The sequence below is a fragment of the Vitis vinifera genome, chromosome 6 (genome assembly GCF_030704535.1).
Source record: "Vitis vinifera cultivar Pinot Noir 40024 chromosome 6, ASM3070453v1".
NCBI classification, from domain to species: Eukaryota; Viridiplantae; Streptophyta; class Magnoliopsida; order Vitales; family Vitaceae; genus Vitis; species Vitis vinifera.
Genome location: NC_081810.1, coordinates 6,518,446 through 6,658,920, shown reverse-complemented (window position 1 = coordinate 6,658,920; position 140,475 = coordinate 6,518,446). Strand labels below are relative to the sequence as shown.

The following is a 140,475-nucleotide window of genomic DNA, read 5'->3' as shown; positions in this document are numbered from 1 at the left end:
TGTGTCAAAGTGTGACCCAAGCCTCTTCCCTTGATATGGCATGAATGTCATGTAATATGCTTAGTCCCGTGAATATAATATCTCTCTATTTTCCAATTTTATTATATCATCTCATTAAGCAAACAACCAGTCAATGCCCCATCGACGGGCCGTGTCCTTCACACTTATCAAGGAGCGCCTTTATTCCATTTTTAAAAAAATGTCACATCATATGAAATTCAAATCTATAGTAGATTTTATTGCACATCTTATGATATAAGATTTTATCTGATATCTTAGGATATAAGATTCAATAACATGTTATATTACAATGATAAGAAAACATGACTCACTTCTTGTATGTGAAAATATTAAATAATATTGAATTATGAAATTATTCATGTGATTGATTATTAACTTGGAAGTTAATTGATGATTTATTTTTCCGTCTTTAAGGAAAATTATGAAGCCAAGAGTCAAATGAAGACTTAGATGGAAATATAAGGTTTATTTGACAGTTATTTTTTAAAACGGTTTGTTATTATTTAAAATAAAAAAATAGAAAAATATATTTGATAACTAAAAAAATGTTTTATATTTTTTGTTATTATGAGCAAAAAATATGGTGTTTAAAAAAAACATTTTTTAAATAGTTTTTTTTATAGTTATTTTAAAAAACATATACAAACACGTATGAATTAAAAATAATGCGCTATATATAAAAGTTATTTTTAAAATATATTTAAAGATATAAAAAACGAATTAAAAATATTTTAAATTTTCAAACAAACTTTTATTTTACAAAAAATTATACAACAATTTTTAAAAAATTATTTTCAAAAACAGTTTTTAAATAAGAACATAAAAACTTCAATGGTACGAAGACTTCTTAGGGTTATATATTCTTTTATGCATATTAAGCACCTATATTAATCCAAAATATTTTCATAATTGAAATAAATTATTATAAATTTTAAGGAAACACCTAATCCTAAAGTGGTCCTAATCAATTTAATTTTTTTCTTTTCAAAAAGGTGCGTAGGTGTTTAGCCTTTGTTTTCCTTTATTTTGAGGTCAAAATTAGCATCATTTTGGTAGTAGTCGTTGGTTGAGCTGTAAACTCGACCAATCAAGCCTGTCCATCGGGCGGATCACTCTCCAAATGGCTAGCTCACCTATTAACCACCAAGGTTAACAATTTGAGAATTAGGCATGATAACTGATTTAAGTTTTTAGTGCAAAAATAATTGTATAGAGATGACAATGATGCGGTTTTAGGTCGGGTCATCCCCACCTCCATTTTGTCCAATTTATTCAAAATAATTTCCGTTCCCATTAAACCGTGCTCTATCTATTTTTAAAAAAATAAAAAAATTAAAACTTTTTATGAAAAAAATGAAATTTAAAAAGTTTCAATTACATTAAAAATAAATATATTATATAGATACTTACAAAATTACAAATTTTTAACTTATTTTAGTGAAAAGTAATTTTTAAAAAATTAAATTAATTTTTTTAAAATTTAATTATATATATATAATCAAGATGATATGGGGTGACAAGGAGTACGTGGAACCAGAAAACACTTGTGGCACTGCCATTCATAAAATCATTATCAATCTAAAAGGCTTTCAACACCTTGTTGAAGTGCATTTAGACCATTAGTTGCAACTATCCGATATGCCACCCTCAATCCTATTTTTCATTTGTATTATCTTGAGCTTTTAAAACATGTGCTAGGATTTACCTTATATGCTAATCAATTAGTTGGTTCAAACTTATCTATCAACATGCCACGGCAGATGGGAAGGCAGCTGTAACTTGTCGGTTCGCATTGAACAGCCTCAGAGAAAGCATAAAAAGAGGAAATAACGAGTCAGGTTGGTACAATTTTCCAGAGCAGATGGGTAATTTACTCATCTCTTTAGTGGTTGGACAGCACATTTATGGACAGCACATTTATTTCATTAAAAAAAAATACAAAATTATAGATTAAAATTCTTAGAATAAAAATTATAGAATTATTGAATTATAATATAAATAAATCTGCCTAAAATAATAATAAAAAAATCATACAAAATAAGGATATAAAACATGAGATTAAGATATAAAAATTGTACATATTTACCCTATGAGTGGTCTCATTTTTTTATAATGTTAATTCAACTATGTAACGTGACTAATTTTAGAACATATTGTGTTTTATTTTTTAAAATGATTTCAATAAATAAAATTTTTAATAGAAGATTTTAAAAATAATTATTTTAGATTATTTAAAATAAAAAATTATTTTTCAAAATAGTTTTCAAAGACATCCATAAACTCAAAGTGTATATATGTTGACAGAAATATTGATGTAGGTTTCTCTATAATATAACTAGCTGTAATTAATTTTTCAAATTTGATGTGTTAGTAATATTAGAAAATGTACTAAATTCCTAATTAACATAGCTTCATTTTTGAAATGATATTGTAGAAAATATTTTATATATTTATATTTATGGATGATATATTTATGGAATACAAAAAGTTATTGGAAATATTTCTATAAATATTTTATGATATGAGGGAAAAAAATTATAAGATGGAGATCGGCTTATAATCATTATACAAGATAGATAAAGATACGAAGAAGAATAACAGATACCTGGTTGAGCAAATGACTCGTGATTTGTAATGTAAATATAAGGAGTTAAGAAATATAAGATGTTTTTTGAACTTATATATAGTTTTTGTCTTATGTAATTGTAGACATAAAAAAATTAATGGATTAAATTACCACTAATTTGGTCTTCAAAATGAATAAATTTAAAAATAAAAAAAATAAAATCCTCTTATGGATAAGTTTCCCTAATCTCCAACTATAAAAAGGATAATAATAATAATCATAATAAGAAAGTTATTATTATTATTATTATTATCTTGTTGGTAAAACCTTCTGGAGAAGAAAATTTACTAAAATCAAGGAACTAAATCCCTTGAATTAAGCAACTAACATTCGAGAATTTGAAATTCAAATTCCCTATCTTCACTCAGGGTGTCTTCTATCAAGAATAGGGAAAAAGAAATTCAAAAATCAGAAAAAATTCAAAAAGGAAAAATCCTAAGGAGAAAATCTAAAGGTAATTTCGTTCGGGAAAAATGGTTTCATAACAAACAAAAGAGCATTATCAAATCTCCCTACAAGTTCGGTAAACGACAAAAGAACTGCTACACATGTTCTTTGTCATTGAATAAGGTCATTCGGGAATAAGTCACTTGTGGCCCTCGATTGATTTTCGAAATTAAGAAACATCATCGTCATTTTCCAAAGTATGATCAAGGCAAAATAATCAAAGGGAAAATATTATTTTGGAAAGAATATTATTATTTTTTAGATTGTACCAACAATATTTTTAATTTCAATAAATATTTTGTTCGCATTATTTTCCTATTTTGTTTTACTAATTTTGTAGGACCAAAATATACGAAATTTGTACGCATAGTCTTGAAGAGTTTTCAGTCACCAAGGCTTATGCGGATTGGTGGATCAGAGTGCGTAATCCTGGTAAGGAAATTCTTACTATTGCTCCAAAATCATTTTGCCCTCTCTATTTTTGTGGCATAGAGTGATGGATTCCTATGTATCTGGATCAATGCAATTCATGTTTCCTCAAGAAGTTGTAACATTTCATGAATATTGAAGAGCGAGGGTAAGCACTGTAGGCTTGCTACTACCTCATCATCTTCTTTGGTTTTGCTTGGCTCTGCACTAAAAACATTTTCTTCAACCTTACCTGACTCTTCTTCTTCCAAAATCTTATGACAAGAGACCATATGAGTTGATGTCACAATCCCTCTATTAAAGAACTCCGGAGGGAAGTATTCTCCTAAGGTGATAGGGGTGATGAACTTTTGTACCAGTAGGTCATCAACCTGTTCAATCGCTTGTTTTATTTTAGGTTTATTTTATTCATTGTTTTCTTCGCATGTCGATGAATATTTTGCTTACGTTGTTCATTTCTAGGAACATTTGTGTCTGGATGAGATTCTTGCTTCTTATAAGGTTTTCTTCGTGTCGCTATTGTCCAACCTCCTTCGTTATACGACATTGATTCATTATCAAAATAGAAGTGAAGAAGGGTGTCTTAACATGACACTTGTGTTTGTTTTGATTTCTGTGACTTGCATTGGATAGTACTGACCCATGCCTCCAATGTCTTAGGTGGAATATGTAACGAAATAGGATCGAGAGACCCAAATGTGACTATAACATAATTTGACTCTACTACTTCATCCAAATCCACATGGATTATTCCTTGTTTTGCAAGTTTCATTATAAGATTTTTTAACAAAATACGGGTGAGTCAAGTCAAGGACTCAACCACCTTTCGAATGTTGCATCTTCTTTCGATGATGCACCACATGCATATAGGACAATGCAAGTTGAGAGACAAATGGCGGAATCTGCCTCAGTGGTATCATTATTTGTCCAACAATTTCCAAAAAAATATTTCTTTACGACTTTTTTTTCAAATTCCACTTTGTTTTCATACTTGTTGTACACTTTGAATCATCTTCTAATTCGTTTTCCTTATTGCTTTAAACTTTCAGTCCTCTTCCAATTTGTCGTCCCTATATACATGATTTCGAAGATCAATCAAGGGCCACAAGTGACTTATTCTCAAATGACCTTATTGAATGGTGAGTTATAGTTCTCCTTGAAACATTTGAAGAACGCTATTCTACACAAAAAAAAAAAGATAGAAAGAGAGATGAATAAAATATGGGTCTAAGTTTTTAGGGCCTTTTGCGAACGTTGGTGTCCTATCACTAACACCTTGCATACTTCCAATGGAGAGGTTTCCATCTCCCTTTGGGACTTGTATTGTATTGCTGGACTACCCATCATTGGATTTTTTTGTGATGAGATGGTATAGAGCGCGAAAGAGTTAATTAATTAATTAATTAATTAATTTTTAAAATTACCTTAATACTTGAGGGGAATCTTTAATAAAATTAAATATCCATAAAAAATATGAATATTTGAAATTTGACCCTCGTGTAATCAAGTCGTAGCCCTGACGCGAAGCGGTGTCGTATTTTCGACATTTATGTGCTAAAGTCTTCACCCATGCAAATTGGCTTGACTTGAATGCATAGTGGTGTTCAAGTTTTAATATTTAATTAAAACCATAATAATACTTGGTATCTATGCAAACAAGCTATAGCCCTAATGTTACGCAGTGTTGTATTTTCAACACTTATGTGCTAAAGTCTTCACTCATGCAAATTGGCTTGACTTGAATGCATAATGGTATTCAAGTTCTAATATTTAATTAAAACTTGCAATAATATTTGGTATCTATGTAAACAAGTTATAGCCCTGATGCTACGCGGTGTTGTATTTTGACACTTATGTGCTAAAGTCTTCACTCATGTAAATTGGTTTGACTTGAATGCATAGTGATATTCAAGTTTTAACATTTAATTAAAATCAGAATAATAATTGGTATCTATGCAAACAAGTTATGACCCTGATGCTACACGGTGTTGTACTTTCAACACTTAATAGTTAATACGACTTGAGTGCTAAGGTCTTCACCCATGCGAATTGGTCTGACTTAAATGCATAGTAACATCTAAAAACTTAGACTCATATTTTATTCATCTATCTTTTTACCTTTTTTTTTTTGTGTAGGATGGCGTTCTTCAAATGTTTCAAGGAGAAGACCGTAATCATTCTTGAGGATGATAGTGAAGATTTTGAAGGACTACCTTGTCAGTGCATAAGTCACTTACTGACCTTCAATTTTTGTCATTGCCAATGACAAATAACCCATTACACATTTCTTCCTAGTCCCGAGTCGCATCTTGCAAGCTTACAAATATTAGCAATTCAAAACTTAATAAGGTGAAATCTGTTTCTGATGTTCTACTGTTGAATTATTCTCACCCAACTACTACTGAAGTTCATGATGAATTTGGATTGTTGGGTTCTCGTGTTCGTGACAGAGAAGCCAAATGAGGAAGCTCATACAAAGTACTTGGGAATTTTTTCTTTACTGAAGGATATTGGGAATGGGTTGAGAAGGTATTGGGTCGGCATAGACCATTTCTTAAAGGATGTAAGCTTTATGAAGCTATTTTCGCATCCTTATTCAACTATAATCATCATGCCTCTATGATTAGGGTCTTTTGTGAACGTTGGTGTCCTACCACTAACACCTTGCATACTTCCATTGGAGAGGTTTCCATCTCTCTTTGGGACTTGTATTGTATTGTTGGACTACCCATCAGTGGATTTTTTTATGATGAGATGGTACCGAGCGTGGAAGAGTTATCTAATGATGCAACAAAGTCCTCACTCCCACCATGTTGTCGAAACTTATTCCTTGTATATCATTGAATTTTTTTTAAGACGAAAGAAAAGTCTTCAGTCAAGTTAGCCTCTTGGGTATCATTTTGGTACAAAGGCTCTATGAAGTATGCAAAACCTCCAAAGAAAAGTACAAGGAATAAGGTGCAGAGGCCTAAGGAGACTCATAACCCCTCCGGGGAAATTGATCCTATTAAATCTCGTACTCAGTCGGAGATGGAAGTTTTTGACAACCTTGGCATAGCTGAGACAGATGTTAAAGAGACTTACTTAGCTACTTTCTTAGCATGTTGGTTATGTAAGTTTGTTTTTCCTTGGGGATGTCAATTTAATTTGTCCTGAAGTCTTCAAAGTAGCTAGTAGAATGGCTCAATGCAAGACATTTAGCCTTGCTATTCCGGTGTTGGCAAGCATTTACAACGGCTTAAATAAAATCGCTTGTTCTTCGAAACCTGAGACTAATGCATCTATTTTTCCTATTCATTACTTGTACGAATGGTTAGGTGAATATTTCGACACCCATTTCATTTTTCCTTCTTGGAACCATCCCCCACGGATGACTTATTACGTTGGCGAGTTTTCTGCTAAGTGTTTTGATGATTTGCAAGCTCAGGCTTTGATAATGTCTTGCAAAAGCGTAAAATTGGACCACTTAGCATTGCACCACAAGGAGCGTGTGCAGACTGATAATGAATCTATTAGTGTTACCAAAACTTCTTATCTCATAAGTTTTCACTCTAGTTATTTATCTTTGCAATAAGGTAACCATCAGGTGATCCAACCATATTATCCTCATCGGTTTTCTAGGCAGTTTGGGTATCCTCAAGACCTTCCAAGGGGTTTGCCAGAGATTTTTCGCATTGGAACTTTAGAGACGGTGTATCAACATTGGGAGTCATGCGCCAAACTTGGTACCTACTCTAAAGTTACTATACCAGACTATCATAGTCTTGAAGAGTTTTTAGTCACCAAGGCTTATGTGATTGGTGGATCAGAGTGCGTAATCCTAGTAAGGAAGTTCTTACTACTACTTCAAAATTGTTTTGCCCCATTTATTTTTATGGCATAGAGTGATGGATTTCTATGTATCTGAATTAATGCAATTCGTGTTTGCTCAAGAAGTTGTAACATTTCATGGATATTGAAGAGCGAGGGTAAGCACTGTAGGTTTGCTACTACTTCATCATCTTCCTTGGTTTTGCTTGGCTCTGCACCAAAAACGTTTTCTTCAACCTTACCTAACTCATCTTCTTCCAAAATCTCATGACAAGAGACCATATGAGTTGATGTCACCATTCCTTTATTGACGAACTTCGGAGGGAAGTATTCTCCTAAGGTGATAGGGGTGATGAGCTTTTGTACCAATAGGTTATCAACCTGTACAATCGCTTGTTTTTTTTTTAGGTTTATTTTCTTGTTTTTTTCTTCGCATGTCGATGAATATTTTACTTATGTTGTTATTTTCTATGAAGATTTGTGTATGGATGAGATTCTTGCTTCTCACAAGGTCTTCTTCGTGTTACCGATGTCCAACCTCCTTCGTTATACGACATTGATTCATTATCAAAATTGAAGTGAAGAAGGTTGTCTTGACATGACACTTGTGTTTGCTTTGGTTTCAGTGACTTGCATTGGATAGTACCAACGCATGCTCCCAATGTCTTAGGTGGAACATGTAACGAAACAGGATCGAGAGACCCAAATATGACTGTAGCATGATTTGACTCTACTACTTCATCAAAATTCAAATGGATTCTTCCTTGTTTTGCAAGTTTCATTATGAGATCTTTTAAGATGAAACATTTCTCTACCGGGTGACTAACGATTCGATGGTAATGACAATAGTTCGGATCATTAACACGACCCATTTATTCTGGACGCTTACACTCAGGTAGCTCAATAACCTTTTTCTGTAGCAAGTCTTCCAACATGCTAGGCACATCGGAGTCATGAAAATGATACTTTTTCTCCTCTAATTTCTTCAAGGTGAACCAACACCTCTCATTTTCCTAGGTTGGTCTAGCCTCTTTTACTTCTTTCTTTTTATCTCGTGCTGAGATTTTGATAGGAGTCGCATTTACTGTCATTGACTCCTGGATGGGTTTTATTGAATTCTTATCACTTGCTTTCCCATTGTGTCTTTCTCTTTGTTGGTCAATGATAAGGTCCTTTTTAGCACCATGGTTGGTTATGTTGAGCTCCATGTCATGTGCTCGAGTAGCTAATTCTTCAAAGGTACGAGGTCGTATCCCTTGAAGAATGTATAGGAGACCCTAATGCATTCCTTGAATGCACATCTCCACGGCTGATACCTCAGATAATCTATCTTTGCACTCAAGGCTTAAGGAACGCCAACTGTTGATATAGTCTACAACTAGCTCATCTTTCCATTGATTACTAGTAGTAATTCCATCATACTTACAGTTTGTTGGGTGCTATAGAAACAGTTGAGGAATTCACGTTCCATTTGGTCCCAACTATTGATACACTCAGGTTCAAGGTCTATGTACCAATTGAAAGCATTCACTCGGAGAGAACGAACGAATTGTTTAACTAATAAGTCACCATCTGTACCTACATTGTTACAAGTTTCAACGAAATGGGCAACATGTTGTTGTGGATTTCCTTTCCCGTCAAATGATTGAAATTTTAAAGGTTGATAACCCACAGGCATATGTAGGTTATCAATCCTCTTAGTGTAAGGTTTAAAGTACATGAGCGTACTCTGTGAGGGTCCACCATACTACGCTCTAATGGTGTTAGTTATCATGTCTTGAAGTTGTTGGACAGATAATGACACCACTGAGGCAGATTTCGCCGATTGTCTCTCGACTTGCATTGTCCTATACGTATGTGGTACATCATTGAGATGAGATGCAATATTCGAAAGGTGGTTGAGTCTTTGACTTGACTCACCCGTATTTTGTACTTGTGTCTCAACCTTGTTTACGATGGAGGCTATCTGCATATCCTTCTCCTCAATTGTTTTAGTGAGTTTGGCGATGGCACGAGCCATCTCTATTAATTGTTCCTTTACGGATGTAGTGTCGTTTTCCATTACCGGCATAGTCATCGAGAAATGAGAAGTAAAAGAGTTGAAACGATTGGAGTAGTTTTCCTCCTTTGACATTCTAGTTGGCGATCTGGTGCTAGAGTTGGCATCGGTAATCGAGCAAGGAGATTTATCCCCAAAGTCTCTTAGTGTTGAAGAGAGTTTTCTCTTCCTACGAGGACTATGGCTCTTTGCCCCCAGAGAGGCCCAGGTGATGAGTGGTTGGTGCTCATCATGTGTTCTTACTGGTTTTAGCAAATAGGCAAACTCACTTGTTTGTTTTGTTGAGAGTGAAGATGTTGATTTTGCTTTGCTACGAGTCATGGGGCTCGTAGCGGCATCGTGTGTTGATTGTGCAATGACGATCTTGTCATTGCCCTTGTTGACATGCACAACTTGAGTTCTTTTAGGTGTCATCGACGTAGTAGAGATCAATCTTCTAACAAAAGATATGAGAGGCAGAGACGTCCCATCGGATGTGCCAAAAATTTGTACCCACAATTTCGTAAAATGTTGGTCCTACGAAATTAGCCAAACAAAATAGGAAAATAATGCGAACAAAATATTTATTGAAATTAAAAATATTGTGGGTACAATCTCAAAAATAATATTCTTTCCAAAAGAATATTTCTCCTCTGATTCTTTTGCCTTGATCACACTTTGGAAGATGACAATGACGTTTTCTTGATTTCGAAGATCAATTGAGGGCCACAAGTGGCTTATTCCCAAATGACCTTATTGAATGACGAAGAACGCATATAACAATTTTTTTTTGCGTTTACTGAACTTGCAGAAAGATTTGATGAATTTTTTTTTTTTTGGTGAAGCAAATTTTCCCATACGAAGTTACCTTTGGATTTTCTCCTTATGATTTTCTTTTCTGGATTTTTCTGATTTCTAAATTTCTTATCCCCTATTCTTGATAGAAGACACCTTTATTTATAGGTGAAGATAGAGAATTTGAATTTCATATTCTTGAATTTTAGTTGCTTAATTCAAGGGATTTAGTTCCTTAATTTTAGCAAATTTTATTTTTCGGAAGGTTTTACCAACAAGATAATAATAATAATAATAATAATAATAATAATAATAATTTTCTTATTATTATTATTATTATCATTTTTATAGTTGGAGATTAGGGAAACTTATCCATAAAAGGATTTTATTTTATTTTATTTTTGTTTTTAAATTTATTCATTTTGAAGACCAAATTAGTGGTAATTTAATCCACTAATTTTTTTTATGTCTACAATAATATTCTTTATGGTATAATGGATTGGTTTTCTCTCGTTTGTAAATATAGATGTGATTGGCCAAACCATGTTATAAAATAAAAACGAGTTTATAAAATCTATACGGAATTGATAGAGATATGAAGAAAAATAGGAGATACCCGATGGAGAAAATGACACATGATTTAGGGTGTAGATACAAAAAAAAACATAGGATGTTTGATAATTCAATAGTTGTATTTGATTTGTGTTATTGTAATATTCTTTATGTATAGTAAAATGATTCTCTATCGTTTGTAAATGTAAGTATGGTTGGTTGAACCATGTTAAAACATTTTGCATTTTTGTATGAATTGTTTTTATTTTTGTACTTTTTAACTAATATTATTTGTATTAAAGTTTCTGTTGACATAATAATTACTACTATAGACGTAATTCATTTTCTAAATTTATTTTTTAGAAATATTTAAATAGAAAAATTTGAGGTAAGTGAGTTTAACAATACTCTAAAAAATAAATTTTATAAACAAATTACATCTATAGTAGTAGTTGTTGTACGAAACCGTGGTTGAATGAATTTATACAAAATCTTAGAGGGTATGAATGAAATTTTGTCTTTTTATTTTTATGATACAAGATGTTAAATAAATCCTAAAGATAAATTGAATAGTCGAAATTATATATGTAAAGATATTTTGGGATACAAGATTTTAAAACATGTTTTTTTTTATTAAATTATATATGTCTAATATTTAGTATATTTTTATTGCTTATCTTATGATATTATTAATGCCGTGCTTTTATTGTGATCACAGTCAAACATATAGAAATCTTAAATAAATAAATAAAACTTCAAATACCATCCCTTTAAATTCTTTTTTTTTTTTATATATTCCATTTTTAACTTAATGTGTGATTGATTGTTGCTTTAAAAAAATCTTACAGAATCACACTTGAAATATAATTGTTAGTCCTATACCTTATTTTATAATCACCAAAATTGAGATTTACTAAAAGTTGATTTGACATTAATGAACAAAGAACTCAAAGATAACAAAATCATTAATGTTTTTATCCTTAAACTTATCTATAGATCCAAAGAAATATGGTTTTTTATATATACTAATGCTTATGGCTGCAATTTGGATAGGTTGGTTGGATTGATGATTAATCCAAACTTAACACAAATTAAAAAACAATCAACCTAAACTCAACCCAACCCAATGTACTCAATTCAAACCCATTTCTCTAAGTTCGGATTGAGTTCAGGTTGGTTGGGTTGCACAATTCAAAATCCGTCTATAAGTTTTTTTTTTTTTTAAATCTATATATTTATATAAAATTTTAATAGCAAATATGACAAAATTTCAAGATAGAAACAAAAAAATAAGCATAAATTTATATACATTTAAAAAAAGTATATGATATAATATCATTTGATTTTTTTTCTTTAAATTTTTAAAAAGAAAATGAATACTATTATATAAGATAATATACATTATAAATATTATAGAAATATTAAAACTCGAAGGCTTAGGTTGCTTGAGCTTTGGCCCAAGCCCAACCCACATTGAGTTGGGGTCAATATTTTTAGAATCGGACTAGTCATTGAACCAAAAAAGTTACATGTTCATGATTCACTGGTTGGATCGACGATCAAACTGTAGTAGAACTAGTGACGTAAAAAATATATATTTTATATATTATTAAAAGTTAATTTTTTTTTAAAAACAAATAAAATATTGAAATAATTCAAATTTCAATTGCAATAAATAAATTAACAGAAATTTCAATAAATTGAAATTTTAATATGCAATACATAAATGAGGATAACAAATTTTAATAAACAAAAAGTACAAATCAACAAAAAATTAAATTATTAAATATTAAACATAAAAGATAAAAATATTAAATATTAAAGCTCAAAAACAAAAACTTAAATGTTAAACTAATAAATGGATTTGAGTTGCCTACAACCAAAAAAAAAAAAAGGATTTGAGCCATGAAAATTACAAAAATTATTAATAATATTTAATAAACCCACAGCTCACAACCACACAAAAAATTGAGCTTCTTTGATTGCACTAAGGTGGTAAAGCGACGGAACTGTAATGAGAGTGGCTGGGCCGTGTGGCCTTCTCCTGTTCATCAACTCGAACCTCATTCTTTTACAGTTGATGTTACGGATTAACCTCATTTCAAGCTAGTAGCTTTGCCCATCATATTTTGTAAATTGTCATCATGTTCAACTGACTTCAAAGGATTCTAGTCACTCGACACAACATCTTTCTGATGGGAAAAACCTAGATCTCTCTGTTTCCCAAGTCTGGATCAAGTTAAGAACATGCATAACTATCTTAAACTTTTTCTAAACCTTATGCACAACGGAAAAATAACATTTTTATACTTCAAAAGGATTTAGAAAAGGCTAACAAAAACCATACCTTATATTTGGATGTTCCTGAATCAAATCCACATGGTGAAGATGAAGATTGAAATCGCAAAAGTCTCGTAAACCCGAAATCTTCTGTTGATGACTCGAACCTTGATCTTGACTGTAACACCCCAAAATTTACTCTAAGGGCAAAATAGTAATTTATAAAGTAATTAATTAATTAATTAAACTCATTAAGGGTGAAAGAGTCATTTTACAATTGATAATCTAAGGTATAAATTAGATCTTCCTTTTGCCTTCTTTATTCAGAAAACCCTATTAACCAAAATTAGAGTATTTGAGATCCTAGGGCTTAAGGGTTAGAGGTTCGGAGTTTGAAGTTCAAATTTTCCAGGTAAGATTCTAAAACTAAATTAATATATTATATTCGTCAGTTAGTTTTGAACACGCTAGATATTTTTTGAAAATATTTTAATTTAGATTAGGGTTAGTTTACTCTTTTTTTAATTCGTTTTAATATCAAAATATAGGAAATTTGAGATTTTGGGTTGATTTATTGTTGGAAATTAGGAAATCTTAAGTTTTTAGATGAAAGAAAAAAATGGGATTCTTTGGAAGATTTTGATTTAGGCTATAGTTAATTTATTTAAAACTTTTAGGTCAAAATATTGAAATTATGAATATAGGTTGTTCTATTGATAAAAATAGGGAAATTCAAAATTTCTTAAATGAATAGATCTAAGCAATGAAATTTCATAAAATTAAACGAGTAAATAAAAATATGATTATATGTGGCTTAAGGGATTGGAAAATATTAAAAACAATTATAAGATTTTAATGTATTGGGTGATTTCTAAAAGTGTATAATAATAATAAATAGGTTTTGAGATAGTATGCGCAATGGCCTTTAAAAAAAAAAAAAGAATGCATGCGTGTGGAAAATGAGGAGAAAATGATAATATTAATATTAATAAAGAGGTATGTGTGAGTAGGTGGATGTTTTATTTATTTAAATATTTTATATTGGTAGTTGTGTGAAGGTTGTTATGGTAGTTGTGTTTGGAAAAATATGAAAATGATAGAATAAATTAAGTATAAATTAAAAAAGAGGTGAATTACAAATTAGTTAAATTTAAAGTATTATACTTAGATCAATGATAAATGTTAAGTTAATAAGTAGCATAACATTTAATTAGTATAATAAATTGTAGTTTAATTAAATTATGTTGTGTCCTAATAAATAAATTGAAAATAAAATTTAAGTTTTCTATGAATTATAAATTTATTAATTTTTCTAAAATATGAATAGATTAAATTATCTTTCATAATTAAAAACATTAATTTGAATACCTAAAATTTTAGGATTGTCAAACCTATAATTTTGGATAAATAGTAATGATTATTTCTCTTATATTTTGTTAGGTGAAGAGTAGATTTTTTAGGATTATTTTTCTTCAAAGTTTTTGAGAAGTTCTTTTGAGGTAAGGGAAATTAATACAAATTTTGCAAAAGAAAATAATTATATATATATATATATATATATATACATATATATGTTGTTTGAAATGTGTAATTGTTAATTTTGTTTTTAAGCATTGATCAAATATATTTTGGTATGAAAAAATGTGTTATAACATTTATTTTGTTTATATCAAAATACTTGGGGATTTTATGTTTTTGTAAGTTTGAATAAATAAAATAAATGATTTGATTATGGTTTGTTTGACCCTTGCCAACGAGATATAATAATTGACTTTTTGACATTTGTCAACGGGATATAATATTTGACATTTATATTTTCGTGGTGGGAAATGTAATTGATTTGAACCCCAATTCCTAGGGGTTTGGTTAGAGGTTACTAGTACTAGTAGTGTTTGGTTTCGTCCACCTTAAAAGGAACATTTGAGGCTAGTCACCTATTTGTAAAGTCTCATTTAAATGGACACTATTTGTTATTTGATAATCAGAGTGAAAACAATTGAAATGTATTTGATTTGGAATGGATATGAAATGATTTTTATATATATGAAAATGTTTGTTGAACTGTTTAAATGGATTAGCCTGTTTTAATTCAAAAGTTTTATAAATAGAGTATATGTTATATCTCCTATTTGTAAGTATAGTTGAAAATATTTGATCCATGAAATTGTATTAATATTCTTTATTGACCTTTGAGCTCATTTCCCTTTGTTGATAATTTTCCAGGTATTTTCAGTTCGGGTGAGGAGTGAAGGTTAGGAAGGAAAATTGACTTGTTAGGATATGTGTCAAAACTCTCTTTATTTTTTTAGCATTGTTTAGATGTTAAAATTTGTTTTCCATTAGTATTATTTGAGTTTGGAGTTATTTAGACAATAACACTTGGTTTGATGTGTTAGTTTCAAAAAATTATTATTTGGAGATTTTAGAATTTTTGTTCTACTACTCTGAACAAGATTTGGTAATTGGTAAATTTCTAGTTACAATATGAATGTTTGTGTTATTTTCACTTTGAGCCTTTGGGCTTGAGGTATGAAATGACCGTCATGCCCTTTGAGTGGGTTTTGGGGCGTGACATTTACACACTTCCGGTGGAGAGGAAAATATGGTGGAGGAAATGACTCTCTATCTTTTTGGATGGTGAAAGACAAACTATGGAAACCATAACACTTATGGGGTATTTATAGGGTTCCTAAGTGGGTTTAAATGACTTAAGCCCACATGGGCTTGTGTCAATCTAACCCAAAACGGATCCTAATTGATTAATTAACCCAATGGGACCTATTAATTAAACAATTACCCCAATCCAAAGATCTTGTTCACTTACACATGTGCAACCTTGCGTAATTACCAAAATGCTCTTATGCACAAAAGTGAACCTAAATCCAATCCAACCCTCATAATCCATGCTAACGAGGTATATAAGCTTATAGCGGAGAGCACTAGGAACCATAGGAATATTGGCTCCCTTAAAATCCAATTCTAAAGTTGATTCAACATCCCATTACAAATAATCAATTAAACTCCAGTATCCTATGTAAATAACAACGAAACACTAAGTGCTTAGGTCTGTAACCTGTTGTCCATTGTGTTTAGTCTTCCCATGAACTGATGTTTGTAGTCTAACAAGGTGAAAGTTATCAGTCTTTCAAGATTATTTCTACCATTCTTGAGTTGCAGATCATCCTATTGTGTGTTTAATTGACATATCTTAGCTCTCAAAGAGCCTATGTTAAGTACCACTTAAGGAATTGCTATGATTATAGTTTTCACGAACACACCTTCTTAAGATCACCAAACTCAATCACAGAAGATATCAGTGTATTTATTGAGAATACTTATTGCTACCAGTTTCCATCAGTAATGACCCAATTCATAAGGAATATATGATCAACTTACGATCTTACCCGTAAGTCAAAGTCATTACTAACTTTAGCACAAACTTAATACTTTCTCAAGGTTGAGAGACAACACAATGAAGCGGCTTGGTGACATCATGATTACTTGATAGCTTTAAGTCATTACTTACTGTAGGTCTAGTCCAATGTGTAACCATACACACTAGTGCACTCACCATGGGCAACACATCCCAATGGATAAGACCAACCATTCATCCAATTAGAAGTTGGTGTACTACAACTTGTAATGAGTTGCGTAAACCCATGAAACAGTTGTGAATAAGCCATCTATTTATAAAGAACTCATGACTTAGTTATTCTGTACAACTCTTAATGTACCTAAGTCATATACAATGCAAAAGATGCAGACAAGAATGCTTATAAAGTATAACACATGGAATAAGGATATATAAAAGTGAAACTGGAACATCATTAAATAAATAATGAATTTCAAATTTATTACATAATGTCATACTTTTAAGGGCTCTATCTTGACATTTTATTCTCAACAGTAATTGTTTTCTTTTTCCTAGGCTTCGACTACTTCAAAAAATCTGCAGTTTAGCCTAGTTGCTTCACTTTTAGTTGCTTCCTCATACTCTAGATCTCTCTCTTAGGTTTGTCGATCTTCTCAAGCTTCTTGAGTTGGAAACTTGGAGCAGGAACGAGGTGGTCCAGTGTCGGTACTACAAGCAAAGTGGTTGGGCCGCTGGGAAACTAAAGCAAGAAAAGAGGCAATCACGGAAGGGAACCAACGTTTTGAACCATTCGGTTTGGAGAAAACCAGTCGGTTCATTTGGTTCACCCAGTTCAATGTGGGTTCAACCCTTGATTGACTCAACTCATTAGACCGAACCGAAATCGTGACTGGCTGGTCCGGTCCGGTTTCTAAAACCATGGTTTCGGTTGAAAAAACCTAACTCAAATCCAACTTGAGTATTGAAAATGATTATCCAAGACTGCCTAAATATCAATTGGGTTTGGGTTAGATCAAATCAACTTGCTCAAGTAGCATCCCTACTAATGTTTAATTGAATTACTTGCGCTTTATTATTAAACTTGTTTGTGAAACCAAAGTTCAATTAGTCTCAATTTTGATGAAAATAAAATAAGATTTGAAATTAATGATTTATATTAAAAATGTGAAGATAAAGAGGTTTCCAATAAGATAAGTGAAAATAAACCAAGACAAAGAGAAATCAGGAATAATAAGAAAACCTAAAAAAATAGTACAATTAAGACTTATTCTCTATGATCTCTTTGTAAGATTGTTGATGCACTAGGTTCATGACACATTACAATTTTCACTTATACACCAATCTCTTTTAAGTTGATCTAAGTGCTAAATTATTTTTGTTTTGTTTTTAAATTAGATGATTTCATGTTTTTGAATAAACCAAACTCATAATTCTCTTAAAAACTTGTTTGAAAGGTTTATAAAGTTGCAATGAAGCTTTTTCGAGAGTTGCTAACTTCGATATTGCATTGTTTTTGCATTTTCAGTGCCATTGATCAATAAATTGAGGAATTAGTCAATATGCATTTTGCGCACTTAAAATTTTTAGTGTATTATTTTAAACAGTTGAAGTAGAAACCTCGGGTGGTCGATGTACATATCAACCATCAATGCTCCAAAAGATGCACAACCATAACTAATGACTATTTTGAGGCTATCAATTAAGGATAAAGTCGTATCTTGTGGCTTTTGGGACTCGTAAGTCGTACCCAATTATAGGGCCAACCCCATGTCTTTTGGGACTACGACCCAATGGTAGGACCAACCTCATGTCTTTAGGGACTAAAACCCAAGGGCAGGACTAACTCCATACACCCACATTAAAGTGTTTTTTTCGAGGGTTTTAGGGACTTTCACCCAAGGACCCGTAGTTCCCTATAAACAATATATTGAAATATAGTATCTATAACTTCTCATAAATACTTTCCACATATCAATATATTCTTCGGATATTATCTACCATTGTACCGTATCATTATTGCAATGTAACTATACCATGAACCACTTATTTTGTATGAAACTCATAAATCTTCATACCGGTATATGTCCAAATATCATTGCAACATTTTAAAACAATGAACTAAAAACACCAAGACACATCGAAACACTTCATAAAATTACAGTAAAGATATGAATTCTCAATAAATGTTTCTAGAAAAAAAAAACAAAGATACACAGTGAATTGGTATAAAATTCTCAACCTTACACCAACTTCTCTTTTGCAATTCTTCTATGTAGACACTTTTAACTATTACAAGGAATTGAAATGAAACAATGTAATTTAGGTTTTTAAGCCATAAAAATTACATAATTAGAGCCTATGTCATTTTCCTTTTATTGCTAATTTTAACAATTTAATGTTGATAACTTTAATTTTCATACTCTTTAATCTACATGCCCGCAAATTTTGAAGTCAAATTTAAGGTGAATTAAATAATCTTTGTAATGCATATTGATATTCCCCAATTAATTAACATACATTAATTATTATGATTTTCCTTAAACTTAATAATTTAGCAAGCTCCAAGTGTACAAATAAACCCGATTAATTACATGATACATCAATCTATTTTTCAATTAAAACAAACTAGACAAACAAACATGTCAATTCTTTTGTCAAAAAATACTTAAGTTAAAATAATTAAAACCTTAATTAGCTTTGATTTTTGATTAAAACATGATTGTAACTAATTTAATTTTGTTTTTAAACAAATTTTACCATCAACTTGTCTCAAAAGACTATGTGGAATCCAAATCTATCAAAATTACTAACCTCGTCTTCTTGCTCACCTTGATTCCTCTAATTTTTCTCTCTAACCCGCCAAATTATTATAGAGATAAGGCTGGAAATGAGAGTTGATAACCCTTATAAAGTGTCTTGAGCAGGCATGTAAGAAATGACAAGCTCTAAGGTTGCTAGCCATAAGTTTTCCACATGGCAATTTAGTTCCTCTTTTGTAGGTTTTCATGTTTTTGCAACTGCCCATCAGTTCTTTAAATCCTCTTAATAATAATTAACCCCTATGAAGTTAATACATGCATTTAAACTATTAATTAATCACACTTAACCTCAACTAAAGTTTAATCCATAATTAAATACAATTAGCATTAAATTAGTTTTAACCTCTAATTACCACTAGTTAATATTAAGTACTAATACAATCATTATTATTTATTTATTTAATTACTACTAGGTATTACATATTAATATCTCGAGGAAAAAAAAATCTATTTATAATTTTATTATTTTTACCTTTCCAAATTTAAACATAATTATTCATACTTTATTATTGATACATTGAAATGAGAAATTTATATCATAGTAATGCCTATAACAAATTTCTTCTTCTATATTTCCAAAATTATAATAATAAAATGACTTATACTTCAGTGTTAAACTCGTTAAAATTTTCAAATAAGACATCTTGTTATTGACACATCGATGTTTTACCTATAAGTTCATTGACATGTTAAGAAAAATGTTGAACATGCATTTTTATTTGCATATGATTCCAAAATTAGAATAATGAAACAATCAATATTTTATTATTAGACTTATTGATAAGATGTATGATAATATTGCTCGCATAGTTTTATTCTTTATAGTTTCACATTCAAAATAACGGATTAACTATATTTCACTATTAAGTTATTACTAGCTCGAAAACAAAATCTCCGATGATCATAACTCCACTAAACACAATTGAACATTTAACCTATACATATATCTTATGCGGATTAATGGTTACAACTCATTAATATTTTGGAAGGAAAAATTATATTAACCATATCTTATATTTTACTATCAAGTTCATGGGTACAACGAGAAAAAACAAAAAGTGTATATACGTTTTTATTCTCTTACCATTCTAAATTTAGAATAACGGAATTATGCAAAATTAACTCGATGATATATGTCAAACAAAGAATCTGTCAGAGTAATGTCCACATATTTTTATTCTTTTATGTTTCTAGATCCAACATAACGAAATTAATTGTACTTTACCATTAAGTCGTTGATAACTTGAAACAAAACATTTATTGCTCATAACTCCGTATATTATCGTTAAATTTGTTTGTATTTTTAACCAAAAGAAAAAAAATAAAAAATCATAATAACTATAATTAGAGGTATAACCTAATAACATTTAACCAATATATAATTTATCGATTACTGATTGATCCAAAGAAATTTTTCACTAATCATACCTTAATTTTTTTATTTTTATACTTTATGATATATTGAGAATAAACACATGCATTTTTATTCTTATATCATTCCAAAATTAGAATAACAATCGCTGCTTTACTATCTATTGATAATAATAATGAATAAAAAATGAATTAACTTTATTGTTAGACCATTGATAACTTGAAAAGTAAAATTTTTATCGTTTGTAACGTCATCCATCACCGTTATTGGATTTGTCAAAAGCTTTGTAAATAAAAAGATAAAAAAATAATTTAATTAATTATGGTTAAAATATAGTTTATCATATAACAAATACTCCTTACCCACAATTTCTTATAGTATCATTATTGTTAAGCTTATTGGTATCTTTAAAAAATTTTCCATTTCCTAGAACTAAATATCATGCAACAAAAAATCTATAAAGTTTAAAAATAATTCATTGACTTGATAAATTAAATACATTAGTGGGTTTATTATTTTTAATATTTTCCAAAATCTTATCCAATAAAAAATGAGACAAAAAATTAAGATTATTTTCCTAAAATGTCTTAAAGGCTAGTTTGTAACGGATGGTGTGAGTAGGGCGCTAGGGTAAACCCCACTAACGCCGTTAATCCCTAGGAGAGACTAAAGCCACTGCATTGTCCTCGTAGCTATATATAAAGCACCGCCTTTCTTCTCATTTCTTCTCAATAGCTGTCTCACTTTCTCTTGCTTTCCCTCTCTCTCGCTTCTTTCTAGAAGAATCCTCCCTAGGTTTTCACTTATCTTCATAACTGGTCTCTCTTCGTATAATTTCTTCCTCTTTCTCGATATTTCGTAACCCTAACTCTCTTCATCTTAGCAGGTCCCGTTTGGCTTAGGGTTTGAAGTTCGGAGTCGAGTCGAACCCGATCACTCCTCTCATTTGTTATCAGGTTTGAGATCTGTGTTTCGAGCTGGTTATGGGATTGGTTTTGTTGCGATCCGTTTGTGGATGAGAAAATGGAGGATATTTTTTTTTATAAAATATGTGGTTATTTAAAATTGGATTTTATGGGCTGTTCGGGGAAACCGCCAGTCTACGTAGCCTAAAAAACTTCGCTGTTTGGTTGCTGAGAATATCGTGGAAAAGATTTTTTTTTTTTAGGTTTTTAAATCAGATTTTTTATGGCTGTGTGCAAAAACTGCCACTCCCGAGTGTATAAACGATGTTAGAGTGGTGAATTTTCTTTTCTTTTCTTTTATTCTATCCGTTTTCTCTCCCTTCAAACGTTGGCTAGGATTTACTGTATGTTTCGCTGTCTCTTTTCTTTTTTAATGTTTATTTTTTTCGCTCTCTCAGCCGTCAAACGGTGGTTAGGGCTTCTGTATAGTTCTTTGTTGCTTATCTCGGTCATTTCCTTAGTATATCTGAATGTCATTGGTTGTGGTTGTACATTTTGTAATCTTACTGATGATTTATTTATCTTTTTGTGGATCCATTTGAATTACGGTTTTCCTCTCTTTAGTTAATCGTTGTATTTCGTGCCTCTCTCTTGTTTATCAAGGACTCTTGATATTGCCAGTTGAGTATCGTTTATAGATGGTCACTGAGCAAGCTTTTTTGAGTGCATTTACTTATTTTCTTGATTGCTCATTTTCATAATTTTCATTGATTTCTGTTGTTTATTTAGATTTTAATTTTTGTTTACAACTGTGAACTGAATCATGTGAAGTATGACCTTGATGGGAGAAGCATTGACATTTAGTTGTAGTTTTAGTTGATTTTTTTTTCTTTTTTGGATAGATAAAAAGGAAGATATATTAAAAAGGAGTTGGAGTTGTAGTTGTAGATGACATTACTTAAATTAGTATTCATTTTTTTTTTGTTTTCTCTTGAATTTCTATTCCGTGCTTTACTTGGAATTAAACATCTGTCTTTGCATGGGTTTTAGTTTTATGACCCTGGTTGGTGACATATGCTTATGAATTTATGTACTGTAGTTTTTTTTTGGTTTATATCAGGGTAGATAGTTTTTTCAACTTATATCAAGGTAGGCAATATCCTTAAATATTTTTTATAATTATGCCTGTTTGGATTGGCTTCATTATGGTTCTTTACATATTTCTTCCTTTATTATCATATGAGCAGTTGTGTTGGTCAAGGAAATCACTTGGGAAACCTGAACTTTGATTATGGTTTATCAACTTGTCAATGCAAGATGGATTGTAAAACACCATCTCCTTCTCCCTCAATCATCAGGGCAATGAGTTCTGCTGGTATATCATGATAATACAATTATGCTTGGCTATTATAAATCTAGGTCAAGCTGGTATAGATTTAGGTGGCAAATAGTTTAAACAAGAAAATTGTTAGCATAGATATGGCTCAACCTGTTTAAATTTGTTTGCAATTATGCGTCTGCTTTTAGGCAATGAATTAAGGCTGTCAAAACCTTGTAAGGAAGAATTTTTTTTTTTCCTTTTTGTGAGCCAAAACTGACAAATACTTGTATTTTTAGATCCATTCCATTGATGTACGAAGGGAGTTGGCGCCAAATTTTGGGTCAATATGGGGTTTGATAACGAGTGCATACTAAACATTCAATCTCTCGCTGGAGAATACTTCTGTCCAGTATGTCGATTGCTTGTCTATCCAAATGAAGCATTACAGTCACAGTGCACTCATTTATACTGCAAACCTTGTTTGGCGTACGTTGTGAGCACCACCCGGGCCTGTCCTTACGATGGCTATTTGGTGACAGAGGCGGATTCTAAGGTTATTCCCAGCCCTATCATGCCCTCTTCTAGATCATTATTAAGTTTTTCTGTGTATGCATGTGCCTATGTAACTGTGTATTGAGTATTTGTAATCTACCATGTCATGTTCTCTTCTAGATGATTTTTAAGTTTGTGTGTGTATATCCGATTGTGTGTGTGTTTTTAGTATTATACATGATTATCAATAAACCTGTTCTATAACCTTTTCCTTGCAGCCACTAATAGAATCAAATAAAGCGCTAGCGGAAACCATAGGCAAAATAGCGGTTCATTGTCTCTATCACAGGAGTGGATGCCAATGGCAGGGTCCTCTATCTGAATGCATTTCTCATTGTTCTGGGTGTGCCTTTGGCAATTCGCCAGTTGTGTGCAACAGGTGTGGAGTTCAAATTGTGCATCGTCAAGTGCAAGAACATGCTCAAAACTGCCCTGTGAGTCCAGGGCTACTTTTTTTTGTTTAAATGGTATGTTAACAAGGTTTCTTGGCTGGTTGATTCTTAGCCTTATTGTTCAATAACAGGGTGTGCAGGATGCTGCAGCACAAGGGGCAGCTGCTGCTGCTGATCAGAGCCAGACTGCTGCACAGGCTGGAGCTCTAGCTTCTCAGACACAACCTGCTCAAATTACACCTGCTTCTGCGCCTGTGCAGGATCTAAATCAGCAGGTCAATTCTACTGCTCAGGCTGCTGCACCGACTCCTGAACAGTGGTATCAACAACAACAACAACAATATCAGCAATACTACCAGCAGTATCCTGGATATGACCCTTATCAGCAGCATTATCAGCAGTATTACCCTTATCAGCAACAGGCTGTTCAGTATCAGCATCCTCATATGCAGCCTCATCCTGCACAATTATCTGGGCAGCCCCAACCCCAACCCCAACCCCAGGCCCAACTACAGCCACTTGTTCAGCCACAACCCCAAACCCAACCCCAGCTTCAGCCACAGCCACAGCCCCAAACCCAACCCCAACTTCAGCCCCAGCCCCAACAACAGCCCCAGATGCAGCCGCAGCAACAGCCCCAGCCACAACTCCAATCCCAGCCCCCGGCGCAGGCTCAGCTCCAACCGCAACCTCAACCTCTACTTCAGGCACAGACACAGGCACAAACACAGACACAACCACAACCCCATTCACTTGTTCAGGCGCCAGTGGCTGTTCAACATCAAAACCAAGTAGCTAACCAACAGGCACAAAATCACCCTGTAGCGCAGCAACATTCTCAAATTCAATCACAGACTCATCCACCACACCATGGACACCAACATCCTCAGACTCTGCAGTATCCCCAAGCTCAATCACATCCACAGCCCCATTCTGTCCAGCCTCGTCCACAACAACATCTGCAATTGCCACAATATCAGCAGCCTCATCCTCCAATGCAACATCCGCAGTCCCAAATTCAGCGCCAGCCCAACTCTCAGCTTCTTCCCCAGCATCATCACCTGCCCCAGCCCCAGACCCAGCCTCTTTCACAAACCCAGCAGCCCACACTTCAACCCCACCCCCAGCCTCATCCCCATCCCCATGCCCTTTCCCAACATCACCCTTCTCAACCCAACCAGACTCCAAATCCTAATCCTCAGTCTCAGACACAGCCTCCATCAGCCCATGCAGTAACGGGCCATCACTCCTTTCCACAACCCCGGCCCCAGCAGCAAATGCCTTTGGGGGGCATGCAGCAGCAGCCTATGCATATGCATCCTCAGGCTCAATTCCCCCAGCAATCTCCTCAGATGCGCCCTTCCCAGGCTCATGCTCAAAGTCAGCAGCAGTCGGCTTTGTTGCCTTTACCAGGTCAAGCCCAAAATGTCCTCCCTCCACAGCAGCTACCGGTCCATCCTCATCAGCAAGCAGGTCATCCAGTCCACCAGCGTGCTGCCATGCAGCCAATTCAGCAGTCATTGCCTCACCAGTTTGTCCAGCAGCCACCATTAGGCACTGGTCAGAATCAATTACATCAGCAAGGGTCTTTCATGCAACCACCAACACCAACAATGCAGTCTCAGTTGCGCCCCCAGGCCCCACCTCAATCATGGCAGCAACATTCTCATGCCTATCCACAGCCCCAACAGAAGGTTGCAATGTTGCATGGCATGCAACCTCAGCTGCCTCAGAATGTTGGAAGGCCTGGGATGCCAAATCAAGGGGTACAACCACAGCCATTTCCACAATCTCAAGCTGGACTTTCTGGTGCCGTTCAGCTTAGGCCGATGCATCTTGGGCCTAACCAGCCATCTGCAAATCAGACACTGGGCCAACACTTGGAACAGTCTGCTCATCCACAACCTGGGTTGAATGTAAAACAAACTACGTTTGAGAAGCCAGATGATGATTTGTCCAAGAAAGGTGTAGGTGGGCAAGAAGGTGAATCATTCTCTGAGAAAACCGCTAGAGAGGATGCGAATGGTGTGGCTGCAACATCTGGTATAGAATCTAATACAGTTGAAATAAAATCTGAGACAGATATGAAATCCATGGATGAGAAACAGAAAACTACTGGTGAAGATGAGGATACAATCAGTAGGATTAATAATTCTGCCAAGGAGATTCCGGAGTCTATGCGAGCATTAGGTTCAGATCCTATGCAACAAGCATCGGAAGATGGAGAGCCTGTTATCAAGCAGATGGTGAAGGAAGAGGTTATCAAGAGTACAGTAGAGCGTTCACCTGGTGGCAAATCAATTGGTATTGTAGTTGAGGACCAGAAAGATGAACTCAGTGTCCCTCCTAAACAAGTGGAGCAAGTGGAGCATTCTTTGCTGCAAGACAAGGAAATTCAGAATGGCCTCCTGATGAAAAACCCCCCTATACAACAAGTGGAGATTCTTGATGAAATGGGTGGAAAGTTGCAGAAGGATTCAGGGGATGCCAGTGGGGTCATGCAGCTTTTCACTGCCACCAATAGGGGCACAGAAGCTGTTCCTCCAGCTCCAATTCCTGATAGCTCTGCTCAAAATGCTACACCTAGAGGTTCTGTTTCAGTGAGTGAGAGAAAAATGTTAAATCAACCTGGTAATCAGGAAAGGAATTTGCTTCAAGCCCCAACTATGCCTCAAGGTCCCAGTAATGATGAATACAGAGGCTTTCCTCCACCTAGTCAGGTGCAAGGCAGGGGCTTTGTGCCCCTTCCTCATCCAGTGCCAATTTTGGATGGGGGAAGGCATCAGCCACCACCAATGCAATATGGTCCCACTGTCCAGCAAAGGCCTGCAGCGCCTTCTAGCGGACAAGCAATGCCGCCTCCTGGTCTTGTACATAATGCACCAGTGCCAGGTCAACCTTCCACCCAATTGCAGCCTCAGGCCCTGGGACTCTTACCACATCCAGCACAACAGTCACGTGGTTCTTTTCATCATGAAATCCCTCCAGGTGGTATCCTAGGTCCAGGTTCTGCAGCATCCTTTGGTAGGGGACTGAGTCATTTTGCTCCTCCTCAAAGAAGCTTTGAACCGCCATCTGTTGTTTCTCAAGGGCATTATAATCAAGGTCATGGTCTCCCTTCCCATGCTGGGCCCTCAAGAATCTCTCAAGGTGAACTTATTGGAAGACCTCCACTGGGCCCACTGCCAGCTGGTTCATTCGATTCACATGGTGGAATGATGGTAAGAGCACCTCCGCATGGTCCTGATGGTCAGCAGCGGCCTGTTAATCCAGTGGAATCTGAAATATTTTCAAATCCAAGGCCCAACTACTTTGATGGCAGACAATCTGATTCACATATTCCTGGGTCTTCAGAACGGGGTCCATTTGGGCAGCCCTCTGGTGTCCAATCGAATATGATGAGAATGAATGGTGGGCTGGGCATTGAATCTTCCTTACCAGTTGGATTGCAGGATGAAAGGTTCAAATCTCTACCTGAACCTGGTCGACGAAGTTCCGATCATGGAAAGTTTGCAGAAGATCTCAAGCAATTCTCTAGGTCTTCTCATTTGGATTCTGATCTTGTTCCAAAATTTGGGAATTACTTTTCATCTTCAAGGCCACTTGACAGGGGTTCTCAAGGATTTGTTATGGATGCTGCCCAGGGGCTTCTTGACAAGGCACCTCTTGGATTCAATTATGATTCTGGCTTTAAATCCAGTGCTGGCACTGGCACTTCAAGGTTCTTTCCTCCTCCTCATCCAGGTGGTGATGGAGAGAGATCCCGAGCAGTTGGTTTTCATGAAGATAATGTTGGAAGATCAGATATGGCTCGTACTCATCCAAATTTTCTTGGATCTGTTCCTGAATATGGTCGGCATCATATGGATGGTTTAAATCCACGAAGCCCAACCAGAGAGTTCTCTGGCATTCCCCATCGTGGATTTGGTGGCCTTTCTGGTGTTCCTGGCAGACAGTCAGACCTAGATGATATAGATGGCCGTGAATCACGTCGATTTGGCGAAGGATCCAAAACCTTCAACCTACCCTCTGATGAAAGTAGGTTTCCAGTTTTGCCCAGCCACTTGCGTAGAGGTGAGCTTGAAGGTCCTGGGGAATTGGTGATGGCTGATCCTATAGCATCTAGACCAGCTCCCCACCATTTGAGGGGTGGTGATTTAATTGGTCAAGATATTCTTCCTAGCCATTTGCAGAGGGGTGAACATTTTGGTTCTCGGAATATCCCTGGTCAGTTGCGGTTTGGAGAGCCAGTTTTTGATGCCTTTCTTGGTCATCCACGGATGGGGGAACTGTCTGGGCCTGGAAACTTCCCTTCGCGCCTATCAGCTGGTGAATCATTTGGAGGAAGCAACAAGTCAGGCCATCCACGAATTGGTGAGCCTGGATTTAGGAGTACCTATTCTCTCCATGGATATCCAAATGATCATGGATTCAGGCCTCCTGTAAGAATAATACTCTTTTGTCTGTCTTTCCATTACTTTTCCGTTTCTGACCTTGTTCTCATTTTAAACCATTCCAAATTAGCAATTTCTATTTAAATGTGCAGTGAATATTGTGCCTAGTATGCAAAGTGAATGAATATAGAATCATATTTTTGGAGCTGTGTGTGTACTTATTTATTGAGCATTTGCTTTGGATTTACATATTTTTTCAGGGTGACATGGAGTCTTTTGATAACTCAAGAAAGAGGAAGCCACTAAGTATGGCATGGTGCCGCATTTGTAACATTGACTGTGAAACAGTGGATGGTTTGGATATGCATTCACAGACAAGGGAGCACCAACAGATGGCTATGGATATTGTCTTAAGCATCAAGCAGCAGAATGCAAAAAAACAGAAATTGTAAGTTATTTTAGTCCATATTGTTAATTGCTGCGCTTCTTATTTCATACTTTCTGGATTTGATATATACACACACACACACACATGCATATATATATTTTTTTTCATGTCATGAAGTTCTGTTTCTTTGTTCTTTGTTTGATTCATCTTGGCAGGACTTCCAAGGATCACTCAACCCCTGAAGATTCAAGCAAATCAAAGAAGGGTGTCTTGAGGGGCGGAGGAATAAGCATTAAGCCATAGTAGTGCTGGAAACTGGACTGAAATGGGTTCACTGCTGACCTGTGATTGGATTTGGTTCTATGGTACTTATGGTTTTAGCAATATAGGTGATTCACATTCCATGCCTTCTTTCTTTTCTCGGGATGGTTTATGGTAGTTCTGTCATTTCTGGTTCCTGCAAGGAGTTTTTTTTGGATCTGGAGTTTCATGGCAGTTAAGTTTGTTTTATGGTTTTGATATCTTATTTTGAACTGGGATAGTTCTATGTCAGGAATTGTTTTCTAGTAGGAAGTGGTAGTATGCTGTCACTTTAATCTGCAAATTTTGGACCTTTTATGTGAAATTGTGGCCTTGCTGTCATTGAGATGACACTTTGAAATATATATTTTTCATCCTTTTTTTTTTTTTTTTACCCTAAGCATACCCAAATTAAACTCAGCATGGTATAGGGTGACTAGGATGTATTGAGACTTATATCTTGTCCAGTTTTTGATTCCTTACTCCTTTCTAATGCATTATCTGGATGCTGATTGACTGAAACTTGTATTGAGAGAGGACAGAGAACATGTTTCTCGTGTAAGAACTGAAGCTTTACACAGAAGGCAAAAAGGCCTTGAAAGAGGAAACAGATAAGGGAAGAATTAAAAAAAAGGAATAGAGACTGAATCTTTTTACCTGTAGTCTTCTTATTTCATTCTTTTACATTGGTGAGGTATTTGGGCATTTGGGTGATGGGTTTTTGTTGTAGATGAGTATCTTTACTTGCTGAATCCTCTGTCTTCTTAAACCCCAACCTTCCAACCAAAAGATAAAATAAGAAAGATTTTGTATTCATTGAGATCAGCTATCTTGTTTTCCTGAGCAAGCTTACAATGTTTCTTTCAGAAAATACTTGTCATTCTTGGTTCAACCCTCTTTGGCATACTGCTATATTTCCAATAATAACCACCCTAATTGGCCTACCCTCTTCTTTTCTGCTTTAGCATAGGGCAAATAAAATGAGGAGCACCTCTTGAAGACTCTGTCAAGAGAAAAGGAAACAGTTGGTTTCAGTGCATGAGGATTAGTTAGAGACACAAATCATGATTTAAGTTCCTTTCAGAACTTACTGAAGCCAGTGTCAAATTTGGAAGTACCTTCTTGAAATGCTTTGTGTATGATAATAAAAAATGGAACTACCTAAAATTCTGATTAAGAAAAAAGCTGGAACCACATGAGACTGACAGTTATAGTGAAACCTTTTGTTATATACTGAAATTGAACAGTAGCAGGAGTAGAAATGGCAGCAAATTTGGATACATGTAACATAATGGTTGAAATATGCATGCAATCAAGAGGAGAATTTCATGATGTTTTGAGTTCTCTTCTTTTGCCATGAATCCGCAGTTCCATTATTGAACATTTCTCTATCCCATGGAGTCATTGTGCTTGTGCAGAACCAAGGTTTTTGTGTGTTATAGTGATCTTTCATTTATAAAGTAAATGGTTTAACAGATTAACATCAGTTTTTCTCATGAACTTGTTTAATTTTTACAGTGAATGAATGGAAAAAATTTCTACCAATTGACCTGAGTTATTATATAATTGTCATCCTGGCATTGTTATTATTATTTATTACCATAATGTCATCTTTGTGCTCTTATCTAATATTTTTTTTAATGGTGATTTACATTTTGATTAAGAATTTTAATGAAAAATTTCTGCAATAATTCATCCATCTATTCATACTTGTTTCTTAGCTTTGAACAAATGCCTTTACTTTTCTGTTGGATGCATATTGATGTCACTGCTTATTTTGATGATTACATGATAAAGATTGTAGTAGGTAAGGAGGATATATGTGATACTACTCTAGAATTGACTAAATGCAGCTCAGTCCTATTACAGATATGCTGATGATGAAATGTGGGATTCCACATTGAAATTGGTCAAACCTGTAGAGCTTTATTTGTGTTTTATCTTGTTGTAGACTGAGAAGCAAGATTCTCTTAACCCTTGTTTCTTTTGGGTGCAGGGGTTGGGAGGGGATTGTTTCTTTTGGGTGCAGGGGGTGGAGGGGAGGGGAGGGGAGGGAGGGTGTTTGGTTTCTTTGTGGTTGCTGTGGACTGTATAGGCAGGGAAATGTCAATAATGAATTTGCTGGATTAGCTACCAAGCGTAGACTGTTTTTGTAAATGCTTTTTGTGTTGCAAATATCAGATTTAGGTCTAAAGAACACATGTACTTTGCCTGTGGAGTTCGGCTGTATAGGCAGGGTGATATCGGTTATGGATTGTCTGAGGCAGGGTGATATTGACTATGGATTGTCTGAATTAGCTAGTAAGTTTGAGTCATTCATGTGTAAGTGCTATGCTAGAAGTTTAAGAATTTGTCCCGGAAGACGGATACTTTGCCTGTGTGTCGAATATAACTAGTCAGGACGCAGCATGCTACTCCTTGCTCTAATCTAAATATGTAAGCTCATGTTTCAAGCATTTGTTCCCTTCTATTCTTTGCAATCTTTTCTGGGGCCAAGGCTGCTTGTTTTTTGGTTTAGGTATTCTTTTGATTAGTTATTCTCTTGTTGGTTATTGGAAAGAAGGGGGAGGAAAGGTTGGGTGGACTGGGTAAGTGTAAGGAATGTGTGGCCTCTCAAAAGTGGGTTAATGTAATAGCAAAATTGTTACGAAGACAATGGGGATTTTATAGGTATTGGAAAGTGTTTTTGGTTACCTTATCAGTTATAGGGAATGATGGGTTAAGGGCAGGTTAGGATTGGGGTTGTGTGGGGTGTGATTAGTCAAAAAGAGGAGGAATATGCGGCCTTAGAGTGTGTGTAAATGAGATACTAGAAAATGGTCTAAAGATATAAGACCCATTGAGAGGTACATAGCCAGCGATATGGTAGCCTTAAAGAGTACAAGGAACCATTGACAATTGTAAAATCATACGCAAACATGTTTACGAAAAATCCTTGTTCAACTTTTTTCTCTGAAGTTACAGAAACATTCTACAGTGTAATTATTATTATGATTATTATTATTTTCATGTTGCTGTTATGGGATCCATGGGAAACTTAGATAGGTTCCCTTCACAAAAGTTTACGTTGTTAAATCATTTTCCCAAGCATCAGGATTGGTTTATTCCCAGCTAAGTTGGATTGTGATCCCACAATTTTGAAACTTCATTAACTTGCTATTTGAGGGATAGTCTAAGAGTTCTAGATAAATCATTTGGCCAAAAAATCTAACTGGACCTGGTCCAATTGATGGTTTTTGAGACCTGGAACTGTAAGATTTATATTATTATTATCATTTTTTAAAAAAGGGTTGTTGAATACTTCAAGAGAAGATTAGGGCTTAAAATTTTTTATGGTGTCATATGCTAGCTTTAATGGAATGTGATGCATAATTGTTCCATATCAAACTAAATAAAGGAACCTAAGATGGGTTTCCCATCATGAATGTTTACATTTTCCTCTGTATCGATTCTGAACAAAATTGGATTGTGATCCTATAATTTTTAAATTTGATATGCTATGCCAAAAATTTTGTGGAATAGGTTAAGTGTTTTTGAGGAATCAATTAGCCAAAACATCCAATTGAACCTGGTTCAATTGATAGGTTTGAGATTTAGAAGTTCCTGTAAGATTCTTCTTGTTTTAAAAAATGTTGTTGAACAAATTAAGTGTTTTAAGAAAACAAGTATGGAATTTCAGGGTTCAGCAAGCTTTTTTGGAATGTGATATGCAATGTTCCAAATAGCTAAACAGGTTTTTAATTCTAGAAAATTTATTGATGATGCTTATGCTTCAAACATGGCCTATGCTTTTAGGCAAAGGAATGAACTTTAGTTACCAGTGAATAAGCTGTGCCAGATTGCATACTTTAAAGTCTGATATAACTGGAATATGACAAGGGTTTGGGTATGGGATATTTGCCAAATAGTGCCTATTCAGTTCTATGCCTAACAGGTGTATCCAACAAAAATAGAGAATAAGAGAAGAAAAGAACTATTTATTCTACATTACCTTGGACTCATGTTGAACATTTAGGTATATAGACTTCAATTCTGCCTAGAGTAAGACGGTTTAACTGTTCCTGTGTTTAAGATATAGGGATTAAACTGATGTGACACTTAAACGCAAATCAACACCAAACACATCTATCCAGGTCCATTTGGCATAGGGAATAAACACATCAATTTGTTCATTGTTGTTAACATTTAGGTATATAGACTTCAATTTTGCCTAGAGTAAGACGGTTTAACTGTTCCTGTGTTTAAGATCTGGGGGTTAAACTGATGTGACACTTGAACGCAAATCAACACCTAACACATGTCCAGGTCCATTTGACATGGGGAATAAACACATCAATTTGTTCATTGTTGTTTTGGAGTGCCAAATTTTACAACGCTTACAGGCTTTTTAATATGTATCTGTTTATAGGTCGCACGATAGATAAGAGTTAGGTGTCCTTTTGTACTTTAACCAATCCCTTGCTGTCTCTTCCGTATGTGATTGTTGTGAATTCACTCAAGAGAAAAGGCGGCCTTCTGATTGTTCATCATTTTTGTACAAATGTATGGCTTTCTGGTAGTAGATCAATCACAAGATAGTTGAAAATTTGACCCATTTTTGGGAAACCGTTGACATCCTTTCCAGTTTAAATCTGGGTTTATCCCTTAAAACAATTAGAAGTTTAGAAGTAATTATTAAATATTGTTGGCGAGATATTGAGATGCACCTGGATAGTAGTTGGCAAAATTCGATAAAGAAAATGGAGAATGTTCATTTGATTTGGAGTAAATAGGAAACATTTGATGTAAAATTTTATGATTTTGATGATAGTTTGTCAGGATGTTACCCGAGGGTAAATGAAATAATACTTAAACTAAAATTTTAAGATAAATGAGAACCTTTTTAATCACGGTCTTATTTCTAAATCCATGGATCTTAATTTTCATGTCTTGATGACAGTATTTGTATTTATGTATGTATATAATTTTTTGGGAAATTGTCATATTTGTAAAATTAATTAAAACAGTCTTGTATTTAATTATATTTGTTTCAAAATTTATTTTATCTAATCTTATGGATATACGAAAGAAAAAAAAAAAACCTGCATAAAACATGAAATTAAGGTTTAAAATTAATATTCTTTAGTTTGCAACTTATAATAATTTTCTGCTTTATTTATGTTAACTATTGGAAATTTATATAAGCTCAAGCTACTACAAATAGTTATTGAATTATTTTATTTGGCCTACTCTTCCTCTTCTTGTATTTTTACGACATTATTTTTTTCTTTGGACACTGAATACTTTAAACCAAAATGAGAAGGTAATCCTAAAAATTGTAAAAATTTGTGAAGATTAAGTTTAAATAAAAATAAAAATAAATAGGAATGGCTAGATCTAACAGTTACGCACGTAATTTTAAAACACACCAAAGAACTGCGTTTTTTATTTTCCCAAACCATTTTCCTAGAAGTCAGTGTGCTATGCAAATTGCTTTGCATTTTTATAACACAAACGAAAATTGATATAGGAAAACCAATGATTTAGGGAAAATGGGATTGCGGCAAACTTTTAGGTTGCGGGTTACTGAATGTCCTTTCACCACGAACCAAAAAGAACACATGTGCATGCATACACTTACAAGTCAAAAACATGAAAAAAAAAGGGAGAAAAGAGATGCCGAAGACTGTAAACTCGAATTTCAATAAATTCTTGTTCAATGTAATATTAAATTGAATGGAAAGGTTTCTCTTCAGTAGTTTGATTAGTACATTTAATTTTTGCGTACTATTTCCTTAATAATTTGAGGCCTTACACATAATCCTATCAGAGTTTACTTAATTTTCAAGGTCAATCTATGAAGTTGATTTTTCTTTTCTGGTGAATTTCTTTTCTATAATAGATCTTTTCAATTCAACCCCCGTCTTTTTCGGAGAAGCAGACGACATAAGCGCTGAAAGTTCAGCAGAGAGGTTTACTCAGGTCATATATTTTTTTTGGATGTGGTAAGATTATGTTCAATGCACAGATTTTCTTTGCATCAAAATTTGGTTTTTAGTTGTGATTTCCTTGAACTAATGACTTGTTGGGGTCAGTTATACTCTTTTGCCTTGTCAACCAACTGAATCTTTTAGAGTTCAATATCTCAATATGAAATCTAGATTTTGTAGGGTAACATATTGATATTAGGAAAGTCTTGAGGTTTCATGTTCGGTATTGGATATTGTTGAACACCATATGTTGATTTTTAGGTTTCTAATTATTTTGTATGACAATTTAATATTTTTGTCTGGTTAATTTCATTAACTGTGACAAATTGAGTCCTGATTATTATGCTGTTGTGCTACAAATGGGCGAAGGACTATTCTTTATTTGTTCTTGTAATATAGCCCTAGGATTGAACAAATACTCATCCCTATTCCCTGAGAAGTTAACAAACACACATTCCTGTTGTCTAAGCTTATTTAATTTAGAAAGTTTGGTAAATTCAGGACAGTTGATGGGTACTTAATGTCTAAAATTTAATCTAAATGGTTAAAAATCATATTTCTTGGAATCTTTCAGTTATATCACTTGGATATCCCTTGTCTTTTTTATGTACTTGTAAGTATGTGATGAAGACTGGCTTACAGTGGAAATTCATTGAGGAGTTTTAGAGGTGTGAGGATACATGTTTAATCAAGCAGAGTTTTGAGCCTTTGCAAATTTGGAATTCGATATTTGAAACTAGCTTATCATGTGCAAGCAACTAATTTGAGGGTGTTGTGATGTGCAATATTTCATAGTAAATGGCATACCATGTACTGCATCCATTATAGGTAATATTGGATAGGATTGATCAAAATTGTGGGGGTAGGCTATTGTATTATCATATAAGTGACGTGAGCAGAATTTTTCAGTGCTTGCCAACAATTAAGATATGAGTTCAATTTTGTCCAGCCCAATTACTAACTTTATATAAGTAGAAATTCATATTCTTACAACCTAGGTTTTATGTGAATATCCTTTGAAAACTACTCATTCTTAATTGTCTTGGAACTACAGGAATATGTACGTTTAAATAGCTTTATTCCTCAGGTGATTCTGTGCCGTGTTGTTTTGATTTTTTCATGTTTATTATACCTTGGGTGATTTTCTGCCATTTCATTCTGATTTTTAGATGTTTATTTACTCTAAAAACAAAAGAGAGCATAGTTTTTCAAGTAGTCTATTGTTAGAAAGTAGTGGAGAAAATGGTTCTGGGTCTGTTTTTGTGTTGGGCAAATTACAGGCATTATGAAGAATAAAGATGTGAAACCCAGCAGAAGCTAGCTTATTTTGCTCCAATTAATGAATCTGAGGTTCTAAGCAAGCCCACATGGTAATTGTTTTAAGGTAGGCACTATATCCTCTACTTCCACTATTAAGGGATGCAGTGATACATAAGCTTTAGGTGAAATATTGAATACAACTGGACAAAACAAGGGAGGAGGTGTGGTGGGGGCCAGCACAATCCCCCTTTTGAAACATAATTGAGAAGAATAATTTTTATGTCTTGTGATTCGTCCATCCTAAAATAAGCATGTTGAGTTTATAATGCTATATGATTGATTGAATTAAGGTTTAGGAATAAAATATTTAGCACAGGTTTATGTATAGTACATGGGGTTGTTCCATGTTCTCAGTTTTGATATTATAGAGTTGACCTGAAATTGACTGGTTGTTGAAGTAATGTGTCAGGTTTGAGAGTTTTTCTCAATGTGCTGGTTTGACCAAATTAATTAGAATATTTTATTCAAGGGTTGTCTGGGTTGGTGCTTCTGGACCAGTTGTCCTTAGGTCAAATGGCTGGTTGAACTGGACATGAACTTGTTCTAGATTTGACCCTGAACTGTTGGTTGGAATATTAATGGGTCAGGTTACGCATTTTGCTGATTGTGCTTTGTATTGATCAAACATTTTATTTTTCATGGTTTTGATCAACATGAATTATCTCTTTCATTAATAATTGGATTTCACTTAGGCTTACAAACTTATCCTGAATTCTACCCTATTATATTGTCCTTGTAATAAACTTTGCTGGGTTCATGCTGCACCATTAAGATTATCGATCTATATGTGGCTTTAGACTTGTCTAAGCCTCTTTTATTGCTTGTTCTCTTAGCAGCAATTATTTCAATGGCACAAGTTTGGGGCAAGGGCCTTTTTATGGAACAAGACCTGGACATGAAGGGCTCATGGCATTATTATGATGACGACGATGATCATTATTATTCTAAAATAAACTTCCTCGCCCAAAGCCCTAAGAACAAAAAAAATTTCAAGAATGAGCTTTTGAGTGTATGATCCGTTGCTCCATGGTTTCAGAGACACTACGTGTCCAGTCCTTTCAAATAGTGTGAAATAAACACAATGGGACAGTCCTTGCCTTCCTATGGTTTTTCCTGACCACTGTCCCATGTCAACTTTGAAGTGTCTCTTACCAAAAAGGGCGACACCCGCCCAGACGCAAAAGGAAGAAAATATCAAATGCAACAATATCTGAAGAAGAACATTGATTCTTCACCGCCCTTGGAAATGTGACATTTATTCATCCAAGGTCCATCCTCTCCTTCTTAACTGAACCAAAGTTAAATTCTCCCTGAGACAGATTGGGAGAGAATACTTTGACTAGGATTTTTTCCATCCTTGTAATTCCATCCAAAACAATCTCTCTTCCTCATTTCACCGATTTCTCTTGCAGTTTGAAAAGAAACGCCATAACACTTTCTAGTTCCCATTCATGAAATTGTCTTAAGAAACAGGATCTTCAATGCCCTTTCTTACCTTACTTATCCACACATCTACAACCTAAGCATCCATTGAAGTAGCTGTGATAAACAGAAAAGGAAAGAAGATGCCCAAGGTTGAATCATCACATCAAATATTCTTTTAATATTTCACTCTCCTTTCATCTCCCATAGTTAGGCATGTTCCACATTTAAAATATGAGCAGAAAAGAAGAATATGTTCTTTTCCATCCTTTCCATAAATTCCTTTGTTAGTTTTCAAAATTTTTCCTCAAACCTTAAATCATTTGTCCAACCTTGTTCATCACGATTTTGAGACCCCTTAATTATTTATGCCATTATCATTAGAGAAATGTTTGATTGAGGTGCTACTTTGTTTATCATCAAAAGATTTTACATTAATTGAGTACCCAGTTGTAGCATTTGCATGACTACAAGTCTTAAGTTGTAGTTGTTTGGCAGACCGTTAACTTGGCCATCTAGGACTTCATACTTTCCCTTCACCAGGTTTGTATTTCTCCTGTTGCAATCTTTGAAATTTGCTATGTGGTACATTGAAGCTGAAGCTAATGTTACTTTTTGTTGACCTTCACCTGTAGTTATATGATATATGTTATATTAAATATTGTGTCGACCTTCATCTTGTTTTTTGCTTTCACAATCATGATGGCTTGTTCCTGTTTATAATTTTGTTCACTTCATGTACGACTGAATGGGAAAAGGGTCATGAACTTCATATTCAATGCTAATGAATTGGTTCATCTCCTTTTTGGGTAAGAATAGGTGAATTATCAATTACTACATGCAAAGTTCACATTGTCAATCCCACTGTATTTTATAGTGGTGTTAGAAATTTGACATGTTTTTATCTTTATAAAAGTCATTTTGGTGGATGAAAAAATAATTCATGTAAATTCAAATGATTGGGATTATTAAGCTTTTGTGGAGTATATGAATTATTTTGCCATCAATAACGTCTTGATTATACCCATGGATTGAAAAATCGGATTTTATCGGCGATATTTTGTTGATATATCGAATATTGGGTGGCCTCGAAACGAAATTCAATATCGATTATTGAATGGGAGGAATATTGGCAAAATTGGCGAAATATCGATTTAGAACGAATAAATTGGCGAAAAAATCGAACGTGAAGCGATGCGCGGAGTAGCGAAGGAAGCCTGTCAAAATATCGGAGATATATAGGATATATCGGCGAATATATAGGATATATCGGCGAATATATAGGATATATCGACGAATATTAGGATATATCGGATATGTCGGTGAATATATCGGATATGTCAGCGAATATATCGGATATGTCAGCGAATATATCGACGATATATTGGGGAATTATTGGAGATTTTTTTGAAAGCTTTTTTATTTTATTTTAAGATTTATTCTTTTTTTATTTTTTATTTTAAATTTATATTATCATTTTATTTTTAACTACTTTTTATATTTATCTTATTTATACATGGCATGTTCGTACTTACAATCAATACTATTGAAACTCCATGTCCTAGTATGAATATTATCTTCAATAAGATGGGTTCCCTTCATCTAACAATATGATGGAACCGCATCGATCTTCATTTTGGTATTAAAGATTGTTGCAACGTCATATGTATTATGTTTATGTGTAAATTGTTTTCATTTAATAAAATCAAATATTTCTTAACTCAATTCTAACTTTCTAAGTATACAATTCCAAAATTCATATTTTCTATTCTTAAAAAGTATCGTAAACCGTTTATTGATATTTTTTTCTTTGACCATATTTATGTCAATTACACAAATAAAATAACTTTAACATGTATATTATTGCTTATTTTATCATTCTTTGGATTTTTCTAAGCATACCCATCAATTTTGGATAATTTTTGTCTCGTTGATATTTGTGTAAAAATATCCATCGATATTTCTCCAATATATCCCTAAAATCCAAATATCGATATATCCGTGTTTATCGATATTTCAATCCATGATTATACCTTTTTCTCTAAAGGCCCAGTAGTTGGTCACGATTGTCAGTCTACATGGTAAAGTAATGGTAATGATGTACTGGATGACCATCAAGTCATGCCGTCTACTAATTGTTATGTTCATTAATATTGCTAAATTTTACCTCTCAAACGGCTATCTGTCCTTTTCATTGCAAGCTGTTTGGAAAATACAATTGTGAGTAATTTCTCGAGAATCCTATAGACCCTGCTTGGTAATTGTTTTCTATTCTTTAGAACAAAGAAAAGAAAATATGTTAAACACAACTAGAAAACAAAAAACAAATTTCTGATCTTAAAAATAGAAAATATGTTGTTTTTAGATGACATCTTTGAGGGCCTGATTGACAATTGTTTTGAGAGTGGTTTTCTATTTTCTACAAAAAAAAATAGGAAAATCAGTTTGGTAACAAAGAAACTATTTTATGTTTTTTGTTCTTAAAAACATAAAACAGGATGTTTTTAGAAAACATTTTTTAGTTGTTTTTACTTGTTTTTTGAGGGGGTGATAAAAAAATAATTATACAAACATGTAGAATAATTAAAAATAAAACATTAGATATAATTTTAAAAAAAAATATTTAAAAATATTAAAAGCAAGTTAAAAACATTTTAGATTTCCAAATAGTCTTTTATTTTATAAAACACTATGTTCTTCAAAACTGTTCCTAAAAATAGTTTCCAAATAAGACCTTAATTTTCAGTTGTTTTCTAAGAATTGTTTTAAAAAATCATTATGAAAATATGGAGAATGATTAAAAATAAGATATTATATAATTTTTTTAAAAATATATTTAGAAACATAGAAAATAGGTTAAAAACATTTCACATTCCAAAACAAACTTTCATTTTACAAAACATCATATGTTTGTTTTCGAAAACTGGTCTCAAAAATTGTTTTCCAAAATTGTTCTAAAAAACACTTCGCAAATGGAGCCATAGTTATTTTTCTCTTGATGGTAGCATAATTTAGTAGAAGCGATTCGCAAATCTTACAAAAATGTTGATACTTCTTATCCTTTGTTGAAATATTGTAATCTTTCACTGTGAAATCAACTTGCTAAATATCAAATTATTATCCTTTGTTCACATTATACATCAATAATTTGATCTAAGTCATATCATTTGGTACTAGATCTTACTATGAACGGTATGAGTTTATTGTAGTTCAAAAACTTTTTATTTTGTTGTACTGCATTTGCAAACATCAAAGTTGTTATTACTCGTTAGTGTATCTCCTTTCTGTGATGGTCAGCGGAACATAATCCAACTTGTCATTTCTAAGTTATGCCACCATCATAAAACTACACCGCTGTAGTTTGCTGTTCCTGCTACATTTTTTTTCTTGTGTAAATATGGTAAACTGCACTTGGCTCCTCACTGGTGCATGGAACTCTCTTCTTATTTATGTTGCTGAGGTTGATTGGATGGTATAGGGAAGTTTTTATTTGCTTCTTAGAGAGATTTTTTTTAATTTGATCTTTTGTTTTGGAGAAGTAAACTATAAATGAATATTTAATGAGGACATATCACCAATCAATCTTTGCCACAATTTGTCCACGACATTGTGGGAGCCGGGTGATGTTCCTCGTTCATTGTTTAGTATATAAACTGTTTCAATATCAAACATGTAGATTCTGTTCATACTGTTGATAATCACAGAAACACTGTCAAATATCTAGATTTAGTTCATCCTTGGGATAGTCGGAGGATTTGATGCTGTTGAATTTGGTTTATTTTTTATTATGAGAAGTTTGTAATTTTCTCATGGCTATATTAATACCTAGAGAGGCTTTAGATTATGATCTTTTGTTTTCCCCTTGTAAATATGAAGCATGTTCTGATGCTATGATGTGGAAAATAGCCCAGTGAGTTGTGAGAACGGACTAATGCCCTAGAAGTTCATTTTTATTTAGAGTATGTTTGATAGTGATTTTGAGAAGTGTTTTTAGCATTTCTAATACTTGAAAAATAAAAATTTTCAAGTGTTAGAAAGACCAAAAACACTCTTATTTTCATCTTAGATGAATCTTTGATCAAAGGTTTTAGAAGTTAAATCTTTTCTTCAAGTTTTGGATTCTTGGCAATGAGAGTTTTGGCTTATTTTTTATGTGAAAGTTTGTAATTTTCACATGGCTATAGATGCTGATCTTTTGTTTTCCCCAATTCTTGTTGTAAATATGAAGCATGTTCTGATGTGATGACGTGGAAAATATTTAGAATAGCCCAGTGAGTTGTGAGGACTAATGCCCAAGGAATTCATTTTTTATTTTTTATTTTTCTTATATAGATGTTTGATCAAAGGATTTCATAAGTTAATCACTTCTTCCAAGTTTTGGATTCTTAGGAATGAGGAGAGTATCAATACAAGATGTCCTCTTGCTTCTAATGTCACATTTGCCACCAGTGTTCACAGCTGCTTTTATTACCTCACTAGACATGCCTAGTGCTGAAATTGCGGCCTCTCAGTGTTGTCTCCGTGTATCATACTGTTATTACTCTTGATATTGTCATTGCTATTCTCTCTTTTCTGCCTCCATTAATACCAGCACCACTTCACCCTCTCCTTCTACTGGAATCCTGCTTGCAGAATAAAATCCCTTCAACCGCTGTTATTACCAGCCCTAAACCCCCTCCTCCACCTCTCTCCCCCTCCCCCTCCCCCTCCCTATGTGTATATGAAAAAACGTTTGACTAAATCCAGTTTTCAGGAAGAGCTAACCGAGTGTATCTTGAAGATCCAACCTTTAGTTTTTACTTCACTCACCTCACAAAAAACTTGGTAGTTGGGGTTGTTTCCATACGTCGGGAGTTATTCGTGGTAGGACTTGATACGATGTCATCGATAGGATATAAGATGTCATGCACGGTCAAGTATATCAGGTTTAAAGGATATTTTGTCGTATTTGGTTTGGTTTATTAAATTTCCTTATGAGACGAGCTTACGAGACTTTCTTGTTGTAGATCGTTTGCAACGTCATCTAATCTATTAAAAAAATTATTTGGTTGTGATTTGAAATTAAACATGATAAGTGGCTTTTTTTAATGAGAATGTCGGTTGTTCATTCATAGACTAGAAGATTATAAGGTTGGAAAAGTGCTTGTGGACTTCGAAGATGTGGGGTTCAAAGGAGAAATATTGCCCATTAACTACCCAAGCCTTTTCGTAAGAATGGCTCTTAGGGGGAAAGCTATTCTAAATTATTCTTTGTTAATAGATAGTTTCTATACTAATTATAAGATCATCTTTCAATAGTTAAATGTTTGCTTTGTTTGGTTTAGAGAGAAAAGTATACAAAAAAGGATTACTTTTTTTTTTTTTTAATGTTTCCAAGGATGAGTAAAATAATGTTAAAGATATTCAAAAATAATTTCCCCCTCATTTTTTGTTATACAAAATTGAAAATTCTGGAGCAAAACGTATTTCTTAATAATTTAATTTTTTTTCATGCTTTCACAAATAATCGACTAAAAATAATTTTTATAAATTTTTATTATTCTATTTCTTTAATTTTTTAATGTCTCATTTACTTACCCTCAATTATTGAGAACCTCGTTTAGCTGAACTGTCAATATAGCCTAAAGTGGATCGGAGAATAAAGGTCCAAAGTGAAATGAAAAGTTCATGGTGAAGAATACGAAATTATATAGATTGGAAAATTATTTTTTATTTGTTTTTCATATATATATTTTAAGAGATTGTGAATATGTGGCATGTAGAGGATTGAATTCATGGTGAAGATATCTTCTAGTTTACACTCAGCTAACCTGTGTCTCATCCGTAGAAGGAAATTAGGAATGCTCACTGTTTTCCATATTTAATGCTGACAAATGTTCAAGTGTTCCTGTGTCTTATGTGCATGGTGTAGGATACGCTCAATGATGCCTTTTTCCTGGGATTCTGCTATCGCGGAAAATTCACCATGCTGCCCCTTGTGACTTCTTGTTTCTACTTTTTTACTGTAAGCCTTTGATTGGAAGGGATATATATGTATTTTGTTGCTTTTTCTTATTTATATGGATTAATTTAAAAATTATTTGTGTTGTAATACCTTAACCTCCCAATTGGCCATAGGTTTCCATTGTACGACAGGTCTGGTAGGTTTCTTCCTTTGGACTCATTCCTGAAATTTAAACCTGTTTGTTAATTTTGGTTTTGTGTAAATCGGGATTATGCTTTGTGCTTTAAATTTAAGGGCCTGTTTGGGAACTTCAACTACTTCACTTTGAAGTGGAAGATTAGTAAATGTTTGATTTATTAGACGAATGAACCTTGGTGTCCGAATCAGTTCCCTCTGAATAAATTCTGGACCCGCTTTTGAGGTTCAAATGGGTATTGATATTCTTTTATTTGAGGGCGGTGGTCACTTCTAGAAGTTTCAGGGCAAGATATAACGAAGAAAAAAAGAGGTTTGAACAGAAAGGGGAAATGCTATTAATTTTTTTTTCATTTTTATTTATTAGGATATGGATGAAAACTTTAAAGTGGGGGTATTTTTGTCATTTTATTTCTAAAATTTGAATATGGGGGGAAACTAAAAGAATTTAAATTTGGTGCTCGAAAAGGATGGCATTTCAAAAACATTGGTGAAAAAAATTTAAATATTTAATTCCTTTATAATAGGTGTTAATAATAATTTCTCTTCTTTTTTTAATATTTTCTTAATCTTTTTTTTTCTTTTTTTTTTTTCAGTTTTTGCTTATATTATATTGACATAATTTATTTCCTCCCTTCTTTACAAAATGTTTTGAATCAAATTTTATATTAAAAAAAATCTCATGATTTCTAATTATATTAATATTAAAAAAATATATTATCTAAAAATAAAAACACTATTTTTTATTTTCAAGAACAGAAAATTAAACACTGGAACTTGTTTTTTCAGAATATAATTTTTTTATAGAAAAAAAGTTGCCCAAAAGAGTCATTTAAAGCAATTATTTAAATATTTATGAGATTTTTTTTAATATAATAAATTTCTAAATATAATTAGAAGAAATATTTTGTTATGAAAAAAATCATATATTTTTTTATTTTAATGGTTATCCAATCATTTTTTTAAGTAAGTAATATTTTTAATTAATTTTATTATAACGAATTTCTTTATTAGTTTGATTTTACGTATGAGAGATTAATATTTGTATTGGTTAAAATAGTAAAATAAATTATTTTATTTTTATTTTTGTTAAAATATTAGATAAGGAAAATATTTTTTTTTCATTCCAATTTCCTTTTAGACCAAAGAAATAAAAGAAATTGAAATCAATTCGGTAAAAAAAAAATTATTTTTCAAAAATAGGGATTTATTAGGAATATATTTAAAGAAATATTTTATTTTATTTTTTTTAAATTAATGAATCAACACAAGGAATGTGCCAACCAAAGCCAACTCAAAAGGTCCCCGTGTTTCCTTGTATATTATTAAATAATAAAACTAGGGGGGAAAAAATAAAGGTGAGTTGCGTCCAGCTGTGATTTGAATTCAAAAAACTTTACCAACCCTAATATTAACCGTTGGTTTTCTAGCCGTTAGCGCCTTGGAGTAGCTGCGGCCTATCTGGCCGGCCATTTTAGAACACCCATTCAAAACTTTGAAAAACAAAAAGAGCCGTTATAGCCCGCTCTTCTATATATAGCCTTCCCTTCCTCCTTAATAAACCCTCCTTATTTCTACATCTCTCTGCATCTCTCTCTATCACAGCAAATTCCTCATCTCTCTAATTTCCCTTCTCCCGAAAGAAAATGCGTGAGATTCTTCACATTCAGGGAGGCCAATGCGGCAACCAGATCGGTGCCAAGTTCTGGGAAGTAGTGTGCGCTGAGCATGGGATTGATCCCACTGGAAAATACCATGGGGACTCCGAGATTCAGCTTGAGAGGATCAATGTCTACTACAATGAGGCTGGTGGTGGAAGATTTGTTCCGCGGGCTGTCCTCATGGACTTGGAGCCCGGGGTCATGGACAGTGTTAGGTCTGGGCAGTATGGTCAGATTTTCCGCCCGGACAATTTTGTTTTTGGTCAGTCCGGTGCCGGAAACAATTGGGCTAAGGGGCATTACACTGAAGGGGCAGAGCTGATCGACTCTGTTCTCGACGTCGTTCGCAAAGAGGCCGAGAATTGTGACTGCTTGCAGGGTATGTATAAATAGATTGGACCCAGATTTTTTTTTCCTCTTGTTTCTTCTTCTTCTTCTTGGATTGTGCCATGTGCTTATGGTTGTTTGATGTGCAGGGTTCCAGGTATGCCACTCTCTGGGAGGGGGTACAGGATCTGGAATGGGGACTCTTCTGATTTCCAAGATTCGTGAAGAATACCCAGATAGAATGATGATGACCTTCTCGGTGTTTCCCTCTCCAAAGGTGTCTGACACAGTTGTGGAGCCTTACAACGCCACTTTGTCTGTCCACCAGCTCGTGGAAAATGCAGATGAGTGCATGGTTCTTGACAACGAGGCTCTCTACGACATCTGCTTCCGAACACTCAAGCTCACCACTCCTAGTTGTAAGCCCCTTTTATCCCATTTCTCCAATTAATTTCGCTTTGCAGTCGCTGTCGTTCTCCCATCTCAAATTAATTTTCTCCTTGTTCTTGCGATGACAGTTGGTGATCTCAACCATCTAATTTCTGCAACAATGTCCGGAGTCACATGTTGCCTAAGGTTCCCAGGGCAGCTCAATTCTGATCTGAGAAAGCTGGCTGTAAACCTCATCCCCTTCCCTCGCCTCCATTTTTTCATGGTGGGTTTTGCTCCACTCACTTCCCGGGGGTCTCAGCAGTACCGGAACCTGACAGTCCCGGAGCTCACCCAGCAGATGTGGGATGCAAAGAACATGATGTGCGCAGCTGACCCGCGCCATGGCCGGTATCTGACAGCTTCAGCAATGTTCCGGGGAAAGATGAGTACCAAAGAAGTGGACGAGCAGATGCTGAATGTGCAGAACAAGAACTCATCCTACTTTGTGGAGTGGATCCCCAATAATGTGAAGTCAACAGTGTGTGACATCCCGCCGACTGGTCTAAAGATGGCGTCGACATTTATAGGGAACTCAACGTCGATACAGGAGATGTTCAGGCGGGTGAGCGAGCAATTCACGGCCATGTTCAGGAGGAAGGCTTTCTTGCATTGGTACACAGGGGAAGGGATGGATGAGATGGAGTTCACAGAGGCCGAGAGCAACATGAATGATCTGGTTTCGGAGTATCAGCAGTACCAAGATGCGACTGCTGATGAGGAGGGAGAGTATGAGGATGAAGAGGAGGAATATGAGCAGATGTAATTGTTGTTGTTGGGATGACCACCATTGCTGTATACCTCAACTTCCAGTTGCTGGTTTTTATAGCTAGGATTCTAAGAATGGTGTCGAATTCAGGGTTATGAGGGACCTTGAAACAAAACAACCATATTTTTTGCTTTTGTAATTTCCCGTTTCTGAAATGAAAAGCCCTTCTATTTAATTTCCATATTTTTCAAATTAGTCTTTGGAAGATTTTGGGTTCAAAAACAGGTTTTGATATCATTTTTTAATTTTGGGAAAGTAAAAAATTCCAATCTTTTTATATAAATTGAATCCAACTAGGAGCGTGATCCCTGCTGCTATAAAAAATATTTTGTTAAAAAATATGACAAAACGTGCATTATAATTATTTTGTTTTAATTTTTAAAATTTCAAATTATAGTGAAACTCACATATGCGGAAATTAATTGACATTTTTTTTTCATTTTCATTTTTATTTTTACTTAACATTGAAATTAGAAACAAGTTAAACAACACACACCCCCTCAATTAAATGGGTAACAAAAACAAGGTCCCTTTTGAGCATGACATTTTGGATATATGCGGAAATTAATTGACATTTTTTTTTCATTTTCATTTTTATTTTTACTTAACATTGAAATTAGAAACAAGTTAAACAACACACACCCCCTCAATTAAATGGGTAACAAAAACAAGGTCCCTTTTGAGCATGACATTTTGGATATATGAGATATATATATATTTCATATTTCATAAGCATAAGATATGTGTTAAACATATATTTAATATTATTTAATATATATATATAAATTTATCAATAATAATTTTTATTTTAAACATTGAAAATAAAAACAAGGTAACATTTTGGATATGATATATATTTTATATTCAATATCATATAAACATTAACCATATATGTTGTGTTATATATTATTTAATATGTAAATATATATATATATATATATATATATATATATATATATATATATATATATATATATATATATATATATATATAAAATATAATATAATATAAATATATATTATTTTCAATATTTAAAATAAAAATTATCATTGATATTTTTTTTTATTTTTACTTAACATTGAAATAGAAACAAAAACAATATGACATTTTGGATATATGAGATATATATTTTATATTCAATGAGATATGATATCATATAAAAATAGCATAACCATTTATGTTATGTTATATATTTAATATGTTATTTTCAATGTTTAAAATAAAAATTATATTACATTTCACTAATTTTTATTAAAAATTTGAAAATTCTCTTGATTAAAAAATATTTAAAATTTATCAATATATAAAAATAATTTATATATTATATATTAATATTAGTTTATAATTTTTTTTAGTTTTTCCTTTTTAACCATAAAAATGAATATATATAAAAAAAATTTGATAAAAAATTAAATTTATGATACATGGGATATGCATATCCCATATCTTAACATGAAATTAACATATTCCATATAAAAGATATAAAAAAAATGAATAATATATCATATTTAGTTGAACATAAAATATGATAAGTGATAAGATAATTTATTTTATCCCATTACGAATTATATAATATTCCATCTTTTATCCTATCTTATGTTAGATCCGCCCTATCAAACATGATTACGTGTTTTTATATCCATAAAAGCACTTATGCATTCATCCCATTATTTTTAGGCTTATTACCCGCCTTCCCAAAATTATTTTTGAAACCACTTTACACCTTAAAATTCTTCTTAGAAATACCCTATTTTTAGAATAAATTGGTCTAAAATTGGCAAATCACATTTTTTTAATATTGGTCTAAAAAATTTTGTTTATGAAAACATTGAAAACAATATTTTAAGAATTAATCTTAAAAACTAATTTGTGAGAATTGTTTTAAATATGTTGTCAAGCAGGTGGCCAATTTCTCAATTTGTCAGAATTGTCAGCGTGGCCCAATTCTATTCTGAGGCCCAAAAGCATGTAGTGGCAAAGCCATAGCCCGAGGTCTAAGCCCAGGAACAGGTTTCGGCCCACATGACTGGAGGGTTTTGAGAAAATGCAATACGACGTCGTTCCATAGTTCCCAAGTCTTTGAGAACATGGAACGACGTCGTTTCAGGAAAAAGTGAGGCAGGGAACCTCAATTTCGAGTCTTTCGACTCCGAAACCACAGCGAAGAGAGCCAGCTTTAGGAAATGGCGACTGCAGCTCTGGCGAACAGAGCTTCGACGGATCGAACGTGGAACCTCCTGAGACAATCTTTTAGATTCTTCAGAAGCTTCAGCGCTGCTCCATCTGCTTCTTCTTCTTCAGTGGCATCATCTCCAAACCCTACAGCTTCCAAGAAGCCAAAGCGAAGAAAGAAGAAGAACCTGTTCGAGGTGGCTCAGTTTCTCCCAAACTGGGGACTCGGATATCACATGGCCAAGACTCACTGGACCGGCGTTTCCTATGAGATTACCAAGATCAATCTCTACAAGGTAGAACTTTTCTTCCTTCTTTTTGGCTGCTGAGAAAATGAAGGAAAATAATCAACATTTAGAAATAAAAATTGGCGGAATACTGGAGTTGGTTTTATTTATTTATTTTTCTTATCGTATCGGTGCCAAGTGAGTTTTCAAAGATCTACAGTTTTTTCAGTATCTTTTCGTGCATTTTCTTGGAAACCAAACGGAGCCTTATGAGATTTGGCCTTTGTTGCAGGACGGCAGGCACGGGAAGGCGTGGGGACTTGTTCACAAAGACGGTGAGTTTCGGGGTTGTTTACTTTGCCGTTTCTTGTTTGATGTTGGTGAAGCTCTTAGCTCCGATAATTGCTGTTCTGTTTTGGTAAAGTTGATAGTTAGGGTTTCTCATTTGGTGCTCTCTTGAGAATGCATTCTAAGTTTAATTAAGAAAGAAACTATTAGTAATTGCTGGTGATGGGAATAGCTGTTGGGCATAAAGAATTCACAAAAAAGTTCAATTTCTTTGAAGGCACCTTTGCAAGTATGACTGATTACCTCTAATGTTTGGTGACTGATCGATGAAACTGTTTTTGGAAGCTTTCAAAAGTAAGAGAGACTTGATCTGATATGATGGATCAAATGAGAGGCAAACTGGCACTAACCCTCTGTTTGGTGGTCTTGGGAAGAATGAGAGAAACATTTTCGTTTCATTTCTTATTACTCCTGGGAACGAAATGGGGCACTGGACTCTTTTTTTTTTTTCCTACTAGAACTCATGTCAACTTGTTGATAATTCTTGAACAAAGGAGCCTAGGATTTGGTTTTTAGGATTTAGGGTTGTTCTTTTCACCATTGATTGTTAGGGTTAAATTGATTCAAGGGCCCCCACTCTAGTCTCACCAGAGTCACCACAAAAAGGGGGAAATGTGAATAAAATAGATTATAGATTTATGTCTATTTTATTTCTCTAGAAACAAAATAGCAGTTAGCTTGTCAAGTAGCCTTTCATTAGAAAGTGATGGAGAAAATGGATCTATTTCTTTTTTTGGTTGGGCAATCACAGTCATTGTGGTTAAAGAATAATGATGTGAAACCTAGTAGAAACTAGCTAGCTCAATCAACTAATCTGAGCAATGCCTACATGCTAAATTCTTGGTCTAGGCGTTGTACCCTTTTATTAAAATCAAACAGTTAAGCTTTGTGATTTGTCTGCTTTTCAATGAATAAATAACATCTCCATGTGGTAGGTTTAGCTAATATGAGGATATTTAACATGAGTAGAAGGATTGGAAAAGGACATGTAAGGTAGAGAAAACTTAGATGTGCACATAGCAAGTGATAAAATAAGGGATTTTCATTTGAGATTGTTTTCAATATGTCTAGAGAATTCTAAACCACATCAATGCATGGGAGTAAGTATGAAAGAAGACGCTGAAAAAGTATGGAAGGGAGGTCTTGTTGGATTGGACAAAGTGATAAATTTAGTAAAAAGAAGGAATTATATTCTCATTAGAAGAAGGAAAGAAATGCAAAGAAGATGTGACATTTGGTTGGACAAAATTGACATGAAGGTTCAGTTTCTCATCCCCAAGGAGCTTATTAAAGATCAGGTGAAAGTGGCAGATGCCTCAACATCCTCTGAGTCAGAAAGTAAGTCACCAAGGCACTCTCATCTGCTGGTGCCTACTGATCCAACTACACTGCCTCTAGTACTATACCAAGGAAAATTTCCTAAATCAGTTGAACTTGAGGAAGTTCTGGTAGAGTATGCCTCAACCAGTTCAGAATCTGAACAAGGCTCATGAAGCAAAGTTACCCTATAGAACCTGTTGATTTGAGCACATTGCCAATGGTACTAAACCAAAAAAACAACTGCTGAAGAGGAGAACTTGACATTAAAGAAGTACTGGTTGAAGATGCATTAACCAACTCAGATTCAGAGGTTGAATCACCAAAGCACCATTACCCACCAGAATTAGTAGACTTAACTAAGCTGCCTTTGGTATTGTATAAAGGGGAAGCTACTAAAACGGAAAGGAACTTTGAGAAGGGTTGGTGGAAGAGGCCTGTACAAGCTCAGAGTCAGAAGATAGTCAACCAAGCCCAAAGCACACCATGGAACCAATGGGTTTGAGCAAACTGCCTATTATATCTTACAAGAGAAGGATGGACAAAATTGTAAATGATGTTGAATGCTCCCTACAGTGCAGAAGTTGTACTGAAATATTGAAGAATGCATGCTCCCGAGTTCAATCCAATTAAAAAACATCTTGACCCAATCAGCACGGTGTACAAACAAATTGACAGAAAAGGGGAAGAGATTGGAAGGAAGTTTAATAAAGAGAGGAAAAAGAGGAATATTGAGCTAAGGGCTAAGATTGTAGCAGCATTTACCAAGTTTATGGAGCCCTCTTCACACTCACAGCCAGCTGAGCAAGGCGAGTCCTCCTCTCTGCATCCATCAGCTAAACAAGAGGAATTTTTCGAATTCCATAATGCTGACTGTTATTAATGAGTTTCAAAGAAGAAATTTAAGTGCTGAGATCAGTTTTAAGAGGATGAACTGTTAGAAGATCCAGCAACAAGTGAAGCAATGATCCAGATGCTATTCTACACCAACATGGAGTTGCTTCAGCTGCCATTAGAAGTGTATCCTTATTTAATCAGAGCATTCTATCAAAATTTGAAGGAACACCCCAGCAGTAGAAGAAAGATTATCACTGAAACTGATAGGAAAGTCTGTGAACCCTCATTGGAGCTCCTAGCTGAAGATATTTTTTTTTCTTTTTTGGTTGTCCATGGAAAAGTTGAAGAAAAGAGAATTAAGAGTTAGCCTAACACAGGAATTTTTTTCAGTTAGGTAGGAATTTTTTTTTTTTGTTGATAAGTAAGAGTTAGTTTGGAAATAATACGAGAATTTGTTCTAAAAGTAAGGTGATTTTTGAATAATTTGAGGTATTTTCACGTTTTTTTAGAGTCTTAAGAAATAATTGTAAAACACAGAGAAATAATAAGGGGTTTTTACTAATAAAAAAAAAATTGTAAACACAGAGAATAGGCTTAGAGTTTTAGCGACTTCATGGAAAATAGATTGATAAAATTGTTTCTTTCGTCTTCTTTGCTATATTTTTTATTTTAAAATGGTATAATAAAATATTCTAATATGCTTATAATTAACTATTAAAATAAATTAGTTTCTAATATAAAAATATATTTACCTATAATAGTTTATAATCTAATAAATTAAACAAAATCATATTTCTAGGAATCTTCAAGTTATATCTTTTGGGATACGACTTGTTTCTTTTGATCTAATTCTAAGACTGTGATGAGAATGCGGAAATTTCTTGAGTTTTAGAGGTTTGCCTAAAGCAATGATATAGATTTAAGCAAGGATTTTTTTTTTTGATAGGTAGGTTTAATCAAGGAAAATTTTGAGGCTATGCAGTTGTGCAATTTGCATTTGAATGCTCAATCAACTAATTTGAGGGGGCCAATGTTGTAAAATGTTTCACAGTGATGGGATACTTTGTGCTGCACCCTTTACAGGTAATATTGAATAGGATTGAACAAAATTAAGGGTCATGCTGTTGTATCATCATAGGAGTTACTTGAGCAGAATTGTGGACTGCTTGCCAAAATTAAGGATATGAGTTCAATTTTGTACTGCCTGGTTATTAACTATACTTAAGAAGAAATTCATTTATGTTGTTACTTTTGAAAACTGCTAGTTCATAATAGTCATTGGAACAATAGTAATATAGACATTAAAATAGCTTTATACTTAGAAGAAATTCATATTGTTGTAACCCAGGTTTCATGTTGTCATTATTGAAAACTGCTAGTTCATAATAGTCATTGCAACGATAGTAATATATATTATATACATTAAAATAGCTTTATAGCTTTATACTTATAGAAGAAATTCATATTGTTATAACCCAGGTTTCATGTTACTATTGAAATTCCCCTTTGTGTGTTTATTTTCCTTACTTGTTTGCTTTGTCTATTGATAAGGAAGCATGGGTGACAGATATTTGGGACCCCTTGGCCGAGGGGGGTTGGGGGGGTTGGAATCCTTATTTTTCAAGAGCCTTCAATGATTGGGAGGTGGAGGAGGTGGAAAGATTCTTGGGGCGGCTTCATGGGAAGAGAGTGCTTGGAGATGTGGATGATATGATGATTTGGACGGAAACAAAGAGTGGAAAGTTCTCGGCCAAGTCTCTCTACCTTGCTCTAGAAGCGGGCTGCCCTTCTTTGTTTCCTTCTAGCTGTATTTGGAATGTGTGGGTACAACCTAAGATTAGTTTTTTTGCTTGGGAGGCTACGTGAGGCAAAGCCTTAACCTTGGATCTTGTTCAAAAAAGAGGATGGGTCTTGGCAAATAGATGTTTTATGTGTTTTGAGAAAGAGGAGACCATAGACCATCTTCTTCTACATTGTTAAAAAACAAGGGTCTTATGGGATTTACTCTTTACTTTGTTTGGGGTGTCTTGGGTGTTGCCTTCTTCAGTTAGAGAGACTCTCCTTAGCTGGCATGGTTCTTTTGTGGGCAAAAAGCGCAAGAAGGTGTGGAGAGTTGCTCCTCTTTACATTTTTTGGACGGTTTGGAAGGCGATAAATAGATTGGCCTTCAAGGATGATGTGTTGTCAATTCAAAAACTGAAATACTCTTTTGTTCTTTCTATTTGGTTAGAGGCTAAGTTGTTTATAGTTGACTACCCTCTAACTATAGTTAATTTTATTGATTGGTTGGGCTCCTATTAAGGTTGTTTACTGGGCCAGTTGGGTGTTTTTCTTCTTTTTTGGCCTTTTTGGTGGTGGGTGTATACGTATTGTATACCTTGAGTCGCTTTTTTGGCGTCTCTTTATATATGAAATTCTCTTTACCTATCAAAAAAAAAATAAAATGTTACTATTGAAAACTGCTAGTTCATAATAGTTATTGGAACAATAGTAATATATATTATATACATTAAAATAGCTTCATACCTTGGGTGATTTCATGCCATTTCATTTTGATTTTTAGATGTTATTTACTATAGCTATTATTCCCTATTTTATCCACTTCATAACTAAGAAGACTAATTTGTTTGTCTTGTGATTCTCCCATGTTGAAATAAGCACATTGAGTTCATAATGCTATATGGTGGATGCAATTTTTCTAGCTTCACATAGTTGAGAGAATTGAGGTTTGGGAATAACATATTTATTTGTGCTGGTTTATGTGGCAGTGTATGGGTTATTTTATGTAGTCAGTTTTCATAAAATAAAGTCAAGAGACTATGACCTAAAATTGACTGATTGTTGAAATAATGGGTCAGGTTGAGAGTTTTTTTGAATGTGCTGGTTTGATAAAAAATCAAATAGACTCTATTCCCAAAAGTTGTCTGGGCTAACCCAGAACTGTCTGTTGGAAGAAATTGATCAGGTTGGGTTTTTTTCTGATTGTGGTTCTTCTTGATCAAGATTTTTCTTGGCTTGGATCTACATGAATCCAAATCTTTAATGAGAAGTAGAAGAAGAATCTGGTTCAGTTTTTACTTTTCTAGGTATCAAACTCTTTCTTACTGATATAAAGTTGACACTGGAGTTGAATATGGTCCAATGTGTCTCAGCTTTACTTTTCTAGACATCAAACTCTCTCCAACCAATGTAAGAAGTTGGTTTGTGGAGTTGAGTATGATTCTAAGTTTTACATCTCTAGTGATTGGACTCTCTCTAACTGCTATAAAAATTTGGCATAGACAAATGTTCATTCAGAATGCTGCTCTGTAGATGAAAATGGCCGTAAATGAAAACCTTACAAAGGGGTTAGGATTGGATTTCCAAATGGATACCATTGGAGGACAATACATGGTTCTCTTCATTAAATATTATCACCATCTAAAGGCATGCTATTTGAATTTCATGCAGGTTTGCTGGCTGCAGATGCTCCCAAGAAGATAAGTGGGGTTCACAAGCGCTGTTGGAGATATATTCCAAGCTCAAAGAAAACAGAAGAAAAGACCCCAAGTCCTTCAGTTCAAGAACACACCCCAAATCCTGAAGTTCAAGCAGCTTGATGTTTCTTGAAAATGTCCCTTTCCCAGTCGAGGAGGCTTGGACCACATTGGCAATCTTGTTTGAATTCCATAGAACACTTGGGTTCTGGTTCTATTATGCTTCCAAGCAGCATTCTCATGCATCATGACTAGACAGGACAGACTTCTTTTAAAGCAAATGAAATTGCATTCCTCAGTGTGAAATGAGGAAAACATTAGCATGATGGATCTGAGAGGTTTCTAAAGCTTTCACTCATTTGGGTTGTTAGTTTTGCTTACATTTTTTGAACACTAAAATAGCAAGAGTTAAATTAATTGTCAATTTCACAATATTCAAATTCCAGCTCACATCCAATTCTGTTCTAACCTGATGCTGCTGCCTCGGTGCCTTCCACCCATAAAGAAGACATGATAGATAGGGCCCAGTGGCTCAAACGCTTTGGGACTCCAAAGCACCGGCCTTAAGGAACATTCAAACCCACAACTTCCGAACACATTATCAACAGCAAAAGCCGAATGAATATAGAATTCAGAAAAAGCCAAGAAGCCACAGTTCCATTCAGGTCTCTTTCTCCTCATTCCCAACACGTAACTGCCAACAACTCATTGAATCTCATAATTTAAACCAAAATCTAAATATCATAAGAAATCGGAGAAACCTAGCCTTGACTCACACAAAACTCCACTCTTCGGAATAACCAACCATTTCCCGCGAGGATACTTCCCAATGTCCTCTCTTTTAAATCTCCAGAACTCTCTCCACTATATAAATTAACATCCAACCCAACCCAACCCAATACCACAGACTACATATCCATCAAAATCCCATGGCATTCATCCTCTTCTTTGCTTTCTCCCTCCTCCTACAAGGAGCTCTTGGTACCTAACTTTCATGACAGACAGCACCCCTACACTCAACATTTGATCTCATTTTTCACTAACATTAATTCTTCTTTGGTTGACACAGGTGAGCTGATATGTGAAGGACTGCCCACCGATCTGTGCTCCTTCTCCATTGCCTCTTCAGGGAAGCGATGCCTGCTGGAGAAGTGTGCGTCAACTGATGGAACCACAGAGTTGCAATGCAAGACATCTGAGGTGGTGGTTGATGGAATGTCCGCATGGATTGAAACCGAACAGTGCATCCACGCATGTGGGGTCGATAGAAACTCCATTGGAATCTCATCAGACTCCCTCCTCGACCCTCAGTTCACCGCTCAGCTCTGCTCCCTGGCTTGTTACCAGAACTGCCCCAACATCATTGACCTCTACTTCAATTTAGCTTCTGCCGAAGGTAAAATCACTCATGATTTTCTCCATTGATATTTGATAGATTCATGTGAATGTTCTATGATACATATATATTTTTCGGGATTTGTCGTCTACAGGAGGCTTTTTACCAGATTTGTGTGCGAATCCCCACCGAGCCATGAGTGAGCTTCTGAGCTCCGGTGCAGCCTCTGGTCCCATATCTTCTTCTGTGTCAGCCATTTCTCCAGCATACAGCGACTCATCTGCAGACTATGCAGCTGCTCCAGCTCCATTCTACTGAGTCATCATCAATTTATACATATTACTTATTGTTTGTTGGATTCATCTACTTGATCAGCTAGATGAAGAAACTTTTTTTTTTCTTTAAATATATGTTGTTATGTGTTGAGAAAATTTAACAGCGAATAAAGTTATTTAGTACTCTTTTTTCCTCTAGTGGGTTTTTCCCCGTAAGGTTTTTCATAAGAAGACGTTAATGAGACATAATAAACAGTGCCATAAATTTGTATGATAATTTGTGAATGACAATATTATTACCATATTTATATCATCAAATTGTATGTATTGTTCTTAGCCTATAAATATAGTTTTTTAGGGCCTGTTCGCCATGTAATGTAAAAACAGTTCATTGGTTTTAAAAACAAAAAAGTATTTTTCATAATTTATAATACTATTTAGTTGTTGTTCTTTGAAAATAATTTTTAGAGAATAATTAGGAATTATTTTAAAGAAAAATATGAGTTTGTTTGATTATATTTTTTAAAATAAAAAACAGTTTTTAAAAACCAGTCTTGTACGAGACGGACACAAGATTTACTTTTCTATTTTATAAATTTTTATAATATTCACAAAGAATCCTTTGAAAATTTTGATATTATGTTAGGAAGATATTTTTTATGTGTAAGAAAAGGAAGCTGATATCATTACAAAACGTGAGAGAAAAAAATGTAAAGCTAGTGGGAGCAAAATGAATGATAAAAATATAGGGATCATTCTTCGCTTCAGTCTGCCTCAAACCACTGTAGTTTTGTTGCATTTCCCTTTCAGAACTGTTACAAAAGGTGACAGCCTTCCGCACAAAACAAAACCCAACATACAACAAGGTGAACCTCCGACCATACTACTGCACAGTCTCCATATAATCTTCACATTTCACCCACTACTTCTGCGATATGACTTCAAGGCCCGTTTAATCCTTCAATCTCCAAGTTTTAAGGCCTTTCAGCACCCAGGACTGTGCAAACTTTCATGAGGTTTCGCTGGTTTTCCAGAATGCTGACTGTGGAGAGCTCCTGTGTGGATGTGGAGTCCAATGGCCGTCGCCGTAGTGGCTCCGGCAGCACTGATGGGAGTCTGGGCTTCTCGGACTCTGATGGGAAGGCGTGGCTCTCGCCGTCCGATGAATGTCGGTTTTCCGGTGGGATCGAGGGGGGTTTGGGGTCCTCGTCGTCGGATTGTGGGTCGGAGGTGGATTTGGAGAGTGGGGTTTTGGCGGTGGAAAGGGATTGTAGAATTTGTCAGCTGAGCTTGGATGCCGGTGATCAAGAGACTGGATTGGCTATTGAGCTGGGTTGCTCTTGTAAGGGTGATCTTGGTTCTGCTCACAGGCAATGTGCTGAGACCTGGTTCAAAATTAAGGGAAATACGTGAGTGGAAAACCTTAATTTAGCCTTATACTCTCTGTTTGATTGAAATCTTTGATACCCATTTGTTGATTTTTAGGATTTCATGCGGAATCACTGCCACCAATTTGTTGGTTTTAAGCATTTTGTTTGTTGGAAGCTCTATTTTTGGCGTTTGTCCTCTTCATGCTCTGAACTTGTGTACATGATATGGATGTTTTTTCATTTAAGAATTTGTAGAAGAAAAGAAACTGAAAATTTTTATCTTGACTTTTAGGAATTTGTAATATAACTCTTTGACTTGGTGGAGTTGATTTATTCATTTTATAAGACTTCAGTTACTTTGTCTTTTCCTCTATAATGCTCTGAAGCAAGTTGCAGATATGGGTTCTGAATCTTCTGATTAAAAACCAAAGGAAAAAGAGGAGAGAGAATATAGAAAATGAAAGAGGAAAGCAGATAACATCTATAGCATTTAGGAAATGATTAAAAGAAAAAAGGCTTGATTTCTTTCGTAATCTTTGTTTACAAACTGTAACATATATGACATAAGCTTAATCTTCCCTCCTTTCTAATATCCTACAAAGTGGATTAGTTGGACATGACTGCATGTACAAGAGTTTGCCTTTGAAACAGGACATGTGCTTATTATTGACAAATATGAAGGTATAATGGCTGGCATCCTTAAAATTCTGTTGTTTGTAGATGTGTAGAAGTATCTGTTTTCTTCATGGGTTTCATCATCATGTATGAAAATTCCAATTTGTTGTTATATATTTTCTTCTATGATCACCCAGCTTTCGTGAAAGATGACATGGAGTTTTATGCAAACAAGGCTCGTAGTTCTTGAGGTTTAGTGTATTAAGTTTCTTTATGGACATTCCCTGATCTGGAAATGTCTGTCTTCCTTTCTGAGATAACTAGGTGAAACCTCAAAAATCTCACACCCTTTATAGCCATCATTTATTCAAAGAACAAATGAACTAGACTAGCATGTTGGAATAGAAAATAGGTGAGTGGCTTTAGATTGAAAACCAATCATGCTGCTCTTTTTAGGGTTTTCTTAATTTTGCAGTGCTATGATGAGTTTTCATCTGTCAGGAAGTCTCTATCTCTCTTTTGTAGATGACAACATAAATCTATATGGAACATGACTGAAGAAATCGTCTCTGAGGAAAATTGCTATTTTTTTAAACCATGCAATTCTTTGTGTACAATTTTAGAGGATCTTCTGTTGATAACTCCTCGCATGACTGGTTTTCCAGTTGACCAGAAGTTAGAAAAAGTAGCAACCTATGTTAACATAAGTTTGACATTTTATTCTTCAGGCAGAGCTCTATCACACTTTTTTTTATGGAGATAACTGCTGTTTAGGAATTGTTCTGATGGTCAATGTGTATTTTATCATTCTTCATATACTGACATACATGTTTCCTGCCAGTATGAGAAGCTTTGAGCTATACTCAAGGACAATGACAACTTACCAAGATTGGGATAGACTACCGAGAACTAATAAGACCTAAATAATTTTCAATTTTATTCTCAGCAGAAGACATGCATGTTCATGTTAGTAGAGCTATTCAATGGATCTCTGCAATATGTCTTTTATTTTGAAATTAATGTAGCTAATAGACAGATCTAAGCTTGATCTCAAGCTTAGATATAAGTTTGGCCTGTGTTTGGCACTTGTATTGTGCTTGGCATGGACTCAAACATTGACTTGCCAAGGTGAGGTCTCAACTAGTTGACCCTGATTAAGGAAAAGATGAGTTAGGATTGGGGAGAGAGGGTTCAATTGGCTGGCCTCAAATACTTGGGGACAAGGCTTTGTCCAATTGAGTTGAGTTCATTTCTCTATCGATTTTCTTCTTCTACCAAACAGATAGTGTATAATTTATTTATAAAAGAAATAACATAGATCACAACTCACAAGCAGCAAATTAAGTGAATATATCGAGTTTGTTACCATTCTTGTGAATCTCATGTACTGTTGCAATATAACACAGTTTTGTATGACCTTTGATTTTAATAGAAAGGAAGGATATGAGATAACAATTGAAAGAGCGGATCAAATATAATGCAAATATGTGATGAACAAATAACCAAGCTTGGTGTAAGATACCAAAGATGAAGAATGCAAAATTATTGCCCATCATGCAGGATGGTTACGGTTGGTTTGTTGCGATGGAGTTGAGAAAATAGAAAAAAAATTGGTTAAGTTGGCTTCATTTGAGGCTTAAATTGAAAAATTGAGAAGTACACACAAAGACATATCTCTTTGGGTTGAGAGGCCTTTCACTCAATGGATTTGGTTTTTAGTAAGGTAAGAAACTTCTGAAGTGTAAATAGACTCAAGTTGGTTGGTGAAATCCCTAATTTGGACTGTATGCATTTATCTCCTCAATGAGGTGTACGCTACAATTGCCTGGAAATTATGGCACAAAAACCCCATTTTTGTGTGTCATAATCCATTGCCTGGTGTTCACAGTTGTTTTACTCCTACTTTGGTTCTATCAATTGTGATATTCCCTGTTTGACATATTGCTTCTGTCCTTTCAATCTCATGAAATTTCAACCATAACGAAGAGTTAAAAGGCCTCTGCAGGTTGGATTAATGAACATGCATAAACCAATTCAAAATTTAGTGATGGATGATTTGAGTTTCAATTATTCCTCTAATTATGAAGCTCTGATGTGGTCTCAACTTGAATTCATGATCCATATATCTTTTTAATCCATTTTAAAACATCCCTCTCCTTATATTTCACTACAGAACCTGCGAGATTTGTCATGCTACAGCGGTCAATGTTGCTGGGGAGCAGATTAATGAGGCAGAAAATACTATTGCAGCAAGCACAGCAGAACCAGTAGCACCTGCAATTCCTGCAGAGCCACAACGCACCTGGCATGGACGGCGTGTCATGAATGTTCTGCTTGCCTGCATGATTGTTGTCTTTGTCATTTCTTGGCTCTTTCACTTCAATGTAATATCATGAATTACATGGAAAAATGAGTTTTTTCTTTTTTGCCCTTTTCCTTTTTGGTTTCTTTTTTGTTTGTAGGGGATAACTGGCAAATATCAACTTCATGGTGTCTGTATTGGTACCTTATACCAGCCTTAATTGAGTTGCCCCCCTGCATTTCTTGCTTAGAGCTAGTTCTATATTTGTGGTTACCATAATTATAGAAGCACATATACATAATCTTCAGCTTCTCTGAGCAGTCATGTTCTATCATTTTCTCTTATTCTCTGTTCACTGTGTTTTGAGTGTATTAACAACATGATTAGATATCTGATTTGTCCTTCTCTGCCATCATTAATCTCTGTCTCTGTCTTCCTGCTTCTATCTGAGAAAATCAAAACTATTCTCCAGTCTCAAGTGAAGATTTGTGTTGTGGGTCTTAGAAAAAACAATTTTTGGAGTGGTTGGTTTCATCATGGTTGCACATCTTCAATGGCTCCAAATTGCAGAAACCCAGATGCAATTTCAAATGGTGCAGCAACCCAATTCGCAACTCTTGGTTTTGAATCCACCAAAGCTGAAAAACAAGTGGATTCTCTTTGTGATGCTGAAGACAATCAGGTATATTTGCGTGGGCACAACAGTGTTTTTAAGTGTTCTTGGTTCATGATTCCAATGGGTTTGGTGCGTGTATAGTCTGGAATATATGGAGTTTTATACATTTTGAGAATTCTTTGATGACTCCCGAGAACTGAGGGGTAAAGGGTTTCAGTTTTCCCCATCCTGGTGATTATCCCTGTTTCTCAGAATCAAAAGGGGCATGAATGTGTTTGTAAACTATTTTCCCAGTGGGATTCTACTTTACAAGATTGAATATGAATTTCCACCATGCGTGCACAATAAAAGAAAAAGAAGGAAAGAGAAGGTTCTACACTTCTTCACTGTAAACAAACAGAATTGCTTGCCTGCTAGTGAGCTTCAAAATCAACCTTTCCATGACAAAATGAAGAGAAGCGGTTAAGACAACTTTATCACCATAAATAAGACAAAAGAAGTACGGATTATATTGAGAGAAATACTCAGGAGCTTTCTGCATGTTCATCATATGCTGTTTTATAATAAGAAAAATACACTTCTCTATTCTCTATTTTTCTATGCTCATGTCCTTGACAGGCTTGCTCATTTTATAATCAACAACAGCCTTATCAAAGGTGCTCCTCACATGCTGGCACATCAACATCAGATCCTGGCAAGCATCTTTCAACACTTCTCTGGCTGAATCACCTGTAAAATTCCAAGCAAACCCAAAAAGAAAAAGATAAGACCCTTAATTTGTTGCTACTTCATAGACCAAAATCCCACAGAAACCAACAATTAGGAGCATTTGGTTGCAGAAAGCAATCTTATAGACGATCTCATCATCCTCTGAGCATGTGTATGGCAACATTTGAAAATTGTAAATGTTTGTAAATTATGAATTAAGAAAGCAAAACATGAAGATCAGCAAATTATTAGCACCATAAATGAGGAGACGGGGGTATTCTAAGAGTTGGTCATGACGCTTGATGAGACAGTTACTTGGGCAGAATATCAATCCTAAGAATTACTTGTTTAATAGAGAAGACATCACAAATACACGCACAACAGCAAAAACAACAATCCAATTATAAAGCATTTTAATTCTGCCGGTCATTGACCACAAATACAATCACCTGACTTGATACTTGAGCATACATATCATGCATTGCTGCTGGAGTAATTGGAAAACTGGCTGGGCCAGATAAAAAGAATTTTTGTATCGATAGAATAGGCAGTTAATCTTTCCAATACACCAGCAGCAGTAGTAGCATATTATTTAATGATGCTGTCTTGAAACTAGGGGTAAACTTCATATATGATTTTACAAAGATTAGTCTCAAGAAAAAATGAAAAAGACAGAAGAACAACAAAAATAAACCCTATAGTTGCTAGAGATAGAGAATGCATATATTACCAGTTGTCTGGACTCTAATATTAACACGAGCATCTGAAGGATGAGGGATGCTGTACCCACAGAACGCTACCCTTGGACTGCAAGACAAGGTTACAATCCACTTAGATGGTAATTGAATAAATGCTTCTTCAGAAACATGAGCAAATCTGAAACATAAAGATTTCTTTTTGAGCTAAAAGGAACATTATTTCTTTTCTGCATATAATTATATTTTTATAATTTTTTTCAATAGAGAAATTAACTTCAAATCATCTTAAAATTTCTATTAAATTTATTAATGAGTCTAATTATTTTGTTTGCCTTTTCTAATTGGTTAAATGATCCAAGAACGTGGGGTCCATTTTCATAACCAAAAGTAGGAGCTTACTGTGATAACCCATCTAACACATTTATATGATTTATTTCATAGTGTAGCAATCCATGAAATTATAAACAAAACTTAAAGAATTGAAGAGGGTAACTCAGTTAAAGATAAAATCAAAGCTTGTCAATGACATACAAATGATGATACATGGAAACAAAAGCAGGATTGAATACACCATCTTTCAAGGAATTGGAGTTCTGGAAAAAAAGTTCAATTCATCCTTTTCTTTCTTCCCTCTAAAAGACATGCAGACTGGACTGTGGATTATACAGAGCATTTTGATATATAATACTGGTAGCCATGCACAATTTGTCAAGCACAAAGTCAAAGTTGAAGTACAATGTTGACACTTATGCATTTACCTAAATTCCTCAAACATGAATCACAGTCAAAATAAAAATAGAGGTGGGATGAAAGACCACTAACTCTTGATTCAAGGTGAATCTGATAGAATTGGCAAGCGTATGATCCTCATCAGATAAAGAAAAAGTCGATTTACTATGATCACTGAAGGACCCGTGTTCCATCTCTAGATACCAATAACTCTGCAGCCAAATTCAAAATCCCAACATTTTTTTTTGAAAAAGAAGACACAAAATAGGAAACAGTAAGAACCCAACTTTAATGTTTCAATGATATCTTAAAAATGTGAACATCAATAGTTGAACTTCAAATTATCAACAAGAAAGAGAAGCTATCTACACATAAAAGAAAAGGAAAAAAAAAAAAAAAGAAGAAGAAAAAAACCAACAGCAACAACATGACATACGGAGAGAGCAGAAGCATGTATACATAGTAGTAAACCCACATGGAGCAACCAGAGGGCTATCGCATTTTTGAGGAATAACTGCTAAAGAACTCACAATCCAACAGGCCAAAGGCCCCAGACCAACCCATTCTCCATTCCTATAATGGAAACACAATTGGCAAACCTATTCACAAACCATCAGTGTCCCATTTTTTCCAACTTCTCAATTCTACAAAAAAAAAAACCCCATTCCAATACACCATTCGATAGGGAGAAAAAAGGACCAGAGACTTCGAAGCCCAATTCAAAAACAACCCAGCACCCCACTTGTCAATCCCTCAATGCTCCAAACTAACCAATTCCAAAACACCATTGAAGAGAGAGAGATAGAGAGAGAGAGAGAGGGGAAAACCCAATTCAGAAAGTTGGTCATAAGCCAACATCATTCAATAGACCAAGAAACAAAAGCCAATGATAAAAAGAGAATTATTAATCACATCCAGCTGATTTCTCCATACATCCATCTCATTTTTTAAATAAATTATAAATTTAAAAATGACAAATCTACCCTCTTCAACCCTAACCACCTTCTTATTCATCTTCCCACAAGCTCTATCCCTCACTCCCATTCTCCCTCTTTCTTCTTTTTTCCCTTTTCCCTTTTCTTCTCTTCTTCCTCGCCAGCTCTCTCTCTCTCTCTCTCTCTCTCTCTCTCTCTCTCTCTCCTTTAATTTAAATGAAATAAAAGGGGCGGCTATGGCATGCCGCCGTTTCCAAGGGCGAACGTTGACCGGCGGGCACGCCATAGCCACCCCCTTCTCTCCCACCTCTTTTTTTTTCAATTTTTTTTCTCAGTCAAAAAAAAAAAAAAAAGGAAGGAAGGGGGATATAACGAGATATAAAATCCACTAACCTAAGACGGAGTATAGGCAACAGTTCGACGGTGGCGCAGGCGGCTTCGCGAGCGGCGGCGGTGTCGGCGACGGCGGTGAGGAGTGCAGACTGCAGAGCCCAAGTATGTGTTTTTCTTTCGTATGTGAGCGTGTTTTCTACTTTTCTTTCCAAAGTCCATTTGGGCCGAAAAGATGGGCCCTATTGAAATGGGCCATGATGATCCATTTCTGTCCAATCGAAATGGGCTTTGTTATTTTGGTAATCCATTATTTCCGCTATAAATTGACAGATAGCTGCTGCTGCTTGCTAGCGCTTCAATCTCTGAAAACCCTAGAAAGAGAGATTGGAATCAGAGGACACTAGTACGGAGAGTATGGTTTTTCTAATCCTCACACCCTCCTTTTGTTTTTCCATACTTTCATTAGCGATTTATATATCCATTTTTTAATTAAAATAAAAGACTTGGATCGTCTACTGTTCTAATGAGTGCGTTATTTGCAATCTTGTTTCAGGGTCTAATGGCTGCCAACAATCAACCAGGTGCTCTGGATAAAGAACAGGTGACCTTTTCTTGTTTTTTTTAAATTATAGTGTTGGGTGATGAAAAACGGATATTGAATTTTAATTTTGATTTTCTTTTTTTGTATTAAATGCCGGTAATGTTTGTTTGTTCCAAATTTATTGAAGTTATAGATGTGGTTCTTGCGATGCCCACCAGCAAGAAATGATAGTATTTTGTGGAAAGATGCCAATGCTGCCAATATATCGACCTGTGCTTGTTTTATGTTTTGAGAAACTTTGTTTGATGATCTGATGTTTGTGCAGATCTTTGGGATGGCAGAGAAGGAAATGGAGTATAGGGTGGAATTGTTTAACAAGTAGGTTCTCTAAACATCTGTTTTTTTTTAATTTTTTTTATAGCTAGAATTTATGGCAGGATGAACTGTGCTTTGAGGAAAGATATAATGCACTGCCAGAATTCTGTTGCAGAACATAAATTGGCCTTTGGTCTTCCTAGGATGGATTTCCCCAGTGTGCTTATGTGTCTATATATATATATATATATATAGACATACATACTTACATATACATACATGTATGTATAAATATATATACATACACAAGTAATATATATAGACACACTTACATATATAAGTAATATATATGTTACTTATGTATGTCTATATATATGTATGTATATATTACTTATTATTCCCTTGTTCTATTGTGAAATAAATCCAACATTTTATCTAATGAATATTTGAATAAGTGAATGTATTTGTCAAACCAATGGCATAGGTATATATTTCAATTTTTTTTATGGGTATAGGAATATATTTTAATTTGAGAAATCAACATTGATAATTACTTTTAAAACAATATATTATGAGATGGAGGCCTTGTTGGTTCAAATAATTTGATATGTGAGGATCCATCTACTTCCCTAATGTCTTAGGCAATATGGAGGCAGTCTGTGTAAGTGTTCCCTTGAGAACCAAAGTGCTCTTTTCTTAGTTGATGGATGATGGATTATAGAATGATTCCTATACGAAAGTGAAACTGTATTCTTGACTTGAACTTGCAGCTACATTTTCATTCTAGATTTGCCTTTTTATCACTTTTTTGGTTTCTTTAGCCAGTACCTAGAACCTCCCTGACCTCACTCAACTAATTGCCACCTGAGCCAAATCTGGGGTTTTTTTTCGATTTCTATCCTTTTATTTATTGAGCACATTTCTTCAGGTCTTCAATTACTTTAGCTTGAAATGTAGAATTAAATTTCATGTGTTTATGCATGAATTGGTCGATGGTATTTAGTATAAATCTGTTTAATTCGCATTTGAATACTAAGTTTCCTGAATTTAGCCTGTTTTTATTTTTTGATCAGGCTTACCCACACATGTTTTAATAAGTGCATTGAGAAAAGGTATGAGTTTCATTCAAATATTTCCTTACATATGTATGATTTTCAATAAGAGGGTTGCAGCAGGCTTAGGTTTTGGCTGTATATTCTAAGAATCTTGATTGTTTTTTTCAGATATTGCTTCATTTTACTATTGAAGCAATTAATTCCCAATATGATTATGGTTAATTTAAGCACAAGAAATATCTGCAGAAATTTGATATTTGAAGGTGTACTTTTCATTTGCAGGTATAAGGAGTCTGAGCTAAATATGGGTGAAAATAGTTGCATTGATCGTTGTGTTTCAAAATATTGGCAGGTAAGCTGTTAGAATTTTTTCCTGACATTTTATTGAACAGTCATTCTTCAGATATTTATTGGATTAGACAATAAGAGGGGTCTTAGTATCCTTCTTCTTATAGGGGTTAAAGTTACAATATCTTTTGTTGGTTGTTCTTCTGGACATCTCTTTGTAAATGCTTCTTGTCATTCCTTTTCTTCTTGTACAAGTGTTTCTCATTCTGTTCATTTTTATTTTTTATTTTTTATTTTTGGAGAACTATTTAATTTTCAAGTTTCTAGAAATGCCTGTGTTGTTGTATATGGAGGTCAAAGAATCCTTTCTTTAGGGAGTTTTGGGGAAAAAGGTAGGCATTTTGAGTTGGAAACGAGGAAAAAAATATTGGTAGAAGATAGCTGTTACTATTGGTTTTCTTTGAGGACAGGTGCTATTTCATATACCTATAGGCTTAGAGTCACTGGATTGGGCAAAAATTGTAGTTTGGATGATACTTTTATCCTTTGTGATGCCACTCAGGATCAGTTGAAGCACTTGAGCTGGTCTTTCATGTGCTTTGAGCCTATCTTGGGTTTAAAAATCAATTTGAAGAAAAGTGGAAGGCAATCTGAAAAGGATGGGAGTTTCTTAGTAGCAAAACAGGTTTTAAGGTGGATAATTGGTACATGGTTAAATTTTGGAAGGATAGGTGGTGTGGTGATTCTTCATTGGGAGACTTTTATTGAACTGTTTTCTATAGCCACTCCTAAGGATTTTTGGGTAGCTGACATGTGGCAGTAAGTAGGGAATGATGACTGTTGGAATCTTTACTTTTTGAGACAGATCCACAGTTGGGAATTTGAGGAGGTGGTGGAGGCTTTCTTTGGGAGACTGCAGGTTGAGATTATTTAATGAGAAAACCTATATTTAGTGTGAAGATTTAAATTCTAATACTTGGTTTTGAAAATTCTTCTAAAAAAGTATTGGGTTCCTATAATTTACTAAAACCATTCAATCATGATACAATTCCTAATTTAAATTATTTTAATATAATCAAATATCCCTCAAACCTCCTTTTATACCTTTAAAATAATGTTTTATACATTTGGATAGATTCAACAGTAAGAGAAAGAAAAAGTTAGGTTAAAAGCCTTGGAGTGGGTTGATTTTGGCTTGGAGTGCAAGTGCCCTGTTGGCCAAGCTTGATCTCACCCCAAAATAATCACACAATTTAAACCATTGAATGAGTCCCTCAAATTCTGCTTTTGAGGTCAATTTTGATAAATCTTATTTTCTGGTTGAAGCTAGCCTATTATGATATAGCATTAATGTTAAGTGAAATCAGCTGATTGTTAGTCTTAGTAACAGCAGTGTAGCCACTTCAGTTTAGCTATATAACTATTTCAGTTACTATAAATAACAATTCTTGGTGGCATCTGGGGATCAGGGACGTGGAAGAGAAGTTGACAGCTATTAGCCTATGAACTTCCTCAAGAGGCAAAGGATACATGGCAGCTTACTCATTAGATGAGCAGGATTCATGTCTTGTTTGGGGAATTATATCTTCTTTAATACGAAGACCTAGATAGCCTGACAGGTGGATAATGATTTGGCTTAGAGGATGTGAAGTCATTAGAGATTTTTAGTGTTTTAAGGCATAGGACTGTTGCTTTGTAACTTCTGCTTCTTTCTTTGCAGTACCTATTTTGCATGGTGTCCTTATTTTGCAGTTGTAAAGGATATCTCATCCTTCATTGTTCTTTTTTAATAAAGTTTTGATTCTTATCAAGTATAAAGAATGGTATACAAGATAAATGTGGAGGAAGCAATCAAGAGAGGAAATTGCTCTCCCAATAGCCATGATTAACTAAAATCTATCAAGTACTCTAATTTTGGCCTGTAAGTTCCTAATCCATATTAGCCAACACTTGCTGCTATAATGTACTAAGTTGCATTTTAATCCCAACAGAATCGACAGGTGTTTGTACATGTAAAAATAAAAAATCAACCAGTCTAGTTTTGAACAAAGTATATAATGAAAACCAATCCACCGAATATTTGATCATGGGCTTCTTCTTCAATGTAGTTTAGTTCAATGAGAAGTATCATGTCATTCTTATAAATTATTCAGGAAATTTGTTCAGTTATCCTGAATAATTTTCTTCGATTGTAAGTTCACTGCATCAAACTTTATATTAAACTCACACTATCTGTTAAATCAACAGGATCACTCCAGTTCAATTTTGATCGTCTGCATTTAAAATCCGTGGGCAAACAAGTTGGTGTCCTAATTCCAGTTAGATGTTGGACACATGAACATGATTCAGCTTCTTGTCTTAGGCTCCTAGCTAGACACTGACTCTAAACTGGTTTTAGTATATTTTGTGAGTGTGCACTACTCATCCAAGCTGGATCTTTGACTCTCTCTAACTGGTCTCTGGGTGCGGTTAAACTTACAGTTATTTTATTGTGTACCTGGAGAAAAGGATTATACATATATAATAGGATATGTCAAATTGGAAAATGGAATGCGTAGATAGAAACCGAAGTAGCGTAGGATCTCATGAGAAGATCTGAGGATTGATCGGCCAAGTAGGCTCTGTTAAGGGGGGGTTGATGTAGTAGTTTTGAATGAAATCACTACTCCCTGCACTCAGTAGGTGGATTCTGCCAGAGAATATGTCATAAGTAGTGATACTTTTCTTGCTGTTGAGTACTGGATTTCATACTTCTTGCTTCCCCTTGATCTTTCCATAATAATTTTATAGTCAAATAATGACAGTTGCTAAACATAAGTTTGTTGGGAATTTAAACCAATTAGCCACTTTTGATGATATAGTGCTTCTACCTTGTTTCATGTCTTTCTTTTAAATTAACTTGGAAATTCAGGTCTTGCAATCCAGTACTCAACTTCTCCCACATGCCACAAACAAATATTGATTTTCAGGATGGTTGGAAATAAAGAATACAGTTGAGTAGCCCTATGACCTTCCAGTTCTCTCCTTCCATAAAGTCCAAAAAAAGCACAAAGGATCAATCCTCTAAGCCTTCTTCCTCTTCTTCCCAATAAAAGCCTAATCTCTCTCATTTTGCATAGTCAGATTACCAAAACACTTCATGATCCACTTGTTAAGATCCTCCCTCAAGGCATTAATCTCTCAAACTAAAATAAACCGACATTGCAACAAAATTATAGCTATCCTGCCAATTTTCTGATGTGTGGTTGAGTATTCCCCCTAGATCTACACTCAATCATACCTCTATTCTTCTTGATAGTGGTCTTTTATGTGAAATTTTTTAAAGTGGGTTACGTTGTACATGGATGATAACTCATTTTGTATGGTAGACTTTATTGATTAATTGAGCTCCTTTTTTATTTTTTTTATTCATAGGCAACACAAGGATATGTATTAAAAGTGCCTAAGAAAGAGCACAACAAAGTAAACACGATGTATACAAAATGTGCATTAGGCAAACAAAATGAAAGAGAGCTAGCAAAAAACAACCACTGTCTCCTTAGTTGGAACCCAACCAATCAATGAGCTTATCATGGTCATAGACCCTAACCCAATCCAAAAGGATATGTATAAAGGAGGACTTGATTGCATGTTCCAACTATTCTGCATTTTCAAAAGCACTCCAATTTCTTTCCATTCATAGCATCCAAAAAAAGGAAAAAAAAAACGACTCTCCAAACTTTCTTCTGCTTTTTTCCCTACAAAAGAGCTATGCCAACTCTGTAGAGTTTCTCTTTCATAGGAGTACAAATACCTAAGTCAGACAGAACAGGGAAAAATCTAGCTGCCACAATATTCTCATTGTGGAACAATGAAGTAGCATATGATCAACTGACTCTTCTTGCCCTTTACACATGTAGCATATATTCAGCATACTTCAACTCCTCTCAAGTTACACATTTGGTTGAGCTCTAAGTAGGGAGAGGAAGTTGTTTTTTGTTTCTCTTTTTTTATGCTTGCCTTTTGGTTTTGATGGGGTTGTATATACTTTGGAGTGCCTGTTTTCTTGGTGCTGTTGATATATTTCCTATTTGCCTATCAAAAAAAAAATGAATAGCTAATTTTGTTAATATATTTTCTGTTTGCCTATCAAAAAAAAATGAATGCCAAATTTTTCATAGAACTGCTAGTGCACATAGAAGGGAATTCATGGAATCAAGCTTAAGGTTGATGGGGTTTGATTTTATGATGTGAAATGACATAAGTTGGGGTTTTCCAGTTTCTTTCATTGCTTGCATACGGATTTGGACATTAAAAAACCTGTTCTTGAGGGGTTACCTTCTTGGCTACTGACAAAGAGGACAAAGGTGAACTTTGAAAGGGGCTATGATGAGAAGGTTGTTTTGGTTGCATTGTATGATCGTGGAGAGGATAAAGCCCCAGCTCTTGATTGTTTCACTGTGTCCATTTGGAAACAAAATTTGGAGGTAGCCAGAGATATTATTGGCTTGGCTTTTTGAGGCATTTTTATGTTTCTAGGACTTTGGAAAAAGCTCAATTGCAAAATTTATTGTGCGAACGCCTAAAAAAGGAGGGGTAGAGGAGATAAAGGCACCTTTGGCCTATAGCTTGGTTGTGAAATTTTATAAGGTGTTTGGGAAAGTCATTTCTAATCCCAAAATGCTTTTGTGGAGGATCAACAAAATCTGGTGGTGTTTGTTTTTTAGCTAAATAGAAGAAGTCAAAATATTTGGCTTTTTCTATTAAGCTAAAAGTAATATATTAATATCAAGCAACATAACTAAAACGAACCTATTGATAATCAATTCACTTTAGTTGTTTTTTGGTTGAGAGGCCATAGCCGCCTCGTATACTCCTTGTATGCTTTGCGGCTTTTAAGCCTTCTTTAATATATGTGCTTGCTTATCAAAAAATAATAAATTCACTTTAGTTATGTTAATTGATATCAATAGGTTACTTTTAACTGAATAGAAAAGGCCAAATATTTTGGCTCTTTCTATTCAGCTAAAAAACAAACACCACCTCAATGTTGTTCTGATTGTTGGTGAAGCTATTGTTTGAAGACTTGGGAGGTTGAGAGTAGGGGTGGCATGTAAATTGGATGTAGAAAAGGCTTAACCCTTGGCTCTATCCAAGGGTTAAGGTGGGGTATGGTCTGAGTGTGGAGATCTCACATTTGTTATTTTTCAATGATATTGTGTTATTTTGCTACACTAATAGAGAGCTTTTTTTATATTTTAGATGCATCATGGCATCCTTCCATTTGTTGAAGCTATTTCTGGGTTAAAATTTCAGATTAGAGAGTAATTTTGGAGAGTGTTCTTATTCAACTGGGGAATTTAGGGAATGTGGAGACACTGGTGTCTATGCTCAAGTGTAAAGTGGGCCATGTGCTGGCAACCTATTTGGATCTGTTGTGAATGGGTTCATGATTCATCAATTAAGACTAAATCAGTATGCTTCTGAGAAAAGAAAAAACCCATCATCTTGTAAGATGCAATATCTTTCTAAGGAAGAAAGACTTATCCTTCATTAAAGGAATCCTTTTGACCTTACCAGCTTACTTTGTCCTTTTTTGTAATGCTACCATCGGTTAGGAACATTTTATAGAAGCTTCAAGGCTTTATGTTGCAAGATGGGAGGAAAATTGGAAAGCTCATATACTAATAGACTCTGTTTTTTCTGCAAAAGAGAATATGGACTGGGGATTAGGAGTTTACTTGTTTTATATAAGACCTCTCTAGGCAAAAGGTTTTGGAAGCTTGCAGTTGATAGAGGTTATGGAGGAATATTTGTGGCGGGGTAAGTTTGGAAAGGAGGGGATGGTCAGTGCTTGGGGGTGGGCAGGAAATTTGGGTATGTGGAAAGCTACAAGTAGAGGATGGAATGATTTCAGTGTGAGGTAATCCTCCTGAAGGATTGTTCTGTGGATCGTTCCAGTATAGCTGCAAATAGAGAAGTGCTAGTAGTTGATTCCCAGTGTTTGGAGGAAGACATCCTTGGAATCCAAGGGTCATTAGCAGCATCCTTTTAAAACAAAATAAATAAATAGGTAAATATTTTTCATATTCCATGTCTTAGAACTACTATTCAATGAAGAAACCTTTTTATTCTGTATGATGGGTGTGGCTGCTTTAGTTTGAGTTGCATGTTAGTATTATCCTTGCGGTTGTATTGCTAGAGTATTAGTACACAGAGTAGGCCGCATCTTGATGAGTAATTTTATAACCAAGTAATTCATATGCTTTCAGGTGACCAATCTAATTGGGCAGCTGCTTGGTTCCAATCGCCCACCAATGTGAATGTTAGGCTTGGCCCTCATTCAAATTTGCTGAGACTTATTTCCATGAATTACATTGAAGTGTATTACTATCTCAGGCAGCTGCAAGGGGAATGTAGGTTGGAATTGTTGCATTAGTTCTGCCAAGCTCATTGTTTTTTCAACTATACAGGGTCATGCTAGTTTGTTATTCAATTACGAAACAATGGCAGCTTTACGTTGATGCTGCTTCTTGGCTATAAGTCTAAAAAAAAATTTCAAGTTGCTGAAAAGTAGTCCATTTATAATAATTCTCTTTGTGATATGCTTTGATATCCCAGAAGGTACTCACGAGGGTTCATTCTTGGTTTCAAAGTTTTCGTTTCCCATGCAAGCTTCTGTGATTCATCCGTACTTTTTATTATTAGCAGAACCAGGTTAGAATTCTGAATGAAAAAGAATAAGCGAAGATATGTTTGGATGGAAATTTGCAGGGATTCCCAGAATGCTGTTTTCCAGCAATTTTACTTCATCCAATATGTGAATGGGATTTACCTAGAAATGGCCTATTTCTAATCTCAGATTCCTCGTGCCTTTTGCTGGGGCCCATCTCGGCCTGAAGGCTTGGCCCAGAAGTCGAGGGCCTGCCTTTAGTCCCATCATTCAACACTTGAGGCCCAATTGAGCTCTGCACTAATGTCAAAAAGTTAAAAAATCTGCCGAGGGCGGGAACTCAAAACGTACCGAAGTAGAAAATGAACTTGAAAGAATTCAATTTAAGAGTCAAACGTCCAAGTCGATAGTCCGAACACTATTGGGATGTGGTGTGGAACCCCATGGATCCAACACCCTGACCCCGTAGTTGAAGCACATGGGTGGCTTTGGGCAACTTTTATCTTCAACCTTCGATCATGATCCCTGGCAGAAAACCGTAAATGCATGATTATATAATTACGTATACTGAATCCTGATTTAATCATTTGGAAGCAATAAAACCATTGTACAAAGGCTGGTAAAATCCATCTCTTAAAGGACACTCTGTTATTCAATATTGAGCCCAAAATCTCTTCATCATCACACGGTGTGTGGATATCAGCAGGAGACGAGAAACAAGGCAAAGTGACAAACACAAGGCAAAGTGCAGTGGGAGCTCCTAGATCAAAGGATGAGGGTCAAAACATGAACCCAAAACCAACAAATACATGTTACAATCACGCCTCTGGTGCTGCACAAACTTTTAATGCCAAATAGAAACATAAGGACATAGATACAAGGAGTGTTTAAAAGAAAAAGTAAGGAGCCCAAAAAAAAAAAAAAAAAAAATTAGGGAAAAAAAACCTATACACTTTCATTTTCTATTTCTTTTGGCCTCTAAGGTTGTGCCATCTTTGAGTGTTTCCCGAGCATCATTGTCCATACCAAGGCTGAAGAGTGCGGCAGCTTGAAGATAGAAGGCAGTTGACCAATCAGGGGAGACTACTTGTGCTTGCATTGCATCTCCTAGAGCTTCTTGTGGCATCTCATTCATCAAGTAACACAAGCAACGTCTTGCAAACACAGTTGGTGACACCATGGTCCCACCATCAATGAACTACACACAAAAAAGGATCGAGCAAATTTATTTCTTATCATGCGGGCCACCTATACAAAGTAAGGCTTCAATTATGACCACTTGGAACTTGAATAGGGTTTTGTGCTAAACACCTATGACACTGATCTCAGGATATTTTCATAAGCTGATAAGAGATCACAAACTTCAAAAAGCTCATTTAATTCAGCTCATGAAAAGTAGAACTTCTCATATGACAATTTGTTTATAAACAAAATCCCCACTCCCACAGTTGACAAAGTCTAAAGTTTATTTCCATGATGCAGGAAAACAGATGCATGCATCTAATTGCTCTAACAATTTCTTTAGTATTTTATTACTGTAAATTGATGTTTAATTTATGCCTGATCATGTATTTCAGCCTGTATTAATTTTTGGGCAGCAATGCTTACTTAAAGATGCTGTAGTTTCAGACGAATCACTTACTTGTGTGTAACACTCAATTGCAGTGGTGAAGTCTTTAGCTCGAAATGCAGTGTCTCCACGCTTCTTAGAATTCAGGGTCTCCTGTATTTGATTTGTCCACATTTGGAAAGACAGCTGCACAGAAAGGAAAATTCAAAACATGGGGCATTGAATGATAGCATCTGGGAGAAATCAAGTTCAAATTCACTAAAAACAATCTGCTAATACAGATGCAAGCAATTGAAGTACTTTCACGTTAGGCTTGAATCATGAGATGATGCATTGCAGATAAATTAAGATGTTTAATTTGGCATGCCATGTAGGATCTCCAAATTGAAACTAAATTATCAAAGGGTCTGCCAGAATGGTAATCCTAAACACACAGAATATACCATGACAATGCATGGCATACCTAACTAATAAAAAAAGTAACCTAGGTGACTTTCTATACTAATTGTCATAAAGCATGCTCTTAGTTAACCTAATTTTCTATACATAACTAATGAGTTTAAAGACAAATTAAGTACCCTTCCTAATTAAGCATGCTCTTCGATTTCCAAATTTCTATTTTGTTTGGGTGCATGAACTTATGATTTGGCCAAGACCAATCTTTCCTATTGTACATAGTTCAGGTTAAAAATGACAGGGGAACCTACAGACTCATGGTTGAACAAGTAGAAGATATACTGGAAAAGTGGGTGGTAAAAGTTGTAATGGTTTATACAATAATATGCACAAAAAAAAAAAAAAAAAAAGTGTTTCTAAAAGGCAATTGTTTCAAATAAATTGGTAAATAACAAATTAATGAGCAACAAGATAAAAATAACATTTAAATAAAATAATAGAGGATTTGATTTTTGCCACTTTTTTCTTTTTCTAGTAGAGGATCAAATTCAAATCACTAACCTCATTCGCCACCCCTTCATCATCCTTGTATCCAACCTTCTCCAATATTTCATGAATTGCAGTCAGATCCATTCTTGAGCACGCTTCACCTAGAGGCGTCAAAGGTAGCGTTTCTGCTGGGGATACAGTTTCTTGTTGAATACCCATCAGAACGTATGATGGTACCTGCTATGAACCTTGATGAGAAAATATATAATATCTTCCAAGTAGTCCTCATTCAATTCTAATAATGCAAACCAGATTTAAACAAGAAGTCAGGCTTGGCAGAGTAATGCACTGCTGAAGCAAAGATTTCAGTGTGAGTCTGTATGGGAATTATTGGTTGATATGCACTAGTTCATCAAAGCCATGAAATTGCACCAACCAAATGCTTCTATCAATAGTCTCCTTACGACTAGACTGAAGTCCCTACAGTCTTCATCGCAGACCAAATTCAACAGTTACTGTTAAATGATCAGGAAGATTCCATATCATCCAGGCGCCAAAATTTTGATGACTTAACACAGTTAATCAAAGATTAAAGCTGTCATATACAGTTCCACTGATAGTTTAATATCAAATATATGCCCTATATAGGGAGAATGGGAAAATCTATATCCCAATCCTTCCAACAAAATTTGTAAGTTTCTGTGAAGAAATATACAGAAAAAGAATAGCTTTGTTCCTTAAGCATGGATAAAACAGTAGGTACTGATAGCTAAGAGCATTCTATAAGACATTGCACACAGTAGAGTAAAGCTGTCAGCTCAAGACTATAAAGGCATAGGCAGAGGTCCACATAGATCACTTGCAGACTTGCAGTTACAGGGCATACCCAGTTCCTTTATCAAATGAAAATACTGAGACATTGAATATTTTAAAAAATGCTGGCAGGTGCCCTGACACAGGCCTCCCACCCTATAAAAATAAAATAAAGAAAGAAATAAAAAATTAGCAAAAACAAAAATCTTCCTATAGGTTGGATACAGGTACGGAATAAAGAAGTGAAGTGTACCTCAGTTTCTTTTTGAAGAGGAGTCAGAGAAGTCACAAGAGATCTAGCATTTGGCCTCTCACGGGGCTCATACTGTAAGCAACGTGAAGCTAACCGCACTAATTCAGTTCCATCATCATTTGAGAAATGGCCCTCCAAACATGAGTCCATTAACATCAGAAAATTCTTGCCACGTATCAGGTCAAGTGCCTGCAGAAATTAAATAGGGGGAGTACCTACATCAACTTTCTGTAATCTAACAAAATTCTTATTTTTTATTTTTTATTTTTGATAACCGAGGAACCTTCCATGTTCAAGCTATGGAGACCCAAACCTTGCAATGCTGACCAACCCCACCACAACCATCACCGAGTAATCAAAGGCAATAACTTGACAAAATTATAATCATTCTTGTTTATATTTTTTATTTTTTGCCCTTTTAAGTGTTGACAATGAGCCAGATGCATGTGGCTGCAACTTTAACCACATTTGAAATATTTAACTCAAATACAAGCACTTGAGCAAAACAAAGGCAGTCAGTGCAGAGAAATACTAAGTATTTCAACTCATTTTGATGGTTCTAACATTTAAGTTACATAAATGTTGCTGAAGCTAAAACTAATTAAGGCCAAATTGGTACTCAACCTTAGGGATTAAATGCAAGAAAAAAAATGCGCTAGACTTGAACCTCAAATAAATGTTAAACAACATCTCAAAATATTTTTTATAAGCACACAATACACATACACACACACACACACACACACATGCTCCAAATTACACAGGAAGTATACAAAGAGTGCCAATTAAAAGAACAAAAAAGAGAGACATAGGTCCGTCACTCTTCTACTTCAAACCCCACCAATCAACAAAATCCACCATAGACATTGATGTCTCCTCTATACAATGCCTAATACATTTCAAAAATTTACTCAAAAAAGGATTCGAGAACTTGCTCTGACTGTTCCATATTGTCAAAAGACCTATTTCATTCTCATCAGATTGTACAAACTAAAACACAAAGGGGCAATCATCCAAATTCTTTTCACCAATACCTCAAATTCAATGCAATAAAAAGGATGGATTTGCAACTTTTACAAATTATCCTTTTTTGAATAATCATCTTTAACAGAAAATGAAGGGGAAAAATTGTGTATAACATACAAACTAGTTTGACAGTGAATAAGCATCAAAAATCCCTATAATCTAGTGGAATTTCAAGGGCCATAGCTGCTTGCTCATCTCTGTTGCAGTTGAACTCACAGGCACAAAATCAGTTCTTGCTTCTTTATATACACCTAGATTTGAGGCTTGTAGCTTTTAGATTAGTGTGCATTTTATACCATCTTATCAAAGTAATTTCATCACAAAGTTGCAAAATGGAACAGAATGATCAGTAATGGAGCATGAATGCTTGAAACTTCTGAACAATTTATGTGATATGAACAAGCCATCTCAAAGGATATAAGATGTCAGATTATGCATACAGATTGATGTAAGACAAGGATGCCCTAGCATTCCATTAGAGTACACATCATAAACAAACTAGGATCCATGATAATTAGTTATACCTAAATTGGTCAATTTATGCCTGTAATCACTTCAGTGTGTTTGCTGCACCAACTTATGAAGCAATTACGTGACTTCTTTGATAAACAGAACAAACAGATTCATAAATGGAGCATGAATTCATCTAGACTTCCAAAAAAGATGTAAGGCATGGGCAAGCAATCTTATAGGACCTAAGAAATAAAGTTATGCATATAGATTATCTGAATGCAAGAAATGGTTGCCCAGTTCTCCTTAGAATAAACATAAAAAACTATGATCCACGATAGCTAATCCTGGTCTAAGCATAAGAGGTTAGGGAAGCAACTACTTTGAAAAACAGAACAGATAGATTCATGAATGGAGCATAATTCATGGAAAAAGTGATATGATGTGGGCAAGCAATCTTAAATGACCTAACAGGTCAGATTATGCAATACAGATTATCTGAATGCCAGAAATGGCTGCTCAGTTTTCCATTAGAATGAACAATAAAAAAATTAAGATCTGTGATGCCTAATCATGCTCTAAGTAGCACTGGTTAGGCAAACAACAACTTGACCTTTTTGAAAAACAAAACAGAAGGATTCATGAATAGAGCATGAATTCATGTAGACATCCAAAAAAGTGATATGAAATGGGAATTTTAAAAGACCTAAGATATCAGATCATGCCTGCAGAACATCTGAATGCAAAAAATGGCTGCCCAGTTTTCTATTAGAATAAACATCACAAAACTAAGATCTGTGATAGCGAATCATGGTCTAAGTAGCACTGGCAGGCCTTTGAACACTTCAATTGGAATCATTTTTTAGGATGCTCCAATTTAGATTTTGAGGCTCTAACAACAGCAGAAACATAAGTTGAAGCAAAGTTTCTGAAAACTGCAGAAGACTGGAGCAGGATATATTGTTTCTCTCTCTATATACTCGTGCTCATTAGTCCAATGTTGCATTTGATCACCAGCAAACAAGCTGACAATGGAAGCAGGCAAAAGAGGATAAAAAGAGTTGTTTTACCACCCCATACTCTTATAAGTGTCATATGGCCTAGAAATCCCAAAATCAGTCCAGAAGCACACTCAAGTGGATGAAATCTAAGTCCCAAAGTCTGACCTTCTTGTTAGTCAGAAAAAAATGGTCAAATAATTTTTTTTATTAAAAAAAAAAACAAAAAAAACATGCAGTGTGAAAGCAGAAGTTATGTAATAAACTACATGCTGACATTTAGGCAGTAACACAATGCAAGCTCACTTTTTAATAGACATGATTAAATCCTAACTTAATTTCTCTAGCAAAGAGTTTCCACAGAATGTCAAGAAAATCTGTGCATGCTTCACCACCAATGAAAATTAGTAGAGGGAATGGAGCTTACATGGCTTGGGGGGATATGTTTTCCACTGAGAAGATCAAGCAATAGTGTGCCAAAGCTGTAAACTACACTTTCAGCAGTCACTCTACCTGTCAAACGGAAGCATACATCACCTCAGTTAAAGACTTGCGAATGCATGAGAAATGTATATCATACATGTATGATATTGAGATAAACAGGAAATAGGAATATACTTGGGTTTGTGATCCTGTTATTCACAATCATTCCAATCTGTCTTTGATGTGGGAAATAAATACTCCTTTGGGTTTGCATGAAAGCATTTAATTTTGAAAAAATAAATTGGTATACTGAACAAATCAACATGCATATTGGAACAATTGCTTAGTTTTAAATGATTTTAGTGTGAGTGATTGTGTCATGCTCTTGACATCACTCTCTAATGTGGCCATGCAAATTTGTGAACTATCTAGTTGGATGTTGGAAAGAAAATATTTATAAATAAAAATTAGTAGAAAAAGTCTCCCCACCTGAAATTAGTTGAGATCCTCAATTTTGATCAATGATAGTAATTGTTCTTATTATTATTGATTTTAAATAAATTCTTGCCAACAACAAACTCCAATTGGGATCCACAAGCTTATGGGGTTTGTTGGAGGACAAGGTTTAGGGCCTGATACAAATACTTCCATAGTAACTTAATAAATTATAATGTGTATACCTTAGGGCCCCTGATAATGATAATGAAAATATGATATCTTTTGCGGCCAGAAGCCTAAGGGACAAGAAATGGGTGCTCATGTTTAGCCTAGCCTAAGAAAGAAAGATACTTTCTCACTAAATAGTAGCTTAGGGGTTCCCAGCATCCCCAGCCTTTTTCCTTTCCTGTAATGTTCATGTCAGTAGTAGTTGCAAAATGCCTAACATCCTTATTCACATTTTCAAGTTCTTTTAACATACTGCAATGGCAATAAAACAAATAATGCTGCATGCCCTTTGCATGTGAAAAGAAGATCATTATAACATCACATAGCATTCCACTAGCTATTACCTGTTCTCAAGTATTCTGGCGGGGTGAAGGCCAAGTTTGTACTATAGCTTTTGCCATCTCTGCTATTCTTCATAAGGCCAAAGCAGGAGAGCCTGGGATTACCATCCTGTAAAATGTTGATTCACCATGAGTAGACTAAAAAAACTAAAAAATAACAAACTGAAAAGGTCAATAAACATGACAGTGAAAACGGTGAAAGTACCTGATCAAACAAAACTCTGTAAGCATTCAGGTCATGGTACAATGCCCGCCCTTTACTACTGCAGTATTCCAAAGCTTGTGCCAAATAAAGAGCCACTCTCAGCCTCATTGCCCATTTCATGGGCTGTGCCTCCCCTAAACCAAGTCAATCAATGCCAAGTAAAGCAACATCAAATTTTCAGGTAATAAATTACCTACCATATTCTAATTATTGAGGAATACTGCCCCTCCCAGTCCCATCACTTCATTATTTATTTAAAACTCAAATCACCAACAACAGATTTCCCATTGACGTTAGAAAAGGTTCTGCCACACCAAATTTCAGATTTTCCTGAAAAGGGTGATTTTCAGGGAAAATGGTGTTTTTTCTGACAAAATCGGTATGATATAAAAGTGGTGCAGTGATAGTCAGTGGGTTACTTTTGTCACTGCTACCATTTAAAATCCCAATTTTGGATAATAACTCGGTACAGTTTGGAGTACTTTCTAGTGGGCACGCTTCCTTGCCATATAAATCCTTTTATTCATTTCATTTTTGGGGCTGTGTGCGTTGCAGTACACACATCATGCACATAACATCACCTAGTAGAAAGCAAGAAATGCTTAATAAAAATTAGTTAACAAAAAGCCATTCACATTATATGCAATACATTTTACCGCAACAAATTCAAACAATAAGAAGAGAGAGAGATCTACTAAAGAATTGGTGAAAGAAATTTACAATGGAAAAGGTGCTTTGAGAGAGTTTCATTAGGCATGAACTCCGCAACAAGCAATCTCTCTTCCCCTTCACAGCAACATCCAATCAAATTTGCCAATCGCTCATTTCGAAGCTGCCCCACTGCTCTTGCTTCTTCCTAAAATACAACCAAACGTTTGCTTAGATAAAAACAAATAAAAATAATGCTTCATTTCCTTCCTTAGTGAAGGTAGGAATAAACCAGGGAAGCCAAAACCTCAGCTCGCTCATCCTAATATGACTGTTTAGAAACAAGAGCAAGATTAGACACAATATTTCCCCCTTTCCCTTTCCATGATTTTTTTTTTCAGCAACCAAAAATATGTTACGTCTAACTATCTAAACAAAGGAAAATTAAGCCACATAAAATTAAAATCAAAGTAACAGAGCACAAACCAGGAATTGCCGAGAATCGGGCCAAGCGGACTTATTGAAACGTTTAACAGCGATCCAACGGTCATCTTCGAGCTTTCCTTTGTAAACAACATTGGGAGCTTTCTCACCATGCTCTGACACGATATTATCAGAAGAAAATCCCGACGTCGCAGCTCTCAGTTGGTCCAAGCTAAACTCTCCGAAACTAGGCAATGAGTCCCCTTCATTTTTGCCTCCGTTCTCTGGATCAAACGACGCCAAAAACCCTAATTACCATTACAGAATTGACGAACACCCAACCACCTGATTCCCGAGAAAACCAGAGAAAGCAAACGAAAATGCCTTATATAATGGCATCCTCTCTTCACCATTATTAAGCACTTCCTTTTCCTCTAACTCATTTTTCCCCGAGAACCAAACAGACGGGAAAGAAAACGTCGAGAAAAAAACCGAGAGCACGAGAAACACTTACCGAGATCGAACGAATCCTGGCTGTTTGATTTGAGATGCGGCCACCAGCAGAGCGAGAATTTGGAGCAGCGAGCTCCCATTGTCGGAATCGAAAATTCTAGAGACAGAGAGAGAGAGAAACACAACGGATCAAATCTCTCTCTGGACTAGAAGTATAGGCCTTGTTTGAAGACAGTGAAAACAATGAGAAAATGAGGGAAAAAGAGAAGGAAAAATCAAAGGAAGAATGGCTTTGTTTGTTTAACGAGAAAAAGAGAGAGAAAACTTTTTGGATCCAAGGTTTCTCTCTCTTTCTGTCCCTCTTCCTGTTTCTCTCTCTACATTTCCGTTTTCAGCTTTCCTCCACTTTTCTGAATCTCTCTTTTTCTCTCTCTCCACCTCATCATTCCCTCGTTTCTGCTTTTCCCTCCCCTGTTTTATTCTGTTTTTCTAGTTTCTTTTCTGTTCCAGATAGGCACTCCACTGCACTCCCACGCTCCATTCCACCGCGTACACCTCACTACAACCCTGCATAAGCCCTTCTCGGAATTGTCCAAACTGGCTCTTAAATTTACAATAGCTTTGGGTGCTACGCCTTTATTAGTAATGTTCTCTAGCTACCATTTTAAAAAATAATTATATAAACTAAAATGATTAAAAATAAAAACATAAAATATAAATTTTATTTTAAAAAATATTAAAAATATTTCAGATTTTAAATTTTTTTTTTCGAAAACAGTTATAAGCAGGCCTAAAAGTCTGTCACCAAATTTTTTGTTTTCATTTTAAGAATTTATTTAGTTTTTTAAATCACTTTTATTTTTTCAATTGCTTAAAAGATATGAAATAACTACTTCTTTCTTAAAGGAAAAAGAAAAAAAAAAATGAAATTGCTCCATTATTGGAGGAAGGTTTAGCACGCGCCTGATAGCGCGTGGGACAGTAGGTCGTTCATAGTGTTCATGATTATTTTCGCCACGTCTTTGAACTGATCGGGGATTGAGAGAAACGATTAATCGCCGAATCACGTTGCATTCATGTGGGTCAAAGTCAAATGAATCAACGGCGTGAATGAGACCACCTTGGACCATAGTTTTGGTAAAGTATTGAATTAAATAATGTGCAGTCATTGTCATCATATCCTCCTGAAAATAGGCTTCCACTTGGGACTTTATTATCATTATCATTAATTTATTTATTATTTTATTTTTAAAATAATATAATATTCAAGTAATTAATTTTAAGAATGAGTGTATCTTAATGATTTTGTGGCACATAGGGAGAAAAGGTTTTATACTTTAGGGTTGGTTAGGATATAAACCGAAAAGTTTCTACTTTTTCACAAAAGCTCTGGCCTGAATTTTTCAATGGTTTATGCTATTTTCTGTTTCAGATGTTTGCAGACATCACATATTTTTTTGTCTTACAACTCAAATATCTATGCTGCTCAAAATCTCAATTCATCGGGTCTAACTATGTATTTTGTACTAATTTTAAAAAATATTTTTAAATTTTTTAACACTCGAATGATAAAAAAATTTAAATGTTAAAAAAATTGTAAATATTTCTTAGAATCATTATAAAATTAGCTCTTAGAGTCGTTTCATTGTAATTCTAAAAAATATTTTAAAATTTTTTAATACTTGAAATTTTTTATTATTTAAATATTAAATATCCCTACTGAATTTTAAATATCCCCACTAAAATATCGGATAAAACAATAGAACCGGATTCGGTACAAAGCAATGAGATCGAAATATTCCATCTCATTGGTTATGTATCGATAGTATGTATCCATTGGGGACTCGAGCGGGACCTTAAAATAAAATAAGAAAATAATAGTAAGGAAGAAGATGTGGCTGAAATGATGGAAAAGGCAGTGAGTGTGAGCCGAGGCTGTTGTAGATAAACTTTTCCAGCTCAACATGTAGCTTGAAAAGAAAGAAGGAAAATGAGTGAAGATGGGCCTCGCATTGCCATCATCTAACGCATGCAAGAGACCCCCCACAAACACAACTGGTCTCCATCCCCTGGGGAAGCCCACATGGCCAACCAATACCACCCATTATGGAATGTCACCACAGGATTTCAGATATTTGCTGATTTCCTGTCTCCCTCCTCTATACCATGTACCAATAAGGAAATTTCCGAGGGTAAATAAATCACTACGGTTTGATCTACCAGTAGACCAAAAGAGGCGAGAAGATTAAATCAAAGACTAAAAAAAATGGCTCAAAAGGGGAAGCTAGAGAGAAATGTGAATGGGAAACCTACAGGTTTCTGTCAAAACAGAAGCAACTTTGCATGATTGCAACATCTCTCCTTAATCAGTTCATCCCAATAGCTAAAAATGTATATAAAACTCCATTTTAGTAAGAATTAGAAGCAGTCATGGTCAAAATAAAGTTCATATGATACTGAATCAGTGGGTGTAATGCTTTTTCATTTATTGCAGGCAGGAAAACCGATGTTTCAGTCACAAAAGAAGATGGGGTACATGTATTTGTTTTTTATAGCAAGATATGCAGCTGAGCCAGATTTTAAATGAAGTGCATCCCACTGGTATAATGATCACTTCTTTTTTCCTTTCCACATATGTGATATATGTATGATATTAGTAGGGCAGGGGGAGAGGACATGCAACATGAGATAAGAGCAAAAAGGAAAGAGAACAGTCCCTTAACCCTTTGATGAGGAGTAAAACTGAGAGGAGTCATGTGATGGAACTGAGTTTTGTCTCCGATGTTCTTTCACATCCTATAAAGAGGATTTGCATAGAGAAAAGCATAATAAAAGATGGGAGTGGTGGCCCTTGTTGTAGGGCACAAGACAAGAAGCATTATTTAATTGTCACCATTGCCTCATGCCAGCCCCATTGTCTTTGACAAGCCTCACATGCCCACCTCGTATCACTGATATTACAGAGATTTTTTAAAAGAGGGCTTCTCCTATGACAACAACCCTTGTACTTGTTGGCCTAATCTCTCTTTTTCTACTCCATAAGTTTCTCATACATTTAGTTCATGAAAATTCAGGTGAATGTATAGAGACTATCAGATAAGCATGAATAATAAATCCCAACTAGCATATGTAAATAATTTATATGATATTATTGTAGATGATACATCGTACCTCAGAAAACTGCTTCTCTTTTGAGTCTGTGACTGTGACCCCATCAAAGTGGCATGGTCCCCAGCACACTTTTGCTGCCACACAATAATTCATGATCATCATTAGACGAGAACAGCTCACTCATAATCATCACTTGAACAGAACAGCTTACTCAGCTTATCAATTTTTTGCAACAAAGTTCAAGTAATTTACTAACAACATGACGGTGAGATTCTATGAAATTAACAACTGAAAACAAAGGGATGGGAAAGCAAGAAGCTGCATTTGAGAAACCAGGATGGTTCATTTCATTTTTTAAGAATTATACAGATGGGGTTTCTTGGTCTTGAGAAAAGGTTGTGGTAGCATCAGTCTAGGTAAGAATTGTGGTACATATCCCAAACCAAGTAACAGCAGCATGGCCATCTTCAGCTGCTGCTGCTGTTTCGGTAAAATTCACCCCTGTATCAATGGGGTCATCCATCACTGGAGGCAACATTTGTGAAGTTTGAATCCCTAAGGATATAGCTTTACACAGGAGTAATAGGTGATTTGAAGTAACTTTGGTTTTCTATACTAAATCTACAGTGTATATGGAATTCCCATTAGGGAACTTCTTGTGCTCTTCTTTGTTCTTGCCATCCTCATCTTTGGCACTCAATGGTAGCAGTGGCAGAGATATAGTTCCAGGGGATCGGTCGGGTAGTTCTGCAAAAAAATTGGCAATACAAAGAGTCAATGCTACAGTTTACATGAATGTATAACATGGGCATCTCGTTTCTCAAGAATGAAAAGGGAAAAAACACGAGAATGATCCTGTCCTTTGTGAAGCAACTGCATTCTCATCCTCTGTTGCTTGAAAATTTTGTTTTTTTTTTTTTGGAATTGTGTTTAGCTCTAAACAAATCATTTCAACTCCACATAAATACAACTCTTAACTCCGACAAGGCACATTCATACAAGGTGAAGAATCTTATCCAAAAAGAAAACTATTTTTGCATTTTAGAGGTAAGATAAAGAGATGCTGCCACGATGAATGATAGAACCTTGTTTCAACATATAAAAATCATTAAAAAAGTTGATTTCAAATAGACTCTAAGAGAGAAACCTTGAGTAAATAATGCTAAAATGAGGAAAATAAAATTATAGTGCTGACCAGGCAATTTATTGTCAACAAAGAATACCACCAAACTTACAGTGTACCTGCATAGAATCAAACAAAACAATGATAACAAAGAGCAGAACAGTGTTCCTCAAACTATTATTTAAAGAGCAGAACAGTATCCTCCTTTTACCATGCAACAACAACATCAACTGTGTAATGCTTGCGAGAAGCTATAATCAAGAGGCTCTGAATCACAGCAATTAACCAAGAAAATTGCTTAATACACCTGTGAGAATAAGCCACAAAAGTGCCAACAGAATCAATAGAATACTACACATCCACTTAACCACTAGCCACTGAGTTTTCTATATGCCTGATGATAAAAGCTGTTTTGTTTCAGTATACATTAGCATTTGCAATTAGGAAAATAACATAACATAAAAATTGTTATAAAGAGATGTAAATGCACCTAGTACAAGAAAAAAATAAAAAATGAATTACCTCTTGGTACCATATTTTTGATATGTGAGAACAAATACTAAGGTAAAGATCATGTGAGATGAAAATATCAAGTCACCACAGCCATATATAACACCTCGGGGAACTGTACATTGATACAATCAAATGAGCATCATGGTGTAAATTGTGTAATTAAATAGAAATACTAAAAAAATCACAAAATCAAAATTTACAGTTAATTAAGAGAACTTCAAGTGCATTGTCAGGGAGAGGCAGCCTGGCAAGTTTTGAGCCCTGAAAGAGACAGTTGTACCTGATTGTAAACAATTGCTTTGATCACAATGAGTTAAACATAATGAATTAAAATTTTCCATGATAAAAGCAGCATTAGCTGTTCTATCATTTTTACCTCCCGACAATGATAGTTTGAGCCAGGAAGCTGAGTTGAATAGAATGTGATGATCCGGAGAATTTGAGAAGCCTAAGAAAAATACAGTGTACTTAGAAGGAATTTTCATATTGATAGAGCATGACAACACAACCAAACTTTTACTTCAACTATTCTTTCAGCACTATGTACATATATACATTGACTGATGCAGAAGTGAAAGAAATGTTAAGCAAGTCAATAATGTTATGACTGATAGAATCCATTTTCCTGCTCTAGATGTGAGTGAAAGGATCCTAATAGAAATCTTGAAAAAGAACATTTTCCTTCAGCAGGGTGGGAGCTTTACAGATGAATCATTTAATCTTTGTCCACTGTGCTGGAAACATTTCCTGACAGGTATTTTTAGACAGTTGATTGATATAGATTTATGGACAGCTTAGTTTTGTCAAATATGCAACACACAGACAGGTATCATCTAAGAGGTTAACTTTAGCAGAAAAATATTCTCGTTGTGGGAGAGTGGGTCCCTTTACTGTGTTCCCACCTTCTTGCATAATCAATTGAACGACTTTGCTTATGAAAATTCCCAAAATACAACTAATAGAAGGTCACCAAATATAGTTCAACAAAGGATGTACACATGCAGGTGACTCTCTACGTCTCAGAAAAAGAGAAGTGGGTAAATCTCTTTTGCAGCAATTAGCAATTGTGCATTGGCCTGTTTAATGGTTCCAGACATAAGCGCTTGCCTGCTGGACTGAAGTGAATATCGAGAAAAGAGAACCAACTTTTAGTCGTATTCATAAACATTGAACAAATGTATCATATGGAATCCACTTTAGTATCTCACAAGATAAACTTCATATTTTAGATGCACAATATTCTTTAAAAATCAGTTTTAATGAAGGTTGTCTTGAAGCAGTGCATTGGAGAAATTATACAAGGTGATTCTCTTGTGTTGTGACAGGAATATTTCTTAAAAGTCCTGCTTCATTGCTTCTTGCACATAAGGCTTGCACACTGGTAATTTAATGGATATGGAGAGTAAGAAGTAACTTGAAGGCCTTTACATGTTTAGTATTTACTTCAGGTTTTGAAACTAAATTCAAAGTATTGGATAAGTTGATAGGGTATTTTGGGGACTGCAAGGAAACTTTATGGCATGCACAAACATTTATAAAATCTCAAAAGAAGTCTGGAAGCTTCAAAAGATCCATTCATAAAATTGTGTGCCAAAAATTTGGTGCTCTCCTTAAAATATAGAAGAAAAAAAACTGATGACAGCATAACTCGTTGGTAGCTGATGGAACAGCTAGTTTGAACTATAAGCACAAGAGAAATAGAGAATCCACATCCCAATTTTTCAATGAAATATTCAATAATTTTTTCCCCTACTAGAAGCATTAAAAAAAACTTATTTATGCATGCCAAGCAGCCTTCATAATTTTTCTTTGCAAGGGAGATGGAGATCTGGCATATCTAAGGGAAAAAAAATTCAGAGGATGGAAATAGTACATTTATAAGCACCCTAAAGAACAATAAAGATGCTATACTATCATCTGTACTTACAACTAAAAAAGCCAGAACCCGGCACCATAGCAAAACTGTGTAGATTTTCTTGCTCTGGAAAACAAAAGGGTGAAATGTCCACTGTAACAGGAGATAACAATGTATTAGAATAAACAACAGTGGGAAACTTTGGATTCGCATCTCAGCCTAGTAATGATAAATTCAATGACATTGTCACCAATAATAAGGGTAAAGAAACAATAATTAGATAAGATAGGCCATGATGAAAGCATGATTCAGTTATTCCTAACCTCAATAAATGTTTACCGAAGACTGGAACATTACATGGCCTATTTTGATGCCAGCATCCGAAGCTAATAAATAGAAGAAGCTTTGCATACATCAATGTGATAAATGAGTTGTCACTTTTAAACATTGAAACATGACTATTACATCATTGTCTGCAATGGTACCAATCCTAGGTGGAATCCATGTGTTAATGCATATTTCTATACCAAAAAACTGAAAGAAACAATCTTACCAAAATATTAGTTGACAATACAAAATTAAACTGAATATTAATAAGAAACGGACTATAAAACCTTACCAGGAGAAAGGAAAAAAAGATGAAGGTGAATACAGTCTCACTGACGTAAGCCTTGTCTTGACCAAGTTCCTGAAATGACACAATTTTAGGAGAATGGATACCAGTGTAATTTTACACTGTAGATTACAGGGTACAATGCAAAACCCGACAGTGGTACCCACTGGAAGAAGAAAGAACCCAGCATCCTGAAGCACTGGTCCAGGTCTATGTAAATAATGTACCCCTCGAGCAGCCAATCCATGAATGTACTGTAAATAGAACAAACCTACATACTATCAACATCCATATGATTCCAGATCTAAAAAAGTAACAAAGAAGGAAAACAGGAAAAGAAAAAGGATTAAAAGGAGAAGAAACATAACAAATATTGCAAATAGAGAAGCCGCTGCATATGTGTAGAACCCACAAGAACCACATCAGCAAATCAATGAAAGAGAAAAAAATATTCTGTAATGAATAGTCCAATGTAATAAAAAAAAAGTGTTACTAATCAAGATAGATGCACTGGGTTCCACAGCAATTTTCAACCTATCAGTCATAATGGAGAGAGGGGAAAAGAGGAATTTCTTCCCAAAGCCATTAGATGGAAGCCACTCTATTATATTCACAAGAGCAGCAAAACTGTAAAGGGTTATGATAGAAGCACTTGTAAAGGATCTTGCAGTTCTTCTTCAAGCAGAACCATGAGTTAGTCCAACAACATTGAAGTCACTATAGATAACAAGGATGTGTTTAGATGAGAGCAACTATACCCGAAAAACATTGAGCCTCTCCCTAGATACAAGCAGCCTAGCAGTCTACATATGGTTCAACTTGCTGCAATAGCAGAATCAGGATGCCCAGGTATGTTATACAACCCATACAACTTCACCCCAGTGAATCAAAAGCTTCATTCCCAGGCTTATGGAAATAATTTATATTGTATCAATTAGTATCAAAATGTATCTTCGTTGCCATCATCTTCCCTTTTGTTTCTTTAATCAAACCACCAAAATACTAAAAAAAAAAAGTGATTAAGGAATGTGCCAGCAATATGGGAATGCACTGCAAACACCATGATGAAACTTGAAAGAACAAAATCCCAGTTCAACCCTCAGTCAAATAACAAATTAGGCCATTCCTGGATGAACAATCAAAATTGAATGAATGAATAGTACTTTACACAGCAATCCGAACTTACAAACCCATCATCTTGGGGGCATTGAAGAGAAACCAGAGTTTCATCAAACACTGACATTCCAAAATTTTTACTTTTGCAAGCAATAAAAGAACAATTTGATTAAAAACCATTCAAAAACAATCTGAAAACATCAATCTTTCGAAAACTAACATATACTCAGAGCTCAATGGGATGACCTGAAAAAAGAGTCCTGCCAGAAGAAGCTTCCACTTCTGGGCCAGCAGGGGAATTTCTAGCGCCACCTCTCCGCAAATTCTTCTCCATACCTTCACAGAAAAGTAATCAAACAATCAAAATCATCAATAATACAATCACAAGGACACAGAAAACATATATAAATATGATCAGAGAGAGACCTTTGAAGCCCGACGAGTAATATAAAACGCCATTAGAGGAAGAGAATTGGAAGGTGGGCGTCAATTAGTGGAGAAACTCTGTGCAGAGCACAAGTCTCCACATGAAACACTGCGTTTTGGGGCCTCCGAATCGTGTACAGAGGTTGGTTTATTCGAGTCTTCTCTCCATGCGGGAGTGAAATTAACGGATCAACAATTTGAAAAGCAAAACATGATTAGTGTTGTTATCATACAGAATTTTGATCGAATTCGAATTCGAGTTTTTGAGTTTGGAAACAGAGATTTACAGTTAATTCAGTAGTTGATTGGTCTGAAACGCTGCGTTTGGTTCAAGTTTGTTGAAGAAAAGGTCACAGCTGGGTTTAGACTCTGAGAGTATAGACGAAGATGGAAAGTGGGACGAAAATTCAAAGAAAAATGGAGTGTGATGTGCGGTGAGATGTGGACCGTTGATTGATTGATCTGACTAGTTCAGTCCCCACCTTGGGCTGTTTTAGATTTTGGTCTTTCTTGAAATGGGCCTCAAATGTCAGGTTCTTAGCCCAAAATCTTTATGCAAAAAGCCACATGGCATAATCCGATGGTAGAAGAACAACGGAAAATTTTGGGCTTAACATCTTTTAATTATTTTTATTTATTTTTACTTTTTTTTAGAGTTATTTTAAAAATAATTATATAAATAGAATTATTAAAAATAAAGTATTAAATATAAAAATTATTTTTAAAAATAGATAAAAAAAAAATATTTCATATTTTTAAATAGATTTTTTTTCTGTAAAACATAAAAAAAACAATTTTAAAAAATTGTTCTAATTTTCAGTTATCAAATATGGTTTTGCTTCCGTATCTTATATATATCATTATGTTTAGATTGCTAAAAAATATACAGAGACATGAGAATTGGGTTAAAAAAGAAAGACAAGTGTTTGATAAATCAATTTTATAATTTAAAGTGACTTAATAACTTAAATTAAATATATTTAATAAAATAATTTAATGATATGACTTAAAGTCAAAACTAATTTTAAGTGATAAATAAAATCAATTAATTTATTCTTAATTTTACATCTTAATTTTATCTTTTTACCATTATTTACCTTAATTATTCCCAAGATCTCTTTTACTAGTCCACTACCTTCATTGTTTTTCAATTTCATTTGCCCTAATTATAATTTATGAAGATAAATATATCAAATTCGATAATTTAAAATACGTGTTAAGTTAATTTTATCAATCTTAATAATTAAAGTAAGAAATTTTAAGTTAACAATTTAAGTATAATTTAACTTAAAATCAACTTAAATAATTAAGTAATAAATATTAAGTTTTTCCAAACACTCCCTAACATAATTTTTTTTTTAAAAAAAAAAAAAATCTAAATACGACAATATAGTGCTTAGATACAAAGAAATATATACTATCTCTTGTTTATCAAAAGCAATTTTCAAAAAAATTTAAAACAACTCTTAATTAAATAAAAATTTATTTGAATATAATGCAAAAGTTTTCAAATATTCCCCGTATTTTTAATTATTACTCAAAACAGTCTAAAAACCAATTCAAACACTTAAAATTTATTCTAAGAATCAAGCTATTTTCAAAATAAATTCTCAAAAAATTGTTTCTATAAAAAATTCATCAATTATATTTTTTAAGTTATAAACCTAGAGCCTATATGGGAATTGGTTTTTAGAATTAAAAACGTAGATAATTTTTTTTGACAAAAAACTGTTTTCCTATAATTTGTTTTGAAAATAAAATGTTTTTGGAGAATATATTTTAATTATTTTTTATGATTATTTAAAAAATAATTATAAAAATATACAAAAAATGATTGAAAATGAAATATTCTCGATAACATTATTTTTTAAAAAATATTTTAAAATAAAAAATATTTTAAAAATATAGAAAACATAAACAGACTCTTGTTAAAACATTAAAAAAAAAATTACTTTTAAAAAGTATTCTCAAAAAAGTTTTTTTTTAGAACTATTTTTAAAAATATTCCCAAGCAGACCCTATTTTATTTTTTGTTTTAAGAAACAATTCCAGAACAATTTCCAAAATAGGTTTATTATCTTTTATGCTTTTCCCAGCTTTGGTTCACTGCTAAAAGTTAAAATTTGAAAACATGATGGCTTAATATGATTCAATGTCTTTTTTGTTAATTCAGCTATTTATTCTTGGCTTGTTTGTCCCACTTTCCAATAATGTTCTAAATATAGCTTCAAAATCTAGGAAATTTACCACCAGAAACTGGCCTAGTGCCTTTGGCTCTAAGGCTTCACGAATTACTGAGACTGCAGAGTACCATTCACTCATGAATACAAGCTTATATTGATGAAAATACTATCTTCCAAGCACAGAGGACATTGCCTCTTCTGTAAGAAGTGGGTTCAAAGTTACTATGGTCTGGGGGTAGCTTTCAATTAATACTATAACAGGCCTTATAAAATAAAATTACAGCCTGTGTTTAATTATATGAGATGCTTCATTATGTGAATCTAGACTCTCCCCACTGGAGAAAGGGGTGGATATGAGACATAGCGTGCAGCAGCCTCTCCTTGGACCTGATTAGGAGCCTTTATTATGCCGTCGCTTCTTTCTTCAGAAGGGTTGCTCATTTCTGAGGGTTGCGTCCGGCTGTTCAAGACTGCTATACAGATGGAGAATGCCTGTAGAAGTGAGAGTGGTGAACTGAATTCAGCTGAATAGATGCCATCCTTGAATGAGGACATGCTGAATATAGGCTCGTCTGCTTCAACTCCTTCCTGCAGAAAGATAGAAGGGAGAAGTGAATTAGCAGAAACAAATGAAATATTGATTGAGAGGCAAATTGCTTGGTCCATGGAGAAACTAGGTACCAGTGAGAAAAGCTCAAATCTATCTGTGGTGGGTGGGCTTGGTTTCTTCCTGTGTTGATTCTGGTTGACAAGAACCCTCAGTTTGCAACCCATATCCCAACCGCCACAGTCGCATGATCCACCTGATTTCCATCTCTCAAGCAGCCGGGAAGGTTCTCCTTTATTGGGTAGACTATGAACACCGCTTGGAAGAATGACTTTTGTGATAAAATGGTCTTGGCTTCCAGCAAAGGGCTGATTCTGCACATTTTCCTCCCAAACAGGTTGACACTTCACCTCGGGAGAATTACCATTGGAAACACTCGCTGATAAATCATTGAAATAGCTGCTCTGCTGCTCATCTTTAATTGAACTTCCAGTGTTCTCTTTTGGGATCTTGACAACCATCGCTGCAAGCTCATCATTTGGCTGGATGTTTGATGTTTGCTCATCAGCCTGTCTTAGGTCGACAGCAAACAAAACAAATTCCCTCAGGCTGAATTGCTTTGTAGAATTGCATATTGTCAAACTGGAAAACTGAGAATCAGACACCTTCATCTGGGCAACAACATTCGGGATGTAACCATGACCTTTGCCTTTTTGTCCTTGATTTATCCAGCTTCTATTCTTTTTCTTGACTTCACTAATGGTGAAGAATGTGTAGATCCAGCTGTAGTCATCCTTCCCTATGGTAGACTTCCTCATTGTGGCAGCAAGAATGTCCTTGTCACCGTCAACTGCAAATGTAAACAGAGGAAGACCATTCTTAACTGCAACTTGTAGAAGAGCTTGCATTGGCAATGATCCATGCTTCTTATTCCGATACGAATCATTGACATTGATTGTCCTACAACTGCTCAGATCCAATTTTACTTTTCCTGACCGTGAATTAGAAGAATCTAACTGTTCTTTGGATGATAGGTAGCTCCTATCAATTGATGTTGAATCCTTCTGTAAAGGCTCAGGAAACTGATGGCTGTTTCCTGCCTTTGGCTTCAGTAATGGGTCGAGTAATCTTCTCAGAGGGCTGGACCTGGCCCTGCTGGTAGCATTTTGTCCATCACTATAACTATCCATGCAGGCAGCCATAGCTCTATCCGGACCAGATTTTGTATCAACATGTGAAGAGCTCAATGGTGGTATAGCCATACCATCTTTGGAGCTAGAACTTCTGATTATCCTACTCATACTGATGCTAAACCGACGAGTAGGAGAAGAGTTTCTCACTTTTGCAGCAGCAACTGTGCCTTTCTTCAGATCTGATCCCTCAGAAGGTTCTCTTGCAGTTGAATTTGTAGGCACTATGGTTGGTTTTTTTTCTTCTGGATTTTTGCTTCTGACCAGATTTGTTGGACACACTGATGCATCAAAAGGAACCTTGATACTCCCTACATCCATGGAGCTTGGTTGTTTGATCTGTGAGGCCTTACTACTATCAACATCACAGGGCAATGGGCATGAATGTGGAATGCCAGAATAGAGCTTTGCAGAGTGAACCTTTGTAGAGTTAGATCTCTCTGAAAAACTTCTTTGGGGTGCTTCTGTTGATCCTCGAGCAGCTGATGAACCAGGAAGCTGAGATAATCCCGAATGACCATTCTTGGGGAGATCTCTTGGCGAATGGGCAACTGCTGTTCTGTATTTTTTGGGGCACTCTTTGAAAATAATAATAGGATTTGGTTCTTTTGAGCCCTCCTTTCTCTCTGCAAAATCACCATCTTGAATTTTCATCTTTCCCTTTGAGCAGGAAGCCATCTCACAATTTTCCAAATTTGTTGAAGTCCTCATTTCTGCAGAGGCCTTTGGGTTTGAACTATTTATCTTGCACTTTTCCAGCTTGATTTCTGATTGGATTTGGCAAGAAGACTGATTTGTTTTGATAAACCTTTGCTGCCCACTGAAGGGGGTACCACTGGGGGCATTAAGATCTTGAAACTTTCCAGCATTTCCTCCAAAGAATTTGACACCTTCAGAAAAGCCTTCTGCAGGAGATGCTTTCAGATGAGATTGCAGTGTAGGGCGACGAATCCTTTGACGTGTAGGAGAGCAACTGTGACCTCCGCTAGAATGGGTGGATGATTCATCTGTTGAGAAAAGAGAGGAGCTATTGCTACTGGATGATGAATGTCTCCCACTTTTGTTGGGGATCTGTTTATGATCATATTGCCATTTTTCAAGACGACCCCAGTCAAGGACCCCAAAACTCAAAGCTTTCTCCTGGAAGTTTTCTCGCCTCTCCAGATAACTTGGCAGATTTGACATGTACTTGACAAGCTCTTCGTCTTCAGTTGCCTTACCCTCAACCCGTTGCTTTAGGTGATTCCCTAAAGATTTAGGCAGGATATTGTCCACACTCTTTGTTATTTCATGATGAAGATCGGCATAAGACAAGTTAAATTTCTCTGATTTCAACCTGTCTCCCACCTTTTTACTTTGGCTCACTTGAGGTGATAAGATCTTCTCTGCTTTCCCCAAGATTTGCTGATTCCTTGAAATACTTTTGAGCTCCAAATGATGTTCCATAGACTGGGTAAGTCCTGAGGTTTCTGTTATCTCAGATGGCGAGGTACCAGATTCAAATGTTCTCACAATTCACCTGTGTCCCATTCCTGAAAAACCTTGCAACAACAAAGCTCCTAAGCATTCTTTTCAGCTGCAAAATTCTGCTATGATTCGCAAAGATACAGACCCTTCTGAAAGACAAAAGGCAAAATTGAAAATTGTACCATGGCCAAAATTAATAATCTATCAATTTAAAAGCATTTCAAACAAGGTATGAGAGGACATGCTATTGTAAAGGAAAGAATAAGATACTAGATGCAAACAAGTAAACTTAGTATAATCTTCTTTTATAAGTGAAAACTTAGTACAATCTTTATTAGTGACTTTGTAAGTTCCCAGACCGATGGGACCCCTTTCTCTCTTTTGATCATACATCTAATGAAGCTAAGCAACCAAAGCAATGAAGCTGCTTAAAGCCCCTTGAACAACAAGCTATACCTTTCTTATAAGCAAGAAAGACCTGTCTCCATCCCTTCTCTCATCCACCCTGCAAGTTACTTCAATGTTGCTTAAACACGACTCAAAACTTTTTATGACATTTCTTGATTTCGAATCGTTGTTAAGTGGAATATCTATATTCAGTTACTATATAGCTTGTAGAAGCCATAATTCATCCAACAAGGAAAGTAGACAAATAGGTTTTAACTATCACGCCAACATCCTAACCGAATGAGTAGTTAAACTTTTGAGGAAGTGAGAAAAACTGTCATTCCTCTGTATGTATGAGCCTGACTAATTTAGAGAACCTTCAAACAACTCAAGCTCTTGAGTCTAATTTCAGGGATTTGTGGTACAATTGCTTTGGCACACCGTATGTGGAAGCGGGGGAGATAAAGGTTACCAAATTTTTTAGAAATGAATATTAAGGGTAGATGTTGCTTTACGCAAAGATTTTGCCCATGATATCGAATTTCTCATCTCAGATCAACCGAGTTTTCTCCAGAGCTTCCAAATAGTGGGCTACATCCACTAAGAGAACAATACTGTAAATTTTTTCGTCATCTACTTTCTGTCCTTCTCCATAACAAGAAGTTAGACTAATCCCAAATCACTCCCTAATCATTTCCATTCCACTTAATTCTCAGAACCCTCTTAGTTTTTTGGTTTAGAAAAAAAAAATATAATCATATTCAGAATCTCTTGGATGGAAATTCTTTTGTGGATTCATGGTCAACATACCAAAAGCAAAAAAGCAATCATACTAGTGTAGTGGTCACTGACAATTTGACCCTATTTTTCTTCAATTTCATCACAGTACGTGGCCTACAACAATCCACACACCTCAACCAAACTGAGAACCAAGCAAAATTTTGATGCAGTATGCCGACAATCAATAACTTCAGTCTAGGGTAAATCGGAAGCTGCAAGGAGACAATTGGCAATATATAGAGTAGGATGAAGCCGAAGACATGAACTGAAAACAAGGAAAGCTGAGTGGTCCAGGGAAGCCCAATTGAGGGAGCTATGAAGATAAGGTACAAATGCCATGTCTCGATCCAAAACTGCAACTTTTGTTATGTGTTACAACTCATGCAAAAGACAAGATCACAGCTCCTCAAAAAAACAGAGGTCAATCATATTCAAAATTTGAACAGTAAGGCCCCGTTTGGGTGCCTGGAAAAGACGAAAAAAATAAATAAAAGCAAAGAAAATAAAGTGAACCCAAAAAAATAAAAGCGTCTTTCACCAACCCTTTCTTTTCTTTGCCCTTTTCTTTTTCACCCAAACAGTCTCAAGTTTGACTCAATTCCAGTAAACTATTCAACCCAGACCCAGAAAGAACCATAACAATTCAAAACCACAAAATTTTAAAAATAAAAAATCGAATACCATACAAATCACAGACGAGAAACATACTCCCGCATCTTCACCAAAATTTTCCGACAAAATTTTCAGTAGGAGGAAGAAAACAGCACGTACCAGACGTAACAGAGGAAATGCAGAAGACGAAAAAACACCATTAACAGCAACCCCTCCACCTCCCAAACGAAGAAAAAGCGCGCTGGTGACCCATTTATCAGCGACGGGAACCCATAAAACGGAGGCTCAAAACGAGATCAAGAGGGATAAAAAAAAAAAGAGAAGAAAAGGGCAGAGACCCTGAAGAGAAACAGACGGTCTCGTAATCAGAAACCTTTCTTTCCTGCTCTCCAAACTCCAAAGCCAAATGCAGAAAGCTAGAAAGAGAAATTTAGAGAGAGAAAGAAAGAGAAATTTAGCTCAGCTCCACTGCTCTGCCCTGCTCTGCACTGCCTTCTTCTGTATTGTCAGAAATCTAGAGAGGGACTGAAGCGAGAGGAAATGAGGCAATCGTTTTCAATCAAACGGCTAAAAATGAAAGCGCATCATCAGTTCGGGGTTACATCGGATGGCTATGATTTTGGGACCCACAGTAAGGACCTTGTGGTAGCATTATATAATTATTTACTAATTTATTTTACTGTTAAATGGTGGGCCCACGTGGTTGGATCTCATTGGACCGTGCGATATGGTTGAGCAAATTAAGGTGAGGTTAGGGCTGTCTTCGTCTTTTCCTTTGTTGCTTTTTCTCGCTCCTATTTACAGATTTTTTTTCCCTCTCATTTTCCATCTTCTTGGTTCTTTTTTTTTTCCTTTGATCGATTCTTGTTTCTCTGACCACTGACGAATGCTGACATGCTGATTACTTTGGATACCAGTAAAAGAGCAGGAGAGGGGGCTAAAAATATTACGTGCATCTCGACGCGATGGCGAGCTGTAATTATTTGGCTTATCACATGCTTTTATATATACATTTTTTATTTTTTAAAATAATTTTTTATAAAGCATGGGAATTAATTTTTATAAGTCTCTCATTTACGGTTTGAGATTTTATCAAACATCTTCTCTGCAGAGTTGGTTTGATAATGTTTTTAAAAAACATTTTATAATATGAAAAGTGTTTTTTGAAGAAAAATCTCGGTCATCCGAAAACCCACGCCCAACACAAGGGAAAGATGAGAAAGGTAAAGGAGAGGTGGACAAAGACATTTACAATAGGAATTTTGAATAAAGTTACGTAGGTTGCTCTCCTTCAAAGCCTTTGAAACTACTCGGATTGTATGAAAGTTCTGTGATTACTTTAGGACAATCGTTCTAAGGTTAAATATAAAAAAAATAAATTAGATTGTACAAGGGAATGTTCGTATGTTTGTTTATAAAGTTTTTAGAATGATTATTTATTAAACGTGTGTTTGAAAGTTATTTTAAAAAATATTTATAATATTTTTAATATTTAAATGATAAAAAAAAGTTAAAATGTATTTGACATTAATTTTAGAAAGTATTTATAACATATTTAATACTTGAAAGATAAAAATTTTAAAATATTAGAAATATTAATTTTTTTTAAAAAATATATTTAATAGTGATTTTAATAAGTATTTTTAGTCTTTTTAATAATTAAAAAATAAAAATTTTCAAGTATTAAAAATTATAAAAATATTTTTTAGAATTACTGTCAAACATATTTTAATTGTTTCTTAAAAAAACATTATAAATGATTTTTTAATATTATAATTGATTTTTCAAAATTTTAAAAGTGCTTATTAAATTTTAATATATATAAATTTATAAAAATATTTTTGTAAGTTCAAGATGTTTCTTAAAATCATTATCAATGATAGTGATTTTAAGAAACATTTTCACTAATTTTTATATTTGAAAATATTTATTATTCAAGTATTAAAAAAATTCGAAATGTTTTCTAAATTCAAATATACTCTTAATATATATTTTTAAAATATTAAAAAATCATTTATACTGTTTTTAAAAATATTAAAAAATCACTTATATTATTTAATAAAAAAACACTTAGAAGGCAATTATCCCGAAAACACTTTAAAAAAATACTTTTACTAAAAACATGCTCGACAAAAATATTATCAAATAAATTCTAAATACACTTTATCTCTACCAATTTAAAATTTCGTCATATGCTTTTTTGTGAAATTAACAAGTGAGAAGGACGCTCCTTTCAAGCTTACTTCTTGACAACATGACCCACAATATAAAAAATAAAAAAGATAATTCCAACCTTTTGAGCCACTAAGACCACTTTTGCCCTTTTCAATTTCCCCAAAAAGAGTTTTGATAGTACTATCAACTATGTTGCAAACAAATTCAACTAAAGCCAATAATCTTGTCCAAAAAGAGAGGGGCAAGAATGTAAATTACCACCCCAATTTCTAAATTTACATTTTTCTCCTCCAATAGTGCCACCTACATTGGAGGTGTGACCAACCTACTTCTTAATCTCAATAATTACACAAAATCACTTTTCTATTTCAAAAAAAAATTAATTTAAATTTTTTTTGACCTTTTTTACTAGTGGTAATCATGAATGGTGCAATTACATATGAATCATAGGATACATGTGGGGGGCACATAATTGAATCATTGATTGGACATCATTTAACTTTTGTAGCTATTGAGGTGGCTACCATTTAGGTAAATATTAAATCATCATGGAATTATGGATGGAAGAAAATTATAAAATTTGCTATTATTTGGTTGGAGACTTGCTTTTCATAATTAATTTCAACAAATTCATTTAATAGGATCTTTCTTTTGGCAATCAATCTCACTTTTTTTGATATCATACCAAATGTGTTGAAAGTTTTGGGTAAAAACAAAAAAAATAAATTTAACTATTTCGTCAAACTTATCCTCAAAATAACTTTTTTATTACCATGTAAAAATCATATCATTAAAAAATATATTTTTATCAAAATTTTAAGCTAAGGTTTTAACTAAAAAATAAAACCTTAATTACCAATTAGGATTTCATTTTTTAACCTGAAACCTAAATTATCAATTGTACTTATAGTTTTGTTTTTGAATTGAAATCTTAATTACCAATTAAAGCTTATTTTTGTAAAAAGATGATGTAACACTCACTTGATTGGAAAGATATCACGTTGAATATAAGTTTTAAAAGGGATTTAAAATTAAATATTCAAATGTTCAAGTAGACCATTTTTTACCCAAAATTCAAATGTTCATTATATATATGTAAAATAAAATATGTAATCAAAATTATTTTTTAATTATTTTAATAATATGATTAATAATAATAAAATATGATAAAAATATATAATCATATTGTCGATGAATTTAATTATATATTAAAATCCGATGATTTATATTAAACTTTAATACAATATTTACCATATAATTTTTAGTCTTTAACATATGTCTATGAGTCAACAAGATGGATTTAAGGATACTAATCAGGATCATGTAACCATTTTCTTTATCATGTAACCATTTTCTTTATCATGTTGCATAATTATCTTCTAAAAATTTAATGTGATGTGGACTACCCACCTCATTTCTATCTAAATTTTTGCTTCCTAAGATCACATCCATTCTATTGTCAACATTCACTTTCAATATTATTTATGTGTCACATTCACTCATTTTCTAAAAATTAGGCATGATTTATTGCCTTTTTTTTTCTCATTTTTTGAAATTCATTTTTGGTTAGCAATTTGTCAAAACCCATAATTAATTATCATTTATCCATACAATTATTTTGAAGGATAATAAATTTGGAGTATGCTTGATAATGGAAATAAATAAGGTTTTATATTTTAAAAATAAATAAATTTCAAAAATTAATTGTTGAATTAAGTCAAATTTAAGATAAAATCAAAATAAAACTTGGGAATTTTAATAATAAGGGATATGGAGACTAATTTTCTGTTATTTTATTAAAAAAATTATTCTATTTTTATAAAATTAAGTGAAAGGGTACCTTTCATTTCATAGAAAATTACATGACACGTGGCAAAAAAGTAATTCAATAAAGCACATCAAAAAGTAAATATTATTATTTTATATATAAAACATAGTAAATATGCTTTTAAAAAGGAAAAAAAAAAAGAATAATAAAAAAAGAAAAAAGAAACATTGAATCCATATTATGGATCTGCTAAAAGTTTGATGGGCCATTGACGATAGTCACCGACACTGGGCCATATGTTCGGCATGATGGAGGCTGCCCAATCTTTCAATCGAAAAGTTATACTGTTCTTTAAGGTTAATTCTTAAAGCTTAGATGGGCCCACATGGGCCTGGGACCCACTTGGACCCACCTTCACTTCTGTAGCTGAGTGTGACATTCTTGGAAGGTCACAGGCCGGCCCACTTGGCCTATATGAATTTTTTGTTGGGCCTCCCGATCTACTTGAATGTTTTTTGGGCCTTCAAGTGCAGCCCATCTCCGTTCCATCTCTTGAATCTTGATATTTGGGATGGCCTTGGAAGTTTCAAAAGTAAGAAACACAAATTGAAATATTTGACTAGGTGTTATAATTAGTATAAAAATTGTAGAAGAGAGATGTTCGGAAGTCTCCCAAATTCCTAATTAGTAATTTTTTTTTAATTTTAAGAATATTGTATATACAATACTTATTAAGTTGATATATCATTATAATGTTATATATATTTTTTATAGAATAAAGAAAGTTGTTAGAAATATTTCTATAAATATTTTATGTTATGAGAGAAAAAAGTAGAGATGTAAGGAAAAACGAGAGATACCCAATGGAGTGAGAGGATTCGTGATTTAGGATGTGAATATAAAGATGTTTCGAAAACTATTTCATATTTCGCGAATCCAATGGTTGTATATAGTTTCGTCAAGATCCTCTATCATCCGTGGATGTAAGCATGATTGATCGAACCACGTTTAGACCTTATGTACTTTTATTTTGATTTCTTTATTTTTGTGTTATTGAATTAACATGTCTGTATTAAAGCTTTTGTTGGTTGTATATAGTTTCGTCAAGATTCTCTATCATCTGTGGATGTAAGCATGATTGATCGAACCACGTTTAGACCTCATGTACTTTTATTTTGATTTCTTTATTTTTGTGTTATTGAATTAACATGTTTGTATTAAAGCTTTTGTTGGTATAATAAAAGAGTGAGCAAATTTCAAAGTGATTTTGGTTAGAACCTTTTATTTGTGGATGTTCCATTAAAAACATTATCAAAGACAATCATTGAATGTTTGGATTTACACTCTTTTTTAGTGCTTTGTCAAAATAATTTTTAAAAAAAATCACTTGTCAAACGAATATATAAGAATATTTTTAGAGACCTTTTGGGAGTGACTTTGGGTAAAGTACACTTATTTGAAGTCTTTGTTAGTATATTTTATATCCTATAATGTTTGGCCATTCATAATTATATTTGTGTAATAGATTAAATTGATATATATTTTATTTACGAGTACATCGATTTATAGATAGGTGAATTGATAAGACATCAAAAGTCTTGTGTATAAAAGATTAAAATCATAAATGAGAAGTTAAGAAATTTTCATAAAGTTTATGAATAATGGAAAAAGATGGAAAAAATGTAACCATGCAATTACGTGAATGTATTCAAGTTAGTAATCCCATTGTAATCCATTAATTTATACATATTCTGTGTAGTCTCTATTTGGAATAAAGAGTTATAAATCTCTTTTATAAAGTTAAAGTCTTAAGTGACACTCTCCATCTTATGTTTTTTATTGTTTTGCTTACAATAATATATACTACTGTGGGCCCCGCATTTTGCTCAATATGTTCCCACTCGATGACGAAACTCGCTTTTTATTTTATTCGATAAAAATTTGATTTTTAGAAAAAAAAGACTTGGAGTCGCCACTTATTTTTGTTTTATTTTTTTTTAAGGGAAAAATCAAATAAGAAAGAAAACCCTAAGTGTGACTCCTAAAAGACAAAAACGGGTCTGTGAAAAACCAAGTCTAGGTCCGGAGGTCAGGTTACTTATTGGGAAGGTACGGTGGTGAGCCGTAACACCCCTCTAAGCCCGTATACGTACGACCTCTACTAAATGAATTGAGGAAATTATGGCAATTAATTAATTAATTATGGATACCAAGGGAAATAATCAATATATAAGTCATGGTGGTGAGAATTAATATGCACAAAAACAATGATGAAATCTAATTACAAAAATGCATAAAATAAATAATAAGAGAATTATGCAAAATCATTTATTGAATTAAATAAATAAAAGATATTAAAAAAAGTTTTAAAGAAATTTCAAAGGATTTTATTAAAAATAATTTTGAATTAACGATTTCCATTTATTTACTTATAAAAAGAAACAATTTATTTTCTTAATTTTAATTGTATTCAATTTAAAAAAAAAAACTATTTACACTTATTGTATCAAGAGAATTCATTACAAAATTTTAATTTGGATACAAAAATTATTTTTCACTTTGCTTTTACTAGAAAATAATGAAATTTTACAATTTTATTCACAAAAGTATTTAGATTCATTTTCATTTAAAAAAAGTGATTTTTACAAATTATTTAAAATGACATAACTTTATTTGCAAAAGAAATTTTAATTAAAAGGAAAAAATAAAAATAAAAATAAAAATAAATAAATAAATAAATTATCTATTTCTAAAAATGACTTTTAATCCAATTTTAATTAAGTAAAAGAATTTTTTTTTAAAAAAAATATTTTTTGGACGATTTTATTAAAAATTAATTTTTGGGACAACTTTATTTACAAAACAATATTCGGAAAATTTTTGTTAAACAAAGAAATTTTTGGACAAATATTATTTAAAAACAAATTTTCAAATTCCATTAAAAACATTTCTTTTGGATTTTTCTAAATGCATTTTTTTTAATTTCTATAAATAAAAAATAAAATAAAAACTTTCTTTTATTAAAAATAATATTTTAAAATTGTTGTTTTATTAAAACACATTTACTGACTTCTTCTTCTCATTTAAACAAAATTTCTAGTTTGTTCGATGTTCAATTCTGTACACACTCAATAAATACATGCGAACGAATATTTATACAAACTAATAAAAATAAAACCAAATAAAAAATAAGAAATAAAATATGTACCCAAATAAACTTATAATAAGTTCCACGTGTCATCAATTCGTACTCAACAAACAAGATTATAGAATTGGTCTATGCAAAAACAAGAATGACACAGATGTAAATATCCAAAAATGTATAAAATCTCAAATAAATATTCAAACCCAAATTCCAATTTCAATTTAGTCTCATAAATTTCGTCAATTAAAATGAGCCCAAATTACTATAGTTTTTAACTTAGAACATTCAAATTAATAACCAAAAATACAAACACAGTCAACCAAACCTAAAATGAGATAAATTAAAATAAATTCTACTAGACCTAAATTTAATATTTCATAATCTAAGCCTAATTTAATATACACCACAATTGTCCCATGTTCGAATTAAACAATTCAAATTAGCCAAACCCATATCAAATATTTAAATAATCCAACAAATCTCATCCACATTATGGGCCCCAAAATTCATACCAATTAATAAGCCCACATAAAAAAAATACATAGTCAAGAGAAATAATATTTCAAGTCCAATTTGATAAACCCAAACAAATAACAATTTAACAATAGGCCCAAGTCCAAATAAACAATATGTAATTGATATAATCTAAATATTCTTAAATTAATCACTAAATACAATATGCCCACAAACCCAAATCAACAAATTTCAAATTAATTGTATTAATCTATCAACAACAAATTAACCCCAGATTTCATATTAATTTAATAATCCAAATTTCACAAACTACAATTACTACTAAAATAAAATAAAATAACAATAATAACAATAACAATAACAATATTAATAATAATAATAATAATAATAATAATAACAATAATAATAATAATGAAAAAATGGGAAGGGGGTTGCCGACCCGCGTCATGCCACCGAGCGAGAGAAAAAATGGAGAAAAAAAAATGAGGGAAGGAGAAGAGGAAATGGGTGGCTCGGCCACCTAAAAAAAATGGAAAAGAAAAGAAAAAAAAAACAAAATCCAAAGGGAGAAATGAGAAGAGAGAGAAGAGGGAAGATGAGAGCGGGGGTGTGTGGCCGGCCGGGAAGGGAAGTGGAGTGTGGGGAGAGAGAAGGAAAAAAATGGAGAGAAAAAAAAAAAAAATAAAATCCATGGGCCATGTGTGTCTTCGGTGGAGAAAAGAGAGTAGAAGAACGGAGGGGGGCGGCAGAGAAAGGATGGAAAAGAGGAAAAAGGAGCGAGAAGAGAGGCGGAAAAAATGGGGGGGAAAATCTTGGGAATTGAGGGAAAAAGATGGGGGGCAAAATGGGGAGAAACATAAAAATGGGGGTAAAGGAAAATGAGGGGGGGCCGGCTGTGTGGGAAGAATGGGAAGAGAGAGAAGAAGAGGGTGGGGTGGTTGGGGAGTAGGAAAGAGAGAGGAGAGATGAGAGAGAAAAGAAAAAAAATAAAAAATAAAAATAAAATAGATATAATAATAATAATAATAATAAAATAATAGTAATAATAATAATAAAATAAAAGTATTAGTAATAAAATAAAATAAAATGATATACAAAATAATAAAAATTATTAAACGGTGAGTGAGCCAAAAAATATATATAATTGGAATTTAAAACTGGGTTCAAAATTAATATAAAAATAAAATTAAGACAAATTTTGGGGTCTACAACTACACAATCGACTCATCTAGTATATGAGATTAATGAATTGAAGATGTCGAAAAAAAAATTCATAAGGTGATTTAAACTCACATTTGAAGTGTTATAAAGTTAAAGTCCCAAGTGACACTCTCCATCTTATGTTTTTTATTGTTTTGCTTACAATAATATATACTACAAGATCGACTCATCTAGTATATGAGATTAATGAATTGAACATCTCGAAAAAAAATTCATAAGGTTATTTAAACTCACATTTGAAGTGTTGTCGACATAATTAATCAATGCAAAAATAAAATTATTGTTTTCTCATCTTTCTAGTGCATGCATCTATTATGTTTTATGCATGTAGATTGATTTTCTAAAATAATTATTTTCGCATAAAGTTTATTTTACAAACTAAAATATGTGTTTTGATAGTGTTTATGATAATATAGTATATAACATAAACATGATACAAAGTGATTGTTACTTGTAATTCTCCTAATTTTTAAAAGTGATTTTTAAAAATTTGCTAAACACCGGAGTATGTTTAGTTCTCGAAAAATTTGAAGGAAAATATAGGGAAAGAAAATAAAGAAAAAAAGTAAAAGTAAAGAAAAATAAAAAAAATAAAAAGTAAATTTAAAGAAAATAAATTATTTTTATACATTACTTAATTTTTTTTTACTTATTTATTTATTCTTTATAAAAATAAATAATTTAAAAATCTACAATTTTTTTTAAATAATTTTAATTGTATTTGACTTTGTTTTGCATTTTTCACTATAAAACTAAATATGAAAAAAGTATTTTTTTACAACATTTTTTTTTTCTTTTTCAGGCACTTTCCGAACCAAACATAACCCTAATGTTTGTAAGAAATGTTACGTATATACTCTCGAACCAACTCTAAGTTGCATTAATTGAAACTCGTTATAAATTATGCCAATTTTTTTTTAATTATGAGATGCATTAAAATTTGGAATTTGATTTCCACAGGATCAGCCTATGCTTAGTGATGAAAATTGATGGCAGAGAGCAAAAGCAAATCCCCATCACCACTGATAAAAACAAAAACACATGCTATGTTTTTCAGCCTGTTCTTTGAGTTTGGTTGTACACAACTCTGACTAGAATGAAGAGATATACTCCACCAGCTCCTTCAAGGCTCTGTTGGAAGAACCACCTTCACTTGTACAAATATCAACCTTCTCCTTCAGTTCCATTGCCCTCTGCCTCATCTCCTCCCCTTCTCCATCTACCATCAGCCTTCTCACAGCTCTTTCTATCTCCACCCTCTCTAACTCATCACTCTCCAACTCCAATCCCACCTTCCAAACATGGCTTATATACCTTGTGTTCACCCTTTGGTCCCCTGAATAAGGCCTGCAGATCATTGGAACCCCTTCGGAGATGCTTTCCAGTGTTGAGTTCCAGCCACAATGGCTCCAAAACCCTCCAACTGCTCGGTGCCCCAACACTTCCTTCTGGGGTGCCCATTTCACAATGTGGCATCTTTCTCCAACTGTGTCCATGAAGGTCTCCGGCAGCTGCTCTATCCACTGTGAGCCGCGGACCGAGCCGGGTCGAACCACCCACAAGAAAGGCTGGTTGCTGTTGGCCAGGCCCCAAGCAACCTCAGCTAGGTCCTTGGCATCCATGCATGCCAAGCTCCCCCAGCTAACATAGATGACTGACTTAGGAGAATGCTTATCAAGCCATGTGATGCAGCTACTATCCTCTTCGAGCAAGCTACTTGAGGAGGGTGGAGCAAGTTTATGGAGAGGGCCTATTGGGAAGAATGGGACCTGGAGCTGTTGTTGTCGCTGTGTTAATGAGGATTGTTCAAGGCAGTCCATGGTGTTCCAAATGATGGGTGAAGAAAATTTCTTTTTGTACATATTAACTAGTATCTGGAAGAAAGCTTCCAAGTCTCCCAAACGGGAGATGGGAAGATCCTTGAATCTGAGGGGATGAAGCTCAGGCACTGGATCATGTAGGGTAGAGCCTGCAATCCATAGTATAATACCATTCAGTATCCATAATTCCATGGTTCAAAGAGCAGGGAAGGCTATGGTGAAGTGTGTGATCTCTTAAAGTGAATTCAATGCTGAATAATCAATCTTTACAGAGCATACAAAACAGGGGATTTTTGAAATCAAGGGAACAGACACTGGTTCCTTTGTGTAGGTTTGATTCTTGGGGCCCCACAGTCTCAAATCCACAAAATCCTCGTGTTTGTTCTAAACCTTTCCTGAATTAGTACCATACAATATCAAGACCAACTTTGTTTATCATATGCACCAAAAATTAAACTGGATTGATGAAACTATCAGCTTGATTCTTATTGATGTGATAAGATTAGGGAACTTGCAGAAAAACCCCAAATTTTTTTTGGCAAGAAGATGATCCTAACTGCTGATTTGAAGCTTAACCAAGCAAAAAAGCCTTTCTGCAGTACTAACCTTGCAGGGGAATGTGACCTTTTTCCAGGAGGCTAGGAAAGGCATTGTGAGCTATGGTAGTGGAAACATTGCTAGTGACGAGGTTGATGCTTGGAACTTTCAAATGGTTAGCCACAGCCTCAGCGAAGTACATGGTGATATCATGGATTATACAAGCGATGTCGCCATGCTGTTCTTGTTTTTCTGCCAGGCATTCCCGGAGAGGAGATTCACAGTTGACATTAGCAGCCAGTACAAGATTTAATAGACTGGCAAAGTTTTGGCCATCAGATAAGCCGTCCGGAATGGGGAGGAAGCTGAAATCAGGGTGGTTGGAGGGATCAGGAGAGTTGTATTGGGTGTGAGCAACTGTGATGGAAAAGCCCCTTGAATGGAGTATTGCTCCCAGCTGAAGCATGGGATTTATGTGGCCTTGGAATGGACATGGAACAAGTACCACTCTCCTCGGCATCTCTCTTCGTGGAAGAGTTGAGAGGTGAGATTCTTTCACTTTCTAAAGAAAAATCAGCTGCAGAACTCTTAATCCCACTGGGACAAAGTTGTGAACCTTAGAGGCTGAAGTAAGAGAGATCTGGGGAGAGGCTAGGGCTGAAGAAGACATACAGAAGAACAATGCCAGTCAATGAAGCCATTGTATATATTATTACTACAGAGTATATAGTAACAAGCCCTTCAAAGGCTGGTAAGTGGTATCACAGCCCTATAGTATATGGACAAATAGATACAGTTGAATTTTTTTAATACTTTATAGATAGAAAGACCGATCATAAACTTTTTGTTTTTTTCTTTGGAGGGAATCCGAACATACGTACTTGACGCAACTATTCATAGATGACTGACCTGTCCTGTCCTTTCTCTAAGCATTACTATCATTGAAGGTATACTTTTACGGAGACTGCTTCTGGTATGGAAGCCCATTTCCTTTTTCTTATTGATAATTCCAGCAATTGTGTTAGGATGTAAAACTCTTGTTGCACTAAGAAAAATGCCCTTCTATTGAATTCTGGAGTGTTAGTATACTCCGTGACGATCTAGATTTCTTATGACACTAATCATCAAACCGGTCGAATGAAAAGTTAATAATTCACAATACAAACAGAAGTTTTTAAACAAAAATTATGTGCTAATTGCTAAATTAAACATACTCTTGCAGAAACTGATTTTGTAGGGGGATATGACCTTCTGCCCGCATACAGGCCAAGGCTCTATCAACTACAGAATGGACAAGGAACTAGCACCACCCTCCTTGGCATCTCTCCACGTGGAAGTGTTGGGTCTTGAGATCCTCTCTCTCAATACAGATCTCTATTATCTATATACGCCTAAAATGATGGGTTAGATTAAATTAGTGGCAAGCCCCTTTGATTGGAGCAGACTGAAGAGTGATATGATATGTGGAAGTTCATTGAATTTGCAAATGGAAACGAGTAGAAATGTACTCATTCTTCATTCTTCATAGATAGGACAGACAAAGACTCATCATCCTTACATAAAAGGAAAGAAAAAGCCAGAAGGCCCATTAAAAGAAAATGAAAACAAAGCACTCAACATCAAGAAAACACGCTGATATATGATATGATGGTCTCAATTTCTCAACCGCTGATCTCAATGGACTTGACCTCATGTTTTTTCACTTCCTTCTTAGGAACAGTAACAGTAAGAACACCATTCTCCATTGCAGCCTTCACAGCATCCACCTTAGCATTTTCCGGCAACCTGAAACTCCTCAGGAACTTGCCATGGCTCCGCTCTACGCGGTGCCACTTATCATTCTTGTCCTCCTTCTCCATGCTTCTCTCCCCACTTATCTTCAGCACTCTCCCTTCTTCAACCTCCACTTTCACCTCCTCTTTCTTCAGCCCAGGAAGGTCTGCCTTGAAGACATGAGCCTCAGGCGTCTCCTTCCAATCAATCTGCAAATTGGCCAAGGATGATGCCTCACCGGAGCCGAAGAGCGGGTCCCACATTTCACGAGGAAATGGGTCAGAAACACTTGGGTTTCCAAAGAAACGAGGAATCAAAGCCATAATGGTATTAAAGAGCAAGCTCAAAGATCACTACTACTGATAGTTCTTCGATTGATGATGCAGTGAGTGTGGGATGGTAACCAATTTATAGAAGATGAGATGGGGGTAATGGATTAAGGGTGGATTCATCCTGAAGTTTCTTTGGGTGACGTTTATATTAATTTAATGGCATCTGTTCGGTGAATTCTACAAGCTTCTGGCTATGTCTATCCACCTCATTCCACAGGGCATGGGAGCTTCTACAAAGCTCTGGCGTGCAGTGTCATAAATACTTTTCCATGATTGACATTATTAAAGGACATAAAGTGACGTTTATATTAATTTAATGGCATCTGTTCGGTGAATTCTACAAGCTTCTGCCTATGTCTATCCACCTCATTCTACTTTTCTCAATAGCATGATAATTTAAAAAAATTATGTTTAAATTATTGTAGTAAAAGAAATTATTATAAATATATGATAGTTTTTATCAACTAGAAAAGAAAAGATAGGAGAGAGGAGAGAGGAAAGAGGATGAACGGATAATTTTTTTTTTAAATCAAAATCATATTTTCAAATTTCAAAAGGCGAAATCGTCTGTTCAAAAGACGATTTTAAAAAAATTTCAAAAGAGAAGTCGTCTCTTCAAGAGACGACTTCCATGAAAAAAAAACTATATATTTTTTTAAAAAAATTATCCATTTACTCAAAGGAACGAGACGAGTTCCTTGAAAATAAAAATATATATATATTTTTTAAAAAAATTTTCAAATTAAAAAAAAAAAAATAACAATTCCTCAAGGGAAATGGAAAAAAAATTCTTTAAGGAACTCGTCTCTTCAATAAACGAGTTCCCTGAAAAAAAATATATATATATATTTTTTTAAAAATTTTCAAATTATTAAAAAAAGAAAAAAAAAAAACAATTCCTTAAGGGAACTCGTTTCCTGAGGAGACGAGTTCCCATGAAAAAAAAAATATATTTTTTTAAAAAAATTTCCAAATATAAAAAAAACAATACCTCTATGGAACTCGTCTCTTGAAGAGACGAGTTCATATGAAAAAAAATATATATATTTTTTAAAAATTCCTAAATTATTAAAAATAATAATAATAATAATTCCCCAAGGGAATTTTTTGGGAATATTTTATATAATTGGGATCCAACACCACTTCCACAAATAAAACAAACTGAAAATCGGAGCGAGAGAAGCTGAGAATCATAAAGAAAATTAATTGGTGTTTGGCTCTGAAAAGTGAAGCGTCTAGAGAGAGAATATATATATATATATATATATATATATATATATATATATATATATATAGATATAGAGATGTTCGATTGTTTGGCTTTTGCAAAGTCTCCAATGATTGGTGGGTTTGGAGACAGTAAATTTTTTTTTTTAATTCCACGTCCGCGCAGTGCTGGCACTCATTTCTGGCCGTAGAATAATGATTGTTCAGAGTCTTAGCAAAGATGTGCTGTTCGGAAATTTTCCCATTCTTCGACCAATCCCTGCCCGCCTAGTGTGTTCCACCAACGTGTAGGATACAGCTTTCAAGACGGTTTCCCATTTTATTTGGAGAAAGGTTTCCATTATTTTTTTTTTCGTGGAACTTGTCTCTTCAGAATATTTTTTTTTTTTTTTTAATTTAGGAACTTTTTTTTTAAAAATATATATATTTTTTTCCATGGGAACTCGTCTCTTGAAGAGACGAGTTCCTTGAGGAATTTTCTTTTTTTTCCCTTGAGGAATTTTTTTTTTTTAATAATTTGAGAAACTTTTTTTAAAAAAAAGAGACGAGTTACCTTGAGGAATTGTTTTATTTTATTTTATTTTATAATTTGGGAATTTTTTAATATATATATATATATTTTCATGGAACTCGTCTCTTGAAGAGACGAGTTCCCTTGAGGAATTGTTATTTTTTTTTTTTAATTTGAGAATTTTTTTTATAAAAAATATATATTTTTTTTTCATAGAACTCGTCTCTTGAAGAGATGAGTTCCGTTAAGGAATTTTTTTTTTAAATGGGGAATTTTTTTAAAAAAATATATATATTTTTTTTCATGGAATTGGTCTCTTCAAAAGACGAGTTCCCTTTTGAAATTTTTTTAAAATTGTCTTTTGAAAAGACGATTTCGCCTTTTGAAATTTGAAAAGATGATTTTGGTTTTAAAAAAATTTATCCGTTCACCCTCTCTTCTCTTTCCTAGGTGGCAAAAACTACCATATATTTGTAATAACTTCTTCAGCTACAATAATTTAAGCATAACTTTTTAAAATTATCGTACTATTTAGAAAATTCCCCTCAAAGGGTGATGGCTGTGTGCTTGTACAATTGTACTACATGCAAACATCTGGGTACTTCTATTCCCATATCATCATAGTCAAAATGAGGAAAATATTGTACTCCAAACCTTATTTTGAACGCCTCATCCTTCCAGAATCCAAACTCATATCATTGTCCTTCCTGTGAAGATTAGTAGAACATCACAGCAAGTGGTAGTACAAAAATGGAGTCTTTCATGTACTATCACCCACAAAGGAGCCTTCTCCTTTTCTACATAATTCTCCATTTCTCCTAATTTTCCTACACAGAGAGAGAGAGAGAGACCATGGTGCCAATGAACAGCACAGCCATGGGTGATATGATGAACAGTACAGCCATGGGTGATATGATGAACAGCACATCCATGGGTGATGTGATGAACAGAACAGCCATGGGTGATATGAAAATGGACAAAACAATGATGACCCACATGACATTTTTCTGGGGAATGAGCACAGAGATCTTCTTCTCAGGCTGGCCAGGGCAAAGCTCTGGGATGTATGCGGTGGCCTTGGCTCTGGTGTTTGGGCTTTCAATGCTTGTGGAGTGGCTCTCACACACCAGATTCATCAAGTCCACCACCAATAAGCTTGTGGCTGGCCTTCTCCAAACAGCTATGTATGGGCTAAGGGTTGGTCTGGCCTATCTGGTGATGCTTGCTGTCATGTCCTTCAACGTTGGGGTGTTCCTCGTGGCCATTGCTGGATATACCACTGGGTTCTTGCTTTTTGGGAGTAGGGTTTTCAGGGATTCATCAGAGATGTTGCCTTATGAGAAAGCCTCTGATCTTCCTCCTTTGAATTGCTGACCACTCCTTAATTTGTCTCTGTTGTACAACCTTGTTTTCATTTCTTTTGATTTTGATGCTTTTATGGCATCCAATTAAAATCCAACAATGCTATGTTTATATTGTTTGAAAAAATAAAAACAAAATCCTTTTTCCTTTTCCTAGTCTCCCAACGGACAATACTCTATTTGATCCAATTTGGGTTCATGAATTTAATAAAACTTAATTATTTTATTTATAGAAATAACCCTTTTTCTTTTAATAGCAAATTATATCTTTTTTTTTTTTAATAGGATTTTGATTCCTACTTTTTTTTAATGATTTTTTATTCACCTTTCTATTTCTTTTCTTATTCTCGGGAACCAAACGCATAGTTCGGGCGTGGAGCCAAAATTCTTGGACAGGCAGGGATCTAGTCTTGGTCAGTTGGGTCAAATTTGCCGACCAAAACCCCCCCTGCATTTCTTGAAAAATAACAGAAATACCCTTCCTTTATGACACCTGGCCAGTGTAAACAAATGTATCTGCACCTGCCGTACAGGAACACCAGAATTTTTTTTTTTTTTTTTTGGAGAAATGTGCTTTATGTCCCTATGGGTTCGGAAGTTGACCCTAAGTCCTAACCCGTGTAATTGGGCCCAAAGTCTAGTAAAGTCTTGCAAATTGAGATGAGATAAAGGATATTGACATTCTATAAATCCGAAAATACCCTTAACTGATCTCCAAAAAAAAATATATAATTATATCGAAAATATAATTTGCAAAATGGATTCTAAGTTTGATAATTAAAATATTTCTCCTATTAGTTTTCTTTTTCTAAAGAATTGAATACACCAAAACCCCAAATGATTCGAAACCCTAGCTGTCATCATCTACTCTGGATCCCTGTGGTCATCATTGTCATCAATGTTGTTGTAGGTACATGAATATTCCTAAAGGAGCTCAAAGTCCTATTCTTGTCATTGTGGTAGTCAACATCCCCGTGTTTCTCACTATTGCCATTTTCCTCTTCGTCGACATTGAGACCTTCACTAGTGCAAGTTTTTTGGTTGTTGGGAATTCGGTTTTCCATGTGCTTCTTGCTCAGGTATTTATACATCGTCTTGATTAATTTTGTATTTGGTTTTGTTTTTTGCCTTTTTTCACTCACATTTTCTCAAGAAAATTGGCTTGTTTGGATGGGAATGTGAACTATTTTTGGGCTCTCCTTTTTGGGTTGGTTGGGGATTCTACTTTTAGTATTGGAACAAAATGGATATGTGTGATAAACTTAACAAGTTTGTCCATGGATCTACAAGTGAAGAAGAACTACAATAAGAGTTGTGGGACTTTGATTTTCATCTTAAAACTTGGGCATTCTAATTCCCAGCATTGTGGGAAAGAATTTTCTAGAATGTCTTTGATAATGTGGGTATGCAGCTAGGTAGTTGCCGCATAATTTTATTTGTTCATTCAAACTTTTGTTTTGTTTTTTTTTTTTTTTCCTTTTAGCACATGATCAGATCAAATTCACAATAAGAGTGCAACTACACTATGTAATCTTGTATTAGTACTCATGATGAATTAATAAAAATACGTATAGAGTAGAAGTTAATTTTAGAATCATAATATATATATATATATATATATATATATATATATATATATATATATATATATATATATATATATATATATATATAACAAATTTTGAGTATTGCATCTACACTTAAGTCCAAGACTATGGTTTTTTCTTTTTTCAATAATATTAACATTCATAAATATAGACTTAATTCTAAAGATATAAGAAAATATTGAAAAAATATGTTGGAAAAAAAGTATATGTACAGTTCAATAGGAAAACATTGAAGAGAGATGGAGAGTTTTCGAAAAATTTAAATTATATGGGTTACAAAAAACAAAATATGAAGTTACAAATTTTTGATGATGAAATTTAGAAATTAGAGTCGAGTGAGTTTTTGAAAATTGGTTGAAATCCATCAAGGAATGTAGCCTTATACACTCTTATTTAGTTAATACATTTACTTTGTACGCTTAGTGTAAATACCTTATATACTTACACAAATTTCATAGACCTAAAATGCAATGTGTGAATATGGGTGAGTTAACCATATTCTCATTGTCATGGCTAAAGGAAAATGGGAAAAATTGAACCCAATTTATGTTCTTATTATTATTAGTGGGGTAGGTAATCGAATGAATATGTACGACATAAAAAAAATGCATAAGATGAGTGTGTTATCAAGAAATTTGTCTGTGAAATGTCATCCATTCTCGGCAAATGGAAATGAGCGAATGAGTTTTTGAAAATCAGTTGCATTCCTTCAAGAAAGGTAACTTTGTATATCCTTGTATAGTTAGTACTTTACCTTGTACACTTAGTGTAAATATCTTGTACACCTGTACAAATTTCATGGACTTAGAATGCAATATATGCATATGAGTGAGTTAACCATGTTTTTATTGTCATGACTCAAGGAAAAGGGGAAAATTTAAACCCAATTGATGTTCCTATTCATTATTAGTGGGATAGGTAATCGAATGAATATGTACGATGTAAAAAAAAAAATGTTTCGGATGAATGTGTCTCTGTGGAATGCTCCCAATTATTGGCAAAAGAAAATGAGTGAGCGAGTTTTTAAAAATTAATTGAATTCTTTCGAGGAAGGTAGCCTTGTACACCTTTGTATAGTTAGTACATTTACTTTGTACACTTAATGTAAATACTTTGTATACCTTATCTTAATTGGATATTTAAAATTAATATAAATATTTTGTACACCTTATCTTAATTGGATATTTAAAATAAAAACTCTCCATTTATCCTCTTTCTCTCTTTTGTTTTTTCTTATTTTGATAAATTTTCAATTAGTTCAAATCATTAAAAAAAAAATTCCTTAGTAGATAAATTTGCAACATTTCATATAACTTATCATTAGAAATTATGTTCAGAATGTTATTAAAATAAAAAAGGAAAAAAATTAAAAGAAAATTTAAAAATTTAATTTTAGAATAATAATAATAATAAAACTTTAAAATGCTTTTTAGTATAAAAGAAAATAATAAATATGTTTATTTTAAATAGTGTTTTAATCATTAAATTATTTACTTTTAAAATGTAAAAGACAATTTTTATTCATTTAAATCAATAAATTTGTTAAAAAGGTATTTTTCAAAATAGTTTTTGAATTAGTAATGTAATTTTTTTATTTATAATTTTAAAATAAAAAATAATGTTGATTTTAAATTATTTATAAAAGAGTTCAAAAAATAATGAAAAATCAAAAAACGGATTCCAGGCAGAATTTGTTGGAGTTGGCATGTGATCAAGAGTAAATTGATGGGTCTCACAAACACCTCACAAACACCTCGTGAATGAGTATTTTTGTCCATTACTATTTGATATCATGAATGATAGAAGGAACTTGGCGAATTTTCAGGCCCAATGGTTGTAAATCACCATTCTCCCAGTTTTGAATGTGGAGCCTGACTCACACCTTTACTTCAACGTAGGATCACTTCCATCGAAACAGTGAAGAGAGAGAAAAAGAAAACACAGGAGAGGGGAGAGAAACAGAGAGAGAAAGAGAAGAGAGTGTTCAGAGGAAGTCCCATGAACAGCAGTGATGAAATGCCAGGCGTGGGTGGTGAAATCGCAGCACCGCCAGGACCACCACCGCCGCCGCCCATGAACATCCACCACCACAAGCTGCACCGCGTGGTGATGCACCCCACCTTCTTCTGGGGGAAGAACGCCGAGATCCTCTTCTCCGGCTGGCCCGGCACTCGCACCGGCATGTACGTCTTGTCCCTGGTCTTCGTCTTCGTCGTCTCTGTGCTTGTTGAAATGCTCTCTCATTCCCAACTCATCAAATCCTCTACAAACAGCCTTCTTGGTGGCGCTGCCGAGACCATTATTCATGGGGTCAGGGTGGGGCTTGCCTACATGGTGATGCTTGCACTCATGTCTTTCAACGCTGGGATCTTCATTGTGGCTGTTGCTGGGCATTGTTTGGGGTTTTTCTTGTTTGGGAGTAGGGTTTTCAGGAACAAGTCTCCGGCTCCTCAGCGAAATTCAGCCCCTGATCTTCCTTCTATGAGTTGCTGATTTTGCAGTTTGTGTTATAAAGTATTCTTCTTTTTTCTGAAGACTTAATTTCTGATTGTAATAGTCTGTATGTAAATATTGTTTGATAATATGTCTGAGCTTTCCTGTTCTCTAAAAGAAAATTATCTGAAAATCCACCATTGGATGACATCGTTTTCGATCCTTCCCAGGTTCATATACACTTGAAAGGGCGTTCTTTTGTTTTATTTTATTATTATTGTTTTTTGCACTTTTGATTGGTGTGTGTTTGTGTGGCTGTGAGAGAAAGTAAGAAGATAAAAGCTTGTGGTTGGAGGACGTGGGGTATAGGAAAGCGGGTATGGTTGACCCACTGTTTCCGTTTCTGCGTACAGGGCCTCAAATCACTGTTTTCTCCGCCATTGTAGCCCATCTCCATTTCTTTTCATTTGTAGATGAACCAATATTGCTTGAAAAGAAGGCAAACGAAACAAGATCAGAGTTCACAAGGGCCGGCAAAAATCAAAAGGAAACAATCACTTAAAAGAAAAAAGGCATCAGACGGCACTATCTAAAAGTCGTTAGATATATAGTTGAATAAAATTTTTTTTAGATTATTTATTTAAAGGTTGATTCTTGCCCTTTGGGTGTTATATAAGTGTATTTGGCTCTCTTGTAAAGCCAAATTTCCAAGTAGTAGACATTTGGTATTGAAAATTAAGATGGTCAAGTCACCATTCATGATATAAGCCAAAATTTTTGGAGTGACTTCTCCCAAACAGCATGGCTCATGCCTTACAAGAGAGAGATCACAGAAATAGACAAGCCTTAGCATGCATTCTTCTCCAACACTTGGAAATTAACTACAAAGATGGTGACTTTAAAGACTTCGTCAATTAATAATATTCCACCATTGTCCCTTTTGGATTGGACTTTCCATTAAATCCCTTGCCAACCATTTTGCACAAACTAATTTTAACCCATCTTCTCGGATTCTAGTATTTTGATAGCCCTTTTGACCAAAAATGATTTTGTGAAGATTATTTTAAGATAATGTAATTTATATAAATCTTAGAATTTTGGAAGAATTATGTAAGCATGTAGTAGGTATAGAATATGGATAAATTTAGAATTCAAAAAAGTCACTTTAATGGGAAGTGCATTTTAAAGAAAATAATTTTCACTTTATATACTAAAATAATAATTTTAGTATGTTTTTAAGATTATCCTCCAACTAGTCAAAGGTGGGCTATTACATATACAAGACAAGCTGACAAGTACATTTTATTAGACCTCACCTATACAGCTCTCACATTACCCGTCATCATTTTAGTCTTTACAACAAACATGTTACTGATGATATTAATATTATTTTTACAAAGTGACAAGGTTTGTTAATAATTTATATTTTGTATTAGAAAGAGAAAAAAAAAAGTTAATGCATTTTCTTAATAAACCGTCTCATGTAATATCAAATTATCGTCTATATATATCAACCCCATCAGCCTCTTCCCAAAACCGAAACACGTCACGGGAATGGATCAAGATCACGATCATATGCACATGTCGCCACCGCCGGCGAACTCCACCGGGATGTCACCCATGCACCACATGGAGATGATGATGCACATGACATTCTACTGGGGCAAGGAAGCCGAGATTCTCTTCTCTGGCTGGCCCGGAGCTCGCAGCGGCATGTACGCCTTAGCCTTGATCGTCGTCTTCGTTATGGGCATCATCGTGGAGTGGCTTTCCTATTGCCGGCTGATCAAGCCTGGGTCGACCCATGCAGCCGCAGGGCTGGTTCAGACGCTGCTGCACACTATTCGGATTGGTCTGGCGTATATGGTGATGCTGGCTCTGATGTCCTTCAATGGCGGAGTGTTTCTGGTGGCGGTGGCCGGACACGCAGTGGGGTTTTTGGTTTTCGGGAGTAGGGTTTGCAGGGGGAGTGAAATGGTGTCGTTGGAGAAGACCTCTGATCTTCCTTAATGAGTCGCTGATCAGTTGAATTGGGTTGGAATTCAATTACAAATGGCAGTGTACTATTGTACGTACGTGGAACTTTATAATTAACCTATTTCTACTGCGTCTGTGTAAGGACGGAAATAATGAAATTCTAGGGCTTATACTGTATGTTCTTGTCTTGTCATATGATGACTTATGATTCTCGTTGCCTAGCTTTGACCCAAAATAGTACGTTTAAAAAAAAAATTTCAAAATATAAAATTATTTTAAAAATAATGTCCGATCAAATGCGTTTGTGCTATATAAACTGTCATGTCATAAAATCGTAATTAGTGATTACGGTTTTATTTTTTTAAAGTGGTTAGAAACTGTAGTTACCAATCACGATTTTAACTTTAAGTTTAAAGCCGTAGTTGGTGACTACGGCTTTGACCATTTAAAAAAAAAGTCAAAGTCATAGTCACCAACTACGGCTTTAAACTTAAAGTTAAAACCGTGATTGGTAATTACGGTTTCTAACCACTTTAAAAAAATAAAACCGTAGTCACCAACTACGGTTTTATGACTTTACAGCTTATGTGGCACAGACATATTAGATCGGACATTATTTTCAAAGCAACTTTATTTTTTGGAACTTTTTTTTAAAACACACTATTTTGGGTCAAAGCTCCTCGTTGCCTGAATTAAGGTAGTCGATTCTCAAGTTGGTGTTGTATCTGGTAAAAGGGCTCAACTCACCTTCTTCCTTTCCTGGTTGGTCAACAATTTCTAGTTCACCGCACATTGTTATGCTTCCTATGCTTCCCATGTATGATGCCAAATTATAGGAGTTAAGAAAAGCTAGCATGAGAATCTTTTCTCTTTTTCCTCCTTTTTTTTTTCTTTCTGTTCATCATCTATTCATACGAAGGGTTATATGAAGTTGCTCTGTATATAAATGTTTCTCACTTTGTTCCCTTGCCAGCCATTTCGCACAAACTAATTTAACCCATCTTCTTGGATTCTAGTATTTTGATAGCCCTTTTCATCAAAAATGATTTTGTGAAGAGAATTTTAAAATAATGTAATTTATATAAATCTTATTTAGAATTTTGGAAGAATTATCTAAACATGTATTATGTATAAAATATAAATGAATTTACAACCCAAAAAGGTCACTTCCATGGGGAGTGCATTTTGGAGAAAATAATTTTCATTGTTTCGTGCCTTTTGCTAATATATGATTTTTTTTTTTTTTTTAATTTTTTTTTTGGTTTCTTTCCAAGCTTGCTAGAGCCAGCTATTTAAATTTTCGCTAAGCTTGTTTTAGATTATTTATTTAATTGGGTTGACAGGTTGATTCTTGCTCTTTGAGTGTTATGTATGTATTTGTACATGGAATTGATAGTTATGAATGTATTTGGCTCTCTTGTAAAGCCAAATTTCCAGGTAGTAGACCTTTGGTGTTGAAAATTAAGATGATCAAGTCACCATTCATGATATAAGCCAAAATTTTTGAAGTGACTTCTCCCAAACAGCATGACTCATGCCTTACAAGATAGATCACAGAAATAGACAAGCCTTAGCCTGCTTTCTTCTTCAAGACTTGGAAATTAACTACAAAGATGGTGACTTTAAAGACTTTGTCAATTAATAATATTCCACCAAAATCTCTTCTGGATTGGACTTTCCATTAAGTCCCTTGCCAACCATTTTGCACAAACTTATTTTACCCATCTTCTTCATTCTAGTACCTTGATTTTCATTAATCCTTGTATCAACTCGTTTGACCAAAAATAATTTTGTGAAGAGACTTTTAAAACAAACTTTTAAATTAAGTAATTTATATAAATCTTATTTAAAATTTTTGAATGATTTAATTTTTCATTTCAAGTTAGACAAATATATGTATTGACTAATAATAATTTGACTATTATTTGTTTTATTGTTTAGAGTTGGATGTAACGCAAGAATAAATAAGAGATGAGATAACATATCATATCTCATGTTTGGTTAATGATAAAAACAGATAAGTTCATCTCACAATTTATCATATCTTATATTCAATCAAACATGGAATAAGATAACTCGATATTATCATATCCCATATATCATAACTTTATTTTTTATTTTTTATCAATTTTATTTTTATTTTTTTATATTACTTATCTTGCAAAATATATATATATTTTTGGTTAAAAAAGGAAAACTAAAAAAAATTATAAAATATATTATTAAATAATATTAATATATTTATTATTCAATATATAAAAAATATTTTTATATATTGAATAACATAATATAATAAATTTTTATTTATAAAATTTAAATATTTTAATCATGACTATTATTAAATGTAAAAAATAAAAAATATTGAAATATAATATAATTTTTATTTTTAAACATTGAAAAATAATATATATTATATCTCATTTTTATTAATTTACAAATTAAATATAAAAGATCCATTGAATATAATATTCAATAATATCATATCTTATTAAAAATCATATATGTACATTTCCTAATATACATATTGTTGGCAGATCGAAGGGTTGACTGCGTCCATCAACTCCCCTTGTGTTCACCATGGGCGCTTGGATGAATGTACTGTAAGATTAGGATATACGCATTTCCTACAAGCAATTGCTTTTAGGAGAGTTGGTAACGCCTGAGGTCCTACATATATATATTCTATCCTACTAACTAAACATAACCTTAAAATCTTTTCTAATATTTTCATTCCACCCAAATTTTGTTTTCTTTTCTTTTTCACATTTTTCATCCCATATTTTTCATATTTCTATAAATTCAAGTACCAACTTTTAATACCTTCATCATTTTCAACATTGTTGTAGAGAGTCATAAAAAATTATTTATTTTTAATTAAATGGGATTCTCTCAACATATTTTTAAAATGAGAAATTAACACTCATATAATAATCTAATTTTTCTTAGTGTGGCATCTCAAAATATTGAAAATTTTCTAGCATTCATTGTAAAATGACTAAAATCATCAAAAATATTTTTCTTCACTTATATAATTATTAAATATGTTTTTATCTTTTATTTTTAAAAGCCAAAACAAATTTGAATACCAAAAATATTTAGCATTTATAAAAATTAGAAACAACATTTATATTTTCTATCTAAAAAGAGAAAAAAAATAAAAGTCTCATACTGATAGAAAAAAAAGAAGAAAGAAAACATTTTCCTAATAAGCTTCTTGATTAACCATGTATTTTCCCATATATGGAATGTATATTGTACTACACACTATTCCATTACCAGTACAATGCCGTCTCATGTACTATCAAATTGTCGTCTATGTATATCAGCCCCATCAGCCTCTTCCCAGAACCAAAACACGTCAAGGAAATGGATCACGATCACGATCACGATCACGGTCACATGCACATGTCGCCACCGCCAGCGAACTCCACCGGGATGCCACCCATGCACCACATGGAGATGATGATGCACATGACATTCTACTGGGGGAAGAAAGCCGAGATTCTCTTCTCTGGCTGGCCCGGAACACGCAGCGGCATGTACGCGTTAGCCTTGATCGTCGTCTTCGTTATGGCCATCATCGTGGAGTGGCTTTCCCATTTCCAGCTGATCAAGCCTGGGTCGACCCATGTAGCCGCAGGGGTGGTTCAGACGCTGCTGCACGCTATTCGGATGGGTCTGGAGTATATGGTGATGCTGGCTTTGATGTCCTTCAATGGCGGAATGTTTCTGGTGGCGGTGGCCGGACACGCAGTGGGGTTTTTGGTTTTTGGGAGTAGGCTTTTCAGGGGGAGTGAAACGTTGCGGCCGTCGGAGAAGGCCTTTTATCTTTCTCCAATGAGTTGCTGATCAGTTCAATTGGGTTGGTGTTCAATTACAAATGGTTGTGTAATATTGTACGAGGAACTTTATAACCCATTTCGATTGCATTTGTGTAAGAAAGGAAATAATGAAATCCTAGGCTTATATTGTACATCTTGGTTTACATGCCCTGATCGTTAGCCTTTTGTGCGGGTCGAAACTTATTTTCACTACTTAGGACCCTTACAATTTATATACTTTTGGAAATGTTAGCCTTCCCCCGTTTTATAGGATAAATATTATTATTTGGAAAAGTTGGGTTCCTAATTATTATTATTCTTATTTGAAAAAACTAGGCACTCTCACAGGCTAACTATTATTATTATTATTATTTGAAAAAGCTATGCTCCTTGTAGGTTAAAAAGAAGGGGACTTGTGGGTAATCCTAGTAGAAATTTCAGAGATCAAACTTGAATACTCCTTACTCCTTATATAACCAAAGAGTTGATTTCAAGGAGCATTATGATTGAGAGATCTTGATGGAAACCAATTTTAAGAACTAATCAATACGAGAGTCAATTAAAAGGGTACTATGTTTGAATTCACAGTCAAGGGATGAGTGTTCTATGCAATCCGCTTACTATATGTTTACATTGTATATGATGCCTTGTTAGGCAATTGGGTCTCAAACATATGACATTTTCATTCATTATTTATTATACTTTCACTTGGGGAGACTTCTTTTGAATGTGATTGATTATGACTATCATATTATCGTGGCTTTCTGCTTACACTAAGAGGATGTTTGGACCTCCTAATCAAATAACCAAGGATGTGTTCTTTATTTGTTTGCTTGATGTTAAACATTAAGTATGTCTTTTCTTCATGTAATAAATGTTATGTTTAATTTGGAGAATGTTGAGATTGAATTTGTCGTTGTGAACATTGATGTTGGTCTTGTAACTTGGATGGGAAGGTAGGTTTTGTACAACAGTGTATCATTCCCTTGTATCCATATCAATATTTATAAGAAACCATATGATGATTGATAAGATATCTATCAACTATACACTTGAAATTTACAGAAGACAAATCTACTTCAAACTTTTGCCTTTAACACATTTTCTATGAAGGAATTACCTATTAGCCTCTTTTAACTTTTTGTGAACTATTGATTATTGAAAACTCTTCCTTTTCATCCCATTTACCAATTTTAACTCATCAATGCATTGTTCCAAAGCCTTCTTTTTCTTTTGTAGTTGGAAAACAACATTTCCAATTGGCTTGTCTACTTTAATCATTAGGATTAAGGGTCTCCAAAAAGCCCGCGGCCCGCTTTAGGCCTGGCTCAAGCCCGTTTATGGGCGGGCCGGGCCGCGGGCCTAAATTTAGGCCCAGCCCTTAGGCCCGCCCTTTTTAAAAAAAAACTACAAAAATAAAAAGTATTAAAAAAATATTCAATTAATAAGCATAAAAGGAATGTAGCTCAGTTGGTTAGAACCTTGAAATTTAAACATGAGGGGAGGGGTTCGAATCCCCCCCTCTCTCTTCCCTTTTTTGAAAGCCATTTTGGCTTATTTAAAAAAGCCCGTCGGCCCGGCCCGGCCTGCCCAGCCCGCTAGCCCACGGGCCTAGCATTTTAGCATGGCCCGGCCCGTTGACCAGTCAACGGGCCCATAGGCCCGGCCCGAGTTGGGCCACAGACCTCCTATTTACGGCCCAGCCCGCCCGTTAGAGACCCCTAATTAGGATCGATTCGTTTTATTGATAATAGGTGGAATGCTAGCGAGGAACTCGGTTGACATTTGCTTCTAACTTGGGGAAAATTTTTTGTTGACTACAAAAAGTTTTTGTTCAATTTTAAACATAAAAAGTGACAAGTGTAGTTAGTCTTGTGATCAAATGGTTTTCTATCCATGTTGTTTTTTTTTTTTTTGTTATATCTTAATTTTAGTTCCTACTTTTAATTTAATTTTAATCTTCTACTTTTAGAAAGCCCAAACTACAATATGATATCATAATTACTCCGAAAGCTATTTTATAATTTTAAACAATAATTTTTATATTATACTTTTATTTCTTTACTAAATATGAAATAACATTTAAAGAGGATGTCAACTCTATTTAAATGGGTAAACACATATTCATATTAATTTCACTTATTTTAACTCTTTTATATAAATATTAAATAATTTGAAGATGCATAAATTTCTAATTAATTTTAATTATATTTGGTTTTCTTTTATATTTTTCTTAAGATTATGTTTGGTTCCTAAAAAGTACTAAGAAAAAAAAAATTAAAGAAAATAGTTTTTTCATGATTTTATTATGAAAAATAGTAAAGAAATTTAAATATAATTAAAAGTAATAAAAAAAATTATATATTTTAAAATTATTTAATTTGTATATAGAAAAATTAAATAAGTGAAATGAGTTTAAAATATGATATAAAAATTATTTATTTAACTTTAAATCTAATTTTTATTTTTCATCTATATGTTTTTTTCTCTTGAATTTTCAAGAACCAAACATAATATTGTTTTCATTAGTACTTTTGGGGATGAAACATAGCCTTTATGTTTTACAAAAGTAAGGAAATCTTTGAAGCAATTTTTTATTTAACTAAAAAATTATTCTTATCCTCAATGTATAGTAACATAGAAATTAAAAAAAAAAAAAATTGTCAAACGGCCTATGAATAATGTCCAATCGTAACATGACAAGATCCATATTCTGAGGGAAGGACACCGGGATACTCTTCTCCGGCTGGCCCGGAGCTCGCACCGGCATGTACGCCGTAGGCTTGGTCTTCGTCTTCGTGATGGCCTTCATCGTGGAGTGACTCTCCCATAGCCGGCTGATCAAACCTAGGTCGTCGACCCACGTTACCCCAGGGCTGGTCCACGTTCTCCGCATGGGCCTGGCGTATGTGGTGATGCTGGCTCTGATGTCCTTGGCGGTGTGTTTCGGGGGCAGTGAAACGGCGTCGTATCATAAGACCTCTGATCGAGGAGAATTCCATTCATGGAGTAACTGTATTGGAGAATATTCAATCTTTGTTTCTCATATTTTATTTGATAATTTTTATTTTCTTAGATTAACGTTTTTTCCTTTTCTTTTTAATTATTATTTTCTATTTTTTAAAATTTTAAAATGGTGTAATAAATTATTTTAATATAGATTTATTATTATTTTACTAAAATAACTTAATTATTAATATAAAAATTATAATAAATCATATGATATTTCTAAGATAATATTTGATTTTCAATATATTATCTAAACATTTTTTTTATTTTACAATGAAAAAAAAATTCCAAACAAATAAATGCTTTCATAAAATCTCTTTTAATTTATGGTGGAAGTTTCTTCCACGTCTCTTCATTATATAATAAAAAATAAAAAACTTAAACCACTAGAAGAATTTGGTAGTTGAGTTGTGACTAAACATAATTATTATTTTTATAATTTAAGCTCTTTTTAAATCATATAGTATATTTTTGTTTGTTTTAATGTTATATTTGGTTTAGCAAAAAACCAAGGAAAATACGAGAATAAAAAATAGATTCAAAAGAATATTTGATTTTGTTAATCAAATCACATACACAATCAAAAATAAAAAATAAAAAAATATATTTTTAAAGTGGTTTGACAATCAATGCCATCCATACGTTTATAGAGTACACCAACATTGAATAATCCACTAATAAATAGGAACCAATGATGAAACTCTTAAAAAATTCTCTCAATTATGATCACAACTAAATATAAAAAATTTAAATATATAATAAAGACAAATTCATCGATCAACACATTAAATATATATATATATATCTAGCGGCATTACCCCTTCAACCTTGCAAATTAATGGGGTAACTCGATTCCATGAACTTATCGAGGAGCTTGATCTCAGTTGGCATGATCCCGGACAAAAAATCAAGTATTACAATTTAATAGAATTTAAGTCAATAAATTATTTTTATATAATATTTTTTATTACCCATCTTACATTTTTATTACATTTCATTTATAAGTCCACCCATGATGTAAGTAGTATGTAACAACCATCAATTACATGAACCCACAATTAAAAAAGTAGTTTTAGTTTAATCATATTAGATACAAGGATCCATGATATGAAAGAGACTATTTCTTTTTCCAACTTCTTTGTGAATATACAAATATATATTCCAAATTGAAGCCCAATCATTCCTTGATCGAAGGAAGTGGATAAGAAAATGGAAAAACCAAATTCAAAGTCAATTGAATTTTTAGAAATATTTTTAAATAGTTGTGTTTTTGTTCGTAATTGAAATACTCCATTAGAGTAGTTTGTTATACTTTAAAAATAGACTATCATTATCAACAAGTTTTAAAACTTAATATAAGCAATGTTGATAGTAGATCAGGTTGAATAAGACTTTTTTTGCCTACAATGGGAAGCGAATCCCCTCTCTACCAAGGGATAAACGAAGAATGTTCTCTTCCGAGCCAAATTGACCTTACATTAGAAAATCATCTCAAAAGGTCGAAGATCTATTCTAAGATATATGTCAATCAATAAAGATATTTTTTTTTTTGTATTTTAATTTTAACTTACTTGTGATTTTCTAGTTTCTAGTAGTATTAAACAATAAGATTCTAACACCCATCCATAGTGCCCATTTCACACGCCCATCATCCCTTCAGTTTCATGATTTAGGAACATAAAAGTCCATTACCATTTTCTAGATTGGCAGGCAGCTTCATAGATTTAAGGAGCAAAGACTAAGGCCATTTTCAAAGTCTTCTCTGATGAGTTCAAGTCATATTAAAAGCCAAATCAATAGAGTTGTCATGGGGAATAATTTTCTTTTGTTGAATTTAGGTGCAAGTTGAGTCCAAGGAATTCTAAATGATAATACAAATATTATAAATTTTTATTAAATATAAAAATAATTTACTCAATGAGATATTAAACTCTTTCCATACAATTATTTAAAAAAGTATTATTTATTTATTTTTATTTTTTATAAAAAAAATACTTATGAAATGTTTGATCCCGGAAAATGTGGAAAAAAAAGAGGAAAAATATAAGAAAATAAAAAATAAAGGAAAATAAAAAATAAATTTAAACTCAAAAAATTATTTCTATATGTTTTTTGGAAACTATTTTATTTATTTCCCTTTATTATATAAAAATTAAATAATTTAAAAATATATGATTTTTTGATAAACTTTAATTATATTTTAATTTTTTTTATATTTTTTACTATGAAATCAACCATAAAAAACCATTTTTTATTTTTTTATTTTTGGATAATTTTCAAGACAATAAGGATAATTTTAAAAATATAACTTTCAAACATAAAATCTAGCTTTTCAAAAAAAAAATAAATATTTTTATTTCCTCTATTTCCACATTATGCTTCTTTTGAATTTAGGACTCAAAAGTTCCCAACAAGCCTAAAACAGTGAATTGATGGTCTTGATCCCACATGTGAGTTGAGTTTCTAAGAAAGGCCCAGACCCAACTACCCAAAACACAGTCATCATCTGACCATTTCCCTCATTTTCTTGGACCAAAAATTCAGTAAGAGGAGTAGAAAATGAGAATGATAGGGGACATGTGCCTGATAGTTTTGCCTTCACCCAGAAGGCACATCCAGAACTTGGACCCTTCGTGTTGATATTTGTCTTGACCATTACAAGAAGGCATGGTGGAGGACACTCATCCCATCTTCATCAAACGAAGTCATGCATGCACTTTGCTGGCTTTCGAAGAACTCAGAAACGTGGGACCCCTTTTTTCTCTTTTCTAAGTCACCGCTCAATTCCCTTTGGGTTCCACATTTTTTGCCTTTCGAATTTCGCAAAGGGCAAATGGATATTAAGGCAAAAATTTAAGTGAATTGAATTTGGATTAGTCATTTTTTAGTTTCAATTAAATTTAGATTAATCGAGTTAGATTCTTATTAATTAAATTAATCAAATAGTATAATTTAAAATTTATCTATAATATTTAAAAAAAAAATTCGAATTAAAAAGACTTAACTCAAACATTAATTAAATATTAAAAATGATTACAACCTATCCAAAGGTCAAATTGGATTTGCTCAACCCATTCAAATTATAATTTTACCGATATGTTATATAGACACCCTTGTAACATTTTCTCTTCTTGATATAATGGATTTTACAATGTTAGTGAAAATTCATTATTCGAACCACTATCGCTTACACTTAAAAGTGTTTGATAAATCAATTTATTAATTTAATAATTTAATTTAAATTATTAAATATATCAATTATGTCTAATATAATAACTTAATATTATAAATTAAAATAAAATTAATTTTGATAAATCAATTTAATGACTTAAAGCTTAAACATAATTTAACTTAATATTAATTTTTAACAAATATAGTTTTAATTAAAAAAAAAAAGTTTCATTTGAAATGATTTTACTATATCTTGGGTTTTTTTTTTTGAAATTTTCATCAGGATTGCAATATGAGTAGGCCCAAGCCATCCAATCTAGAGCTCAGGTTGACCTAGACAAAATTTGAAGAGCCTCGTCATTGTCATTCTACTGTATATAATCCTAATCCTTGACTGACTTAGATTTAGAAAAAGGAATGAGAAAATCAAAACCACACACACAAAAACAAAAGGGAAGAAAGACTATGCATTGAGCGAGTGGGAGGAGATGTATTCTACTATCGTGGGAAAAGAATCTGAGTCCGCGTCTCTCAAAGTCCACTCTCCACAGCGTGGTCCCTGGAGTAAGAAAAGGGAGACGAGGACCAAAGAAAAAGCCAAGGAAAATTGCAGCTGGGTTTGATGCCAACCCAACAAGTCACGGACTCGGCCCGCACCTAATCCCACAGTCCTCACTCCTCACCCCCGAAACGGCTGATTCCACCGCTATTCTCGCCATCTAACTTCCTTGCAATTTCTATATCCTCTATCATACAAATATGCTCATCTTATAAAAGAAGTATGCACCATACTGTGATATTTCACGTCACATTTTGATGATTATATTCCAAGGGCAATACATACTGCTGCATAAACAAAGGGGAAAATTTCAAGGAACAATTTTTAGTTTCACAACAAACATTTTCTTGACCATACAAAAAATAAGGGGAAATTATTGAAAGCTAAAATGGTACTGGTAGAAGAGAGGAAACAAAGAGATGTAAGCAGGGCAACTCTCTTTTGTTAACATCTCTAACATTATTACAAGCGCTTTTCCAAAAGGCCAATCCCCGCCCCCCACCAACCACTAATCGTACCTAAATCATCATCATTCCTAATGATAACCCTTATAGACTCTCTATTTTTCCCTCTCAGACAACTTTTATTCCTTTCCTTTTTCCAAATTCTCACCCCTGAAATCCTGAAAAACCAAAGAAGAAAAATCTCAGCAATATTTTGCTTTTGATCATTGTCTATCATTTTTTTCCTTTTCCTTTTTTCTATGTGACTTGAGCATTTCATCATAAGATTAGAGGGGCCTCATCAAGTGTCAGTGAGTCCATCCCCGAGGAACATTCATCTCTTGGTGCTTCATTGCAGGAGGCGCCGGCCAGTGCTGCTTCTGCGGTGGATACAGGCTGTTCCTTCGCCCTGGTGCCGCATCTACAGTGATTATCAACAAGATGTTTATTGGAAAAAAAAAGATCAATTATCAAAGGGAAGTTTGTATGGTACCATGTTGCAGAGACAAACGGCCACCCAGGGATGGTGATACAACACCCATTTCATCAAAGTTGAGTTTCAGGGCCTGGGCTACTCTGGCTGGTATAAGGGCAGTGGAGCATTCTGATTAAACCACAGGACACAGCAATTAGAACAACTCCCTAGTGCCCATTAGAAAAAGGAAAAATGAGAACATGGGAAAGCAAACGGCAAAGATGCAAGAAGAAAATCTGTGAAAAGACCCGGCAAGTGGTCCCAAAAGAACGATTCCAGTTCACATTGTCAGGTTATATCCAAGAAATAAAAAAAATAGAAACCAGAAGATTAATCAGAATCTTTGAAATCAAACCATGCCATGAAAAGAATCAAAATTCAAAGCAAGTTGTGGATATTTAATGCAGTGGAGGTGCATTTTTTAAATGAATAGTAACAGATCAGACAGAGAGAGAAGACAATAAGCAGGTTAAGAAAAGGCTCAAACGACCCAAATGGGCGAAAATGGTACCCTGTTTCTTGCGTGAATCTGAAGGGTTGCCGGTTCCACGAGGCAAGAAAACACCGGTGCCACAAGACCCACTTCTGGAATCAGACCCACGAAGGAAAATGGCCCTCAGACCTGAACCCGCTGCTTTGTGGGTCGGTTGCTGTGGCAGAGCAGCCCATGTTGGCGTGTTCCCAAACCCACTACAAGCCCTCTCCTTGCTCTGCTGTCTCTGAGTTGCCCATCCTCTTCTTTCCCACAGAACCGAGTCTCTGTTTTGCTTCATAAGCTGTTGCTGCTTCAGCTGATAAAACTACAGAAACATACCAAACCAAAGATTAAAACGGAAGACTGGAAATCTGTAGACAACTTTAGGGTTCTTCACATGGGTTCTTACTTGAAAAGCTCGGAGGTGATCATCAGAGAGATCTTGGTTACTGTAGAATCCAGCGTTGGGGTTCTTCACGGGATTGATTAAACTGGACTTTAGGGATGTGGCCGGAAGTTTTGGAGAATGGTGATATCTGGGTCCATCGTCGTTGATTCCGGCAGCGTCGTAAAACAAATCCCAAGTGCCCCCTTTTCCGCTTATGGCCGTTGCCGGAGACACCGGTGTTTCTCTTTGGGTTCCAAGATTCGGGCCCAAGGGAGACCAGAGAGTCGACTGAGGCCAACCGGTGAAACCCCATAACTGCAAACACAACAAAAATCAGAACTTCACATGAATCAAGAAGAGCACATATAGAATCAGACGACACCACCTTAGGGTTCTCGGAGCCAACGTCTGGGTCATCTTCTTCAAGAAGGTACTGAGACTGAGCCAATCGGCGAGTCAACTTAGCAATGCAATCATCCTCGTCGCTCTCCATCTCGATCAAACTAGACCCACATGAAGCAACCCTGTTAGGAACATCCCAGGCAAAGCAAGCCCCGGAACTGCCCCCCTTGTTGATATGCTTCTTCTCAGAGATAAAATCATCTTCAGTGAAAAACTGAGATGGAAGCAAAGACTCCCTTCCATGCAAGTCAACAGCCATAGCCACAGAACTTAGGTGGGTTGTTTTGATAATACAATACTGAGGCTGCTGTTGCTGGGTGGAGAAGATACGATAATTACTGAGTCAGATACTCTTTTCTCTCTAGAGGGCGAATGTCAAACAAGGGAACACATTGCTTTAAGAAAGAAAAGAAGGTGGTCAGAAAAAGTTGGGAACAGTGTGAAAACACAATCTGAAGTTTGTGGGGGAGTGTACAGTGCTGAGGTTTTTTGTGGGTGGACTTGGAGTTGACGTTTGTCCAGCTATATGAGACTTGCATGAACTCCATTTTTATAATCAACAAAGCCATTTGCATAGCTATAAAGTTATTCCAGTCCTCATATAACTACAAATAGTTATAGTCAAAGTGTTATTATTTATTAGTTCAGGGTTCTCACTAGGGTTCCTGATGACTCATTACCATTTTGTGGTTGTGGGACAAGCCTTTGCTGAGCTGCTGGTCAACATGTTTGAAGAAGACTAAATTTGGCTTGGAGTCATCTGCATCTGGGTCAGGACAGTTTTACTCAAAATTGCATTTGCCACTTGGGTTTCAGGATCACTTGACCACATCTTTAGTATTTGAGGCTTAGAGGGAGGGGCTTGTGAATGAAAAGGAGAATGGCTTGTGTTATGTAGGGATTTTTGAACTCCTAATAATGTTTTATTTTCATAAAGACTCGGAATAAATTAAGGCAGATAAATGGAGAGTTGGGGTGATTTCATAGTAAACGCCCACAGATTCTCCAACTTGCTTTTGGGTGAGTAGTTGAGAAGACTGGTGGTTGGGTTAGGCCCTGTGAGCCCCATTCCACCACATGCCTCATGGTCCACCTCCCAGTCTTCATTCTTCATTTTTACATCTTTCAACTAGTTTTCAAAATACTTTCATTCTCAACTAAATCATGTGAAAAGATTTCTTTGATCTATTTTAGAAAAGCAGTTTGAAGAGATCACCCACAATAAACTGTAACACTCAACTACCAATCCAAATGCGAAGAAAAAGAAAGAGAGCAGAGAAGAGTAAGCGTTGTTGCACTTCCTTTTAATGCGTGTTGATGAGGATCACGGTTCATCAATGTGACATGTGACACAGCAAAGCAAAGCAAAATAGCCATTGACTTCTGCGTTTTACCTTAAAAACCGATCAGAATCCATTATCAGAAACTGAAGTTTAGTCTCTTTCTCTATACTTCATTTAGCTGAAGAGAGGAAAAGAGTATGGCAAAAGATAGGAAGATAGGGGTGGCAGTGGACTTCTCTCAAGGCAGCAACATAGCTCTGAAATGGGCCATAGATAATCTACTTGACAAGGGGGACACACTCTTCTTCATCCACGTCAAGCCTTCCCAAGGAGACGAGTCTCGCAACCTGCTCTGGTCGGCCACTGGTTCACGTATGTAAAGCTTTTCATTCTCATCAGAGTCGCTCATCATGCATGATTTTTTTTTTTCACTTCCATCTTCTTTGATTTCCTTGTTGATGATCATCTGGGGTTGTAGCTTTGATTCCATTAGAGGAGTTTCGTGATCTGGATGTGGCCCAGAAGTATGAGATCAACCTTGATCCTGAGTTCTTGGGTATGCTTGCCACTGCTTCTAGCCAGAAAAAGGTCTCTTCCTCTCTGTTTAATTTGTTGTTTATATGTGTTTGTCATCTGTGAGTATTGACTCAGAAATCAATACAGGCGAAGATAATAGCAAAGATTTACTGGGGTGATGCAAGAGACAAGCTTTGTGATGCAGTTGCAGAGTTGAAGCTTGATTCCTTGGTCATGGGGAGCAGAGGCCTTGGCACCATCCAAAGGTATATTTCTCTCTTCCTCTTTTGCTTGAAAACTTAGGTGAAAAGGAGGAAGAAGAAGGGAGAAATTAACATTGAGCATTTAAATCATTTACAGTATAGTTTTTAATGTATTGGTTGATTCAAAACAGGACATTTCTGGGGAGTGTGACCAACTATGTGATGGTCCATGCAACTTGCCCTGTGACCATCGTTAAGGATCCGAGCAGCCATGGCTTCTGATTTCATTTCCTGAATCTGATCTTACACAAACCGAGGTGGGTTCATGGATTCTCCCCAGAAATCCTCTGTTGAGATCATCTTCAAAGACAGTGGTGGTATGTACTAGTGTTCTTTTTAGTATTGCTTACTGTGTGTTCCAAGTATTAATTCATTTGCCCTTTGTTCTTTGTATTGATTGCATAAGTTTCTGCAAATCTTCAAGTCCCTTGTACCAATATCAATAAACAGATTTTGTAGTTTTATGATGTCACAAACTCCTTATTGAAAGCTAAATATAGAGAGAGACTAATCACTAGATATAAAATCAAAATACAAGATCATAGGACATAAAGAGTTTAGGCTCAAAATCTAGTTAATTCATATTTGAACCATTTATTTGGAAGCAATGAAGTCTTTGAGGTAGACTTTAGTGAACTCCTCCATTTTCTCTCTAGGAGGCAAGCATTCCTTGACTACGGGACAATCAACAAACTTCCCAACCCATTGACATAGGATAGGGAAATTCTCTTCAGTGAGCAATTCTACCTTCGTTACTTCTTGCATAACCACAAACCAAGAAGCCACCATGATTGCAGCAATGTCCAGATATCCAACAGTGTCCCCCTCCGAAGAATTCCTTCTCCTTGAGCTCGTTTTCTAGTGCTTTCAGCTGCTTCAAGCTTCTTCAATAGCCTTGTCCCGATCCTCCTCTTTGCTGCTAAAAGCATCCCATGCCACCCATAACGGCTGCATAAAATTGGGAAGGCAAGTTTGATTTTAGCTTAATGAATATGAAAGCGAAAATGAACTGTACTCATCATGTACCTTCTCATCGATGAACTTAGCCCAGAACCGCACCATGGCTCTGTCGCAAGGATCTCGAGGTAAGATAGGGTTATCTGTCCAAGTCTCATCTATGTATTCAAGAATAACAAGTGACTCTGCAATAGGCCTTCCAATTGTGTAGAAGGACTGGAACCTTCTTATGGATGGGGTTATACTTGAGGAGCAAAGGAATTTTATTTTGCAGGTCTTCCTCTATGAATTCAAATTGAACCCCCTTCAGTTTCAGAGCTAGTTTTATTCTTCGAGAAAAGAGACCTGCCCACATGCCAAAGAGTTTCACTTCTTGTGCCATTACAGTTCTACCACTTGGAAATATGCATCTTGTCTATGGATTTGGCTCATTTTATAGGACATTCACACTTTTTTTTGGTCAGAAGAAGGAAATTCCACAGAGGCTTCTTGATACCCAATTCTGTATTAATCTAATCTAGAGGTAGATGAACACATCTTTCTTCTTTAATGGGGAAAAGATATAAAATCAAAAAATACCATTCAAACTTGCTTGAATTTAACCATCCTAAAGTCAGTAACTGTCCCATATTATAATCCTTTAGTCAACCAATTCATCATCATTCAGTTAACTACTAAAATGAATAAATGGCTAGGTAACAATCAATGATGTGCTCCATGACACCATCAACATGCACCTCTCTCTCAGGTTCTTATGTATTCTATAAGGTATCTCTGTCTTGACTTTATCATACCCGGGATTCGAATTTACACTCTAGCTTGAAACCAGAATCAGTCATGGCTGTTGGTAAAAGAGCATTGAAGTTCTCTTATTTGGAAGAAAAGGCATGGTATTAGAGATATCTTTTGGCATCTGATATTGGATGAATCATAGGCAGTGATGAAAATTTTTGTTTTTTTTTAATCGATAATGAAATTAATGCACAAATTTAGTGATATACCACATAAGCTTTTATTCAAAGAAACAGAACAAAGTCTATGCAGCTCTATAGATCACTCAATAATTGAATTTGTTAATAAATCATCATATCCCTTTGTTAGTGATAATTATAGAAAGAAAGCCCAGAAAGAAAAGGGAATGCTGTAATCCTTGGAATCTTAGCATGCTTCTTCTTCTTCTTAATACTACAGGCAACAATAGTAGATTCATGGACAGGTTTTTCTGAACTTATCATTTAGTATACTCTCCCAACAAACATATAAAAAAAACACTATAAAGACTTTTATTTCTCAACAAATATAATGACATACCATATCAGTATTTATTCAAAGAAACTGGATTAAGTGTGCTATTGGGAGTGATTCTAGAAAAATGTTTCTAGCATTTTTAATACTTTGAATAATAAATTTTTTATAGTAATAGAAATATTAAAAGCGCTTCTTAGAATCACTATCAAATGGGTTCTAACTCTATCCAACTATGCATGGATCACACTCTTATGACTACAGAATACATAGTAGTGAAGTATATGACAACAAAGATTGGTATCATGCTATCAACCCTTCATTTCTGAGCAGTTAAGGAGTCAAAATGAACTCGAGAATAGGCAACATGTTTCTCTCTTGGTGGCACTCACTGCTTGAAGACAGCATCATCAAGGAGCCCCTGAGTCCATTCATGCAGAATGGGAAATTTCTCTTCACCTATGATGTTCATTCCCAGAGCTTCTTGGCTAACTCCAAGCCAAACTAGAATATTTGCTGCTATGTCTACAAATCCCAGACCGTCCCCTCCAAAGAATCTCTACTCTTCAAGCTCATTCTCCAGGGTTTTCAGCTGCTGATGAGCTTCTTCAATGGCCGTCTCTCGCTCCTTTTCCTCGCCCACCAAAGCCTTCCATAATGCTGGCAGGAGCTGCAAACAGCGACCCACATAAACTTTGTTCACTAACCATTAAACTATCACTTATTCTAAATCAAAACAAATTAGTTCTAATTTTTACCTTCTCATCTACGAACTTAGCCCAGAACCGAGCCATGGCCTTCTCATAAGGGTCTGTAGGCAAGATGGGGTTGTGCTACCAGGTCTCATCGATGTATTCTATGATGATAAGTGACTCTGCAACTGGCTTTCCATTATGCAAAAGCACAGGGATTTGCTTATGGATTGGGTTATGCTTGAGAAGCGAAGGACTCTTGTTGGACAAGTCCTCGTCTATGTATTCATACTGAACCCCTTTTAGCTTTAGGGCCACTTCAATTCTGCGGCTAAAAGGGCTTGCCCACATGCCAAACAGCTTCACTTCTTCAGCCATTGTTGCAGTTCGGAGAGGTGTGCTGCATGTGGGGTGGTTTCTTCATTTTTATAGGAGAGTGCAGTAGAGATTTTCTTGATGAACAAGGCTCTAGGCTTACCCTCTATAACTGGTTTCCTTGTGGTCATAATAGGGGCATAATGGCAAATGTTGATATTTCTGGTCATCGGATGGATGTTTGATGACGCCATTAACATGTCTGCAATTCTCACCCTGTGCGTTTGCCTTAAGACACTATGATTTCCACGGTGAAGTTTCAAACATTAGCCTGTCTTTGAATGGATTGCATGAATTTCAATAAATGATCATGTAGAAAATAGTGATGTGAATTTTATATACATATTGGAAGCCCAACAAGAATTTGTATTCTATTTTCTATAGGTTTCTTGATGGAAAAGAAAAGTAGTGAAGTAATGTAAGAAAAATGAAAAAGATATTACTTGAAATTTTTAATTAACTCAAAAAAAAAATTGTTATATTATTTAAAGAAATTAAAAGCTTATATTAATTTAATTTAATTCATATGAAGCATACTAGATTGACAAAAAGAAAAATTCTCCGTACTTATTTGAAATAAATTCTTGCAAAATATTTTACCATTAAAAAAATGAAAAAATAAAATAAATAATGAAAAAAAGAAAAAAAAAAGAGATAAAGGTAATATTGAAAAAGTTGAAGTTGTCACTCTCACTCCTTATACTTTAATGAAATTCAAATGCAATGAAATTTCACTCTTTTTTAAAAGAATTAAAAATTTTAAAATTATTCCTTCAAAATTGTGAAATCTTGTGCCTCTATAATTTCTTCCATTCTAATATCATATTTGAGAATTGAAATCAATTATTTTTTTTTCTTTCTAAAGAAATGAAAAATATTAAGACTATGTTTGGTTCCCGAAAATATTAAAGAAAGAAAAATAATATTAAGAAAAATGATTTTCTTATTTTTGAATTAAATATAATTT

General features: G+C 34.3%; 18 protein-coding genes and 2 pseudogenes across 26 annotated transcripts; 11 read left to right on the top strand and 9 right to left on the bottom strand.

The window, feature by feature from the left end:
- Nucleotides 1-21,255: 21,255 nt before the first annotated feature.
- On the top strand, nucleotides 21,256-43,715 carry LOC100250222 (chromatin modification-related protein eaf-1). Of its 4 annotated transcripts, none has more exons than XR_009465843.1 (9): nucleotides 21,256-21,357; nucleotides 21,449-21,518; nucleotides 23,085-23,341; nucleotides 23,559-23,774; nucleotides 23,864-28,174; nucleotides 28,387-28,574; nucleotides 28,730-28,903; nucleotides 34,696-34,798; nucleotides 43,437-43,715. XR_009465843.1 is itself a non-coding variant. In XM_002279940.5 (7 exons), the coding sequence occupies exons 3-7, from the start codon at nucleotides 23,135-23,137 to the stop codon at nucleotides 28,815-28,817; spliced, it is 5,010 nt and encodes a 1,669-aa protein (XP_002279976.3). In that variant the 5' UTR covers nucleotides 21,256-21,357; nucleotides 21,449-21,518; nucleotides 23,085-23,134; the 3' UTR covers nucleotides 28,818-29,203. The 4 variants fall into 4 exon arrangements, 1 of the variants encoding a protein (XP_002279976.3); XR_009465842.1 differs by having other exon boundaries at nucleotides 36,940-43,715; XR_785941.3 differs by lacking the exon at nucleotides 43,437-43,715 and having other exon boundaries at nucleotides 34,696-35,095.
- Nucleotides 43,716-43,827: 112 nt separating this feature from the next.
- Nucleotides 43,828-47,029, top strand: LOC100260443 (tubulin beta-2 chain). The gene is made up of 3 exons (XM_002281253.5): nucleotides 43,828-45,704; nucleotides 45,802-46,071; nucleotides 46,171-47,029. Exons 1-3 carry the CDS (start codon nucleotides 45,311-45,313, stop codon nucleotides 46,845-46,847), a joined length of 1,341 nt encoding a protein of 446 aa, XP_002281289.1. The 5' UTR covers nucleotides 43,828-45,310; the 3' UTR covers nucleotides 46,848-47,029.
- Nucleotides 47,030-48,917: 1,888 nt separating this feature from the next.
- Nucleotides 48,918-55,660, top strand: LOC100255366 (uncharacterized). The gene is made up of 3 exons (XM_002281283.4): nucleotides 48,918-49,319; nucleotides 49,543-49,585; nucleotides 55,203-55,660. Exons 1-3 carry the CDS (start codon nucleotides 49,035-49,037, stop codon nucleotides 55,349-55,351), a joined length of 477 nt encoding a protein of 158 aa, XP_002281319.1. The 5' UTR covers nucleotides 48,918-49,034; the 3' UTR covers nucleotides 55,352-55,660.
- Nucleotides 55,661-55,772: 112 nt separating this feature from the next.
- On the top strand, nucleotides 55,773-57,034 carry LOC100267406 (uncharacterized). The gene is made up of 3 exons (XM_002279959.4): nucleotides 55,773-56,209; nucleotides 56,298-56,624; nucleotides 56,719-57,034. Exons 1-3 carry the CDS (start codon nucleotides 56,158-56,160, stop codon nucleotides 56,880-56,882), a joined length of 543 nt encoding a protein of 180 aa, XP_002279995.1. The 5' UTR covers nucleotides 55,773-56,157; the 3' UTR covers nucleotides 56,883-57,034.
- A 508-nt stretch (nucleotides 57,035-57,542) lies between these two features.
- Nucleotides 57,543-61,446, top strand: LOC100250194 (uncharacterized). Its single transcript, XM_002281307.4, has 2 exons — nucleotides 57,543-58,248; nucleotides 60,998-61,446. Exons 1-2 carry the CDS (start codon nucleotides 57,851-57,853, stop codon nucleotides 61,218-61,220), a joined length of 621 nt encoding a protein of 206 aa, XP_002281343.1. The 5' UTR covers nucleotides 57,543-57,850; the 3' UTR covers nucleotides 61,221-61,446.
- A 782-nt stretch (nucleotides 61,447-62,228) lies between these two features.
- Nucleotides 62,229-65,608, bottom strand: LOC100245061 (uncharacterized). Its single transcript, XM_019220432.2, has 4 exons — nucleotides 65,603-65,608; nucleotides 65,206-65,384; nucleotides 63,181-63,257; nucleotides 62,229-62,471 (listed from the first exon to the last, which is right to left on the bottom strand). The coding sequence occupies exons 1-4, from the start codon at nucleotides 65,606-65,608 to the stop codon at nucleotides 62,332-62,334; spliced, it is 402 nt and encodes a 133-aa protein (XP_019075977.1). The 3' UTR covers nucleotides 62,229-62,331.
- On the top strand, nucleotides 65,193-73,928 carry LOC100854199 (mitochondrial import inner membrane translocase subunit TIM10). The gene is made up of 7 exons (XM_010652655.3): nucleotides 65,193-65,307; nucleotides 65,476-65,557; nucleotides 65,699-65,746; nucleotides 66,012-66,064; nucleotides 67,075-67,113; nucleotides 67,339-67,408; nucleotides 73,596-73,928. Exons 3-7 carry the CDS (start codon nucleotides 65,705-65,707, stop codon nucleotides 73,644-73,646), a joined length of 255 nt encoding a protein of 84 aa, XP_010650957.1. The 5' UTR covers nucleotides 65,193-65,307; nucleotides 65,476-65,557; nucleotides 65,699-65,704; the 3' UTR covers nucleotides 73,647-73,928.
- Nucleotides 73,929-74,613: 685 nt separating this feature from the next.
- Nucleotides 74,614-83,604, bottom strand: LOC100256923 (serine/threonine-protein kinase BSK5). Its single transcript, XM_010652656.2, has 10 exons — nucleotides 83,212-83,604; nucleotides 82,761-82,981; nucleotides 82,347-82,482; nucleotides 81,627-81,760; nucleotides 81,425-81,530; nucleotides 80,419-80,504; nucleotides 77,518-77,706; nucleotides 76,524-76,688; nucleotides 75,639-75,752; nucleotides 74,614-75,194 (listed from the first exon to the last, which is right to left on the bottom strand). The coding sequence occupies exons 1-10, from the start codon at nucleotides 83,288-83,290 to the stop codon at nucleotides 74,952-74,954; spliced, it is 1,473 nt and encodes a 490-aa protein (XP_010650958.1). The 5' UTR covers nucleotides 83,291-83,604; the 3' UTR covers nucleotides 74,614-74,951.
- A 2,980-nt stretch (nucleotides 83,605-86,584) lies between these two features.
- On the bottom strand, nucleotides 86,585-92,350 carry LOC100246652 (phosphatidylinositol:ceramide inositolphosphotransferase). 2 transcript variants are annotated; one of them, XM_010652657.3, is made up of 12 exons: nucleotides 92,195-92,350; nucleotides 91,908-92,065; nucleotides 91,728-91,817; nucleotides 90,533-90,619; nucleotides 90,372-90,440; nucleotides 89,825-89,905; nucleotides 88,274-88,345; nucleotides 88,098-88,158; nucleotides 87,907-88,009; nucleotides 87,596-87,691; nucleotides 87,457-87,503; nucleotides 86,585-87,008 (listed from the first exon to the last, which is right to left on the bottom strand). In XM_010652657.3, the coding sequence occupies exons 2-12, from the start codon at nucleotides 91,938-91,940 to the stop codon at nucleotides 86,872-86,874; spliced, it is 876 nt and encodes a 291-aa protein (XP_010650959.1). In that variant the 5' UTR covers nucleotides 91,941-92,065; nucleotides 92,195-92,350; the 3' UTR covers nucleotides 86,585-86,871. The 2 variants fall into 2 exon arrangements, with proteins under 2 accessions (XP_010650959.1, XP_002280051.1); XM_002280015.4 differs by having other exon boundaries at nucleotides 91,908-92,350.
- A 1,870-nt stretch (nucleotides 92,351-94,220) lies between these two features.
- LOC104879538 (uncharacterized) lies at nucleotides 94,221-99,648 on the bottom strand. 2 transcript variants are annotated; one of them, XM_010652659.3, is made up of 3 exons: nucleotides 99,233-99,648; nucleotides 94,772-97,443; nucleotides 94,221-94,678 (listed from the first exon to the last, which is right to left on the bottom strand). In XM_010652659.3, the coding sequence occupies exons 2-3, from the start codon at nucleotides 97,271-97,273 to the stop codon at nucleotides 94,412-94,414; spliced, it is 2,769 nt and encodes a 922-aa protein (XP_010650961.1). In that variant the 5' UTR covers nucleotides 97,274-97,443; nucleotides 99,233-99,648; the 3' UTR covers nucleotides 94,221-94,411. The 2 variants fall into 2 exon arrangements, with proteins under 2 accessions (XP_010650961.1, XP_019076053.1); XM_019220508.2 differs by lacking the exon at nucleotides 99,233-99,648 and adding an exon at nucleotides 98,594-99,188.
- Nucleotides 99,649-108,879: 9,231 nt separating this feature from the next.
- Nucleotides 108,880-111,278, bottom strand: LOC100267375 (UDP-glucose iridoid glucosyltransferase). Its single transcript, XM_010652661.3, has 2 exons — nucleotides 110,283-111,278; nucleotides 108,880-109,825 (listed from the first exon to the last, which is right to left on the bottom strand). Exons 1-2 carry the CDS (start codon nucleotides 110,731-110,733, stop codon nucleotides 108,948-108,950), a joined length of 1,329 nt encoding a protein of 442 aa, XP_010650963.1. The 5' UTR covers nucleotides 110,734-111,278; the 3' UTR covers nucleotides 108,880-108,947.
- Nucleotides 111,279-111,692: 414 nt separating this feature from the next.
- On the bottom strand, nucleotides 111,693-112,670 carry LOC100262206 (class I heat shock protein). Its single transcript, XM_002281470.4, has one exon. It carries the CDS (start codon nucleotides 112,307-112,309, stop codon nucleotides 111,875-111,877), a length of 435 nt encoding a protein of 144 aa, XP_002281506.1. The 5' UTR covers nucleotides 112,310-112,670; the 3' UTR covers nucleotides 111,693-111,874.
- A 2,238-nt stretch (nucleotides 112,671-114,908) lies between these two features.
- Nucleotides 114,909-115,430, top strand: CTR7 (copper transporter). Its single transcript, NM_001281100.1, has one exon. It carries the CDS (start codon nucleotides 114,909-114,911, stop codon nucleotides 115,428-115,430), a length of 522 nt encoding a protein of 173 aa, NP_001268029.1.
- Nucleotides 115,431-115,614: 184 nt separating this feature from the next.
- On the top strand, nucleotides 115,615-119,639 carry CTR6 (copper transporter). Of its 3 annotated transcripts, none has more exons than XM_019220295.2 (2): nucleotides 115,615-116,496; nucleotides 118,923-119,639. In XM_019220295.2, the coding sequence occupies exons 1-2, from the start codon at nucleotides 116,480-116,482 to the stop codon at nucleotides 119,515-119,517; spliced, it is 612 nt and encodes a 203-aa protein (XP_019075840.1). In that variant the 5' UTR covers nucleotides 115,615-116,479; the 3' UTR covers nucleotides 119,518-119,639. The 3 variants fall into 3 exon arrangements, with proteins under 3 accessions (XP_019075840.1, XP_019075841.1, NP_001267986.1); XM_019220296.2 differs by having other exon boundaries at nucleotides 118,850-119,639; NM_001281057.1 differs by lacking the exon at nucleotides 115,615-116,496 and having other exon boundaries at nucleotides 119,023-119,517.
- Nucleotides 119,640-121,011: 1,372 nt separating this feature from the next.
- Nucleotides 121,012-121,647, top strand: CTR5 (copper transporter). Its single transcript, NM_001281022.1, has one exon. The coding sequence runs from the start codon at nucleotides 121,012-121,014 to the stop codon at nucleotides 121,465-121,467; it is 456 nt and encodes a 151-aa protein (NP_001267951.1). The 3' UTR covers nucleotides 121,468-121,647.
- A 3,102-nt stretch (nucleotides 121,648-124,749) lies between these two features.
- On the top strand, nucleotides 124,750-125,283 carry CTR4 (copper transporter). Its single transcript, NM_001281036.1, has one exon. The coding sequence runs from the start codon at nucleotides 124,750-124,752 to the stop codon at nucleotides 125,281-125,283; it is 534 nt and encodes a 177-aa protein (NP_001267965.1).
- Nucleotides 125,284-132,416: 7,133 nt separating this feature from the next.
- On the bottom strand, nucleotides 132,417-135,293 carry LOC100265575 (uncharacterized). 2 transcript variants are annotated; one of them, XM_002280117.5, is made up of 5 exons: nucleotides 134,161-135,293; nucleotides 133,797-134,090; nucleotides 133,424-133,712; nucleotides 132,931-133,041; nucleotides 132,417-132,858 (listed from the first exon to the last, which is right to left on the bottom strand). In XM_002280117.5, exons 1-5 carry the CDS (start codon nucleotides 134,434-134,436, stop codon nucleotides 132,746-132,748), a joined length of 1,083 nt encoding a protein of 360 aa, XP_002280153.2. In that variant the 5' UTR covers nucleotides 134,437-135,293; the 3' UTR covers nucleotides 132,417-132,745. The 2 variants fall into 2 exon arrangements, with proteins under 2 accessions (XP_002280153.2, XP_010650964.1); XM_010652662.3 differs by having other exon boundaries at nucleotides 132,417-132,846; nucleotides 134,161-134,716.
- Nucleotides 135,294-135,526: 233 nt separating this feature from the next.
- LOC100257097 (universal stress protein PHOS32) lies at nucleotides 135,527-136,715 on the top strand. The gene is made up of 4 exons (XM_002281571.5): nucleotides 135,527-135,832; nucleotides 135,939-136,048; nucleotides 136,124-136,242; nucleotides 136,371-136,715. Exons 1-4 carry the CDS (start codon nucleotides 135,658-135,660, stop codon nucleotides 136,459-136,461), a joined length of 495 nt encoding a protein of 164 aa, XP_002281607.1. The 5' UTR covers nucleotides 135,527-135,657; the 3' UTR covers nucleotides 136,462-136,715.
- Nucleotides 136,716-136,833: 118 nt separating this feature from the next.
- On the bottom strand, nucleotides 136,834-137,639 carry LOC104879539 (probable glutathione S-transferase; annotated as a pseudogene).
- A 1,121-nt stretch (nucleotides 137,640-138,760) lies between these two features.
- Nucleotides 138,761-139,548, bottom strand: LOC100255277 (glutathione S-transferase U8-like; annotated as a pseudogene).
- Nucleotides 139,549-140,475: the final 927 nt, after the last annotated feature.

Coding starts and splice junctions, on each gene's coding strand:
- LOC100250222 (XM_002279940.5), top strand. CDS start 23,135: ATGGGGTTTGATAACGAGTGCATACTAAACATTCAATCTCTCGCTGGA. Junction 23,775..23,863: donor AACATGCTCAAAACTGCCCT/GTGAGTCCAGGG, acceptor GTTCAATAACAG/GGTGTGCAGGATGCTGCAGC. Junction 28,575..28,729: donor AATGCAAAAAAACAGAAATT/GTAAGTTATTTT, acceptor TCATCTTGGCAG/GACTTCCAAGGATCACTCAA.
- LOC100260443 (XM_002281253.5), top strand. CDS start 45,311: ATGCGTGAGATTCTTCACATTCAGGGAGGCCAATGCGGCAACCAGATC. Junction 45,705..45,801: donor GAATTGTGACTGCTTGCAGG/GTATGTATAAAT, acceptor TTTGATGTGCAG/GGTTCCAGGTATGCCACTCT. Junction 46,072..46,170: donor CAAGCTCACCACTCCTAGTT/GTAAGCCCCTTT, acceptor TTGCGATGACAG/TTGGTGATCTCAACCATCTA.
- LOC100255366 (XM_002281283.4), top strand. CDS start 49,035: ATGGCGACTGCAGCTCTGGCGAACAGAGCTTCGACGGATCGAACGTGG. Junction 49,320..49,542: donor CCAAGATCAATCTCTACAAG/GTAGAACTTTTC, acceptor CCTTTGTTGCAG/GACGGCAGGCACGGGAAGGC. Junction 49,586..55,202: donor GGGACTTGTTCACAAAGACG/GTGAGTTTCGGG, acceptor AATTTCATGCAG/GTTTGCTGGCTGCAGATGCT.
- LOC100267406 (XM_002279959.4), top strand. CDS start 56,158: ATGGCATTCATCCTCTTCTTTGCTTTCTCCCTCCTCCTACAAGGAGCT. Junction 56,210..56,297: donor CCTCCTACAAGGAGCTCTTG/GTACCTAACTTT, acceptor TGGTTGACACAG/GTGAGCTGATATGTGAAGGA. Junction 56,625..56,718: donor CAATTTAGCTTCTGCCGAAG/GTAAAATCACTC, acceptor TGTCGTCTACAG/GAGGCTTTTTACCAGATTTG.
- LOC100250194 (XM_002281307.4), top strand. CDS start 57,851: ATGAGGTTTCGCTGGTTTTCCAGAATGCTGACTGTGGAGAGCTCCTGT. Junction 58,249..60,997: donor TTCAAAATTAAGGGAAATAC/GTGAGTGGAAAA, acceptor ATTTCACTACAG/AACCTGCGAGATTTGTCATG.
- LOC100245061 (XM_019220432.2), bottom strand. Junction 63,258..65,205: donor TTGCCTATACTCCGTCTTAG/GTTAGTGGATTT, acceptor CTTGTCTTGCAG/TCCAAGGGTAGCGTTCTGTG. Junction 62,472..63,180: donor TATTAGAGTCCAGACAACTG/GTAATATATGCA, acceptor GGAATTTTACAG/GTGATTCAGCCAGAGAAGTG.
- LOC100854199 (XM_010652655.3), top strand. CDS start 65,705: ATGGCTGCCAACAATCAACCAGGTGCTCTGGATAAAGAACAG. Junction 66,065..67,074: donor AGGGTGGAATTGTTTAACAA/GTAGGTTCTCTA, acceptor TTTTTTGATCAG/GCTTACCCACACATGTTTTA. Junction 67,114..67,338: donor AATAAGTGCATTGAGAAAAG/GTATGAGTTTCA, acceptor TTTCATTTGCAG/GTATAAGGAGTCTGAGCTAA.
- LOC100256923 (XM_010652656.2), bottom strand. CDS start 83,290: ATGGGAGCTCGCTGCTCCAAATTCTCGCTCTGCTGGTGGCCGCATCTC. Junction 82,982..83,211: donor CCAGGATTCGTTCGATCTCG/GTAAGTGTTTCT, acceptor CGTTTGATCCAG/AGAACGGAGGCAAAAATGAA. Junction 81,761..82,346: donor CTCAAAGCACCTTTTCCATT/GTAAATTTCTTT, acceptor GACTTGGTTTAG/GGGAGGCACAGCCCATGAAA.
- LOC100246652 (XM_002280015.4), bottom strand. CDS start 91,940: ATGGCGTTTTATATTACTCGTCGGGCTTCAAAG. Junction 87,692..87,906: donor CAAAAATATGGTACCAAGAG/GTAATTCATTTT, acceptor TTATTCTCACAG/GTGTATTAAGCAATTTTCTT. Junction 87,504..87,595: donor GTTGATGTTGTTGTTGCATG/GTAAAAGGAGGA, acceptor GATTCTATGCAG/GTACACTGTAAGTTTGGTGG.
- LOC104879538 (XM_010652659.3), bottom strand. CDS start 97,273: ATGGAACATCATTTGGAGCTCAAAAGTATTTCAAGGAATCAGCAAATC. Junction 94,679..94,771: donor GATTTGAGCTTTTCTCACTG/GTACCTAGTTTC, acceptor ATCTTTCTGCAG/GAAGGAGTTGAAGCAGACGA.
- LOC100267375 (XM_010652661.3), bottom strand. CDS start 110,733: ATGCCGAGGAGAGTGGTACTTGTTCCATGTCCATTCCAAGGCCACATA. Junction 109,826..110,282: donor AGGTCACATTCCCCTGCAAG/GTTAGTACTGCA, acceptor TATGGATTGCAG/GCTCTACCCTACATGATCCA.
- LOC100262206 (XM_002281470.4), bottom strand. CDS start 112,309: ATGGCTTTGATTCCTCGTTTCTTTGGAAACCCAAGTGTTTCTGACCCA.
- CTR7 (NM_001281100.1), top strand. CDS start 114,909: ATGGTGCCAATGAACAGCACAGCCATGGGTGATATGATGAACAGTACA.
- CTR5 (NM_001281022.1), top strand. CDS start 121,012: ATGGATCAAGATCACGATCATATGCACATGTCGCCACCGCCGGCGAAC.
- CTR4 (NM_001281036.1), top strand. CDS start 124,750: ATGTATATCAGCCCCATCAGCCTCTTCCCAGAACCAAAACACGTCAAG.
- LOC100265575 (XM_002280117.5), bottom strand. CDS start 134,436: ATGGCTGTTGACTTGCATGGAAGGGAGTCTTTGCTTCCATCTCAGTTT. Junction 134,091..134,160: donor TTGGCTCCGAGAACCCTAAG/GTGGTGTCGTCT, acceptor TTGTGTTTGCAG/TTATGGGGTTTCACCGGTTG. Junction 133,713..133,796: donor ATCACCTCCGAGCTTTTCAA/GTAAGAACCCAT, acceptor ATGTTTCTGTAG/TTTTATCAGCTGAAGCAGCA.
- LOC100257097 (XM_002281571.5), top strand. CDS start 135,658: ATGGCAAAAGATAGGAAGATAGGGGTGGCAGTGGACTTCTCTCAAGGC. Junction 135,833..135,938: donor CTGGTCGGCCACTGGTTCAC/GTATGTAAAGCT, acceptor CTGGGGTTGTAG/CTTTGATTCCATTAGAGGAG. Junction 136,243..136,370: donor GGCCTTGGCACCATCCAAAG/GTATATTTCTCT, acceptor GATTCAAAACAG/GACATTTCTGGGGAGTGTGA.